Source organism: Nicotiana tomentosiformis, chromosome 2 (assembly GCF_000390325.3).
Source record: "Nicotiana tomentosiformis chromosome 2, ASM39032v3, whole genome shotgun sequence".
In the NCBI taxonomy this organism is placed as follows: Eukaryota; Viridiplantae; Streptophyta; class Magnoliopsida; order Solanales; family Solanaceae; genus Nicotiana; species Nicotiana tomentosiformis.
Window position 1 is genome coordinate 68,948,826 of NC_090813.1, and position 144,179 is coordinate 69,093,004.

At 40.4% G+C, this 144,179-nt stretch overlaps 1 protein-coding gene across 1 annotated transcript; it reads left to right on the forward strand.

Moving 5' to 3' along the window:
- Positions 1 to 1,925: 1,925 nt before the first annotated feature.
- On the forward strand, positions 1,926 to 2,689 carry LOC104109169 (uncharacterized). Its single transcript, XM_070193493.1, has 2 exons — positions 1,926 to 1,935; positions 1,983 to 2,689. The coding sequence occupies exons 1-2, from the start codon at positions 1,926 to 1,928 to the stop codon at positions 2,687 to 2,689; spliced, it is 717 nt and encodes a 238-aa protein (XP_070049594.1).
- Positions 2,690 to 144,179: the final 141,490 nt, after the last annotated feature.

Below are 144,179 nucleotides of genomic sequence, written 5' to 3' on the forward strand. Positions count from 1 at the left end.
TTAGAGTTTTTTAGGAACATGTTCCCTATAAATAAAAAAAGACACAATAATAGGGGACATGTGATATTCATATTGTAAAAATACACTTTGACTTTAGAGAGAGAATCGGATTTCATTGCAAGTATACAAACATCACATTTTCACTAAGATTCTTGTCTACACTTTTCCACTAGATCCGAGAATAACTCAGATATTCAAAGGATTGTCCATCACTCATCATTGTCAAAAAGAACATTCACTGATTTCATCCTTTCTTGGGCGACTCATTTATTCTAATTACTTAAATGTCATTTATTGCTATTCATCGATATTTAATGTTACATTATTGCCTTTGATTTTTTGAGTATTGATTGTATGCTACCGCTGCTATCAAAATATACTTACGTAGTATTTATTGTACTTTCGAGAACTCCATCTTTGGGATATTATTGTTAGCTAAAATTAACCTTCATTTATATAAATTTAATTAGTTGAACCAAGATCTATATTTTTTGGTCAAACAATTTGGCGCCGTCTGTGGGGACTTGATCTTAGTTAAATTTGTAGTTTCCTCTAGATCTACAATTAACGCAAGTCACTAACATCAAAAATCCCGAGATCTCCTTTCTTTGTGCATACAAAACCCTACATGGCAAGTAACCAAGAAGAAATGACAAAATAACAAGTGACTTCCCAACCAACCTCATGAATGTCATCAATGAAAGAAACAGTAGGTGAGGACATGACACATAACGCATCCCCTAGGCGAGAGAGGTCGCCTCCCTCACATTACAGCATAACAAAACCCAACGGAAAAAGGGGCCTACACGTCTGCAGAAGAAAGGACGCCCCTAACTATGAAAAAACTCCTCGAAGTATGGATGACCGACACGCTAGCAAGCGTCCTCAACAAACCTGCTCCAGGCATGACTGTAGAAACCGCAAGAGCTTGCATGATACAACAAACAGATGAGCAGTGCAAACGACCAAACCCTCAAACGACATGTATAACTCACAATATTACTAACAGTACAGGTGACAATGCCCTCGCTGCCATTCTAAAGAGGATGGAAGAAATGGAGAATGAAAAAAGGCACTTCGAGACCAGATGAAAGAACACCAAGAACGAGCCAACAAGATACCGAGAGCTCCTAAGCTGCTGCCAAAAAGGGACGCCGGTAGGTTCGTAAAGAAGTCGTACAATGATGATGCAGCCCGCATGGCATACCAAAGACCTTCAAAATACCACCCTACCTCAGGACATATGACGAAACGACCGATCCTGAGGATCATGTGACTCATTACGTCACCGCCGTGAAAGGCAACGACCTCGCCAAGGAACAAGTGTCCTCTATTTTGCTGAAGAAGTTTGGCGAAACTCTTACGGGAGCGGCATTAACATGGTATTCACACCTACCAGCCCGCTCCATAGAAACTTTCAAGAAAATGGCTGATAAGTTCGTAACCGCCCATGCCGAAGCCAAGAAGGTGAAGCAAGAGTAAACAACATATTCATTATTAAGTAGTCCTTGGGAGAGGGACTAAGGGACTTCCTCGCCCGGTTCAACAGAGTAAGGGTGACTCTGACGAACGTATCTGAAGGGATGGTGGTCGCAGCTTTCCAAAATGGGCTGAGTAGAGATATTTCAAGAGCAACTAGAAAACTGTTGAGCTGATTGGTGAAGTATCCTCCAACCACTTTGGATGAAATCCATAATGCTTATTGTGCCGAGGTCCGAGTAGACGAGGACAACCTCAATGAACCAACTCACCGGCTAACCTCGGTACAAGCCAAATCCAAAAAAGAATGAAGAGACAACACCAGAAAAGATCACCCGGTTCTGCGGCCCAACAGGGAACGACACCAACCATACATCAGGACGGCCGCCGCGCCTCCCCCCACTATAAAGAAGGTATATTCCGGCCAAGGACGGGAACTCACCAAAATGCAAAGAGGTATGCCCCCTTATTATCTGCTCATAATTTTTATGTATCACCTACAGAAATAGTCTACGCTCTTGAGAAACTCGGAACAAAGGTGAAGTGGCCGCCGAAGATGAGATCATACCCGAACACCAAAATATCCGATGCCCTCTGTGAGTTCCACCAGGAACGTGGGAACAAAACAGAAGATTGCATCTCCCTCAGACAAGAAGTTGTAAACTTGTTACGACAAGGGCACCTTAAAGAGTTGTTAAGCGATAAGGGGAGAACCAACTCCGCTAGAGGACGTGAACATCAAGGCCTGCCAAAGCTGCCATCGCTAGCTAGTACTATCAACATAATCATCGGCGGCGACGACGACGCCTCTATCCATGGCGTGAAGTTTACCACTACCCACAAGCTCAAGCAGTTTATCACCTACGAACGGTACGAAGAACTCGAAGAAAGTATCATCTTCGACGAGTCGAATGTCGACGGTTTGACTTTTCCTCATAATTATGCTATCATTATTACTTTACATATTTTAGATACCGATGTCAAACGCATCATGGTGGACGATGGAAGTGGAGCATGCATTATCCACCCCCGAGCCCTTACTCAAATGAGACTCGAGGATAAGATAGTGCCGCGTTGTATCACGCTAACCAGTTTTAATAATGTAGTTGAGCAGACATCCGGGAAAATTTTACTCCTCATCTTGGTCGGCGGCGTGACTCTGGAGACGAATTCCACATCATGGATCAGGAAACTGCGTACAACGCCATAGTGGGATGACCATGGATACATCCCATGAGAGCTACCCCTCCAGTCTATACCAAGTAATTAAATTCCCAACACCATGGGAAATATTCAGCATACGTGATAAGTGATAATTTTGACTACTTATTAGCACCTTTTATTTTTGTTTTAGTCCAAAAGCATTTAATTGTGTTCCCGAAAACTGATGAAATATGCTTAATTGCAGGAATAGTGAAAAATGAGCCCCCAATATGAAATCCAACTCAAGAAGGAGTGATCTGAACTCAAGGACACAAACAGGCACAGAAGCTCAAAGTGCGGACCGCAGATTGTGAAGAAACGCCTATCAGAGACAAGTGCAAAGTGCGGTCCGCACATGACATGTGCGGCCGAAGAACCTGGGCAAGAGCAAAAATTTAGAGAACTTGCATCTCAAGTTTAACAGAAGTGCGGACTGCACAATTATTATGCAACCGCAGAAGAACAACTACGCAACCGCAGTCACATTTGTGCGATCCGCAGAAGAGCAATGTGCAGCCGCACTCAAAAATGTGCAGACCATAGAAAGAGAGAAGTGCGGCCGCAGGTTTCCGTTCCTGTCAGGCTGAAGTAAAGTGCGGACCGCACATGGAAATATGCGGCCGTAGAACCTCCGGAAGGGTATTTTTGTCCGAAAATTCCAGCACTGTATAAATAGAAGAGTTTCATTTTTTTAGGTCAAGTTTTGACATTAACAACTGCAGTAGACATTTTTTTTTAACTCTTTTTAGTAGTTTTTGCTATTTTGAGCTTTTTGAATGTTGATTTCATAATTTTAATTATCAATATGAGTTTAATTATCACTTCTTCTTCTTCTTTTTCTCCCAATTAAAGCATGAGTACCTAGATTTTTACTAGGGTTGTGACCCAACCCTAGTATGTAAACTTAATGAGTGTTTGATTTATTGCTTGTTTATGGTTGGGTGTTAATTATCTAGCCTAGTTCTTGCTTTTATGTGAAGTATTAATGGTTGCAAATATTATTTCATGCCTATTTGACTTGGTCTCTACTTGAGAAAGAGAGACTTAGTCTAGGAAAACTTGGCTAGCAAGAAATTGGGTAAATCGAGGGATTGATAAGCCCAATTAAAGGGTTGAACCTAGAGATAGTAAAACCCGACTTGAGCTTATCATCAACTGTTCAATACCCATTTGGACTTGAGAAAGCCAAATTGAGAAAAATCACTCTCTGACCAAGAGGTATTGAGTGGGTACTTGGGTGTTGATAGCTATAATACACCTCGACCAATAAATTAAGCTTTAAAGTTTACAACCCATTAGGCGAACACCTAGGTGAAGGTCATAGCCCTAGGCCTTTCATAACATTTGAAAAACAACCAAAAACACTTTCAAAGTTTAAATTCTTAGTTTGTAGTCTTCGTTTAAATTAGACGTAGAAACAACCCAAATTTGTGGAAGTGCAATTTGAGATAATTCAAGCTCATACACTGTAATATATATTTTTAAGACCCATTCATAGATCTCTGTGGAAAATCGACCCCGACTCCTTGTTGGGTATTACTATTGCATCGACCATTTTCATATCCTCAAATAGAGGAGTGAAAATTAGTCGAGACCAATTTTTGGAGCCGCTGTCGGGGAGCTAAAAAACGGTGTTAGCTATATATTTAGGTGTGTTTTTGTAATATCTTCTTTTCCTTTCTTGTTACTAACGTGTAAGTATTCTAAGTGCAATCATGGCAAACAACGAGCTCAGAAACATAGCCGTGGGAGATGTGGATGTTGATGATGATGCAATGGATGAGGTCCCTATTGAACCTCAAACAAATAGACAAGGCCGGCCGCCTCAAAACATTGTACCCATTCCACCCCCACCTCCACCACGAGCGGCTCCACACCGGGTGTTGCCAAATGAAGGGTATGCAAGTGTTATAGTCCCACCACATATTAGGGCGGGTAACTTTCAAATAACCAACGTAATGCTCACTTTGCTCGAGCAACGAGGGTTCTTCACTGGTGCACCGAGTCAAAATGCATATAAATACTTGAAGGGGTTCATTGATACATATTGGGGGAGCAAACAAACAAATGTCTCCGAGGATGCTTTGAGGCTAAGGCTTTTTCCCTTCTCTCTACGGGGGAAAGCTTTAGATTAGTTGGAACGTTTTCCAAATCATTCCATTCATACTTGGGATGAACTAGCGAAGAAATTTATTTCAAAGTACTTCTCTCTCGGGCACATGGCCATTCTTCAGGATGAAATTCTAGCATTCAAGCAAGAGCCTAATGAACCACTACACGAGATATGGGAAATATATAGGACAATGGTGAAAGAGTGCCCCAACAATGATATGACGGAGAACATAATTCAACAAACTTTCTATCGGGGGATCAATACCACCAACCAATGTGTAGTGAATCAACTTGCCAGTGGGAACTTCATGACTACACCTTATGCGGAGGCGTGTGATATTTTGGATGAGATGTGTGATACTTCATCGGCGTGGCAATCTAGAGCCAATGTTCCACAAGGTGATCCAAGTGTGATTCTTCTTCATAAAGAGTTACATGACCATGAGAAAGCCATAGCCGAGTTGAAAACTATCATGAATCAATTGGCAAAGGCTCAACTTCAACAAGTGCAAAACCTGAGGCAAGTCAATGCTATGGAAGGAGTCAATATGATGGTAAACAAGAAAAGAACAAGAAGTCCATAAGTGCAACAAAGAGTGGACAATTTTATGCAAGTTGATAGTGAGTTTGATCAAGGAGATTCTTACAATGATCAAGAAGAAAAGGTCCAATATGTGAACAACTTTCAAGAGTAAAAAAAAACTACCAAGGCCCTAGTCAACAACAATGGAGACCTTCGAATAATCAAGGCAATTGGAATTCTAGAAACCAAGGTAATTGGAACAACAACAATCAAGGTAATTGGAGTGGAAACAATAACCAAGAGAATTGGAAAAACAATAATAACCAAGGCAATTGGGGAGGCAACAACCAAGGAGGGTGGAACAACAACCTAGGAAATCGGGGGTCGGATTTTCAAAGGCCACCGATGTACCAACTACCGAGCAATCCACATCCTTATCCTTCTCATGGTCCTAGTTCCTCCAACAATGAAATGAGTCGTATTGAGAACATGTTCAAGCAAATGATGGAGAAGAATGTCGATTCCGATGCCCAACTTGCTTCACACAACACATCAATCCGTAACTTAAAAAGTGCAAATAGGTCAAATCTCTCAAGCTTTAAATTCTCATCCTAAGGGGTACTACCAAGTGATACGGTGGTGAACCCGAAGGGTTGGAACACTACGGGGCATGCCATGGCCGTTACTACAAGAAGTGAAAGAGGTGGGAATGCACCTACCTCAAGTCAAAGGAAACTTGTGGATGATGATCAAGTAATAGAAGAAGAGGAGATCCCGAACAATATTGTGCAAGCAAATAATGAAGTGCAAATTGATATTGATGACACGACGAAATAGACTCAAGAGGATGTGAACCCGTCTAGGGATCATGTGATTGACATACCGGAAATGGTAGTGCAAAAATTTAAGGTACCATTGTCTAAACCACCTCCTCCCTATCCTCAAAGGCTTGTAAAGAAAAATGGCGAGAATCAATTCAAGAAGTTCATTGATATGATGAAGAGTCTCTCTATAAATGTGCTATTTGTTGAAGCCTTGGAGCAAATGCCCGGATATGCAAAGTTTATGAAGGACTTGGTGACAAAGAAGAGAACGATGAATTTTGAAACTATCAAAGTCACTCACCAAGTGAGTGCAATTGTTCATTCGATGGCTCCTAAGTTGGAAGATCCCGATGCTTTTACAATTCCTTATACGTACCATTGGAAGTGCCGAGTTTGCAAAAGCTCTTTGTGATCTTGGGGGGAGTATCAACTTGATGCCCTATTCGGTTTTCAAGACATTGGAAATTGGGCAACCAAGACCCACATGTATGAGATTACAAATGGCCGATCGTACAATGAAGAGACCGTTGGGGGTGATTGAGGATGTATTGGTTCGAGTTGACAAGTTCATTCTCCCGGCAGATTTTGTTATTCTTGATTGTGAAGTAGACTATGAGGTATCGATTATTCTTGGTAGACATTTCCTTGCTACGGGGAAGGATTTTGTTGATGTGGAAACCGGTGAACTCACTTTCCGGGTGGGTGATGAAAAGGTGGTGTTCCGCATGTGCAAATCTATGAGGCAACCGAATAGCAATGAAGTGTGTTCATTCGTGGACTTGGTGACCGATGTGATTATTAATGATACAAGTGCCACGATTAATGTGGGTGATATGTTGAAGGCCGTTTTTCTTAATTTTAATGATGATGAAATGGATGGCTTCATGGAATGTGTTAATTCTTTACAAGGGATGGGGTCATACAATTATGCACCTCGAAAACTTTCCTTGGATCTTGAGAATAGGAAAACTCTTCCTACAAAGCCTTCAATTGAAGAGCCTCTTATCTTGGAGTTAAAGCCATTACCTCCACATCTCAGGTATGAATTCCTTGTCCCTTGCTCTACTTTACTGGTTATTCTTTCCTCTTGTTTGACTAACGTGCAGGTTGACTCTACATTGGCGGTGCTCCACAAGAGGAAGAAAGTTATAGGGTGGACTTTGGCTGATATTCAGGGAATAAGCTCTGCATTTCTCATGCACAAGATTAATTTGGAGGAAGATTCCAAACCCTCCATTGAACATCAAAGGAGACTCAATGAAGCCATGCAAGAGGTGGTCAAGAAGGAGATCATAAAGTGGTTAGATGTCGGGGTTGTCTACCCCATTTCTGACAGTTCGTGGACTTCTCCGGTGCAATGTGTTCCGAAGAAGGGGGCATAACTGTGGTCACCAATGATAAGAACAAGTTGATTCCCACAAGAACAGTGACCGGATGGAGAGTGTGTATGGACTATCAGAAGCTAAACAGAGTCACAAGGAAAGACCATTTCCCACTATCCTTTATTGACCAAATGCTTGATAGTTTGGCCGGCCGGGCATTCTATTGCTTTCTAGATGGATATTCGGGCTACAATCAAATCCTTATTGCCCCGGAAGATCCAGAAAAAATAACTTTCACTTGTCCCTATGGCACTTTCGCTTTCAAGCGGATGCCATTTGTCTTATGCAATGCACCGGCAACTTTTCAACGGTGTATGATGGCGATCTTTATAGATATGGTAGAGGACTACCTTGAAGTCTTCATGGATGAATTTTTGGTAGTCGGGGATTCTTTTGATGATATCTTGGCAAATTTGGATAAGGTATTGGCAAGGTGTGAAGAAACGAACTTGGTATTGAATTGGGAGAAATGCCATTTTATGGTCGAGGAGGGTAATATCCTTGACAACAAGATTTCAAAGAAGGGAATAGAGGTCGACAAAGCGAAAAAAGAAGTGATTTCTAAACTTCCACCTCCAACATTAGTGAAGGGCGTGAGAAGGTTCTTGGGTCATACAGGGTTCTACCGGCGTTTCATAAAGGATTTTTCCAAAGTGGTGAACCCATTGTGCAAACTTTTGGAGAAAGATGCTAAATTTCACTTCAATGATGATTGCATGAGAGCATTTGTATTGCTCAAGTTCAAGTTGACAACTACTCCTATTATCACCGCTCCTAATTGGATCATTCCATTTGAGCTCATGTGTGATGCTAGTGATGTAGCGGTTGGAACAATTTTGGGGCAACGTATCAATAAGAACTTTCATCCGGTCTACTATGCTAGTAAGACCATGAATGATGCCCAAGTCAATTACACCATTACCGAAAAAGAGCTCATTGCCATTGTGTTTACTATTGAGAAGTTCCGTCCATACTTGATGGGTGCAAAAGTTATTGTCCACATGGATCATGCGACACTTCGTTATCTGATGAGCAAGAAAGATTCCAAAGCCCAGTTTATGAGATGAGTTCTTTTGTTACAAGAGTTTGATATAGGCATCCAAGACCGAAAAGGAAGTGAAAACTAAGTGGCAGACCACTTGTCTCGTTTGGAGGAGGAGGGGAGGCCGCATGATGGCCTTGAAATCAATGACTCCTTCCCCGATGAGCAACTCTTAGCCATTTCAATGAAAGAGGTGCCATGGTTCGCGGATCTAGCAAATTTTCTTGTAAGTGGTATCACCCTGGATGAGTTCTCTTCAAACCAAAGGAAGAAGCTCAAACGAGATTGTAAAGACTATTATTGGGATAAACCGTACCTTTTCCAAATTTTCACGGATGGAGTGATTAGAAGATGTGTACCAGAGGAGGAACAAGTTGAAATTCTGGGGGCTTTTCATTCTTCGCCATATGGTGGTCACTATGGTGGAGTAAGAACGACGACCAAAGTACTAAGTTGCAATTTATATTGGCCTACTCTTTACAAGGATGCAAGTGATCTAGTCAAGTGTTGTGATGAATGTCAAAGGGCCAGTGGAATCTCAAAGAAAAATGAAATGCCCCTCAGTACCATTTTGGAGATTGATATTTTCGATGTGTGGGGTATTGACTTCATGGGACCTTTTGTGAGTTCTTGTGGAAACACATACATCTTGGTCGCGATTCATTATGTGTCTAAATGGGTTAAGGCCGTTGCTCTACCCAACAATGAAGCAAAAAGTGTGGTGGCATTTTTGAAGAAGAACATCTTCACTAGATTTGGTACTCCGCGGCTAGCATAAGCGATGAGAGGTCTTATTTTTGTAACAAAGCTTTTGACACCTTACTTAGCAAGTATGGTGTCACTCATAAAGTTACGACTCCCTATCACCCTCAAACTAGCGATCAAGTGAAAGTCTCCAACCAGGAGATAAAAAGTATTTTGTCCAAAACAGTGAATGCTAACTGGACGGATTGGTCAAAGAAGCTTGATGATGCACTATGGGCTTATCGGACTGCTTTCAAAACTCCTATCGGAATGTCTCCAACTCCTATCGGAATGTCTCCATACCGGTTGGTATTTTGGAAAAGCTTGTCATCTTCCGGTGGAACTCGAGCACAAGTCCACGTGGGCTTTAAAGAAGTTAAATCTTGATTGAGATGCAGCTGCTAACTTGCGGGTTGCACATTTGAATGAATTAGATGAATTCCGGTACCATGCATATGCAAGTTCGTCCTTGTACAAATAAAGAATGAAGTAACTTCATGACAAATACATCAGAAATAGGGAGTTCAAGGTGGGCGATCTTATTTTGTTGTTCAACTCACGATTGAAGATGTTTCCCGGAAAGCTGAAATCCAAATGGAGTGGTGCCTTTGAAATTATGGGTGTGACACCTTTTGGTGCATTGGACTTGAAGAACATAAATGATGAGGTATTCTGAGTCAATGATCACCGAGTGAATCATTATTTGGGATAAGTTGATGATGGCCACGTGGTGGTAGTGATTCATTTGACGTGATGGTAATCTGTGTCGTGCCACGACGTTAAATCAGACGCTTCTTGGGAGGCAACCCATGTTTCTTTTTATTTTTTATTTCTTCTTCTTTAGATAGGTCTTATTTTGTGCTAACTAGATTTGAAGTGTGTTGCAGGAAGGTGTGTGCTTTACAGGAACTATGCTCAGAAAAATTGGTTAAGTATGGAAAAAGTACGGACCGCACAATTTTGGACGCTATAATAAAAGGCAAATGCGGCCGCACAATTCTAGTGCGGACCGCACAACTTGAGATGGAAAAATGCAAACTCTCTGAAGTTTGTTTGTCAGAGAAACAGCCAAAGTGCGGCCGCACAATGAATTCTGCGGTTCGCACCAAAATCTGCGGCCGCACAGCTTAATCTGCGGATCGCAGATGATCAAAAGGAAGTGGAACACCAGGTAACAGAGTGCGGACCGCAGAAGGAATTCTGCAGCCGCACTCGTCTCTTGATTCTTTTGCTAGACCCACTGTGTATAAATAGTAACCCTAAGGCTACTGTTGAAACTTTCCATTCTCTGAGAAATCAAACTAAAATTTTGCACGCATCTGATTCAATCAATTACCACCTAATTATGCATATGTGATCATTCCATTGCACCACTTCATCACTAGTATGTTCAAATTATTTCTAGGGTTCTTCAATTTTCTTAGTTTAATGTACAATTTGTTAGTCAGTTTAGACCATTTGTCAATTTCATATCCATGTGGGGGTTAAATTGTGTGGGTTAACTCTTACTTGCTTTTTGGGGCGTAGGGAGGTTGATTATCATGTTTAGTTGCTATCACCATGTCCAATTTGTGCTTAAATCAAAAGCCTACAGGACTCTGCCCGATTGAATTTTGAAATGTGCGGTCACACAAGGAATTGTGCGGTCTACAGAAGTATAGATTAGGGCAGTTGGTGAGGCAAGATTGTGCGGACTGCACATAAAATTGTGCGGACCGCAGTAATTTCATCGCGACCGCAGAAAAGTTTGTGCGGCCGCAGATAAGGCCAATCTCTGTCATCAGAGAGTTGGCACTTTTGGAAAGTTTCATGTGCGGCCGCACTTGCAATTGTGCGGACCGCACTTCAATTCTGCGGTCGCACTCAAAATTGTGCGGACTGCAGTTTCATTGTTGTGGCCACACTTTAAAATTGTGCGGGCCACACTTTAAAATTGTGCGGTCCGCACAACCCAGGCTGCGGTCGCAATTGCAATTGTGCAGACCACACTTCCCCACCCTGTAACGTGTTTTGTTCTGTGACTTTCTGTGTATCTGCAATTTAATTGGAAGTGACTCCTGTTGCTGTTTGTTATAGAAAATGGTTAGATCACGAGGTCGTGATGATATATCAAGGGGGAGGGGTGGACCTTCCAGAGGCAGAGGCAAAAGCAATTTACCCCTCACCCTCCAAAGAGTAATTAAAAATAAAGCCAATATAGGTAGAGGAAGACAGCCCGACCCCTCCGAATCTAGTTTATATGCCCCGTCTAGTGAAGCTTCGGAGGGCAACTCAGTGCAAGAGCATCCTGCTGTGCAATTACAGCCACAAGAGCCACATGACAGATACCAACTTAGAGACGAGACTTCCTCCTCTGAGAGCTCTTTCAGAGGTTTGGAAGGTGACAGTCAGGCTTAAGAGCCCTCATCCACACATGCCCCCGACGCACCTGCTACTACAGTGGATGTTGATGATATTCTGAATGATGGCCGACGGGGTGATACCAGAGTTTCCGGCCTTGAGAGGTCGAAGAAGATAGATATTTGGGAAGATAGGTTTGTCAATCTAGCTGCTTTCACAAGCTTCTGAGAGTGGTGTCCAATGAGCTCGCTCACTCTTGAGCATCGGTTCATGATAAAAGACCTTGACAAATACAACCCGACAGTGTCGAGACAGTTCTGGGAGTGGAAGGGGTGGATGTGGTTCACCAAAAGTGTGGTAGATTCCAAGGAATACCTGGTCCGGGAATTTTATGCCAATGTGGCACATATAAAGAAAGGGACCAAGGTAACAAAAGTGAGAAATCTAAAGGTGCGATTTGATCAGAGCACCCTGAACACATATTTAAGGTTTGAGGATGTGGAGCCTGTGCAATACGTGGAAAAGTTAGCACTGGGAGATACAGTTCGACCATGGCTAGCTGAGATTCTTGTAGCTCCGGGGCTGCCTCCAGCATGGATCACAGCAGGGGTTCCCATTCCCCGGAACACCCTAAATTTTGAGGCAAAGGGATGGCAAACATTCGTGTGTAGCAGACTAGACCCGTGACAAAATGAAATAAATCTTCCAATTCAACGGACAGTGCTAGTCGCTTCTATCATGGCTGGGTACCCAATCAATGAGGGTGCCGTGATATCGGCCAACATGTCTGTGGTCGCCAGGCAAGGTGACAACTCCTACCCGTATCCCAACACTATCACTGAGTACCTTACGGGTGCGGGTGTGGAGCCGAGGGATTTTGATACTAAGGTGCGGGCGAAAAAGCCCTTCTCATGGTATTCTTTGATGGGTGGTGGAAACCCAAAGAAACAGGGTCAACCCTCTACTACTGCAATCCAGTATGATGAGCCTATCCGGGTAGCTGCTGAGACAGTTGACATGCCATCTACTTCAGCAGAGCCTATGCCTCCACCTCCTTCTTCAGGCCCCTCAGCATCAGTGCCTCCCACATCAGCTTTGAAGCCCGTGCCCATGCCCGCTCATCCACTATCTGCGCTGTGTGTCTCCTAAACACTAGCGAGCCTCAACAACTGGATACAGACAGCTACTACAAAGCTGTCTGACATATCCAGTACTGTTGCAGCACAGTCCTCCACTCCGGCACCCCAGATTCCTCCAACAATGGAGGATACATTGAAGAAGATCTTGGAGAACCAGACCACCATCATGAACACCTTGGTAGCACAAGGAGTAGTGATTGAGGAGCTAGGGAAGCAGGTAAAGAAAATGAGGGAATCCCAGGCGTCCAAGAAATCAGTTGAGAGGCTGAGGAGAGAGGTGACCAAGATAGCAGCAGCTGGTGATCTTTCATTTGATATGGTCATGGAGTCAGACCCACCAGCACTAGCAGATCCAGTAGCACCATCAGCTGTAGTGGCACCAGCTGGCCAGTCTGAGGAGCCAGACCTGGCTGCCGACACTGTTAAGGCAGTGCGCCAGATGTTCACCAATCCAGTTACTCCCTGAGCCGATGATGAGACTCAGTTAGAGTAGACTGAGGGCGGTGATGCTCTTATGGACACAGAGATGTACAAGGCCACATAGGGAGTTTTTTTTCACTCTTACCCTTCTTTATTCTTGTTTTGATTAAGCATTGCGGACAATGCTTATTTTTATTCAGGAGGGTGGAGTTTGATTTGCTATTTTGATGACTTTTAGACATTTGGTTTGTAATAACTGACAATATTTTCTTCTTTCTCTTCATTCCATATATATATATATATATATATATATATATATATATATATATATACATACACACACTCTGTTCTCTCTTGATGTGTATATTCTCTCTTTTCCTCTCTCATTATGTATATTCGTTAGCTTTTTTATTCTGTTTTTTTATTAGTGTATGTTTAATCTTATAGCTTCTTTTTAATTTTGTAGCTTTTTTTTTATGTTTTAGTGAGCAATAAGCCTTTGGTTTTCTTAATGATACGGTTTTTTTCAAAGGTCATTTTTGTGTGAACCGGGTGACTCTTTCCAATGATAGATGGTGTGACAACCTTCTTAAGGGATATAGTCCGTTTTTGGTGTTTAGGTAAGAATAGTAGTAATAATGAATAAAAAGACCTAATTGAGTCAGGCTCAAAGAGTAAAACATGCTTCACTTGGTACCAACACACTTAACTACGTGCTTATGGTTAAAAATAAGTTTTTTTTGGGAAAGATATAGATCTAGTTAGTGACCTTGTGACTCTTGTGTTGACTTAGGCAATCATCGAGTGGTTTAGTCAAACCATAGTGATTTTCAATCTTGAATATGGTTGTTGTGGGCCCTCGGTTCTATCCTCTTTAACAATCTCGCTGCGTGAGAGGTGAGATGTTTTTGATTCAAATCCAAGTACCAGTGCGAATGGTCTAGAACTTGCCCCGAAGGTGTCTCTAGGCAAAATTTTAAGTTTTGCTTGGCTTGAGAAGTGAGTATAGGCTCTCCTTGACCCGTTTGAAATTTTCCATGGCCCACCAATGTTGTTATACCTAGTCAACCCATTTGCGCCTAAAACCTTTCTCATTTGAGTTGGCAAAGCATGAGCTGATAAGAGAAAATGGAGTTCTTATGGAAAGATACCCGTTCTATCATAGCATATCCATCTGTAGTCCAAAAGTCTTCATTTCATTCCGAAAAAAACTCTACATGATTTTAAGCCGAGCGAGCTTACATTAGTGGTGATTTACATAAGGGGCAAGCCTATAATACTTAAAGCCGTACTCGTGACTTTCTTTTGAGAGAGATGATCGAACCTTTCACAAATCTTTGAATTAAGTGCTACATTCTTAAGTGAGTTATGCAAACGGAGAGTAGAGAGGAGGAGTTTGAGATCCACAATGATCTACGTGAAAGAGCGAGCTCCTTGATGAATGAAGTCAACTCTTGATGCTCAAGTGTCACATTAGAACTATTTGTGCTTAAACGTTTAACCCATTGCCTTGTTAATAATTCATAAGTGTTGTGGGTAATTGTTGGTCCCAATTGATGCGTGATTGATGCATCTTTGATTAGCAGGAATACCTTTTAACTTGTGGAGGTGAGAATTACCTTATTTGCTTGAGGACAAGCAAAAGCTTAAGTTTGGGGGAGTTGGTAAGTGGAAATTTTGACTACTTATTAGCATGAGTAGCTAGATTTTCACTAGGGTTGTGACCCAACCCTAATGTGTAAACTTAATGGGTATTTGATTTATTACTTGTTTATGGTTGGGTGTTGATTATCTAGCCTAGTTCTTGCTTTTATGTAAAGAATTAATGGTTGCAAATATTATTTCATGCCTATTTAACTTGGTCCCTACTTGAGAAAGAGAGACTTAGTCTAGGAAAACTTGGCTAGCAAGAAATTGGGTCAATCGAGAGATTGATAAGCCCAATTAAAGGGTTGAACCTAGAGATAGTAAAACCTGACTTGAGCTTATCATCAACTGCTTTGTTCAATACCCATTTGGACTTGAGAAAGTCAAATTGAGAAAAATCACTCTTTGACCGAGAGGTATTGAGTAGGTACTTGGGTGTTGATAGTTATAATACACCCAGACTAATAAAATAAGCTTTAAAGTTTACAACTCATTAGGTGAACACCTAGGTGAAGGTTGATCTTATCTAATTTAACTCCTCTATTTGAGGATATGAAAACGGTCGATGCAATAGTAATACCCAACAGGGAGTTAGGGTCGATTTTCCACAGGGAGCTATGAATGGGTCTTAGGGATATATATTATAGTGCATGAGCTTGAATTATCTCAAATTGCACTTTCACAAACTTGGGTTGTTTCTATGTCTAATTTAAACTAATATTACAAACTAAGAATTTAAACTAGGAAATTATTTTTGGTTGTTTTTCAAATGATATAAAAGGCCGAGGGCTATGACCTTCCCCTAGGTGTTCGCTTAATAGGTTGTAAGCCTTAAAGCTTGTTTTATTGGTCGGGGTGTATTATAGCTATCAACACTCAAATATCCACTCAATACCTCTCGGTCAGAGAGTGATTTTGCCCAATTTAGCTTTCTCAAGTCCAAATGGATATTGAACAAAGCAGTTGATAATAAGCTCAAGTCGGGTTTTACTATCTTTAGATTCAACCCTTTAATTGGGTTTATCTATCTCTCGGTTGACCCAATTCCTTGCTAGCCAAGTTTTCCTAGACTAAGTCTCTCATTCTCAAGTAGATACCAAGTCAATTAGGCATGAAATAATGTTAGCAACCATTAAATCTTCAATTAAAATAAAGAACAAGGCTAGATAATCAACACCCAACCATAAACAAGCAATAAATCAAATACCCATCAAGTTCACACACTAGGATTGGGACACAACCTTAGTGAAAATCTAGCTACTCATGCTTAAATTAGAAGATAAAGAAGAAGAAGTGATAATTAAACCCATATTAATGACTAAAATGATAAAACTAATATTCAAAAAGCTCAAGATAGCTAAAACTACTAAAAGAAGCAAAGTAAACGGCTGTTGATGTCAAAAGTTACAAACGTTGCCCTAAAAAAATGAAACTCTTTTATTTATACAGTGCTGGAATTTTCGAACAAAATTGCCCTCTCGGAGGGTTTGCGGCCGCACAATTCCATGTGCGGTCCGCACTTTGCTTCAGCTTGACAGGATTGGAATCTTGCGGCCGCACAATTCTGAACCACGACCACATCTCTCTATTTCTGCGGTCCGCACATTTTATTGTGCGGCCGCACATGGCTCTTCTACGAATCGCATAAATACAAATGCGACCGCATAACTGATCTTCTGCGACCGCACAATAATTGTGCGGTCCGCACTTCCGTTGATCTTCATATGCATGTTCTCTGAATTTTTGGTCTTTCTTTGTTTCTACGGCCGCACATTTCATGTGCGGATCGCACTTCTCACAGGTCTCTGATGGCCTTTGCTTCACAATCTGCGGCCGCAGATGAGAATTTGCGGTCTGCACTGTAGAGCTCATGTGCTTGTTTTTGTCCTTGGTTTAGATTACTCCTTGAGTTGGATTTCATATTTGAGGCTCATTTTCTACCATTCCTGTAATTAAGAATATTTCATTAGTTTTAGGGAACACAAATAAACGCTTTTGGACTAAAACGAAAGCAAAAAGGTACTAATAAGTAGTCAAAATCCCCACTCATCCACTCCCCCAAACTTAAGTTTTTGTTTGTCCTCAAGCAAACAAGGTAATTCCCACCTCCACAGTTTAAGCGCTATTCCAGCTAATAAAAAATGTATCAATCACACATCAATTGGGACCAACAATTACCCACACATTTATGAATTATTAACAAGGTAATGGATTGAACTTTTAAGCACAAATAGTTCTAACGTGACACTTGAGCATCAAGAGTTGACTTAATTCATCAAGGAAGCTCGTTCTTTTATATAGGTTATTGTGAATCACAAACTCGTCCTCTTCTACTCTCCGTTTTCTTATCTCACTTAAGAGTGTAGCACTCATCAAATATTTGTGAAAGGTTCGCTCATCTCTCTCAAAAGAATGTCACAAGTACGGCTTTAAGTACCATAGGCTTGCCCCTCATGTAAATCACCACTAATGTAAGCTCACACGGCTTGAAATCACGTAGGGCTTTTTCAGAATGCAATGAAGGCTTTTGGACTAAGGTTGGATATACTATGATAGAACGGGTTCATCTTTCCTTAAGCACTTTATTTTCTCTTATTGGCTCATGCTTTGTCAACTTTCTGAGGCATTTTCTTTTCCAAAGGGAGATTGGAGAGATTTAGCTTCCCTCTTTCTTGGTTATGATATTCATTTTAACCTTCTTTGTTTTCTTCATGCCTTGCATCATTACTATTCTTTGAAATCCCATTCAACTCTTCAACTTATTCACTTTCTTTTTTGTATTTTTCTTTTTGTTCTTCTTTCTTTTTCTTGCTTTTTCTTCTCTTCATTTCTTTTCTCTTTTTTTTGTGCCTTTATACCTTTTTCAAACTCCTCGTCTCTCCCCCAAACTTATATTTTTAGCCAATTATTTCATAAGACTGTTAAGGAAAGCTCGGGTGCCAAGAGAGAGTCACGACAGAACTGGTAAAGGTTTGTAACATGGTGATCAAATGTAAAGGGTTTTAGGCTCAAATGGGTTGACTAGGGATAACAACATTGGTGGGCCATGAAAAATTTCAAGCGGGTTAAGGATAGCCTACAATCACTTCTCAAGCCAAGCAAAACTTAAAATTTTGCCTAGAAACACATTCGGGGCAAGTTCTAGTCCATTTGCACGGGTACTTGGACTTGCAACAAAAATATCTCACCTCTCACGCAGCTAGATTGTTAAAGAAAAATAGAGTCGAGGGCCCACAACGACCATATTCAAGATTGAAAATTACTATGGCTCGACTAAACCACTCGATGATTGCCTAAGTCAACACAAGAGTCACAAGGTCACTAACTAGAGCTATTTCTTTTTCAAAAACCTTATTTTTAACCATAAGCATATAGTTAAGTGTGTTGGTACCAAGTGAAGCATGTTTGACTCTTCGAGCTTTGCTCAATTAGGTCTTTTTATTCATTACTACTACTAATCTTACCTAAACACCAAAAATAAACTCAATCCCTTAAGAATGTTGTCACTCCATTCATCACTAGGAAGAATCACCCGGTTCACACAAATACTACCTTTGGAAAGAACCGTGGCATTAAGAAAATCAAAGGCTTATTGACCACTAAAAATATAAAAAGAAGCTAAAAAATTAAAAAAAAGCTATTAGACTAAACAAGAAGCTACTAAATTAAACATTGACTAATAAGAAAACAAAATAAAGAAGCTACAAGGCAAGCTACTAAAAGCATAAATGTATATACATAATGAGAGCGGAAAAGAGAGAATATATACATCAATAAAGAGAGAGAGAGAGAGAGAGAGAGAGAGAGAGAGAGAGAGAGAGAGAGAAGAATATATACATAATAAAAATAAAAAGGTAAATGTAATCAGTTATTACAAACCAAATGTCAAATTATCCAACTATCAAATAGACTCCACCCCCTGAATAAAAATAAGCAGGTAAGAGTAAAGAGGACTCTGTATGTGTCCTTGGACATCTCTGTGTCCATAGCAGCATCACCGCCCTCAGTCTCCTCTAACTGGATCTCATCATCCTAGGCTCTAGGAGTAACTGGGTTGGTGAACATCTGGCGCACCGCCTCAGCAGTGTCGGCAGCCATGTCTGGCTCTTCAGACTGGCCAGCTAGTGCCACTGGAACAGATGGTGCTGCTAGAGTAGCTGATGCTGGTGGGTCTGACCCTATGATCAAATCGAATGGAAGCTCCCCAGCTGCTGCTATCTTGGTCACCTCTATCCTCAACCTGTCAATTGATTTCTTGGACGCTTGGGATTTCCTTATTTTCTTTACCTGCTTCCCCAGCTCTTCAATCACTGATCCATGTGCTACCAAGGTGTTCATGATGGTGGTCTGGTTCTCCACGATCTTCTTCAATGTGTCCTCCACATCGAAGGAATCTGGTTTGCCGGGATGGATGACTGTGTTGCAATAACACTGGATATGTCAGTTAGCTTTGTTGTGGATGTTTGCATCCAGTTTTTAAGGCTCACCAGTATTTGGGAGACTCGCAGCGCAGATAGTTGATGAGTGGGCATAGGTACTGGCCTCAAAGTCGAGGTGGAGGGAACTGATGCTGAAGGTCCTGAAGAAGGGGGTGGAGGCATTGTAGTTGAACCGGTAGAAGGAACCGCTGTAGTGTGAGGCATGTCTGCTGACTCTGCTGCTACCATAGAAGGCTCATCAAACTGGCCTACAGTAGTAGTTGGTTGATCCTTATTCTTCGGGTTCCTCGGGTCCTTCAGAGAGTACCACGTGAATGACATCTTTGCCCGAACCTTTGTGTCAAAACTCTTTGGCTCCACCCCCGTATCCGTAAGATACTCCGTGATAGTGTTGGGATAGGGGTAAGAGCTGTCAATTTGTCTTTCAACCAAAGACATGTTGGCCGACATCACGACACCCACATTGATTGGGTACCATGATCGAGGCGACTAGCACTGCTCGCGGGATTGGTTGATTTGTTTCATTCTGGAATGGGTCTATTATGCTACACACAAATGTCTGCCATCCCTTTGCCTCAAAATTCAGGGTGTCCCGTTGAATAGGAACCCCTGCTGTGATCCATGGTGGTGGTGGTCCCGGAGCTTAAAAATTGATGTCGCCCAAACTCACACCATAAATATAGGTTGTGAGGCGGTCAAAGCAATAATTAAACCCAACGCAAGTCGGGGTTAAATCCTCAGGGAGTTAGAACTGGGATTAGGTATATATTTAGCGTAATTGTACGATATACCTTAGATTACACTTCTGCATTTTTGTTTGTTGTTTCTACTTCTACTTTAAACTATTGATTGCAATTATAAAACTAGAAGACAATATTTTTGGTTTTGGTTATTTTTCAAATGATAAAAGATCTAGGGTCGTGACTTCCACCTAGGTGGTTACCTAATAGGTTGTAAACTCTAGGGCAAGTTTGATTGGTCGGAGTTGTAATATAGCAATCACACGCAATTACCCACTCTATACCTCTCGGTAGTTTGAGTGATTTTGCCCAATTTGGCTTTCTCAAGTCCAAATGGGTATTCCACAAAATAAGTGATAAATGCTCTAGTTGGGTCTTACTATCTCTAGATTTAACCCTTTAATTGGGGCTATCAATTTCTTGAGTTCACCCCAATTTCTTGTTAGCCAAGTTTTCCTAGACTTAGTCTCTCTTTCTCAAGTAGAGACTAAGTCAATTAGACATGAATCAATATTTGCAACCATTAATTCTTGAATTTAAGCAAGAACTAGGCTAAATATCACTAACCCAATCACAAACAAGTCCTAAATCAAACACTCATTAAGTACCCACACTAGGGTTCGGCCACAACCATAGCTAGAAATTTAGCTACTCATAAAAAATGAAGAAATACAAGAAGAAATTAAGATAGAATGCATAATAATTGATTAGGGAAAGAAAATCTAATACTTAGAAGCTAATATAGTACAATATTACTCAAAATAGTAAAGAAAAATGGCCCAGGTGCTCTTCTAAAACAAAACTTACCCTAAAATGACAAAAAGTTATATTTATACTAAGCTGAAAATATCTGACAAAAATGTCCCTACGGAGGTTGTACGGCCGCACAATTCTGTGTGCAGTCGGCACTCTGAGCTTGACTGGTCAACTGGGATGCGGCCGCACTTCATTTGATTGTGCGGACCGCACAATTCTGAGTGCGGCCGCACACTTGAACTTGGACTGGAACATGGCTCTCTGATTCTTCTCTTCTGCGGACCGCACAATTATGAGTGCGGCCACACTTGTCATCCTGCAGCCGCACAATTATGGTGTGGTCCGCATATCTTCAGCCTGTCCAAAAACTAACTCTCTAAATCTCCTCTTCTGCGGCTGCATAATAATTGTGTGGTCCACATCTGACAGTGATGATTAATTGTTCTGCGTCCGCACACAGTATTGTGCGGTCCGCACTGTGGGCCTTTTTGCCTTGTTTTGGTCCTTGTCCCTTTTTGACTCCTTTATGTGTTGATTTTGATTTCTTTGGCTCGTCTTCCAATATTCCTGCATGAAAGCACATTTTATTAGTTCCTGGGAATACCTTTAAGCATTTCTGAGCTAAAACGCAAGTAAAAGAGATCAAATAAGCGGTCAAAATTCCTACTTATCAGCTGCCAGAAGCTCAGCTAGCCATGGGCGAGCTGCATCGCCCATAGCCTGCTTTTCCAAATATTGCACTGGCTCCACATCCTCCAACCGTAAGTGTGTGTTCAGGTGCTCTAGTCAAACCTCATTTTCAGATTTCTCACTTTCATCACTTTGGTCCCCTTCTTTATGTGCGCCACATTGGCTTAAAATTCCCGGACCAAGTACTCATTGGCATCTACCATATCTTGAGTGAACCATGTCCATTCTTTCCTCTCTCTGAACTGCCTCATCACTGCTGGGTTGTATTTCTTAAGGTCTTTTAACAAGAACTGACGCTTAAGAGTGAGCGATCTCGACGGCCACACTCTCTAAACCTATTGAATGCAGTTAGACTGACGAACCTATCTTCCCAGATTTCTTTCTTCTTTGACCTCTCAAGGCTGGCACCTCTGGCATCTCCCCCTCGGCCATCATCCTGGATATCATCCACATCTACTGTAGTAGCTGGTGCATCGGGGGAATGTGTAGATGAAGGCTCTGAAGCCTGACTGTTCCCATCCGACCCCTCAGAAGTACTCTCAGAAAGGGTAGGCTCATTTCTCAGTTGGTATTTGTCCTGAGGCCGCTGTGGCTGTGCTTGTACAACAAGATGCTCTTGCACTGAATTTCCCTCCGATGCTTCCCTAGACGGGGCATATGAACTTGATTTGGAGGGCTCCGGCTGTCTACCTCGGGCTATTGTGGTTTTCTTACTGATTACTTTTTGGAGGGCGAGGGGTAAAGTGCTTTTGCCTCTGCCTCTGGAAGGTTCACCCCTCCCCTTTGATGTATCACCACGACCACGTGATCTAACAATATTCTGCACAAAACAGTAGTAAGAGTCAGTTCTAGCTCAAGTGTAGGTAAGAAAAATAAATTTGCAGAACAAAACATGTTGAAGGGTGGGAAAGTGCGGTCCGCACAATTACAAGTGTGGCCACAGGTCTGGTTGTGCGGACCGCACAATTTAAAAGTGCGGCCGCAGACATGAAATTGCGGTCCACACAATTTTTAGTACGACCACACATATGAAGTGCAGACCGCACATCTGAAGTGTGGACCGCACATTTTTTAGTGCGGCCGCACAGTGAAGTCCTTAAAACTGGCAACTCTCTAAAGATAGAGAATGCCCCGATTTGTGGCCACATACACTTTTTTGAGGCCGCGATTGAATTTCTGCGGACCGTGCAATTTCAAGTGCGGTCCGCACATTTGCCTAACCAAATGCCCTAAGCATGCAATTCTGCGGACCGCATAATTCCTTGTGCAGCCGGACATTTCAAAATCAAATCGGGCACAGTCCTTTAAGGTTTCAATGTTTATGCACAAATTGGACATGGTAGAATCAATTAAACATGACAAACCAATTACCCATTCCCCAAATAGCAACTAGGAGTTTACCTAACACAAATTACACCCCACATAGACATGAAAATGATAAATGGTCTAAAATAACTAATAAATTATAAAATAACTAAGAAAATTGAAAAGTTCTAGAAGTGATTTGAACATACCAGTGATGAAGTGGTGTTAAAAAATGATCTAAGATGCTCAATTAAGTGGCAGATGATTGGCTTAGTAGTGTACAAGATTTTAGCCTTTGTGATATTTTCTCAAAGGGTGGAAAGTCTCAACAGTAGCCTTAAGGCTACTATTTATACTATGCGGGCTTTGCTAAGGGTTCAAGAGTCGAGTGCGGCCGCATAATTCCTTATGTGGTCCACACTCTGTAACCTTTTCTTCAAACTCCCTCTGTTGATCTGCGGTCCGCAGACTTTGGTGTGCGGCCGTAGTTTTTGGTGTGGACCGCAGATTTTCTTGTGCGACCGCACTTTGGCCAATTCTTAGACAGACAAACTTCAGAGAGTTTGCAATTTTTCCATCTCTACTTGTGCGGTCCGCACAATAATTGTGCGGCCGCAGTTGCCTTTTTGCTGTAGCACCACAAATTGTGCGGTCCGCATTTTTTTTTCTTACTTAGCCAAATTTTCTGAGCCCAGTTCCTTTAAAGCACACACATTCCTACAACACACTTCAAATCAATTATCACAAACTAAGACCTATCTAAGAAAAGAATAAAAAAGAAAAAAGAAGAAGAAACATGGGTTGCCTCCCAAGAAACGCCTGATTTAATGTCGCGGCACGACGCAGATTACCCTCACTTCAAATGAATCATTGCCACCACGTGGCCATTATCAGCTTGTCCCAAATAATGCTTCACTCGGTGATCATTGACTCAGAATGCCTCGTCATTTTTGTTCTTCAAATCCAATGCACCAAAAGATGTAACACCCACAATTTCAAAGGGACCACTCCATTTGGATTTAACTTTCCGGAAAACATTTTCAATCATGAGTTGAACAACAAAACAAGATCACCCACCTTGAATTCCAAATTTCGGATGTATTTGTCATGAAGGTACTTCATTCTTTCTTTGTACTAGGACGAACTTGCATCTGAATGGTACCAAAATTTATCTAATTCATTCAACTGTGCAACCCGCATAGTAGCAGCTGCATCCCGATCAAGATTTAACTTCTTTAAAGCCCACATGGCCTTGTGCTCAAGTTCAACCGAAAGCTGACAAGCTTTTCCTTACACCAACTGGTATGGAGACATCCCGACAGGAGTTTTGAAAGCAGTCCGATAAGCCTATAGTGCATCATCAAGCTTTTTTGACCAATCCGTACGATTAGCATTCACTGTTTTGGATAAAATACTCTTTATCTCCTGGTTGAAGACTTCCACTTGACCGCTCTCTTGAGGGTGATAGGGAGTCGTAACTTTATGAGTGACACCACACTTGCCAAGCAAGGTGTCAAAAGCTTTGTTACAAAAATGCGACCCCCACCGCTTATTATAGCCTGCAGAGTACCAAATCTTATGAAGATGTTCTTTATAAAAAATGCCACCACACTTCTTGGTTCATTGTTGGGTAGAGCAATGGCCTCAACCTATTTAGACACATAATTAACCGTGACCAAGATGTAGGGGTTTCCACAAGAACTCACAAAAGGTCCCCATGAAGTCAATACCCCACACATCGAAAATATCAATCTCCAAAATGGCGATGAGGGGTATTTTATTTTTATTTGAGATTCCACCGGCCCTTTGACATTCATCACAATGCTTGACTAGATCACTTGCATCCTTGTAAAGAGTGGGCCGATAGAAACTGCAACTTAGCACTTTGGACGCCGTTCTTTCTCCACCATGGTGACCCCCATACGGCGAAGAATGACAAGCCCCAAGAATTTCAACTTGTTCCTCCTCCGGTATGCATCTTCTAATCACTTCATCCGTGCAAATTCGAAAAAGATACGGTTCATCCCAATAATAGTCTTGACAATCCCGTTTGATCTTCTTCCTTTGGTTTGAAGAGAATTCATCCGGGATGATACCACTCACAAGAAAATTTTCTAGATCTGCGAAACATGGCACCTCTTTCATTGAAATAGCTAAGAGTTGTTCATCGGGGAAGGATTCATTTATTTCAAGGCCATCAAGCGGCCTCCAATCCTCCTCCAAACAAGACAAGTGGTCCGCCACTTGGTTTTCACTTCCTTTTCGATCTTGAATGTCTATGTCAAACTCTTGCAACAAAAGCACCCATCTCATCAACTGGGCTTCAAATTTTTTCTTTCTCATAAGGTAATGAGGTGCCGCATGATCCGTGTGGACAATCACTTTTGCACCCATCAAGTACGGGCAAAACTTCTCAATAGCAAACATAATGGCAAAGAGCTCTTTTTCGGTCACAGTGTAATTGACTTGGGCATCATATATTGTCTTACTAGCATAGTAGACCGGATGAAAGATCTTGTTAATACGTTGCCCCAAAACTTCTCCAACCGCCACATCACTAGCATCATACATGGGCTCAAAAGGAATGCTCTAATTCGGGGCGGTGATAATGGGAGTAGTTGTCAACTTGAACTTGAGCAATTCAAATGCTCTCATGAAATCATCATTGAAGTGAAATTTAGCATCTTTCTCCAAAAGGGGTTCACCACCTTGGAAAAATCCTTTATGAAACGCTGGTAGAACCCCGCGTGACCCAAGAAACGTCTCACGCCCTTCACGGATGTTGGATGTGGAAGTTTAGAAATTACCTCTATTTTCGCCTTGTCGACCTCTATTACCTTCTTTGAAATTTTGTGGCCATCGACAATACCCCCCTCAACCATGAAATGACATTTCTCCCAATTCAACACCAAGTTTGCTTCTTCACACGTTGCCAAAACCTTATCCAAATTTGCCAAGCAATCATCAAAGGAATCCCCGACTACCGAAAAGTCATCCATGAAGACTTCAAGGTAGTCCTCTACCATATCCGTAAAGACATCCAAGTTAATCTTGTGCATGCAAAATGTAGGGCTTATTCTCCGAATATCCGCCAAAGTCCACCCAATAGCTTTCTTCCTCTTGTGGAGCACTGCCAATGTAGAGTTAGCCTGCATGTTAGTCAAACAAGAGGAAAGAATAACCGGTAAAGTAGAGCAAGGGCCAAGGAATTCATACCTGAGATGTGGAGGCAATGGCTTCAACTCCAAGATAGGAGGCTCTTCAATTGAAGGTTTTATAGGAGGAGTTTTCCTATTTTCGAGATCCAAGGAAAGTTTCCGAGGTGCATAATTGTATTACCCCATCCCTTGCAAAGAATTTACACATTCCATGAAGCCATCCATTTCCTCATCATCAAAATTTAGCAAAACGGCCTCCAACATGTCACCCACAGTAATCGTGGCACTTGTATCATCAATAATCACATTTGTCACCAAGTCCACGAACGAACACACTTCATTACTATTCGGTTGCCTCATAGATTTGCACACGTGGAATACCACCTTTTCATCACCCACCCAAAAAGTGAGTTCACCGGCTTCCACATCAACAAGATCCTTTCCCTTAGCAAGAAAATGTCTACCAAGAATAATCGGCACCTCATAGTCCACTTCATAATCAAGAATCACAAAATCTACCGGGAGAATGAACTTGTCAACCCAAACCAATACATCCTTAATAACCTCCAACGGTCTCTTCATTGTACAGTCAGCCATTTGTAATCTCATAGATATGGTGGGTCTTGGTTGCCCAATTCCCAATGTTTTGAAAACTGAATAGGGCATCAAGTTGATACTCGCCCCAAGGTCACATAAAGTTTTTGCAAATTTGGCACTTCCAATGGTACAAGGAATTGTGAAAGCACCGGGATCTTCCAACTCTGGAGTCATTGAATGCACAATTGCACTCACTTAGTGAGTGACTTTGATAGTTTCAAAATTCATCGATCTCTTCTTTGTCACCAAGTCTTTCATAAACTTAGCATATCCGGGCATTTGCTCCAAAGATTTATCTAATGGAATATTTATAGAGAGACTCTTCATCATATCAATGAACTTCTTGAATTGATTCTCGCCATTTTTATTGGCAAGCCTTTGAGGATAGGGAGGAGGTGGCTTAGGAAATGGTGCCTGCTTTTTGCACTACCGTTTTCGGTATGTCAATCATATGATCCCTAGACGGGTACATATCCTCTTGAGTCTCTTCCACCGAGACATCAATATCAATCCGCACTTCATCATTTACTTGCACCACATTGTTCGGGATCTCCTCTTCTTCTACCACTTGCTCATCATCCACAAGTTGCCTTTGGCTTGAGGTAGGTGCATTCCCACCCTTTTCACTTCTTGTGGTAACGACCATGGCATGCCCCGGAGTGTTCCCACCCTTCAGGTTCACTACCGTATCACTTGGTAGTGCCCTTTTAAGATGAGAATTTAAAGCTTGAGATATTTGACCCATTTGCACTTCTAAGTTACGGATTGATGTGTTGTGTGATGTAAGTTGGGCATTGGAATCGACATTAATCTCCATCATTTGCTTGAACATGTTCTCAATATGACTTGTTTCATTGTTGGAGGAACTAGGACCATGAGAAGGATAAGGAGTTGGGTTACTCGGTTGTTGGTACATCGGGGGCCTTTGAAAATCCGACCCCTGATTTCCTTAGTTGTTGATCCACCCGCCTTGGTTATTGATTCCCCAGTTTCCTTGATTATTATTGTTTTGGCCAATTCCCTTGGTTATTGATTTAGGGGTGAGTGCCGGTCAGTTCGGTCGGTTATTACGAAAGTACGGTTTGGTTTATCGATTTTCAGTTTTGTAATTTTAATAACCAAATCAAACCAAAGTATTTACGGTTCAGTGCTGTTTTTTCAAAGTTCGGTTCGGTTTTTTGTGATTTAATTTTTTCGGTTATTAATGGTTCAAGATTTTTCTATTTAATGTAGACTACTTATGTAACTGAATATAATAGACGTGCCACTGATTCTATGAATTGGCAGAGATTATAATAGATGTGCCACTGATTATAATAGACGTGCCACTGATTGATTTTTTTAAAATCAAAAAATAAGAAATTTTCATTCCACTAGGGGCAATGTCCACTGATTCTATTCCAATTTTCATATGAAAATCAGAAAGTTGTAACAGAGACTAATTATTCTAAGAATTGAAAGCTTTTTTGCATCTCTTTGGCATGCATACTGATTCTGTCATTCTGATTATGATTAACCATTGCATAATCAGACAGACCCCTCTAGGATGAGTAAATCTCCATTAGCAATCAAATAAAATCACCAAACAACTACCAAAGGGCAAACAATTACCAACAGTTGGTTCAAAACAGTGGCATCACCAAACAATAAAACAGTGGATAAGGATCACCAAACAGCTACCAAAGTCCAAAACAAGTCTAGAAAATAGAAATACCATCACGACATCACCAAACAACAAAATAGTGGCAAACTAGTCACAACCCACATGCCACAAAGTAAGTCTAGAAAAGGATACTTAAAGTCTTAAATACGAATTACTGGATGAGGCATGAGACACTTCTTAATATGCTTCACTAAGCCAATAGTGCCATAATACTTCGGATGACAATTATAAACTCGACCACAATGAAGGCACTTTGCTTTGCGGGAGGATGAGCGACCGACGAAAATGACGAGCTGAGGAAGAAGGATGAGCGTCGGCACTCGGCAACACTGCAACAGTCGCATAGACTTAGAGTGACAGGGGAGGAAGTGACGAACCCTAATTTCTACTTTCTAATGAGTAAGGAAGGGAAAATGGAAAATGGAAAGTGAAAGTCTGTACTCTGTAGTGTAGGCTAATTAGGCTTAGGGTTTGGGTAAATTGGGTGGGTTGGTAATGGGCTTTCCGAATTTCAGATGGTGTGGGCTTCAGAACATTAAGTTTAGTAGTTTACATTTTACAATGTAAGTTTTCAGTATACCCAAAATTTCAGTTTTTTAGTTTAACCAAAAACCGAAATACCAAAACCGTAAACCGCACCAAAAAATCAAAATCTAATAATTTAAAAACCGTAAACCGACTGAATAACCGATTAAACCGAAATTGAAAAACCAAAATTCACGGTTCGACCGATTTTTTCGGTTCAGCCGGTATAATGCCCACCCCTAGTTGCTTCCACTCCAATGGATAATTGTTCACATATTGGACCTCTTCATCTTGATCATTGTAAGAATATCCTTGATCAAACCCACTATCATCTTGCACAAAATTATCCATTCTTTGTTGCACTTGTGGACTTCTTGGTCTTCTCTTGTTTACCATCATATTGACTCCCACCATAGAATTGACTTGCCTCGGGTTTTGCACTTTTTGAATTTAAGCCTTTGCCAATTGGTTCATGGTGGTTGTCAACTCGGCTATTGCTTGCCCATGGTGATGTAACTATTTATGAAGAAGAATCACATTTGGATCACCTTGTGGGACATTGGCTCTAGATTGCCACTCCGATGAAGTATCCGCCATTTTATCCAAAATATCACACGCCTCTGCATAAGGCGTAGTCATGAAGTTCTCACTGGCAAGTTGATTCACTACACATTGGTTGGTGGTGTTGATCCCCCGATAGAAAGTTTGTTGAATCATATTCTCCATCATATCATTGTTGGGGCACTCTTTCACCATTGTTCTATATCTTTCCCATATCTCGTGTAGTGGTTCATTAGGCTCTTGCTTGAATGCTAGAATTTCATCCCAAAGAATGGACATGTGTCCGAAAGAGAAGTACTTTGAAATAAATTTCTCTGCTAGTTCATATTAAGTATGAATGGAATGATTTGGCAAACGTTCCAAATGTGGAACGGGCACATTGTCTTGAGGCGGTCGGCCTCGTCTATTGGCTTGAGGTTCGACAAGGACCTCATCCATTGCATCATCATCAACATCCACATCCCCCACGGCTATGTTTCTGAACTCGTTGTTTTCCATGATTGCACCTACAATACTCACACGTTAGTAACAAGGAAGGAAAAGGAGACAAATGACACATAAAACCAAATATATAGCTAAATCCGTTTTTATCTCCTCGACAACGGCGCCAAAAAATTAATCTCGTCCAATTTCACCCCTCTATGTGAGGATATGAAAACGGTCGATGCAATAGTCTTAAGGATATGAATGGGTCTCGGGGTCGATTTTCCACATGGAGCTATGAATGAGTCTTAAAGATATATATTATAGTGTATGAGCTTGAATTATCTCAAATTGCACTTCCAAAAACTTGGGTTGTTTCTAGGTCTAATTTAAACTAAGATTACAAACTAAGAATTTAAACTAGGAAATTGTTTTTGGTTATTTTTCAAATGATATAAATGGTCTAGGGCTATGACCTTCGCGTAGGTGTTCGCTTAATGGGTTGTAAGCCTTAAAGCTTGTTTTATTGGTCGGGGTGTATTATAGTTATCAACACTCAAATACCCACTCAATACCTCTTGGTAAGAGAGTGATTTTGCCCAATTTATCTTTCTCAAGTCCAAATGGGTATTGAACAAAGCAGTTTATAATAAACTCAAGTCGGATTTTACTATCTCTAGATTCAACCCTTTAATTGGGTTTATATATCTCTTGATTGACCCAATTCCTTGCTAGCCAAGTTTTCCTAGATTAAGTCTCTCATACTCAAGTAGAGACCAAGTCAATTAGGCATGAAATAATATTTGCAACCATTAAATCTTCAATTAAAAGAAAGAATAAAGCTAGATAATCAACACCCAACCATAGACAAACAATAAATCAAACACCCATCAAGTTCACACACTAGTGTTGGGTCACAACCCTAGTGGAAATCTAGCTACTCATGCTTAAATTAGAAGATAAAGAAGAAGAAGTGATAATTAAACCCATAGTAATGACTAAAATGATAAAACTAATATTCAAAAAGCTCAAGATAGCTAAAACTACTAAAATAAGCAAAGTAAACGGCTGCTGATGTAAAAAGTTACAAACGTTGCCCTAAAAAATGGAACTCTTCTATTTATACAGTGCTGGAATTTTTGGACAAAATTGTCCTTTCGGAGGTTCTGCGGCCGCACAATTCCATATGCGGTCCGCACTTTGCTTCAGCTTGACAGGATTGGAATCTTGCGGCCGCACAATTCTGAACTGCGGCCGAATCTCTCTCTTTCTGTGGTCCGCACATTTTGGAGTGCGACCGCACATGGCTCTTCTACGGGCAGCACAAATACAACTGCGACCACATAACTGATATTCTGCAGCCGCACAATAATTGTGTGGTCCGCACTTCCGTTGATCTTTATATGCATGTTTTCTGAACTTTTGGTCTTGCTTTGCTTCTGCGGCCGCACATTTCATGTGCGAACCGCACTTCTCACAGGTCTCTAATGGGCACTTTAGATCTCCTGTGCATGTTTTGCCCTTGGTTTAGATTACTCTTTCTTGAGTTGGATTTCATTTTTGAGGCTCATTTTCTACCATTTCTGTAATTACGCATATTTCATCAGTTTTCGGGAACACAAATAAATGTTTTTGGACTAAAACGAAAGCAAAAAGGTGCTAATAAGTAGTCAAAATCCCCACTCATCAAAGGTCATAGCCCTAGGCCTTTCATAACATTTGAAAAACAACCAAAAACACTTTCAAAGTTTAAAATTTTAGTTTGTAGACTTCGTTTAAATTAGACCTACAACCCAAATTTGTGGAAGGGCAATCTGATATAATTCAAGCTCATACACTATAATATATATTCCTAAGACCCATTCATAGCTCTCTGCGGAAAATCAACCCCGACTCCTTGTTGGGTATTACTATTGCATCGACCGTTTTCATATTCTCAAATAGAGGAGTGAAATTGGACGAGACCAATACGCGGGGAACAATGTACATCCCGGGAATGCTACCGCATTTCCTTAGACAGCACGGCCACCCAACAAAAAAAATAAAGAAAAAGAGGCATAGCAATCAATAGGGTCGAGGTCGAAGCAAGAAGAGACAGGGGACGTCATCATGGATCCCAACACGGTCGAGGCTGCAGGTTAGACCATAGAAGTCCTTGAACCCATTCAATAAGACCTCAATAACCATAACAAGAAGGCCTATATCGGCTGCAAACTCCGAGAACTAGGTAAATTCTGTCAATTCTTAATAGCTAATGTAGATTTGTTTGCTTTCAGCCATGCAGATATGCCGGGCATCCCAAAGGAAATCGCCACACACAAATTAAACATCGACCCAATCCACCCCCAGTAAGACAGGTCAGGCATAAATTCAACTCTGCCATCAACGATGCAGTCCGCGAGGAGGTGGAAAAACTGTTAGAGAATGGCTCCATCAGGGAGTAGAAGTTCCCCAAGTGGATTGCCAACATAGTGATAGTTTAAAAGAAAAATGGGAAATGACGGATATGCGTGGATTTCACAAACTTGAACAAAGCATGTCCGAAGGATTCGCTCCCATTACCCCATATCGACCAACTCATCGATGCAACAGCCGGACACGAACTATTAGTTTCTTAGATGCTTACTCACGCTATAACCAAATTCTTATGGAGGAAAAAGATCAGGAGAAGACCATGTTCATCACCCACCAAGGAATGTATTGCTATAGGGTCATGCCGTTTGGACTGAAGAACGCGGGGGCTACTTATCAAAGATTGGTAACAAAGACGTTCAAAGACCAGCTCGGTAAGACCATGGAGGCATATATAGACGACATGTTGGTCAAGTACGAAAGGGCAGAGGATCACATCAATTATTTGAAAGAAACTTTTGACATACTCAAACGGTACGGAATGAAGCTGAACCCGGAGAAATATGCGTTTAGCGTAGCCTTGGGAAAGTTCTTGGGTTTTCTAGTGTCGCATCCGAGGGATCGAGGTCAACCCAGACCAAATCAAAGTTATCGAGGGGATACCGTAACTTTTAACCACCAAAAAGCAAGTCCAAAGGTTGACTCCCGAGTGCGTCCAGGCTCTGCGAGAACTGAAGACATACCTATCATCACCGCCTTTACTTTCAAAACCCAAACCGGGGGAGCAACTCCTCGTCTATCTAGCTGTCTCCGGGGTAGCAGTAAGCGCAGTCTTGATCCGCAAAAACAAAGGTACGCAATCTACCATCTATTACATTAGAAAAATACTCGTCAACACCGAGACGAGGTACCCGCACCTCGAAAAATTGGCTCTGGCCTTGGTCGTAGCTTTACAAAAGCTTAGACCCTATTTCCAATGCCACCCCATCTCGGTCATCACAACCTTTCCCTTGAGAATCATTTTGCATAAACCCGAGCTATCGGGGAGGCTGGCCAAATGGGCCATCGAGCTAAGTGAAAACGATATCACATACCAGTCGCGAACGGCGATAAATTCACAAGTGCTCGTCGACTTCAGTGCAAAAATAATGCCTAAAGTCGAAAGGGAAGTCATCCAAGCTTCCCTTCAAACACAAGACCTCTAGGTCCTATGCACCGATGGCGCATCCAACGCATCAGGGTCCGGACTGGGACTCATAATTCTCCAGTCTATAAGGTGCCCGGATATGACTAACAATGAGGCCGAGTATGAGGCCGTAATTGCAGGGTTGAGGCTAGCACTCAAGTATGAGGCGAAATGGTTGAAACTCCGTTGTGACTCCTAACTCGTAGTCAACCAAGTCACAAGGGCTTTCCAAATAAAGGAATAAAGGTTGCAAAAATACCAGACCAAATCTGCAAGCTATTGCCTGAGTTCGACGAATGTCAGCTCGATCAGATCGTACAAGGGCAAAATGCCAAAGCAGATGGCCTCACCAAACTAGCCGCAACTACCAAAAGCATCACAACCAGAGATAAAAGTGTAGTCTGCACATCTCCTCAACTCATCACTAGACCAAATCGAGGTAAAAACCATAAACTTAACTTGGGACTGGCGCAATCGTATTATCTCATATTTGCATGATGGCACACTCCCAGGCGACAAAAAAGAAGCCAAGAAACTAAGAATGCAGGCATCCAGATATAGTCTCCTCCATAGCGACCTATACAATAGGACTTACGGCAGCCCTCCAGCGAAATGTTTGGGCCCGAACCAAACCCAGAGCGTCCTCGAAAAAATCCGTGAAGGCTATTGCGGTGCTCACTCCGGCAACCAAGAACTGATCAGATGCCTCTTACGGACGGGATACTATTGGCCCACCATGCAAAAGGACATTGCAGACTTCGTGAGAAAATGCGAACAGTCCCAAAAGTACGCCCCAATGATTCACCAAGCAGGCGAACACCTCCACTCAGTCGCCTCCCCATGGCCATTCATCAAATGAGGAATGGACATCGTGGGCCCCCTCCCAGCAGGGTGAGGTAATGTACGATTCCTTTTGGTTTTAACTGACTATTTCTCTAAATGGGTTGAAGTAGTAGCATTCACCCAAATATGGAACAGGAGGTAATCACCTTTATATGGAGAAACATCATCTGCCGATTCGGCATAGACAAGGAAATTAGTTGTGACAACGGACCCCAGATCACAGGAAAGAAAACTGTCGAGTTCTTCGAGAAATGACATATCAAGAGGATACTCTCAACACTATATCACCTAATGGGTAATGTGCAAGCAGAATCCTCCAATAAGTCCATACTAAACATCATGAAGAAAAAGCTCGAAGACGCCAAGGGACTATGGCCAAAAATACTACAAGAAGTATTATGGGCCTACCGAACAACTCTGAAGACGAGCACATGAGAGACGCCCTATTCTTTGGTCTTTGGGACCGAGGCAGTAATACCGGTGGAGGTTGGAGAACCCAGCCTAAGGTACTCTCACGAAAGTGGCACAGGTAACGATGAGAATAGAAGGCAGGAATTTGATGAAACCGACGAACGAAGAGATATGGCGTACATAAGAATGGTCACCCAAAAACAATATGCAGAACTCTATTACAACAAGAAAGCAAAAGTCTGACCGCTTAAATTTGGGGACTACGTACTGAAAGCCAAAACGCAAGCGAGTAAAGACCCCGGGAAGGCAAGCTGGGAACGAATTGGGAAGGTCCGTACAAAATCACAGCCAAAGAGAACAAGGGTTCATTCCAACTAGAGACAATGGAAGGAAAGCTACTACCAAACAACTGGAACATCAGCCACCTCAAATACTTCAATTTCTGAGAAACAAAACGTCCTCCAAGTCATACTCTTTTTCCCTCACTTGAGTTTTGTCCCATTTGGGTTTTCTCAAGGAGGTTTTTAACGAGGCGGCAAAGGGAACACTTCTAGTAGAAATACGCGAGGGTAGGATCGTTATTACTATTTCATTACTCGACTTCTCAATACTCTCCAAGTCAACCAATGAATGGACTTGGTAGACTGGGACTGGGACTGGAGCGCCAGTCAATACCCAAAATCTATAATTTTCTCCAAGCATGTAAAAAAAGCAACAATGTCAAAGCAATAAAAAACTTACGCTTATTAGGACACCTTTTTTGTATTAAGGTTATGTTCGACCCCATTCGAGCAAACACCTACCGTCCCTCGGCCGTGACTTAACAAAAGATTATGTTCGACAAAGCTCGAACATACACCTACCGGCCCTCGGCCACGACTTAATGAAAGTTTATGTTCAACGAAGCTCGAACAAACAACTACCGGCCCTAGACCGCGACTTAACGAAAGGTTATATTCGACTAAGCTCTAACAAACACCTACCGGCCCTCGACCACGACTTAACAAAAGATTATGTTCGACATCATTCGAACAAACACTGATTGGGCCTCGGCTACATCTCAACAAAGAAACGCATGCGACCTATGAATATTCGGCTCCAAGGCCATGACCAGCTAAACGATAATAACTATAAGAAGGACAAGAGCGAAACAAGCAAACAACGAAGCAAAAAATGTATACAAGTACAAAAAACAAACCACCAGAATGAGTGAAGATGCAAAGAACAACTTTGATATTTCACACTTAAACTGTTTACAAAGGCTCGTGAAGAGGCCGGAAAAAATACACAAAAATTTAAAAGGAAAACTACTAGTCGTCGCCATTACGGACTTCAGCGCCTTCACCAGTTCGATCTTCAACGACATCACCTCCTTGGCCTCCAACACCCTCACCACCTTGGCCTTAGCGCCCTCGCCATCCTTATCGGAGGGTATACAGAATCATACGAGGCCTCGTCCTCGAGGCAATCTATAGCATCCTCATCGCCCTCATCTTCCCCACCAGGACAAGGAGTAGCCGGATTATAACCACACACAATCCGAGCCTCGCAAGCATGAGCACCCTCAAAGTCTGCATTAGAAATGGAGCCCGCTATATGCACAGATGGGTTTCGACGTGAATTCACTCCTCATACATTTCACAAGGAATGTTGGGAAATCCAGAAGTCGCAGATGAAGAGGGACGATCAAATAGTTTGGCCTTCTCGGCCTCGACAACAACAACTTTATCGTAAAGGTCAGAGGTCTCTTTCTCCAACTCCCCTATCCTTTCATCGAGCCGCTTTTCTTTAAGCCTTGCCGTTGTTAAATCATTTTATCTCTCGGAATGAAGAGTATGGATTACTACCTCAAGGGACTCCACCTTTCTCAAAGCCCCCAACTGTGTAGACTCGGCCTTCTCTAGCTCACCCTGCTTCTCAGTGACCTTGCCACTAAGAGCCTCCACCCTAAATTGTCATTACTCAAACTGGCCTCGCAACAAGACTACCTGAGCTTGAAGATCATTGCACTGGGCTTTGACCCCCCTGCTAAGCTCGAGCTATTTCTCTTTGCTCCTCAACGTCCCTTCTAGGATGCTGCACTTCCCCACTACCCGTACCAGCTCTTCATCTCTTGCCTTCTTGTCCTCCCTCAGTTGGCGCACATTGCCGCCATCATGAAGTCGACACCGAAGCTCTCTTTACTTCTCAAGGCATCTGAAGTACTTGTCCTTAACCTTCACATAGATATCTTTAAGTTCTCTGCTCCCTACGAGCACTTTTAATCTCCAAGACAACCATTACAAAATGAATGAAGGAAGTTAGAGCCTAAGAAAGAACAAAACCTAAGGAAAATAACAAACAACAAATGTACTTACCCGAATGGCGAGACCGGCAATGTTATTCGACAAGGCGCTATCATCTATAGTCTTGAGGGTCGTACCCTAAACTTCAGAACAAAGAGGGACAAGGTAGGGGATAATCTTCTCGGTGTCCACAAGAATATTACGATCCATCGGGATCGTAATAGTCCTTGAACCCCCTTCCAACCTCACTTCAAGTTGAGTAAGCCCCTCGTCGATCATCCTCAACTCGTCTACATCCATATCGGAGTGATCCAACATCCTCCTCAATGATGACTTTCCTTCTATCATCAGTCGAAGAAGGCACGTCCCCCGCATCCCCGAAAGATGAGGCCTCTTCGCGCCTTATAAGAATAAGGCTGTCATTGCTCACTGTGCCTTCGGCCGCATCCCACACAGGACGCATACTCGTAACCTCCAAGCAATGAGCCTCGGGACTTGCCTCTGGGATCTCCCTGATATGCAGTGTGGTCGTTTCCCCGAAGGACAAGGCCACAATCTCCTACGTCGACGGCTACCAGTCTCTCTCCCCCGACGTCCACGACCCACCTTTTACGAGGCATCAAACCACCATCTTTAGGCGAGACGTCTTCCTCATGAATTAGAGAATAAAGTTGGGAGGCAGCAGCCACATAAGGAACAGAGACAGGCTCCCGAGTTATGGTAGCCAAGGTCGAGATCGGAACGGAATATGCAGTAGCTGCAACATGAGCCTAAGTCGAGGAGGCAACAGTCGTCTTACAGAAAGAAGGCATTGGTGTCCGGCTCATCCGAGAACCCCTGCCTGAGAATAAGACAATACTAAGTCAGCAAAACGAATCCTCATATAATAAGAGACGGAGTGGCCACGGTCAAAGAGAGGAAATTACCAGTTGAAGGGAGAGGATACCCGAATTTCTTGAAAAAACTTGGACAATCACAAATCCCTACGATGTGAGGGAGAAGTCGCTCGATCCATTTAGAAATATGAGAGGCCAGAGAATGAGGCTGGCTTTTGGCTACAAAAGGGAAAAAAAATCATCATCAATCAAAGTTCAGAATCAAAAGTAAAAGTAGAAGGAAACAGGGCACTCACGAGTGTAGTTCCAAGCTTCAGGGAAGCCATTGACATTGGCCACAACGTTCTCGGTCCTGACAAAGAAGAAGTTAAGCCAAAACTGACGATTATCTTTTTCATCCATCTTCACCACCAAACACTTGCCTCCTCGGTGGCGAAGGTTCAATATTGTCCCCCTATAAAAGCCAAGGGCGAACAAGTGTATCAAGTGTTGTAGCGTCAGTTCGACCCCCAGCTAGCTCGGGAAATTTGGTTAGCATCTTTATAACCTTGTAGACGTACAGTGCAAGCTGAACCGGGCAAATACCATAGTGGTGACAAAATTCCTCTACTAGCGGGAGGAGAGGGAGAGAATAGTCGATGAGGAATGGATAGGCATAAAGGGCGCAGTACCCAGGGGTGTACCTGTACCACGTCCCCTTCGGCCAAGATCATCTCAACATGGTTAGGAAGGCGGAATTTGGCCTTGAGCTCCGCCAACTCTTTAGGCGTCATCATCGATTTAAAAATTTTAGGCGCAACATCCGGTACTTTTGTGAGATCGGACTTGGAATCAGGATTACACGGGATTGTCTCATCCACCAATGGGAATGTTACATCCTCAGCAATGGCGGAAGCACCTTCCCCATTAGAGGGAAACACCACTGCCAAGGGAGAAACACAACTTTCGTAACCAGACTCAGAAGGTACGTTAGACATGATTCAATGTAAGGAAGAAAAGTATCAAATGAGGAGGAGTAAAGAACAGTGTAAATCACTGGAACAAAGAAAAGAAGTTCAGAGGAGAAGAGAGCACGAGAAAGGCATGGGATTTCGAAACAAAAGAAAATTTAAACTTCAAAATCGTGTCCAAATACCTCTATTTATAAAGGTCATGGCACCGAAACCAAAAATGGCTTATCATTACTGGCACCGAAACGGCATGTCTAATCAGAGGTCACAAACGAAACAAAGCAACACATCGGGAATATGCGTCATAATGACGAATGAGATTATGACATCATCCTAACTCGTGGACAACATAACTCCAGAAAATTACTCGGGAAAATCGAAGCATTTGAAATGTACGGCCCACGTACGGCCATGCTGCCTGTTCGCCGCAGTCACCATGACCTGTGTAGCTCGCTCGATTAGCTCGACCACAAAGAACATGATCCGCTCATCAAACCCGACCGTGAATCCAAACTCAATAAACGGAGGGACTAACTGTATGGGTCAAAATCTATCTTTAGAATATTTAAGCCAAGATAATACTGGAAAAAAGTTTTTAAGTCGTCGTTTGTCGAAATGACCCAAGAAGCGGCGAAATCTGTGGTCGAAGAGTTAACAATGGTTGAGGTCGAAGAGTTAACAAGGGCTGAAGTCGAGCAGTCAACAAGGATCAAGGCCGAGGTCGAGTACTGTTGATAGAGTTATAACGACTAGTTTCAAGATAAGACATTAAAGAGAATATTCTAGTGGATATTCTCTGCACTTGTATAGGAACATGTTCCCTATGAATAGAAAAAGACACAATGATAAGGGACATGTGATATTCATTTTGTAAAAATACACTTTGACTTTAGAGAGAGAATCGGATTTCATTGCAAGTATACAAACATCACCTTTTCACCAAGATTCTTGTCTACACTTTTCCACTAGATCCGAGAATAACTTAGATATTCAACGGATTGTCCATCACTCATCATTGTCAAAACGAACATTCACTGATTCCATCCTTGCTTGGGTGACTCATTCATTCTAATTACTTAAATACCATTATTACTATTCATCGATATTTAATGTTACATTATTGCCTTTGATTTCTTGAGTATTGATTGTATGTATTTATTGCACTTTCGAGAACTCCATCTTTGGGATATTATTGTTAGCTAAGATTAACCCTCATTTATATAAATTTAATTAGTTGAACCAAGATCTATATTTTTTGGTCAAACAACTATATTTTGACAGTAATATTTTTTCAAAGCTAGAAAAGCAGTGGTGTTTGTGCAACTGAGTTTTGTGATGACATACGAGGAAATTGATATGTAATTAAGCTCTTGTAGGGATGACAATGGGGCGGGGCAGGGCAGGCAGGGCATGTCAAGGCAAGTTTTGACCTACTAATATTTTGACTCGCCTTGCCCTGCCCCATTTAGCATTTTTCCAGATTTTTGTCCTGGCCCGCCCCGCCCCGCTAAGCCCTGCCCCGTTTATGTTTTTCTTATAATTATTTTTTTTTATTTTTTTTTTCCAGTATTCTAAAATATTTTTTTAACTTTTTAATTTTTTTTTGAATCTTATATAATTAAAGAACCAATTTGAACTAATGGCAGCAAAAAGAATATACACAATTTGTTACAATTTGAAATTTTTCTACACGTAAAAGTTATACCATTCAATTCAACATTTCAATAGTAATAATATGAATAATTAAACAAGCAATCTAACTGGACCATGTTGTTATAGTTACTATATTCAAAGCCAAATCCACAAAAAAGAAAAAAAAATGATAACAGAAAGTAGAGATAGAAGTGATACTGAATTATTCAATCAAAATGTCAAATAGATTAATAGAGCAACTTCAAGATATTCCAAAATAAAGTTTGGCCTGCCCTGCCTGCCCTAACCCATTCAATTTATTAAAAAAATTAGCCCTGTCCTGCCCGCCCCGCCCTTTCCTTGCCCTGCCCCATTTTGTGTTTGCCCCGCCAGATTTATCTGCAAGAAGATTTCTATTCTGTTTCTTTGTTATGTAACCAGAACTTTCCGTTTCTCTGTAACTAAATTTGAGCATTTTAGATATGTTTTCCTACTTTGATTGACATATCATAAGAGAAATGCTAGTGGCCTACAAGTTTCTCATCAAATATTTTTATTTCATCATTTCAATGGTGAGTCTACTTTAATTGTGGAATAAGAGAATCATCGGGTGACAACAATGCAAATCACCAGGCAAATACATATTACTATAAATTTTCATTCCGAATAATAAATATTTTGAGTTACCTATTAGTTTAGTTTGATAAGGATTTGAACATCTGATATTTGTTTATTGTTATTATGGTTATTTGTAATGGAATTTGATTTATATTATGAGTTATTCAATAAAATTATTTATATAAAACCAGAATTCATTATTTTTTTAAACAGTGAGATCATATTAAGGGGGTTATAAACCCCGACAAGTATTTTTTGGTTTTTAAACATTGGTATTATCTTGTAGAGGTTATAAATCGCCACTAATTGTCTTTGAAAACCCTCACAAATTAAAAATTTAATTAGAGCGGATTGTCGTGGAGTTTTTAAAAAACCGTCTCAATATTGTTCATGACACTCATAACTGTGGCATTTTTAAAAACAACCGCAATTTATTTTGCGGAGGTATTGTCAAAATAACCCCCACAAAATAAGTAATTTATTGAGGTGTTGGTTGCATATCTGTGAGTACCCCAATGTATATATGGTCGAGTAAAATTTTGTCAGATCCCACGTCCGAGATTTCATCAAATTTTTATTGCGTAAAAAGTAGAATTAAGTTGCTCGGGGATTTCATCAATTCTTTATTGATTTGTTGAGCATTATCGATGTTAAACTCATCTGCATTCCAAATTATCATCTAGAGAATCCGAATTAAATTAGTTGTGAACCTTGTCTACACTTTGCTGAATTATTTCATGCTCAATTTGAGAATTAACTATATAAGCGAACATAAGCTTCCTAAATGGCTTATTATGGAGTTATGAGCTTTTGGACAAAAAAGAAGACATAATTATCGTAGGTTATACCTGGTATTTGGTCTTCTTTATCAAAGACAAAAACAAGACAAAATGAAGACGAACTTATTCGTGGGTCATTAGCGGGAGAAATTAAAAAATAACCAGATTTATAAGTGGTAATTGAAAAATAGCCATAGTTTCAAAAGTAATCGAAATTTAGCCATTTTTCATGTAAAGATAAATCTGAACGAAAATACTGTTCAAAATCCGAAAAATATTCCAGCATAATATACTGGAGTTCCAGTATAATATATTAGAACTCCAGCATAACTCTAGTATAATATGCTGGAACTCCAGCATAATATACTGGAGTTTCAGTATAATATATCGGTCCAGCATAATATGTTAGAAGTTCATACACAAGTACTCCAATCTCCAGTATATTATGCTGGAACTTTTCGCGTGTTGGAGTTCCAGCATAATATGCTGGAAGTTTATACACATGTGCACCAATCTCCAGTATATTATACTGGACCGGTCTGTATTGCAGCAAAATAGTGGATATTTTTCAATCACTTTGCAAACGCTGGCTATTTTTTAATTACCAGTCCGAAAACTGGCTAGCCCGTGCTATTTTTACGTCATTAGTTCATGGGCATAGTAGTATTTCACATTTTCAATCAAACTCTTCTTTCCAATTTACGGCACTTAATGTTAGGGATATAGTAGATATATCCTAGATCTAATCTCATACTTAATGACTTGAACATATTTTTATGAACGTTATTTGATATTAAAAATATATGGCATTTGATATTCTTTTATTATAGTTATTATTAATTGCTTGATTAATTTAATAAGATCCTTGATTAAATTTTGAGACTTACCATCGTGATAAAGATCATGATAATGAGAGTGAAGTTTCTTATAATTTAATCTAAATTTTGTTCTTGATCGTAGGATTATTAATTTGGATATTAGTAATCCGGTTAGATCAATATTTATGTGATCGTCTTTATGGGATAAAGATTAGTTGATCTCATTAATTAAATCACATAGATAGATGATGCATAAAGAGATATGATCATTGAACCGACTCATTTGATAATTCCTAATGGTTAGAATTACCATAAAATGTCAATAAGATATTCTCTTGAAGAATGTGATGTAAGAGTTTCCTTTGACCTGAGATCGTCATAGTAATTGACAAGTTATTTATTGTGCTTTGATACTAGACACCTAGGCCCTAGGGTGATAGTTGAAAGGATATTGGGTACGAGGCGTTCAGATGCCGAATCGCGAGGAAAAGGCTTATTAGAATAAAGAAGTGCACGGTTTGAGGTAAGTAACATTTTTAAACTTTGAGTTGAGGGTATGAATCCCTGAATTACGTATTATATGGATTGTTTGGAGGTGACGCACATGCTAGGTGACGGGCGTGTGGGCGTGCACCGTAGAAATTTGTGACGTAATTGATTCCCTAGAATTTTGTAATCAAATAATCTTGGCATTATCCATATACTTTTATGTGTTAAAGAAATTGAGCTGAGAATCATGTTAAAAATCATGCTGAGGCTATATGTCGTTATTATTGAGACCAACAGAAGTCATATTATTGTTGAATTATTTGTTTAAATTGTAATTTCATACTTAGTCATGTTCATTTATTTCATATCATAGCTCAGTCTCTGTTGCTAATTATTGATACATCATATTATTATTTTTGGGCTGATTTTTATGACATTTTGAGCCTGAGAGACTGGAGAGATTGATGACTGAGTGAGATCGAGGTCCTGATTGTGAGGATATTTATGGGATCGGGCTGCACGCCGCAGCAAGCTATATTGATTTTATATACTTTATTATTATGGGATCGAGCTGCACGCCGCAGCAGGCCAGATTGACTTATTATAGCTCTTGGGCTGAAGGAGCCCCTCCGGAGTTTATACTCCCCACAGTGAGCACAGTGGATATTATATTTGGGATGGAGTTCCCTAGGCATGAAATTGCCATATATATTCACTTATGGGATGGAGTTCGCCGGGCATGGAGTTACCTTATTTATTTATATTTGGGATGTAGTTCCCTGGGCATGGAGTTGCCTCATTTATTTATATTTGTGCCTCATTTATTTATATTTGGGATGGAGTTCCCTAGGCATGGAGTTGCCATATTTATTTATATTTGGGATGGAGTTCCCTGGGCATGGAGTTACCTCATTTATTTATATTTGGGATGAAATTCCCTCGGCATGGAGTTGCCTTGTTTATTTATATTTGGGATGGAGTTCCCTGGGCATGAAGTTGCCTCATTTATTTATATTTGGAATGGAGTTCCCTGGGCATGGAGTTGCATTATTTATTTATATTTGGATGGAGTTCCCTGGGCTAGATTGGCCTTGTATTGTATTGAGTGACTGAATGTCAGTTATTATGTATATATATTTGGGATGGATCTTTCCTGGGCTGGATTGGCCATATACAGTACTGTGAGATTGAGTACTCTGAGAGTGAGTACATGAGTTCATCATTGTGCTGCATTACATTAGACATGCATACTTGATATGTAGATATTGAGAAGTATTTTTCCTCATGCCATCTGAAATGGGATTTTTTATCTGTCGTTAAAGTTTTGAGAAAAATCCTAGGTTTCAGACTTACTCATATTTTCGGTGACTTTCGGCAAAGGATTTGAGTTTTACTGTTATATTGAAAAGAAAATATTTATATTTCGGAATTTTATACGAGTTGAGCATTTTATTATTGAATTATTACTTGTGCTGCTTTAAATTATATTGTTATGAACTGTGCTGGTTATTGGAGTTGGACTCTGACCCTTATCCCAGCTCGTCACTACTTTCAACTTAAGGTTAGGTTTGTTACTTATTGAGTACACGTGGTCGGTTGTACTCATACTATACTTTTGCACCTTGTGTGCAGATTTCTGATGTTGATGTAGCTGCGTACGGCGGGAGCTGGATCTAAAGATGAACCTGTGTTCTAGTCATTGCTGCCTCTTATTCATGGTAGCTTTAGAATTTTTAATCTGTTCATGTATATTTCAGACATATGACGTATTTTTATTCCATACCAGTTTTGTAAATTCTGAATCTTAGAAACTCATGATTTGTACTACCAATCCTTGGGGAGTGTATTAGAGTCAGTTAAATATTAATTGAATCAGATTGTTGTTATTTGGTTTACCTAGCGGGTGTGGTTAGGTGCCATCATGGCTAGTTGAATTTTGGGTCGTGACAATTTAGTAACACTCAAGCCGAACTCGAAATAAGTTGTTTTACGTTATTTTATTTACCATGTAGTACTTTCTATTTTTTTTACTTTATTAGTCTTTATAGTGTATTTTCATTTATGGAGCCTTCCCTAAGCTTCCTGCTTCTGCTATTCATGCTTTCACTAAACCTTGCATCAGATAACTTTAAGGAGGAGCTCGTTAATCAATCTTTTAAGCTATTCTAGGTGACTATATTATTGGTATCTAAGTAGTATCTTATTTGGTATTTGTATTTTCAATTAATGGCTATTAATTTGGAGACCTAACTTTATGCCTATTCCATGTGTGTGCTACATTTTGAACGTTTCTGCTCTTATAAAAAAGACTTGAAATAGTTAATAGCGCAAGTTCTAATGGAATACCAATAATTAGTGTACTATTGGAGCAAACAAAATTTGCAAAATGTTATAACATGTGCGACGAGAATCATGTTCACCGTATATTTTGAGATACGCTCAAAAGATAGTGAAGCACAAGCTTACCTATACAAAGAATTTCTAAAGCATTATGTTTGGACGCTCAAAGCAAGATATGGACAAAGAGAAAAAGCAACGAAGAAAAATCCCCAAGAATTCTATAACTAAAGGAAACAAAAACCAAAAGGGAAAAAACCCGTAAGGCAAGAATCTCAAATAGTATAAATTCTAAAAAAGATTCTAAACCTAAAAGGAAGCACACGGCAGTTTAAAACTGTCAAGTAAATTAATAAAATATTCAAGTGATATGATTCAATTTTATGTGACGAATACAACGATCCAAACAACATATACACCATTCATATATGAGTCAATATTAAACCAATGATCATATATGAGATATTGTAAATAAAAATCGTAATTGACAAATATTCAATGTGGAGTTGTTTATTAATAAAGCACGAACGACCATTATTAAGAATATAGTACATGGTAGAAAATTTACCTTAAATCACGAGAAAATTTATTTATTCGGACGTCAATGCTATGAACAGTTTATGGTAAAGAATATAGGATAGTGACTTCTTTTATACACTACTAGAAAATTGTAAAATTCCGACGGAAAAAAATTATCAGAAATTTCCGACGGAATCCGTTGGAATTTTCAAAAAAATATTAATTATATTTTTTAAAAATTTTTTCGACCATATTTTCGACCAAATAGGTTGCAATTTTTGGCGCAAAAACCAGTTTGACTTCAATTCCGACCGATTATCGGTCGGTAGTTTTTTTTTTTAAAAATATTTAAAATGACAATTCCGACCAAATCGGTCGGAATTTTTTTAAAACCCTACCCGACCCCCGTTTCCCAAAAACAGAAACATTTCTTTTCTTCCTCCTTTCATCGTCCTCCTCTCTCCCTCTCGTCCTTCTTCACCATACTCCTCATTATAGGTAATATATTTTCGCTCTCTCTCTCTCTCTCTCTCTCTCTCTCTCTCTCTCTCTCTCTCTCTCTCTCTCTCGTTTCCTCCTCCCTTCTCCCTCTCCTCCCTTTTCCCCATAATTCTTTAACCTTTGTTTTCCCGTTTTCCGCGTTGGCAGTGTTTAATTATGCCCATTTATGATGATGAGGATGAACAAACTGAATCTGATTTGTAGTAATTTAGATGTATGGTTTCGATTGATTGGTAAACTTGATTGTGAGAGACAAGTTTATGTTTTATTTTTAAACTTGAATGTGGGCTACTATTTGGATGTTTTTATGCTCAAATATTAGGTTTAATGGATTTGATGGTTTAGATTGTGTTAATGGTTGGATTTGTTGGTTTAGATGTTATATTTGTTGATTGGTTGTTGGCTTTATTGTATTGTAATTGTTTAACAAGTGGTGTATCTCAAAATTGAGCAGAATTCTGCCCAGTTTTACAGAAAATTCCGAATGATTTCCGACGAAAACGGTCGGACTGCTATCCATTGTTTTTTAAAAAATACCCATATTTCCGACAAAATCTGTCGGAAATGACAAAAAAATTAATTAATTTTTAACAGTTTTCGACGGATTCCGCCGGAAATTAAATAAATTTTATTTTTTAATTATTAATTTCCGACTGATTCGATCGAAAATTTTATATTTTTATTACTTAATTTTAAATATATTTATTTTTATTTATATTATTACGACTGATTCGGTCAAAAATTTAAAAATAATTTGGTCATCTGACCTTTTGAACGTTCCGGCTACTTTGATCGGAAATCACCGACGGATTCAGTCAGAAATTATTTTCCGACCAACTATTTTCCGACCGACCAATTTTGGTCAGAAAGTAGTTAAAAATTCGTAATTTCCGACAGATTTCCGACCGATTTGGCTGTCCGAATTCAGCCATTTTCTAGTAGTGGTAGAAGTGTTTAATTATGTCACGACCCAAAATACAACTAGTCATGATGACACCTAACCCAACCCGCTAGGAAAGCCAGTTAACCACTAACCAATTCCAATAATAATTAATAAAGCAATTAAGTAAAGAAATTATCTGAATCTTATACGTTCCCCAAGAACTGGTAGTACAAATCATGAGCTTCTAAGAATAGAGTTTACAAAGCTGAAATAAAATAAACACATCGTCTGTTTGAAAAGTGCATAAAGAGAATTTTTATAGATCTAAGGCTACCACGAACAAGAGGCAGCTACAACCGGAACGCATGCACATCTTCAAATCCAACTCCCATCGAACACAGCAACATTAACAGTCAATATCTGTACGCAAGATGCAGAAGTGTAGTATGAGTACAATCGACCCCATGTACTCAATAAGTAACAAACCTAACCTTAGGTTGAAAGTAGTGACGAGCTAACAAAAAGGTCGGGTACAACACCAATATTCCACCACAGTTCATAACAACATAGTACAATAACAAAAGAGTATCTCGAAAATAAAAGGCTCAGTTCGTTCACAGTTCCAGAAAAATAGGCATTTCTTTTCAAGTATCTCACTGAAAATCCAAATCTTTTACCTTAAAAGCCAAAGTACGAGTAAGTTTGAAAACTGTGGTTTTTTCCAAAACTCCTTTCAACAAATAGTAAGATATTTCATTTTCAGATAGCATGAGGAAAGTACTTCTCTATGCCTACATGTCAAGATACAGGTAAAATCATAAATGTCCCCAAAACCGGGTAGCAGAAGGAAATGCATCTCTATGCATATATCTCAACTATGCATGTCAAATGCAATGCATCTCAATGATGAGATCATGTACTCACACTCTCAGAGTACTCAATCTCACTGTCTCGCATTCTCTCTCACTATGCTCAATGCTCAGCACACTCAATCACTCAGCGTTGTACAATACCTGCTGCGGCGTGCAGCCCGATCCATATATGACCATAAGGCCCATTGCGGCGTGCAACCCGATCCATATATATATAGTCGACTGCGCTCACTGGGGGTGTGCAGACTCCGGAGGGGCTCCTTCAGCCCAAGCGCTATATCGCTGCGGCGTGTAACCCGATCCCATAAAATGTAATCAATATAACATGTTGCGGCGTGTATTCCGATCCCAAAATATCAATATAACATGTTGCGGCATGCAGCCCGATCCCAAAATATCAATATAACATGCTGCGGTGTGTAGCCTGATCCCAAAATATCACTCTCACTCAGGCCCTCGGCCTCACTCAGTCATCTATCTCTCCAGTCTCACTCACGGGCTCACAATGTCATGAATCTAGCCCGACAACAATGATATGATGTATCAATAAATAATAACTGAGACTGAGATATGGTATGAATGCATGGATATAACTGAGTATGAAATATCAATGAAATCAGTGAGATGACAGTAAGAAACGACAACTATGGGTCCAAACATTATCGGTATAATTCCTAAACATGATATCTAGCATGATTGACAGCTCAACTACTTTATCTCATGGTGAAAACATGAATATCAACAAAGTAGGACCAATATACAGTGCCATGGGAATAAAAGAGTCTCAATTCACATGGTGCACGCCCACACACCTGTCACCTAGCATGTGCGTCACCTCAACACTAATCACATAACACGTATTTCGGGGTTTCATACCCTCAGCTCCAAGATTAGCAGAGTTACTTACCTCGAACAAGCCAATTCCAACTCCGAGCAAGCTAAACACTGCTCCAGGAATTCCATGTGCGCGTATCAACTTCTGAATGGCTCGGATCTAGCCACAATAAATTTGATTCAGTCCACACAATTATAGGAATTAATTCCATATCAAAATACTAATATTTTCCCACAAAATCAAAAATTACTCTCCAACAATCGCCCGTAGGGACCACGTCTCAGAATCTGACGGAACTCGCAAAATCCGACAACCCATCCAATTACAAGTTCAACCATACTAATTTCACTCAATTCTAACTCCAAATAGATATTCAAAACTCAACAATTCATATTATGAACTTTAGGCTAACTGTCACGACCCAAAATCCTAACATGTCGTGATGGCGCCTATCTCAATACTAGGCAAGCCAACACTCTCCATGAAACTCAATTTCTTTCACGTTTGAAAACATCATATTAAAATTTCATAGAAAAACCTCACGATTTCAGATACAAAATACTCCCAAAATTCGGTATCACTAATTACATGAGCATCTAAATGATAACAAAGTCTGATTTATATCAACAATGTCTGAAAATATAGAACAATATAATAACTGAAAGGAAGAGTGACAAGGTCAGTGTACGCCAAGAAACTACCTTGATAGTCTCCAACTGATAACACTCTGAGATCTAACAGTCGCCGTGTCCGGAAGCACCTGGATCTGCACACGAGGTGCAGAGTGTAGTATGAGTACAACCAACTCAATAAGTTACAAGACTAACCTTTGGACTGAAAGTAGTGACGAGCTTTATAGGTACAATCCAGTATAGAAATAACAATACAGAAATGTAGGCATGCTTTCAAGTTCGACAGTTAAACTCAGTAGAAGTAAGATAGATCAATACTGCATGATATGAAGAATATGACATCTCAGTGGAAAACCTCGTGTACTCACGATCACTAATCACTCGGTCACTCGGTATTGTTTATGGCCAATCCAGCATAGGGATATTCCATCTATATATATGCATCGACTGACAGTCAGTCACTCAGTACCGTATAAGGCCAATCCAGCCTTGGGGTAATTTATCCCCAAATGTAAATGATTCGGACAAGATCCATGTCCAATGAAATTCATCACAAATATAAATAAGTAAGGCAAGTCCATGCCCTGGGAAGTCCATCTCGAACATATATAAACAAGGCAAGTCCATGCCCTGGGAAGTCCATCCCGAATATAAATCATCTACGCTCACTGTGGGGGTGCAGACTTCGAAAGGGCTCCTTCACCCCAAGCGTGATATAAAGCCGATATGGTCTGCTGCAGGCGGGCAACCCCGATACATATAATGATAAAGCCTATAAGGCCTGCTACAGGCGGGCAGCCCCGTTCAATATAATAATATATATAGCCAATATGGCCTGCTGCAGACGGGCAGTCCCTATCCCATAAATATCCTCACAATGGATGAATATGACTGAGTATGAAATATATATATTTAAAATAATTAAATTCAACAACAACACGACCCTATTGGTCCCAAAATATCGGCATGTAGCCTAATCATGATCTTTAATACGAATCTCAGCTCAATTTCCTAACACGTGGAGAATATGCGAATAATAACATGATTCTTTAATTATACAACTTAAGTGGATTTATTCAAGTCACAATTTATATGGCGCACGCCCACACGCTCGTCACCTATCATGTGCGTTAGCTCCAAATAATTTATATAACACCAAATTCGGGGATTCATACCCTCAAAATCAAGTTTAGAAGTGTTACTTACCTCGAACAAGCCGAATCCGCTGCCGAGCAAGCTAAAAAATACTCCGAAAATTCCATTCCGCGCGTATCAACCTCCATACACCTTCCTATCTCCTCAACTCAATCCAAACAATTTGTATCTATTCAAACAACGTGCAAATTATTCAAAATATACTCCAATACTTACAATTTAACAATTTATAAAAATTCCCAACTTCGCTCGAAAAATCGGCAGTGGGGCCCACATCTCGGAATCGGATGAAACTCAGAAAATCCGATAACTCATTCAATTACGAGTCCAACCATACTAGTTTCACTCAAATCCGACTTCGAATCGACATTCAAATCCCAAAAATTTGTTTTATGAAATTTCTACAATTTCCCCCAAATTTCCATCTCAAAATACTTATTAAATGATGAAAACAATGATATATTCATGTATATTAACCAAATCCGAATTAGAATCACTCACCCCGATGAATTTCTTGAAAATCCCACTAAACATCGCCACAAACCGAGCTCCCAAAGTTCAAATATGAAAAATGAGATGAAACCCTCGTTCATATAGTACAAAATCTGATCTCCATTGTGCTGAACGGACATTTGTTTGTGCGGCCGCATATCCCAGGTTCTGCGGCCGCAATCTAAATTGTGCGGCCGCACTTCAGCAGCCTCTGCACTACCAGGCTTCGGTAAATTGACCATAACTTTCTCTACAAATGTCCAAATGATTAATGGTATAACTTTCTGGAAACTGGATTCAAAGGGCTACAACTTTCATTTATGAATCATCGCTAACTTCCTTGCAGATTAAACGATATAAGCTTCCGAAGTCGGACCATTAAATCTGCAGAAATCTCAATTCTGCGGCCGCGAGAGACATTCTGTGGTCCGCACAATTCCTCTGCGGCCCGCAATTTTCCTTTGCGGTCCGCATTTTCCCTCTGCCTCAGCACTCCAAAATGTGCCCCCCACATTTCCAAAGTTCCAGAACAACATCAGAGTGCCAAAATGACCAGTCTCGCTCAAAACGCACCTCGAAACTCACCCGAGCCACTTGGTACCCCGTCCGAATGTACCAACAAGTCCTAAAACATCATACGAACTTAGTCGAGCCCTCAGATCACATCAAACAACATCAAAAATACAAATCGCACTCCAATTCAAGCCTAATGAAAACTAACAATTTTCAACTTCTACATTCAATGTCGAAACCTATCAAATCAAGTCTGATTGACCTCAAATTTTGCACACAAGTCATAAATGACATAACAGACATATTCCAATTTCCAGAATCAGATTTCGACCCCGATATCAAAAAGTCAACTCCCCGTCAAACTTCCAAACTTAACTTTCTATTTTATCCATTTCAAGCCAAATTCAACTACGGACTTCCAAATAATTTTTCGGACACGCTCCTAAGTCCAAAATCACCATACTAAGCTATTGGAATCATCAAAACTCCAATCCGAGGTCGAATACTAAAGCTAAAACTTGGTCAACTCTTCCAACTCAAAGCTTCAAACATGAAAATTTATTCTTCTGAACTAATTCTGAAACACCTAAAAATGCAAACTGACAATTCACACAAGTCATAATACATAGTATAAAACTATTCAAGACTTCAAATAGTTGAAAGGAGCGTAAATACTCAAAACGACCGGTCGGGTCGTTACATTCTCCCCCACTTAAACATACGTTCATCCTCGAACGTGCCAAGAGTTATTTCCAAGCCATCAGTTCACTATCCCACCTTACCACCCATATAACCAGGGGTGATCCCATGCCACCCTATTCTATATAGGCTTGACAACACAACACAATTAAAGATTATTACTTTAACCTTAGTCCGTAAAACTAGAGCCCAATTTCCAACATCCAGAATTTCTTACAAGACCCGAGTCTCACATCTACACACTGTATAAGTTTTTAACACGCTGTATCAAGCCATAACCATAACCCCAGATATAATCACATAATATACTATACAACTCGTATACGTGCAACACCATTCTCGATCATAGTAACTACTCAATTTATTTAGGGAATTAACCTCTTTGTAACCTCAAGTATATCCCATATAGTTCTCAACAAAGGTATGAATATGAGAAACGTCATAACTTTACGCTTAACAGTCAACTATAGGCATATCATAGCCTAAGCATTCTTCCGAGTATGAATACTTGCCCCGATGCCCGCACATGGCTCAAATCTCACATATGTACGCACTCGTAGCGCATAGCTATCACAAATAATTAACGCAACTAGTGCCTCCACTGAGTTTAAATAAAACACTCACCTCAAACAGGCCGCAACCCTGAAACAATATGCTTCTGAGAACTCCCAGTCTCCAAATTCGTAGAACACATGAATCAACGTAACTGATCCCAACTCCAGCACTCGAATGAGTAACACATCTTTCATGCACGATCATCCCACGAGGAATACTTTCATAATTCTTTCGTGCCACATAGCAATAATTTGAATATCAGCAGTCTATAAACCAAGTGAGTACCGCAATACCGATGAGCATCACTAAGTCAAACACAATGCACCTACTGAAATGTGCACCCTTCTCAAGGATTACCGAGCAGTTATAACATTCATCTAAATATCTGAAACTGACCATTCTGTTCAGAATCCGTGACCTTCCTTTCAGGAATAAACTGTCACCTTTTACATGTAAATTTTAATCCCGCACAACACACCTCATCTATCATGCAATCATGTAAAAATCACGAGAATCTCGTTATCAACTCCGAGTCACCAGCAAATTACATACCCGGTTAGTTAGAAACCTTCCATTTGCTCTCATCCAAGCGAAAATCACAATACACAACATGTCCCCCACACCGGTAGAAAATATCTGGTTCAAACCATGGTAGAAACCATCAAGAACACTTTGAAATCCATTTGCACATAATCAAGCTATCAGAACTAAATTTCTCTAACTCGACCAAGCCACACAGGTCACCAAACCCAAGAATATTGCCACCAAAAAATCTGTAGAGCCTCACCACATCATAATTACCCAAAAGAACCGAGCATACCATTACCATATTGGTCTAGCCTACTACCCAGTTATCTTATTTTCTCTGTGTTTCTTCTGAATTACCCTCAAGTTGACACTTCTCCTTGTCAGAACACTACGATCCTTACCTAAATCTCACTACAAGATATCCTAACATAAAATCCCATCGCCCTAAGGCCCATAAGTTACTGTATTCTTCTTAAGCACCACAAAGTACCACAACCGAGACACCCACTCTGAAGGACCTTATGTGAATTTAAAACTGTTCCCCTTTTCTTTCTTATACTGAAATGTAGAATCCATAGTCATACAGAATTACCGCAAGTCCCGACACCATCCAATGTAAATAACTGATTCTAGCGATATACGAATCCGAAAAATTTTCAATTGCCACATATACATTTTGAATCCATTAGAATCCTCTCGAGAGTCATCCACTCTGCCAAAATCTAAATCGTACCACCCAAACGGGCCGAAAGATACGTGCCCCATTAGCACAACAACACTCAAAGAGGTAACCCTACCTTTACATCACCGATCAATTCATACTCCGTGCGCACTACATCCTTCACAAATAACAACTCACTCATCCCATGATTTTCATATACTCATAAAGCGTAATATAACCCGTATTTAAGAATTTTAGTGCTCGAGTCATCCTCGATCTCAACCTCTATAAGTCATAACTAATCCACAAGTATGCCTTAGACCAAAACTAAAATTTAACGTATGACCATGAAATTAAATTGTCAATAGCAGGCTCCCCCCCCCCTACTTGGCTTAAAGCCATAGATTAAAATACTCGATAACTCACAATACCCATACTCTATTACTGCCATAATACCGCAGTCAGTTCAACGAAAATTCTTCTCAAGCTCATGCAACGCCAACCATAAAAATACCCAATCATCCGCTAAGCTTGCATTCATTCTCTTGACACTCAAATCAACTTTCTCAACCAGATTCAAATTCAAATCTTAACACCTACGCCCCGCTGGCAGAAAAGAAACTCGCCACTCAACATTAAAGGAACACACCTACGTAGATTACTCCGCAGGGTATAACCCACCTGCTTAGCCTCAGATTGGCATCATGTTATACCCTTTCGCAATCACAATTACTATGCAATCACTTAATCTTTCTGAGTCCAAACTCATTAACAAAACATAAGAATTTAATTTGTCCCAAAATTTAACAACGTGAAAGATCCTTCAAAACATTCATACTCGAGACTGTACGTCACATCAAAACAAAAAAATTAAGCACCCAATGGCCCATTTTACATTTCAAGGAAACACTTCTCATTATATTCAAATCGTCTTAACACAGCCCACAGTCACATCATACTCATCACAAAGCCATTCCACCGTCAAAACATAGAATACTCATCTCGAACCTCATTCATGGAATCATAAGCCGGCAATGCACAACTGATACCGAGCGCTCACATGCGCATACGAATGCGTGGAAGGAATTCAAAGAGTTATATTTCAAGCTGAATCAATTCTGCATGATAAGGAGAGAAATATGGGAAGTTTATCCTAAAATGCCCTGTAGCATCTCGAAGATAAATATGGACGTCATCATACCGATCCACAAGACTCTACTAGACACTTGTTCAAGACTCGTGAGACCTATGTAACCTAGGCTCTGATACCAACTTGTCACGATCCAAAATCCTAACATGTCGTGATGGTGCCTATCTCAATACTAGGCAAGTCGAAAATCTCCATAAAACTCAATTTCTTTCATGTTTGAAAACATCATATTAAAATTTCATAGAAAAACCTCACGATTTCATATACAAAACACTCCCAAAACCTGGTATCACTGATTACATGAGCATCTAAATGATAACAAAGTCTGACTGATATCAATAATGTCTGAAAATATAGAATAGTACAATAACTGAAAGGAAGAGAGTCAAGGTCAGTGGACGCCAAGCAACTACCTTGATAGCCTCCAACTGATAACACTCTGAGATCTAACAGTCGCCGTGTCCAGAAGCACATGGATCTGCACATGAGGTGCAGAGTGTAGTATGAGTACAACCAACTCAATAAGTAACAAGACTAATATTTGCGAAATAAAAAAAATGAAAAACATGAAAATTAACAAATAACAGTAACAGATATTTTAATAAACAATTGAGATGCCGCTCGGCATATACAATAATCAACTCTCGAAATATACATGACACTCCCAAGACCCGGAACACCGTAAGTCACAAGCTTCTACGAAGTTCTAACTATTCTATACATCAGTGTCTATAGAAATAAGAGAACAATAATCATAAAGGGATAGAGGGGACTCCGAGGATCTGCGACGCGGGCAGATGTACCTTGAAGCTCTCCGAAAACAGCAGCGACTGCAACTAAAAATGAGGCTGGTAAAAGGAACCTGGATCTGCACACGAAAAATATGTGCAGGAAAGGGCGTGAGTATACCAAAGCGGTATCCAGTAAGTGCCAAGCCTAACCTCGTTCGAGTAGTGACGTGGTCAGGTTAAGGCCCTACTGGTATATAAAAAATAAGTAGGAGAGTATAACAATATAATAAGAGACTGGAATTTAAACAAGGAGAACATAGCAAAATAGCAATGCAGAACACATGGATAAATAGCAGGGGATCTCCCGAGATACCGTCTCGTAGTTCCAAAATAAAAGTGTAAAAATATCTCCCGAGGTACCGCCTCGTAGTCTCAAAAGTAAACATGCAGGGAGAACTCCTGAGGAACCGCCTCGTAGTCTCAAAAGTAAATATGCATGGAGATCTCCTGAGGAGCTGCCTCGTAGTCTCAAAAGTAAATATGTAGGGGAGGATCTCCCGGGATACCGTCCCGCAGTCCCAAAGTAAATACGCAGCTCAAACAAATGAATATAACAGTTACATCAAGAAACTTATAATTTAGACTAAGTACAAGTCAAGAAAGAAGTGGGATTTACTAAACATGCTACAAAAAGTTTAAATAGGCAATTAGGACACGCAGACATGCTATTCTAGGCTAACAGGACAACTACACATGCTAGTATACTCAGATAAGATGAAAACAAGCTATTTCTCGATAAAAATCAGGTTTTTTCACAAATAGCCCATGTACGCACTCGTCACCTCGCGTACACGACGCTCACATATCATAACAACAAATCCTAAAGGGGGTTTCTCCCATATAAGGTTAGGCAAGCCACTTACCTCGAACCAAGCTCAATCAATCGATAACAATGCCTTTTCCACGAATATCCAGCTCCGAATGGCCCAAATCTAGCCAAAATCAATTACATACCATAAATACAACTTTAATAAATCAATCTAATTAATGTAATCAAAGCTAAAAGCAAGAAATTAGAAAATCGCCCAAAAAGTCTCCCCGGGGCCACGTACTGGAATCGGGTAAAAGTCACAAAATATGAACACCCATTCACTCATGAGTTCACTTATACCAAAATTACTCAAATCCGATACCAAAATCTCGATCAAAATCCCAAATTTTGGCCTAAGAACTTTTCTCAACTTTTCCCCAATTTTTCAACTCAAAATACTGATTAAATGATGAAAACAATGATATATTCATGTATATTACCCAAATCCGAGTTAGAATCACTTACCCCGATGAATTTTTTGAAAATCCCACGAAACATCACCACAAACAGAGCTCCCAAAGTTCAAATATGAAAAATGAGATGAAACCCTCGTTCATATAGTACAAAATCTAATCCCCATTGTGCTGAACACATATTTGTTTGTGCGGCCGTAAATCCCAGGTTCTGCGGGCGCAATCCAAATTGTGCGGCCGCACTTCAGCAGCCTCTACACTACTAGGTTTTGGTAAATTGACATAACTTTCTCTACAAATGTCCAAATGATTAATGGTATATCTTTCTGGAAACTAGATTCAAAGGGCTACAACTTTCGTTTATGAATCATCTCCAACTTCCTTGCAGATTAAACGATATAAGCTTCCGAAGTCGGACCATCAAAACTGCAGAAATCTCAATTCTGCGGCCACGAGAGAAATTCTACGGTCCGCACAATTCCTTTGCGATCCGCACTTTTCCTCTGCGGCCCACACTTTTCCATTGTGGTCCACACTTTTCCTACGCCTCACCACTCCAAAATGTGCCCCCCGCACTTACAAAGTTCCAGAACAACATCAGAGTGCCGAAATGGCCAGTCTCGCTCAAAACATACCCCGAAACTCACCCGAGCTACTCGGGACCCCGTGCGAATGTACCAACAAGTCCTAAAATATCATACGAACTTAGTCGAGCCCTCAAATCACATCAAACAACATCAAAAACACAAATCACACTCTAATTCAAGCTTAATGAAAACTAACAATTTTCAACTTCTATATTCAATGCCGAAACCTATCAAATCAAGTCCGATTGACCTCAAATTTTGCACACAAGTCATAAATGACATATCAGACATATTCCAATTTCCATAATTAGATTTTGACCCCGATATCAAAAAGTCAACTCCCCGGTCAAACTTCCAAACTTAACTTTCTATTTTAGCCATTTCAAGCCAAATTCAACTACATACTTCTAAATAATTTTTCGGACTCGCTCCTAAGTCCAAAATCACCATACTGAGCTATTGGAATCATCAAAACTCCAATTCGAGGTCGAATACTAAAACTCAAACTTGGTCAACTCTTCCAACTCAAAGCTTCAAACATGAAAATTCATTCTTCTGAACTAATTCTGAAACACCTAAAAACGCAAACCGATAATTCACACAAGTCATAATACATTATATGAAGCTATTCAAGACTTCAAATAGTTGAAAGGAGCGTAAATACTCAAAATGACCGGTCAGGTCGTTACACCAACACCCCCAATTTCCTCTTTAAATTCATCAACCAATTGCTAAAAATGAAGATAGATTCGTGGAATGTAATCACAAGGGAGTCAAGAATACTCATCCCAAGTTATGTAGAAAACTTGCTCTCCAAAGTCGCCCAAGCCGAGCTCCAAAATGAGAAAAAATCTTGGAAACCCTCATTTTTAACACTGCCCAGGCATTTCCGCACCTACGGTGCTTGGGCTCGCACTTGCGCATCCGCTTTTGCGAACAAAAAAAATGTGTGCCTGCAGACACAGCCAGCCTTCCAAATCCGCGCATCCGCGACACCCTTCTCGCATCTACGGACTCGCAGATGCGTATGCCTCTTCGCACCTGCGTTCGCTCTGGGCCAGCCCCAGTCCCGCATCTGCGCCAACCCCGCCGCACCTGTGGCATCGCACCTGCGGCTAAGACCCTCGCAGGTACGATCACACTAGAGGAAGCAGTTCCAGCATTTCCTTAAGTCTGAATTTGATCCGTTAACAATCTGAAACTCACCCGAGGCCTCCCGGAACCCCGTCCAAATATACCAACACGTCCCATAACATAACACGGACCTACTCGAGGCCTCAAATCACACCTAACAACATCAAACGACGAATCACACCTCAACTCGAAATCAATGAACTTTGAAACTTCAAACTTCCACAATAGATGCCGAAACCTATCAAATCACATCCGATTGACCTCAAATTTTGCACACAAGTCGCATTTGACATTACGGACCTTCTCCAACTTCTAGAATCGGAATCCGACCCCGATATAAAAAATTCCTCCCGGCCAAACTTTTCAAAATTTCAACTTTCGCCATTTCGAGCCAAATTCAACCACGGACCTCCAAATCACAATTCGGACGCGCTCCTAAGTTCAAAATCACCCAACGAAGCTAACATAACCATCAAAATTCCAATCAGAGGTCAAATGCTAAAAGTCAAACTTGGTCAACTCTTTCGAATTTATAGCTCCCTAGTTGAGAATCATTCTTCCAAATGAGTCCCGAATAAACTGAAAACCAAAGCCGACGATTCACACAAGTTAAAATACCTCATATGGAGCTACTCACGCCCGTAAACTATCGAGTGAAGTGCAAATTCTCAAAACAACTGGTCGGGTCGTTACATCCTCCCCCACTTAAACATACATTTGTCCTCGAACGTTTCCAGAGTTGTTCTCAAAGCCATCAACCCACCGTATAACCTTGCCATGCACATACCCGGGGGTGATCCAACGTCACCCTATCCCATACAAGTCCGATAACACAACATAATCGAAATTCTCAATTCAACCTAGCCCACAAGCCTTAGAATCCAATTTCTAACATCCGGGATTTCTTATAAGATATGAATCTTGCAACCTACACACTGTATAAGTTTGAACAAGCTGTACCAAGCCGCAACCATAACCCAAGATACAATCGCATAATATATCACATAACACAGATACTCGTAGTAATAATTTCTAATCAGAGTAGCTGCTCAAAACAACCCAATGCCTGGTAATAAACCTCATATCAAATAAGACTCCATTCTAAAACCTTCGTACACTACCGATGATGAAAGAAACACGCAGAAACTCGTAACCATTCATCAGACCACCAGTCATGGAACTCCCTCTCCTTCGACAAGAACTATAAAAAAATTCTAAGTCGACTTCCGATATTATCCTTCCAACCATGCTGTAATTGTTACGGCCAAACACACTCACGCAAGTATACGTGGTCGTCAAGTAATAAAGTAGTGAATAAAGTATCGTTCCCACGAAGACTTATGATTAACTTTGACTAATTCAAACTCAAATAGCTTATTGATTCAAGATATTTCTAACAAAATATATAATTTTCTAACTTACTACATACGGACGATCAAATAATGAATCGCTAAGAATTCAACACAACACTTAAATAGTTTTGTTCAACAATCAATAGGATATACTATTCCAGGGTCACGGGTCATCTAACATTCATGTTGCATTCGTATTTTAAAATAGCTAATTGATTTATCTGAATTGTTGATTCACAGGGTTAATTTCACTCGTAAGAATCTGTCGAGTTCTTACTCGCATGCTCAAGTTAACTTAATACCTATATGTCTATGGAATTAAGTTTAACAAGAACTCATTTACAATTCCTGTATTTTGACCGAGTAAGGCAATTAGGTATATGTCTATCCTAATCGCGAATCCTTTCCCCGATGCCCGGGTTTTGAAAACTTACTCTATTTACTTCTATATGCAATCTAGGGTTCCCACTTTCGAGTTCAACTCTAGATTCGTAGATAGTATTTCACTGTTAATTACTCAGCAAAATAATTAGAAACAGAATTAAATAAACAACCCAATATGATAAACCCAACGTCGTCAAATTAAACGTCAAACATCAACATTCATGTATACCCATGACCCTAGAATAATAGGGTTCTTAGCCACTCATATTCAGGCAATCATCCCAAATTTCATAAGATTGCATAAAAATCAATAAAAGAAAGAAAGGATAAAACTCCAGACGAATTCCGTGGTCTTTGAACTTGGTTATAGCCTTTTTTCTTCTCTTCCCCCCGTCTCTCCTCTACAAGAGGCGTTTTAAAGCTTATATATTGCGTCCAAAAGTTGTAATCTAGAGTTCTCCTAACTCTAGTCCAAATCGGCTTCAGGGGTTGATGCTAAGGCGGATGCGACGCATCCACCTCGTCCTCCATTTCTTAACTTTGCATGTGAGGGTAGACGCGACACATCCAGCCTTCTCTTCTACTTCCCAGTTTCGCACGCGATGGCGAACGCTATGGCCCAACTTCACTGCTAAGGTTGCACGCAGGATGATGTTTTCCTAGGTTGGATGCGACGCATCCAACCCTTCTTCCTCTGGCTAAACCACCTTTTCTTCATATTTTGCACTCCGAACACCTTAAATCGTCACACATAACTTAATTAGTCATCAAACCAATAATTACACCATGTTGGGCGTTTTAAAGATTAAATAACATCAAGAAGTGGTTAAAACATAGGTAAAGTAACATCAACACATATCGAAATATGCCAAACATCACTACCCCACACTTAAACCTATGTTCGTCCTCGAACAAACCATCACTATAGTAAACAAAATAAAATTAAGCTCTTATCATTCAAAGCACACTACATCTATGACCATGGTTATTTGCTACAATTAGGCTCTAGGCTATGCATCACATACTTCCCTTTTCTTATGCCCTTCTTTAAACATATTCGAACAAAGACAACATGCTCACAACAATCCTAACCTCAAAAACCGACTCAATGTCACAATGCACTCATGGCTTGAACAACCAACATCATAGAGAAGTCTAATAACGTTACCTATCCCTCGTGAAACCATGTGCCCTCACAACAAAAGCAGAGAGAGTAAAATCAATCCACACATTCGAATCTCATGCTCACAAAGAAAATTGCTCACTCTCACAAAAGAAGTCACATGCATGTAATTGGTACCATAGGCTTGCCCTTAATGTAAATCTCTACTAATGTAAGCTCGCTCGATCTAAAATTAATTAGGACTTTTTCATGGTTGTAATGTGGGCTAAGGGACGGGTAGGATATATTTAAGGAATAGTGACTCACCCTCCTAAGCACTTTAACACATCATCAAATAACTTAAGCGCGAATTCTTCAACACCCTTTCAATTTCACCAATAATATCACTCCAAACAATATTTCCTCTTTCTTTAACCACTACTTTAATTCATACCCACTAGCAAGAACAAGACAACAATTTATTCATTTATATTTTTCTTTCTTTTTTTTTTCTTTTTCTTTCAATTTCGCTAGTGGTGTATTATTTTACAACATAAGTGCACCCTTCTTTCTTTCATTGGTTCCACTCAAAAGTCACCCCACACTTAGTCCCTTCTTACTTCTTTTAGCGCTCATCTAACAATTAAAGTGCTTTAAGAGGTAAAAGGATCAAAACAATGTCAATTAAGAATAAAAAGGGTATAGGCTTGTAATGTGGGTACCAAATAAAAGGTCTACAGGCTCAAAAGGGTTAACTAGGGATAGATTTTATTTGTGATAAGCAATAAGCTCAAAAAGATCAAAGAAAGCCTAAAATCATTTTTCAAACCGAGCATCACCTAAAATTTCGCTTCAACTCACATACCGGGCAAGTTCTAGACACAAGTACACTACATGGACTACACAAAAACCTTACCACACATGGCACATGACTCATTAAGGACGGTCACATTCCGACTCTCAAACAATGCAAGTATTCACGGAGCAACGAGATATTAAGCATTAAGCGCAAAGTGAACACAAGTCAAGAAAATGAGAAATAGGCGCCACAAAACATGCTATCCATTTTAACAAGGCATCATCAATAATTTCAGAGTGAGAAGGGAAGATATTACATATGTAAAAGCCTAAATATGCCATTATCAACCAAGTCAAGGTCACCTAGGTTCATCATTCTTCCTCCTTTTATTCCCTACATTCCTACTCTACTCTAAAAAGAAAACAAAATTACCCGGTTCAAACTACATCCCATGGAAAAGAACCGAGGCACAAAGAAAAACCACAGGGGATTATTACTATCTACAAAGATACTATATATATATATATATATATATATATATATATATATATATATATATATTTTTTTTTTATGATAAACTGATAGTTACTCCATATAGATGAATTTACTGCTATTTTATGCCATTAATTCAGTGAATATTTTAGTACATTCATCCATACATCAAAACATGAATCACCCCCCACCCCACACTTAGGACTGTGCGTTGTCCCCAACGCACACAAACAAGGTAAAGTAGGGTGAGAAGAACTCCCTCAAGTCAAGGTGGAGGGCTCTTCCGCAGTCTGTGGAGGAGCATCTGCATCCATAGCATTCCTATCATCAACAACTGGTGCTGATTCTGTAGCAGGTGTTACAGCGACCTCAGTAGGCCTGTTGAGTGGAGCCTCAGTGACTATGGGAGGAACAGGAGTGGATGGTCCGGCAGTGGATGATGCAATCAGCTGGGAGATGTCTGTACCTGCACATTGAACCAGAGCTCTGAGGAGTAATGATATCTCCTTCATCATCGTGGCCTGCTCGGTCTGAACTCGGCTTAGATCCGCACGAGTCTGTCTCAACTCATCCCTGGTGGCACTCAACTCGACACGAGTCGCTATCAGCTCAGCCCTGTTCTCTTGCATATCTGCTTGCATTTGCTCAAATAATTGTTGAATGGTGAGCTTAGAAGACCTTCCCTTGTTCGGCTCTAGAACATGAGTGACATCATATGGTCCTGGAGCTTTAGCCTCAATGTCGTCATTCTCCTTGTCCCATAGTACTCCCATCTCTGTCAAAAAAGCCGTTAGGGTATTAGCAAAGAACAGCCTCCACTTGTAATTCATCCTGGTTCGCTGCATTTGATCATGCATGATGGCTCCTAAGTTGAGTGGTATCCCTTCTAATAAAGCATATAATACGAGTGCGCGGTAACGAGGGACATCAGTTTTATGTTGGCATGGCAGCAGGCGGTTACAAATGAAATTTAGAGCCACACGTGCTAACGCACTCATGAATTCCTTGGCTATAGAGTGGTACTCCATACTCCCATGCTTCCATTCTGCATCCTTCCTGGTAGGGCATAGGACAGACTTAATGTGTGCATAATCTGGTGTTTTGCATATGGAGTCAAACCTGTCTGTAAGTGTGTGTGGCACCCTTAAGAAGTTATTCAGAGCTTCAGCTGACACATTAATATCTACCCCTCTTACTCGCACAATGTTTCCCCTTGCGTGACGCCAATTGGCGTAGAGCTCTCTAACAATGGTGAGGTTGGCTTTGCCGTGACCTTTCAAGATGGGTCCCCATTTTTGCACCTCTCGAATTGACTTTAGAAACTCTGAGTACTTTGTCTTCAGTGGTCCGATGTTTATCGGCTTTTCCGGAATATACTTCTTTGAAACCAGTATCTTCTTATAGGCTCGGAATGCCTTCTCATTAACAAAGTATTTCTCCCAATCAACTCGGTCTATGGGTTCACCCTCGTCTTCATCACTCATGTTGACATGTAGGTGGTCATTGTCCGAATCGGAATCGGATTCAGATTCTGTAGTAATCTTCTCCTTCCCTTTATCAGTCGGATCACTCATTTTCGAAGCTTTTCTTTGGTATGTCACATGCTCTCTTATCTCTATTCCTTTGCTTGGTGTAATACCCTTCTTCACTGTCCTCCTGACTAATGTTTCCTCCTCCTCTTGCTCTGAATCATCACTTAACTGCCTAGGCAGCAGTTCCATTTCCTTCTCCGTCCGCTTCCTTTTTTTCTGTGGATTTGGACCGCCCGCTGCCCTTCCGGTAGGCTTTTTGGGCGGTTGCTTGTTACCATCTTTGTCTTGTTGCTTGGATGGTTTACTCACTGCTGTCATTTTACGAATCTAAGTACCTGCAATGCAAAGAATTCAACAATTAGCAGATGAAACAGCGAAGTTCAGCTTGAAAGCAATTGCAACAGCTTGCAGACTTCAAATTATTCGTAAAGTCATGCCATTCACTACTTCATGGAATTGTAGCTCATGACTTTCAGCAAGTATGTGATAACTCTCTTCAAAAATTCAATTTCACATAGCCCCTCACTCGACCCCACACTTATTCTCAAGCATACACCAATGTTGCTCGGTTACTCAGACTTCACCGACGCCTAAATTTTCCTCAGGGACAATTCGTCGAACATGTGGTATGCAACAAGTGTGCCTAGTTCATTCTATCAGTTGAGCAATGCAACTACCCTCCCAAAGTTTGACGAGATGAAGGGAATTATAGTTTATCATCTCGCAACCATTACAACGACCAAGAACGACAGCCCTAAAAAATTTTGAAATTGCAAAACCTACTTGTTGCTACCATTGAGGGAGGGAAGAGAGAAGAATTAGGAGAGAAGCCAACGGAAGAACGAAGAGGATGATGCGTACCTGTCACGTTTGTATGCGTTGCAATTTCGATTAAAGAAATCCGTTCTGCGTTCGTAGGCGTCGCAAAAAAAAAAGACGAGTGGATGCGTCGCAAGAAGAGTTTTTAACGAATTCGTTATCTTAAGATGTGTTAAAATATATATTACTTACCTGTGCGTGCGAGCTTTGACGCGACGCATCCCCTTGTCTTCCTTCAAAAATTTTCGGACGCGACACGGACGCGATAGGCAGACTTCACTGCCTTGAGCAATTGGCCCGTCAAAAATTTTTTTTTTTTGCTGAGGGGGATGCGACGCATCCGCCTCGTTTTCTCATATCTGGGTTATTATTATTTTTTTTTTTAAGATCTATGTCCTACAAAAAAATAAAAATAAAAATAAAAATAAACTAACTAACTTGGGTGGCCTCCCAAGAAGCGCCTGATTTAACGTCGCGGCACGACGCAACATGTTCTTCATGCCTCCACTAAATCCATTGTGGTCTTGTGACGTGCAATGTCACCACCCCAATAGTGTTTTACTCTTTGGCCATTTACCAAGAATGTCGTATTGGACCCCTTATCACACAATTCTATCGCACCATGAGGTTTCACACTAACCACTTCAAACGGACCCGACCATCGAGATTTAAGCTTTCCTGGAAAAAGCTTTAGCCTTGAATTAAACAGTAGAATTTCTTGACCTGGTTCAAACTCACGATGTTGGATATGCTTATCATGCCATCTTTTGGTCTTCTCTTTATACAATTTGGCATTTTCATACGCATGCAATCGAAACTCATCAAGCTCGTTGAGTTGTAGCAATCTCTTCTCACCGGCCAAGTCCATCTCCATATTTAGCTTTTTAATCGCCCAATATGCTTTGTGTTCAAGCTCGACGGGCAGATGGCAGGCCTTCCCATAAACCAACCTGTACGGAGAAGTGCCTATTGGGGTCTTGTACGCAGTGCGATATGCCCATAATGCGTCATCCAGCTTCCCGGCCCAGTCCTTTCTATTCATACTTACTGTCTTTTCCAAAATCTGCTTGACCTCTCTGTTGGAAACTTCTACTTGACCACTCGTTTGGGGATGATAGGCAGTGGAAACTTTGTGCTTGACTCCGTATTTTGCAAGAATATTATTCAACAGTTTGTTACAAAAGTGAGTTCCCCCGTCGCTTATCAACACTCTTGGAGTCCCAAAACGTGTGAAGATGTGCTTCTTTACAAAGCCTACCACAACCTTTGCGTCGTTAGTAGGAAGAGCAATGGCCTCTACCCACTTAGAAACATAGTCGACCGCCACCAAGATGTATCTGTGCCCGTTAGAATATGGGAATGGTCCCATAAAATCAATCCCCCAAACATCAAAAAGTTCTACCGCCAGAATATTTTGCAAGGGCATCTCGTGCTTCCTCGTGATAGTTCCAGTTCTTTGGCATCTATCACAATTTTTAACGAAGGCATGTGCATCCTTAAACAATTTTGGCCAATAAAAACCTGATTGTAGCACTTTTTGGGCGGTTCTATCCCCGCCGTGATGACCTCCATATGGTGACGCATGGCAGTCATGTAGTATAGCCTTCATCTCTTCCTCAGGAACACACCTTCTCACCAACTGATCTGCACACTGCCTATATAGGAATGGCTCATCCCACACGTAGAACCTTACATCATGTAGGAATCTTCTTCTATTGTCAGCTGTCCATTCTAGTGGCGTCACCCCACTTGCGATAAAATTCACATAATCTGCATACCATGGGGCTTCACCTGAGGTGACTGCTAATATTTGCTCATCCGGAAATGTTTCTTTAATTGACCCTCCTTCAGCTACATGGTCCCGACTTTCTAATCTGGACAAATGATCGGCCACTTGATTTTCTGTCTCTTTTCGATCTCGGATCTCTAAGTCAAATTCTTGCAAGAGGAGGACCCAACGAATCAGCCTCGGCTTGGCGTCTTTCTTTTCAAATAAGTATCTGATAGCTGAATGATCTATGTAGACGATGACTTTGGTTCCCACTAGATAGGATCTGAACTTGTCAAACGCCCACACCACTGCAAGCAACTCCTTTTCAGTCACTGTATAATTCATCTGAGCTGGATTCATAGTTTTGCTTGCATAATAAATGGAGTGAAAGATTTTATCCCTCCTTTGCCCCAACACCGCTCCAATTGCTATGTCACTTGCATCGCACATCAACTCAAATGGTTGTGCCCAATCGGGGCCAATGATAATTGGTGCAGTCACCAATCTTCCCTTCAGCTCCTCAAATGCTTTCAGACATGCATTATCAAACTTGAAGGTAACATCTTTCTCTAGAAGCCTGCACAAAGGGGAAGAAATTTTCGAAAAATCTTTAATGAAACGACGATAAAAACCTGCATGACCCAAGAAACTGCGAATGCCTTTGATGGATGTCGGCGGGGGCAATTTTTCAATCGTCTCCACCTTTGCTTTATCCACCTGTAGACCATCTTTTGAAACCTTGTGCCCCAAAACTATACCTTCACGTACCATGAAATGGCACTTTTCCCAGTTTAGCACCAAGTTCGTCTCTTCACACCTAGCTAGCACTTTATCAAGGTTCATCAAACAACTATCAAAAGAACATCCAAACACAGAAAAATCGTCCATGAATACTTCTACAAATCTTTCAACCATGTCAGTGAAAATAGCCATCATACACCTTTGAAAAGTCGCAGGTGCATTACAAAGACCGAAGGGCATTCTCTTGAACGCATACGTGCCATAAGGACATGTAAATGTAGTTTTCTCTTGGTCTTCTGGGGCTATAGCAATCTGATTATACCCCGAATAACCGTCCAGGAAACAGTAGTATTCCTGGCCAGCTAATCTATCAAGCATTTGGTCAATAAAAGGAAGGGGAAAGTGGTCTTTCCGGGTGGCATTGTTCAGTTTTCTGTAATCTATGCAAATTCTCCATCCAGTGACAGTTCTTGTAGGAATTAAGTCATTATTTTCATTAACTACTACGGTTATCCCCCCTTTCTTCGGCACACATTGAACGGGGCTTACCCATTTACTATCAGAGATTGGAAATACAATACCTGCATCAAGCCACTTAATCACTTCTTTTCTTACCACTTCTTTCATGATTGGATTTAGTCGGCGTTGGTGTTCTACACTTGGCTTGTGTCCGTCCTCCATGAGGATTTTGTGCATGCAGAAAGCTGGACTAATGCCTTTAATGTCAGACATTGTCCACCCAATTGCTCGCTTGTGCTCACGTAGCACCCTTAATAGCTTTTCTTCCTGTAATTTAGACAAGTGAGCAGAAATAATAACAGGTAAAGTGTCAGAACTTCCCAAATAAGCATATTGAAGGTGAGGGGGTAGGGGTTTAAGTTCCAAATTTGGAGCTTTTTCAATTGACGGCTTTGGTGGGGGGCCACTTGGCCTATTCAGGGGCTCAAACGGGATTATTCCTTGCATGTAACCACATGATGTATCTAGGATATGCATCATCTCCTCAACCTCATCATCCATCTCCAAGCTATCAAACATCATGATTGCTTTTTCTAAACAGTCGTCTAGATATACACTCGTGTCAAGAAGTTTCTCATCCACCTCCACCACAGATATCATAGAGAGCTCCTCATAGTGGCGGGGAAGTTGGATTGCTTTGTAGACATTGAAGACTGCTTCCTCGTTGTCCACTCTCATAATCATTTTCCCTTCTCTCACTTTAATTATTGCATCGCCAGTAGCCAAGAGAGGTCGTCCCAATATGATTGGAACTTGTTCATCAGCCTCGAAGTCTAGAATAATGAAGTCAGCTGGGAAGATGAATTTTCCAATTTGCAGCAGCACATCTTCAATCACTCCTTCGGGGTAGGCTATGGACCTATCAGCTAATTGTAACATCACGGTGGTTGGTCTCGGAGCTCCCAGACCTAATTGCTTAAACAAGGATAAAGGCATCAGATTTATGCTTGCACCCAAATCACACAGAGCACGTCCCACATCAATATTACCGATTTGTACTGGAATGGTGAAGCTGCCAGGATCCTTAAGCTTTTGGGGAAGCTTGTTTTGGACCCTTGATGTGCACTCCTCAGTAAGTGCAACCGTCTCGAACTCAGTCAATTTCCTCTTATGAGCCACTATGTCTTTTATGTACTTAGCGTACTTTGGAATTTCACGAAGTACATCCACTAATGGAATATTTAATTGAACCTGACTCAACATGGAGAGAAATTTGTTGAACATGCGATCGTCATTCCTTTTCTGCAATCTTTGGGGGAAAGGTGGTGGTGGCCTTGTAACCTCCATTCGCTCTGAACTTGCATCATCTTCCTTTGACTCTTGTGTTGCCTTAGGTGTCAACTCCCCCCCAGGTATAGGTTTTTCTTTTATCTTCCTTGGCACTTCCTCTAGTTTCCTCCCGTTTCTAAGTGTAACTGCATTAACTTGAGGGTTCTTCTCTGTATCACTGGGAAGTGAGCCTGTAGGTCTAGTATTTTGGTTTGCTGCTAACTGCCCCATTTGCCTCTCAAGATTTCTGAAATCGGTCCTGAGCTGTTGATTGTCTAGCAACAACTTTTTCAGCAAGTCATTCGTACTTTCTTCCATTTGTTGGGGTGGCTTCTGAGGTTGAGTAAAATTCCCTTGAGGCCTATACTGATTCTGTTGACTTCCGCCCCATGAGAAGTTAGGATGATTCCTCCAGTTTGGGTTGTAAGTGTTCCCATATTGCGCATGTTGATTCATAGGACCTCTGTTTTGTTGCCCCACATAGTATATAGATTCAGGATTCGTGGGGCACATGTCAATCATATGACTGTCTCCGCATAGTTCGCAACAAATAGACATCTGCTGTACATGTTGCATTTGTTGTGTTGTCATTCTATTCATCTGATTTGCCAATTTTGCTATATCGGCTCTCATGGCGGAAAAGTCATCAAGCTCAATCAAACCGGCGGCCTTCTGTTTAATTCCCCTTCGTGAATCCCCCTCTCCTTGCCAATTATGGTCATTAGCAGTGAAATTATTTAGCAAGAGTTGTATTTCACTATACGGTCTTGCCATGCAACTACCCCCACAAGCTGAGTCAAGATTCATCTTTGATGCTTCATCTAACCCATCAACAAAAGTGTGACCCAATACCTCATCAGTTTGACAATGATGCGGGCAGTCTCTGAGTAGCTTCTTGTATCTTTCCCAAGCTTGACGAAGTGTCTCGCCATCCCGTTGTTGGAACCCAAGAATTTGGCTCCTCAGCGACTTTGTCTTCTTAGTTGGGAAAAACTTGATCAGGAATTTCCTTGCTAGATCATCCCAAGTGTGGATAGAGTTCGCGGGCTCCTTTTGCAACCATTCTTTAGCTTCCCCCAACAGTGAAAAAGGGAATAGTGTCAGCCTGACATAGTCCTTGGAGACGTTCGGATAATTGTAAGTGTCCGTGATTTCCAAGAAGTTCTGAATATGCCTCTGCGGGTCCTCATGAGATAGACCCACATATTGTCCTGTGGACTGAATCAGCTGTACCATGTACTGTTTGAGTTCAAAATGCCCAGTGATATCAGGCTTCACAATAGCCTGAGTCATATTCGCAAGATTGGGCCTTGCGGCTTCAATTACCGGACGCTCTTCATTGCCTGCCATATCTATTGGCTGTGGTTGGACTGCGATGTCCAACTCTCTTTCTATTCTCGTTCTAGCTTCGTGTTCCCTTCTCACTCTATGTAGTGTTCGTTCGATTTCTGGATCAAGAGGAATGAGGTTGTTTGCACTTCTACTCCTCTGCATTCGAGAGAAGACCCTGCGTTGACACAAACCAGGCAAACTGAAAATTAAAACTTGAAAACAAATATCTAATAAAAGCTTAACTTAGTCACGTAGCTAATTTCTAAGTCCCCGGCAACGGCGCCAAAAACTTGTTACGGCCAAACACACTCACGCAAGTATACGTGGTCGTCAAGTAATAAAGTAGTGAATAAAGTATCGTTCCCACGAAGAATTATGATTAACTTTGACTAATTCAAACTCGAATAGCTTATTGATTCAAGATATTTCTAACAAAATATATAATTTTCTAACTTACTACCTACGGACGATCAAATAATGAATCGCTAAGAATTCAACACAACACTTAAATAGTTTTGTTCAACAATCAATAGGATATAATATTCCAGGGTCACGGGTCATCTAACATTCATGTTGCATTCGTATTTTAAAATAGCTAATTGATTTATCTGAATTGTTGATTCACAGGGTTAATTTCACTCGTAAGAATCTGTCGAGTTCTTACTCGCATGCTCAAGTTAACTTAATACCTATATGTCTATGGAATTAAGTTTAACAAGAACTCATTTACAATTCCTGTATTTTGACCGAGTAAGGCAATTAGGTATATGTCTATCCTAATCGCGAATCCTTTCCCCGATGCCCGGGTTTTGAAAACTTACTCTATTTACTTCTATATGCAATCTAGGGTTCCCACTTTCGAGTTCAACTCTAGATTCGTAGATAGTATTTCACTGTTAATTACTCAGCAAAATAATTAGAAACAGAATTAAATAAATAACCCAATATGATAAACCCAACGTCGTCAAATTAAACGTCAAACATCAACATTCATGTATACCCATGACCCTAGAATAATAGGGTTCTTAGCCACTCATATTCAGGCAATCATCCCAAATTTCATAAGATTGCATAAAAATCAATAAAAGAAAGAAAGGATAAAACTCCAGACGAATTCCGTGGTCTTTGAACTTGGTTATAGCCTTTTTTCTTCTCTTTCCCCGTCTCTCCTCTACAAGAGGCGTTTTAAAGCTTATATATTGCGTCCAAAAGTTGTAATCTAGAGTTCTCCTAACTCTAGTCCAAATCGGCTTCAGGGGTTGATGCTAAGGCAGATGCGACGCATCCACCTCGTCCTCCATTTCTTAACTTTGCATGTGAGGGTAGACGCGACGCATCCAGCCTTCTCTTCTACTTCCCAGTTTCGCACGCGATGGCGAACGCTATGGCCCAACTTCACTGCTAAGGTTGCACGCAGGATGATGTTTTCCTAGGTTGGATGCGACGCATCCAACCCTTCTTCCTCTGGCTAAACCACCTTTTCTTCATATTTTGCACTCCGAACACCTTAAATCGTCACACATAACTTAATTAGTCATCAAACCAATAATTACACCATGTTGGGCGTTTTAAAGATTAAATAACATCAAGAAGTGGTTAAAATATGGGTAAAGTAACATCAACACATATCGAAATATGCCAAACATCAGTAATCAATTCCGATAGTATCCATTCTAGGTCCAATGATCTCATCTCATCCAACATGACCTCTCTAGTGACATGCCACATCAATACAATCTAATTCCATAACTCGTGCAATCCGTGCACCAATAAGAAACCTTCCAAATATACTCAAATCATGGAAAACTTATTCAGACGGGAGAACTGTCCCGCAATCTCAACAAGTACCACCACAATGCAATGCTAAGAACCTATCACACACCATAGAACCAAAATACATGAATCTCAACAAGTACCACCACAATGCAATGCTAAGAACCTATCACACACCATAGAACCAAAACACATGAATCTAACATGAGGGATCATATCTTAGCATAACTCTGTTGCAATGCGTGACCACATCCAAACACTGGTCCATATGAAATACCTCAGCCACCATGCTCAAAATCTATAACCACGCGAAATTTGACATCAAGTACCCAAAGTGCATTATCATAAATATGGAGAAGCAAATGACACAATTCCACACAAATCCGAAAGAACATAACCAATGCGTAACCACTCATGCATCACCCAAATACCATCTCGCACAAATTCCGCTATAAGGCCCAAATAGAACCGCACATGGTGTGCTTATAACCAACGAATCACAACTCCTCATAGCATAGAAGAGTAACTCAGAGATTATCCCAGAGCACGAATAGCTCAACAATAACCGAATGGCACATTCCTTAACAATAGCAGTATGGAGCCAACCAATCCGGCTCGGTGTAGAATACACATCCTAATTGGGCCTACCAATGGACCCTAAATCAACTATGGTCACCCACAAATAGATAAATAACCCTCCAAAAGTCCATAATGATTGAATCATAACGCATATTATCGTCTAGCTAGCTTCAACCATGACTTCAAAATCCACAACCATGAAACAATCTGCTCTTGTGAACTCCCAGTCTCCAAATCCATAGAATACATGAATCACAATATCTGATCCCAACTCCACCGCCAGAATGTCTAACACATCTCTCATACGCAATCATCCCACGATAAATACTTCTAAAATTCTTCCATGCCACATAGAAAAATTTAAATATCAGTAGTCAATCAACAAGGAGGGTGCCGCAATACCAATGAAGTATCCATAAATCAAAACACATTGCCCCTTCTGAAATGTATACTCTCATCAGGCCATACCGATTAGTAATATCATTTACCTAGTCATCTGAAACCGTCCATGCTACCTACGAATTTATGTCTTTCCCTTCAAAACTGAACTGTGACCTTGCACATGCAAATCTCAATCCCACACAACACACCGCATCTACCATGCCATCCTGTGAAGAGTACAAGAATCTCATAATCAACTCTGAGTCACAAGCAGAATATATACTCGATCAGTTAGAAACCTTCCATTTGATCTCATCCTGGAGAAAATCCCAATACGCAACATATTCCTCACGCCGGTAGGAAATATGCTCCTCGAATCGTGGTAAAAACCATTGAGAACTCTTTGAAACCCATTTGTACATAACCAAGCTATCAGAACCGAATCTCTCTAACTCAACCTAGTCACGCAGGTCGCCAAAACCCAAGAGCATTGCCACGAAACACCTATGGAGACTAGCCACATCATAAGTACCCAAAGAACTGATTATATCCATTAATATGATGATCCAACCTACTACCACGATGTCCTATTTCTCCAAGTCCCTTCCAAATTGCCTTCAAATTGAAACTTCTCCTTGCTGGAGCACCACGATCCTTAACCAAAATTCACCACACAAGAGACCCTAGTATAAAACCACAATGCCCTAAGGCCCATAAGCCGCTGATTTCCCTCTTAAGCACCCCTAAAGCACCACAACCGCGAACCCCACTCTAAAGAGACCTTATGAGAACCTAAAACTGTTTCCTTTACCTTCTTGATACTGAAATGCACAATCCACAATGATATAAAATTCCACAAGTCTCGACACCATCCAATGCAAATATCAGATCCTAGCCATATACCAATTCGAAATTCTCAATTGCTACATATAATTCTTGAATCCATTAGAACCATTCTTGAGAGTCATCCACTCCACTCAAATCTCAATTAACCGACCAAACGGACCGAACGACCTGGGCCCCATTAGCACACCAACACCCAAGGGAGTAACCCACACTCCTAAGCAACCGAGAAAATTCCTACTCCATGTACATTACATCCTTCGCGAATAACCACTCAATTATTTTATGATTCCCATATACCCATAGAGTGCAATACAACCTGTATCCAGAAATTCCTTTACTCGAGTCATCCTAAATCTCAACTTCTGCAAGTCATAACTGATTCACCAGTATACCTCAAAATGAAACCAATACAACACATAGTCGTGCAATCAACCCGTCGATAGCAGACTCCCCCATTTGGCTAAAACCCAAGGAATAAAGAATCTGATAACTTACAATACCCATACTCTTTTGCTGCCAAAATCCCGCACTGAAATTCAACTAAATCCTTCATAAGATCGAGTAACACAAACCATATCATACCTCAAATCGCACAAATATAACCCACTAGTAGAAAAGAAAGCCTCCACACAACATCATAAAATCACACATCCATAGATTACCTTACAGGTTATAAACCCACATGATTCTCCTCAAACTGACATCTCTCTATACCCTTCCACAGTTACAACTAATACGCAATCACTTAGTCTTCCTGATTCTGAACTCATCAATAAGACATGAGAATCTACTTCACTCTACAACTAAACAACATGAGAGATCCCTTAATACACCCATAACTCGAGACCATATGCCAAATCAAGACAGAAATCAGACACCCCATAGTCCTTGCTACATCTCAAGGAAACACTTCTCGTCTCATTCAAATCGTCTTAACACAAACACATCCCGCAGTCACATCATTCTTATCACAAAGCCATTCTACCGCTCATCGAGCAACAAATTCCACTCGCAGGGACATTACCGGATATATAAGTCCTAAAAGCACGTGCTCATAAAATCGAAATCTCCGTGCTCAAGGTACCGTCAAAACTCGGCCTCAAGTCCTCCAGATAGGCCCATCATCAGCACGCCAAAAGTCACATCTCGCACCTCAACCATGGAATCACAAGTCGCCGGCGCACAGCCGATACCGAGCGCACACATGCGCATACGAATGTGTGGAAGGAATTTAAAAGAGTTACGCTTCAAGCTGAATCAATGCCGCACAATAAGGAAAGAAAGATGGGAAGTATATCCTAAATGTCCTATAGCCTCTCGAAGATAGGTATGGACGTCATCATATCGATCCGCAAGACTCTACTAGACACTTGCTCATGACTTGTAGAACTTATGAACCTAGGGCTCTGATACCACCTTGTCACGACCCAAAATCTAACTAGTCGTGATGGCACCTAACCCAACCCGCTAGGTAAGCCAGTTAACCACTAACCAATTCCAATAACAATTAATAAAGCAATTAAGTAAAAAAATTATCTGAATCTTATACGTTCCCCAAGAACTGGTAGTACATATCATGAGCTTCTAAGAATAGAGTTTACAAAGCTGAAATGAAATAAATACATCATCTATTTAAAAAGTGCATAAACAAAATTTTTATAGATCTAAGGCTACCACAAACAAGAGGCAGCTACAACCGGGACGCAGGCACATCTTCAAATTCAGCTCCCATCAAACACAACAACATCAGCAGTCAAAATCTGCACGCAAGGTGCAGAAGTGTAGTATGAGTACAACCGACCCCATGTACTCAATAAGTAACAAACCTAACCTTAGGTTGAAAGTATTGACGAGCTAACAAAAAGGTCGGGTACAACACCAATATTCCACCACAGTTCATAACAACATAGTACAATAACAAAAGAGTATCTCGGAAATAAAAGGCTCAGTTCGTTCACAGTTCCAGGAAAAATAGGCATTTCTTTTCAAGTATCTCACTGAAAACCCAAATGTTTTACCAAAAAAGCCAAAGTACGAGTAAGTTTGAAAACTGTGGTTTTTCCCAAAACTCCTTTCAACAAATAGTAAGATGTTTCATTTTCAGATAGCATGAGGAAAATACTTCTCTATGCCTACATGTCAAGATACAGGTAAAATCATAAATGTCCCCAAAACCGGATAGCAGAGGAAAATGCATCTCTATGCATATATCTCAACTACGCATGTCAAATGCAATGCATCTCAATGATGAGATCATGTACTCACACTCTCAGAGTACTCAATCTCACTGTCTCGCATTCTCTCTCACTATGCTCAATACTCAGTACACTCAATCACTCAGCGTTGTACAATACCTGCTGCGGCATACAGCCCGATCCATATATGACCATAAGTCCCATTGCGGCGTGCAACCCGATCCACATATATATAGTCGACTGCGCTCACTGGGGGTGTGCAGACTCCGGAGGGGCTCCTTCAGCCCAAGCGCTATATCGCTGCGGCGTGCAGCCCGATCCCATAAAATGTAATCAATATAACATGTTGCGGCGTGCAGTCTGATCCCAAAATATCAATATAACGTGTTGTGGCGTGCAACCCTATCCCAAGATATCACTCTCACTCGGGTCCTCGGCCTCACTCAGTCATCAATCTCTCCAGTCTCACTCACGGGCTCACAATGTCATGAATCTAGCCCGACATCAAAGATATGATGTATCAATAAATAATAACTGAGACTGAGATATGGTATGAATGTATGGATATGACTGAGTATGAAATATCAATGAAATCAGTGAGATGACAGTAAGAAATGACCACTATGGGTCCAAACAGTATCGGCATAATGCCTAAACATGATATCTAGTATGATTGACAGCTTAACTACTTTATTACATGGTGAAAACACGGCTATCAACAAAGTAGGACCACTATATAGTGCCATGGGAACAACAGAGTCTCAATTCACATGGTGCGCGCGCACACGCCCATCACCTAGCATGTGGGTCACCTCAACACTAATCACATAACACGTATTTCGGGATTTCATACCCTCAGCTCCAAGATTAGCAGAGTTACTTACCTCGAACAAGCCAATTCCAACACCAAGCAAGCTAAACACCACTCCAGGAATTCCATTGTGCGCGTATCAACTTCTGAATGGCTCGAATCTAGCCACAATAAATTTGATTCAGTCCACACAATTATAGAAATTAATTCCATATCAAAATACTAATATTTTCCCACAAAATCCGAAATTACTCTCCAACAATCGCTCGTGGAGCCCACATCTCGGAATCCGACGAAACTCACAAAATCCGACAACCCATCCAATTACAAGTTTAACCATACTCAATTTCGACTCCAAATCGATGTTCAAAACTCAAAAATTCATATTATGAACTTTAGGCCAACACCCCCAATTTCCTCTTTAAATTCATCAACCAATTGCTAAAAATGAAGATAGATTCATGGAATGTAATCACAAAGGAGTCAAGAACACTTACCCCAAATTGTATGAAAAAATTCCACTCAAAAGTCGCCCAAACCGAGCTCCAAAATGTCCAAAATGAGAAAACATATCGGAAACCCTTATTTCTAATACTGCCCAGGCATTTCTATACCTGCGGTGCCTGGGCTTGCACCTGCACATCCGCTTTTGCGGACAAAATAATGCCCGCCTGCGGACACAGCCAACCTTCCAAATCCTCGCATCTGCGGTGCCATTCTCGCATCTGCGGACTCGCAGATGCGCATTCCTCTTCTCACCTGCGTTCGTCCCAAGCCAGCCCCAGTCCCGCATCTGTGCCAACCCCGCCGCACCTGCGGCCAAGACTCTCGCAGGTGTGGTCACACCAGAGGCAGCAATTCCAGCATTTTTTTAAGTTCGAATTTGATCTGTTTACCATCTGAAACTCACCCGAGGCCTCCCGGAACCCCGTCCAAGTATACCAACAAGTCCCATAACATAACACGGACCTAATCGAGGCCTCAAATCACACCTCAACTCGAAATCAATGAACTTTGAAACTTCAAACTTCCATAACCGATGCTGAAACCTATCAAATCACGTCCGATTGACCTCAAATTTTACACACAAGTCACGTTCGACATTACAGACCTGCTCCAACTTCCGGAATCGGAATCCGACCCCGATATCAAAAAGTCCACTCTCGATCAAACTTTCCAAAATTTTAACTTTCGCCATTTCGAGCCAAATTCAACCACGGACCTCCAAATCACAATTCGGACGCGCTCCTAAGTTCAAAATCACCCAATGGAGCTAACGGAACCATCAAAATTCCAATCCGAGGTCAAATGCTAAAAGTCAAGCTTGGTCAACTCTTTCAAATTTAAAGCTCCCTAGTTGAGAACCATTCTTCCAAATCAGTTCCGAATAACCTGAACACCAAAGCTGACGATTCACACAAGTCAAAATACCTTATACGGAGCTAAGCACACCCGTAAACTACCGAGCGAAGTGCAAATTCTCAAAACGACCGGTCGGGTCGTTACAAATTCCTCCTTATTCTAAATTGTTTTGGTTCTAAACCTTTTTAATATAAACAAAGTAAAGACATAACGTTACCATAAACTACGGTGTACATTGAATCCTAAACCTACACAAAAGAGACAATAGAAATTGCATCTTAAACAAACACAAAAAGGACAATGAAAAAAAGACTTACCGTAATTATAAAGTAAGAATCTAAGGAATCCTAAAACAAAGGAAACAAAAACCATGAAAAAAAAAATTCAAGAATCCTAAAACTAAAGTAAACAAAAACCAACGAAAAAAAATCCAAGAATATCTAAAACTATAGGAAATAAAAACAAAAGAGAAAAGAACTCGTATGGCAAGAATGTCAAACAATGTAAATTCTAAAGAATTCTAAACCTAAAAGGAAGCACATGTTAGTTTTAATTTTGCTAAAAAATAATAATTAATAATTACAATTACAAGTATATCCAACATATAATGCACTTATGAAGGATAAAAAAAGGCAAATAATATTTCGATAAGATCTTCGTGCTTTTAATATAGTATAGATAAATATAGATATAGATAGTCTCCACGTACGTGTTTTGCGTGTATACCTCATTTCTATGAGTATAAATTTTTTAAAAATTACATAATTATTATATGAAAAATTGTATTTGAGTTAGTACAAATTAGAAGTTGAAGAAAAAGTATAAGTTTCTAAAAATTATGATTGTTGATATTAATTAGCTAACTCAAGGAAGAAACTCTATCGATGAAAAAAAGAGAGGAAGAAACTCTATCCATAGAAGTTTTCAATTAACATATATATTTGATTTAAAATTTATTCAGTTTATAATCTCATTACTTCAGTTTCACAAATATTCATACTTCCTTTTTAATTTCAGTAAGAACGTGTAGCTCTGATTTTTTTCGGAAATCATATTTTAAGTTCATTGCAGAAAACACAAACAGGATATGCTAGCTTACCTAAGACGCTTGTTTTTTTCCTGAGCGAAATACAATTTGTTCTATTTATTTGATCAAAGATAACATGAGAGTTATTTTCAAGCTTTTAAATTGTTCTAAATTGAAACCTTTTAAGCTAACTCCAACTTGATTCAAAAATAGATATTTAATTGTCTATATTGTGAAAAAATATTTTTTGAGAAATTATTCACATAAATACTTTGCTTGTTTATTTTCCTAAATATTTATTATGATTTTCTTTATATATTTTATTTATTTTTTAATTACGTAAAACATATTTATAAATGGCTTCTGCCACTTATAACCTTAGATTTCTTTTATTCACGTATAAAACGGCAAGAGATTTAATCTTACTTAGAATTTTGCACTAATTTTATTCATAAGGTTATATCTTTAAAACTATTAGTTCTATACTCATTTTTATGAACAAGGGATGGTGCTATTACCAATAGGACTATAGGCGCTTAGTTTGGTGCATTAATTAAATGCTATTATAAATAGAACTCTAGACGCTTTGTTGGTGCTAAGCGTTGCAATTATTCTCAGTAATGATATCGTTATTTCAAGGTAAAATTGATATTTTCTACCTAATTTTAAGAAGTGTTTAATTTGAGGAGTTTCTACATTAAGAAGGAAATATTTAATAACTACAATTTTAGTTGATTTCAAACTCCTAAATATTAGAAAAATAATAATTAAGTGACTATTTTATTTAGTGTAAAATTTATTTTTTAAAGAGTAAAATAGATAAACTATATTTCGCTAAGAAAATTCATAATTTTAATATAGTGTAGATTGTACGTAAGGTTTGCTGTCAATTCAAGGAGACCGTTTTTCTACCTAATAAAGTATTACGGTTAGGGCTATAGAAATATCAGTTAAGTAGATGTAGGTTTTATATGCATAGGAACCCATAACTGAAGAGTTGCCTCTCTTCTCAATAGTTCTCTTTGAAGAGGCGCAGCTTGTTTGGATGCATGGTTGTTACCTCTTGTTTTGTATTGTATTATATTCTTACTTTAGATACAATATGTTAGTTTTGATTATTATTTCGTATCGTTAAATCCGTCATTACATAATGACGAAAATATTACTTTATGTAACGACGAATTTGGTGTGCTGGCGTCGGTACTTTGTTTGTTTCCCTCATATTGCCCTTCTTTATTATTAAATAATCATATTTTATCCATTACTCTTCTTTTTATATATAGTAATAATTCTACTCTATATCATTGTATACGGTCAAAATCGAGTTTGCCCTTCGTATGACTAATCGAGATTGAAACATGATAGTCCGAGGTTCATCATCGTAATATCGAGCCATGATGCGAAGTTAGGTTGTCGAGCTCGAGCCCCAAAGACCGATCAAGATCGAGATCGGCCAAGACCGAGCTCGAGACTGTGATGACCCAAAGGGTCATCTTGTGAATTAAGACTCTATTCCGGGCCCGTTAGCCTTAAAAACCTTATTTTTACTTACCTCGATTTGCGTGTGCAGTCCGGGCGTAAATCCGAAAAGCCTTTATGTTGAAATTTATGAAGTAATAATTTTTGGGATTTAAAATTTATTTTTAGTTGACTTTGGTCAACGTTTTAAGTAAACGGACCCGGATCCGTGTTCCGACGTTCTCGGAAGGTCCGTAGTAAAATATGGGATTTGGGCGTATGCCCGAAATCGAATTTCGAGGTCCTTAGCTCGAGAAATGAATTTTTGATGAAAATTGTAAGGCTGAAATTCTATGAATTTAAAGAAATTGATTAATGTTTGATCTCATTAGTATCGGGCCTGTATTTTGATTCCGGAGCCCGGTACATGTTTAATATAATATATAAGTCATGTCTGTGAAATTTGGTAGAAATCGGAGTTGATTTGACATGATTCGGACGTCCAGTTGAGAAGATATGAATTTTAAGTGTTCTTGAGAATTTCATTTGATTTGGTGCTAAATTCGTAGTTCTAGGTATTATTTTGGCGATTTGACAAGTCCGTATGATGTTTTTAGAATTGTGGGCATGTTCGGTTTGGAGCCCCGAGGGCTCGGGTGAGTTTCGGATAGGCTACAGAGTGAATTGAACATAGAAATCATAGCTGGTGTGCTTCAGGTCTGCAAACTTCGCAATTGCGAGGTCTGGCTCGCAAATGCGAGCATCGCATTTGCGAAGAAGCTTCGCATTTGCGAGCAGTAGGGTTGGAAGGGGACCTTTGCATTTGCGAGATTTTCATCGCATTTGCGATGGTTCAATGTTCGCAATTGCGAACAAATGGTTCGCATTTGCGAAGGCAGTAGAGATGCGAGGAGTTCGCATTTGCGATACTTTTCTCGCATTTGCGGGTTTCGTATTTGCGAAGCCCAGGTCACAAATGCGACATCTACAGCTGATCAAAATGACTTTTGGACGGGATTTTTGATTCATTTCTCATATCTTCAAAACCTAAAACACAAGATGCGATTTTCCAAAGACCATTCCTTCCCCAAATCATAGGTAAGTGATTCTAAACTAGTCTCTTTCAATCTTTTACATCTTATAACAAGATTTCAACCTAGAATCTAGAATTTTTATGGTGAAATTAGGATTTTTGGGTAGAACTTAGGAATTTCAAAATTTGAGGATTTAGACCTCGAATTGAGGTCGGATTCCAAAACTAATTGTATATCCAGACTCGTCTCGGAATGGGTGTTTGGATTTCATAAGTTTTACCGAGATTTGAGACGTGGGTCCCACTGTCGAATATTTTAATAAATTTTGGATTTTATCCGGAAAATTAGTAAATTCATATGGAATTAATTCCTATGATTCGTATTGAGTATATTGAATTATTTGTGAATAGATTTGAAATTTTCGGAGACAAATTTAGTAGGAAAAGCTGTGGTTGAGTAATTGATTGGAATTTGCAAAGCGAGGTAAGTGTCGTGGTTAACCTTGACTTGAGAGAATATAACCCTTAAATTAATTGTTATGTGAATTGCATGTGAACGACGTATAGGCGAGGTGACGAGTGTCTATACGTCGTCAAATTAATTGTTTGCCTGATTACTTGAAAAATCATAAATTATTTTAAATCATGAATTAATTATTATAATAATTGTTTCTCTCCTATTCTTTGTCAAATATTAATTCTTGAATTCTTGCATTAATTGTTACATACTATTTGAATTATGTGCCTTAATTGTTATTTGACATTTAGCATATTAAATATTAAACTGCATATTTTCTCTCTGATTTTCATAATAATTTGCTATTTGCCTTGTTTGTTTCATAATTAAATCATAATTATTGTATGCTTGTTGTCTTATAATTTTATATTAATTGTTGCATTTATTGGGGAAATTTCTTCTATATGAATTGGTAAATGGATATGTTGGATGATTGTGAGAGCGGGTTGCACGCTGCAACAGAACTGAATGTGAATATATTGTGAGAGTAGGTTGCACGCTGCAACAGAACTGAATGCGAATATATTGTGAGAGCGGGTTGCATGCTGCAACAGAATTGATGGAAATGTTAATTGGTTATGACTGCTGAGTTGGCTTCAATTATTATAAACGAGTTTCCTGATTTATTTCTATTATTGTTGTTGTTACTAATATTGCGTACAGGTAATGTAAGTGACCCGCCTTAGCCTCGTCACTACTTCGTCGAGGTTAGGCTCAGCACTTAATAGTACATAGGGTCGGTTGTACTAATACTACACTCTGCACTTCTTGTGCAGATTTTGGAGTTGGTCCCAGCGGCGTACCATAGACTTGCTCGGATTTCAGTTACTCAGAGGAGACTTGAGGTATAACTACACGGCGTTCTGAAGTCCCCGTCTACTTTACTTTAGCTGTGTGTTTGTTTTCAGACAGCTTTATTTTATTCAGACCTTTATTTGTATTTATTCTAGAAGCTCGTGCACTTGTGACACCAATTCTGGGATGGTATTTAAACTCCGTTATTTTTATGGATTAATCACTATATTTCAGGCCTTACTTCCGCGTTTATTTCTTTGTTATTAATAAATCTAAAGGTTGTTTAAAAATTGGTTAATATCATTCTAACGTTGGCTTGCCTAACAAGTGAAATGTTAGACGCCATCACGGTCCGAAGGTGGGAATTTCGGGTCGTGACAGAGACCCGGAGACCGATCAAGATCGAGATCGGCCAAAATTGAGGTCGAACAAATAGAGACCAATCAAGATCGAGCCAAGAAACAAAAAAGCCAATATAGCCGCAATTAGGGGGAGAATCTCAGCGAAAATTGCGGAAATCAATAAGAGGCTAATTAATTGATCTATCATGGGATCCCCCACTATGTCTTTTTAATTATATCAAAAATAAGATTTTCCCATTATATTAAGGGTTGTTATCATTTGTAGAAGGGCAGTCAGATTCATTGAGATTTATAGAACATAAAGTAAATACTATCCTTTTCTGGCTTTGATATTTAGTCATATTGTTCTTCTATCAATCACTCTCTATTCAATTTGAAGGTGATAAAACTTGAAGGCTTAGGTTAACTAATTCATTCGGTTTGCATTCATTTCTTTTACAGCTAATTTTGATATTCATTTACTTATTTTTCTCAATTTGTACCAAGTTATGCCATGCAACCTTAGAACCAAGGTATATATTCAATTGCTATCCGTTTTTCGGGTAAACAGTTTGGCGCCCACAATGGGACTAAGGATAATAGTGATTATTTGATACGAATCTCTGTAAAACACACTATTTTACACTTGCTCTCGGAAATATCTTTGATTTCAGGCTAAAAATGACGAACTCTCAATTAATGGCCCTACCTATTGACAACGAATCTGGCCATCAAGGTGAGAATAACAACGTGACACCCGGGGATGAAAGGCCACCCGTTGACCCCGTTGGGATTTGGAATGTGGATCCAGTTGACGTTAATTTGCATGTGGCCATTGAAGAGAACCAACATTTTGGTCCCGAAAACAGCATTCATGGTGGAACTCGATCTGCAGTTCGAAATACCCAAAATATTGGAGAAGACGGGATCAACCTGCATACGATTTTCGAAATGTTACAAGCTCAACAAGTAGCGATAGCTCAGTTGTAGAGCCAAACCCAGGCACCGAGCAGGCCTGAGCCCGGTCCACTTCAAGAAGTCACCCATAGAACGGGGCCAGCTGCAGTAAGGTCAAATGAACAATAATCGGGGACTAACCCTAAAATTATAAAGATGCTCGAGGAAATAACAAAACAGATAGAGTTAGGAGAAAAGAGGATTGAAGCAAACGACAAGAAAGTAGAAACTTATAACTCCAAGGTTGATCATATCCCGGGGGCACCACCAATATTGAAGGGTTTGGATTCCAAAAAGTTCGTACAAAAGCCTTTCCCCCCGAGCGCAGCTCCCAAACCGATCCCCAAGAAGTTTTACATGCCCGAGATTTGTAAATATAATGGAACGAGTGACCGCAACGAACATGTCACCTCTTACAAGTGTGCCATTAAAGGGAACGATCTAGAGGACGACGAGATCAAATCCGTATTATTAAAGATCGGGGAAACCCTGTCAAAGGGAGCAATAATATGGTATCATAATTTATCACCTAACTCTATCGATGCTTTTGCCATGCTTGTAGATTCTTTTGTAAAAGCACACGCCGGAGCCATAAAGGTCGAGACCAGGAAGTCAGACCTTTTCAAGGTAAGGCAAATAGAGAACGAGATGCTAAGAGAGTTTGTATCTCGTTTCCAAATGGAACGAATGGATCTACCACCGGTCACGGACGATTGGGCCGTTCAAGCTTTCACCCAAGGATTAAATGAACAAAGCTCAGTGGCTTCATAGCAGTTGAAGCAGAACATGATTGAGTACCCAGCTGTTACCTGGGCTGATGTACATAATCGATATCAATTGAAGATTAGAGTCAAAGAAGACCAGTTGGGGGCCCCTTCTGGATCCGTTACCAAAAGGGACATCGACCGAGAACCAAGGTTGAACAGGGATCGATACCAGCCGTATAATAGAGATCGTAGGGGCAGCGCACCAGGGCACAACTCCGTACGAGGTGAAAGGAGAAGTAATCGAGGCCAAGGGTCTCGAGGGTTGATGAGCAAGAATGGTTTCGATAGGCATACCTGACCTAAGGAAGCACCACGATTGTCAGAGTATAACTTCAACATTGATGCATCCGCCATCGTATCGGCTATCGGACGCATCAAAGATACTAAATAGCCTCGACCTCTGCAGACCGATCCAGCCTAGAGAAATCCCTATCAAATGTGCAAGTATCATGGCACCCATGGCCACATAACGGAAGATTGCAGGCAGTTGAGGGAAGAAGTACCCGGTTATTTAATGAAGGGCACCTTCGAGAGTTTTTAAGTGATCGAGCTAAGAATCACTTCAAAAATAGAAAGTTCAATAGACAAAATGAGCAAGAAGAGCCGCAACACATTATTCACATGATTATTGGAGGGATCGATGTTCCCCAAGGGCCAGTGTTTAAACGCACTAAGGTGTCGATTGTAAGGAGAAGCGATCTCAGGCTTAGGATTATATACGAAAAGGAACCTTGTCCTTCAACGACGTAGACGCAGAAGGAATCATGCAGCCCCATAAGGATGTACTGGTAATATTTGCACTCATGAATAAGACTCAAGTTAAGCGTGTGTTAATTGATCTAGGTAGTTCGGCCAACATCATTCGATCAAGGGTTATAGAGCAACTTGTTCTACAGGACCAGGTCGTGCCCGCGGCCCTGGTACTAAACGGATTCAACATGGAATGTGAAACTACTAAGGGCGAGATAAGTCTGCTAGTAAACGTGGTCGGGACCATCCAAGAAATGAAATTCCACGTGATCGAGGGTGACATGAGGTATAACGCCCTGTTCGGGAGACCATGGATCCACAACATGAGAGAAGTACCCTCAACCCTTCACCGGGTTCTAAAATTCCCAACACTAGAGGGAATTAAAACAATCTACGGGGAGTAACAAGCCGCAAAAGAAATGTTTGACGTCGATGAAGTGATTCTAATATCATCACTCTCATCGACAAAGGGGTCAAATTCGAAGGAAAAATAGGATACCAAATAGCAACCACAAATGCCGGCTTCGACCCAACTAGAGAAGCTGGAGACTAACGAAGATGATGATTATGGGATCCCTCGATCCTTCTGTAACGACCCGGCCGGTTGTTTTGAATATTATAATCTTATTTCCCCAATTACTGCTCAATTTATGCCTTGCTATTGATTTATGACTTATCGGGTTAGTTGTTTTGGCTCCGGAAGGAATTCGGAGTGAAATGAGACACTTAGTCTCATAATTGAAAAAATATTAAGTTAGAAAAGTGGATCGGATATGGACCTATGTGTAAATGAACTCGGATTCAAATTCTGATAATTCCAATAGCTCCATATGGTGATTTCGAACTTGGGAGCGTGTCCGGATGAATTTTTGGAGGTCCATAGAGGAATTAGACTTGAAATACCGAAAGTTGAATTTTTGGAAAGTTTGACCGAGGGGTTGACTTTTTGATATCGGGGTCGAAATCCGATTCTGAAAATTTTAGTAGGTATGTTATGTCATTTATGACATGTGTGAAAAATTTGAGGTCAATCGGACATGATTTGATAGGTTTCGGCGTTATTTGTAGAAATTAGAAATTTCAAAGTTAAATAGGCTTGAATTAGGACGTAATTCATGGTTTTAGCGTTGTTTGAGGTGATTTGAGGATTCAACTAAGTTCATATGATGTTTTAGGACTTGTTGGTATATTTGGTTGAGGTCACGAGGGCCTCGGATGAGTTTCAGATGGTTAACGGATCGAAAATTGAACTACAACACATGCTGCAATTTCCTTTTGTTGGAAATTTCTTCTGCCAGAATTGAGCCCAGAAAATCGAGCCCAAATAAATCGAGCCAAGAAAAATTGATCCCAGAATCGAGCCCAAAATCAAGGACGATCGAGCCTAGGGTCGAGGGCCACGATCGAAGGCAGGGTCGAGGATCAGGCTCGAAGCCACAATCGAGCCCAGGGTCGAGGGCCACGATCGAAGGCAGGGTTGAGGATCAGGCTCGAATCCATGATCGAGCCCAGGGTCGAGGGCCATGATCGAAGGTAGGGTCGAGATCAGGGTCGAGAGCCATGATCAAGGCCCAGGATCGAGGGCCAGGATTGAGACCTAGGATCGAGGACCTCGATCGAAGGCCAAGATCGAGGTAGTCTGAGCAGAATTTTCAAAACAGGGACTTCGTCCCATTCACCATTTTTGACAAATTGGAACTTGAGGAGAGGCGAATTTTGATATATTTTCAAGGAAAACTTGAGGTAAGTTCCTTGTGATTATTTCTACTCCATAATATTGAATTATCATCGAATAATCCGACTAGATTACATAATTTTGAGGTGTAAATTGGAGATTGAAACTTAGAAATTTGGAAATAAGATTTGTAGATTTAAGGGTCGAGTTGAGGTCGGATTTTGGAAAAATTGGTATGGGTAGACTCGTAGTTGAATGGGCTTTCGGATTTCGTAACTTTTGTCGGGTTCCGAGACGTGGGCCCCACATGCAATTTTTGAGTGAAATTTCGGATTTTTATGAAAAATTAGGGAATTAATTCCAATAAATTTTATTGACTGAAATAAATTATTTGTGACTAGATTTGAGGCATTCAGAGGCCGATTTGCGAGGCAAAGGCATATCAGAGTAAAGAGTTTCACATTTTGAGGTAAGTAACAGTTTTAAATCTTGTCTTGAGGGTATTAAACCCCGGATTTTGGTATCATGTGATTATTTTGGAGGTGAGGCACATGCTAGGTGACGGGCATGTGGGCGTGCACCGAGAGGATTATGACTTGGTCCGTCCCAGGAAACCGTAAAGTTGAATAATTTGTTGTTAGCTATATGCTCTCTATGTGTTGATAAAAATTTGATTGTAAATCATGTTAGAAATTATGCTTAGGCTATGTGATAGTATTATTGGGACCCACAGAGGTCGCGTACTTGTTGAATTGCCTGCTAAATGCTATATGTACTCAGTCTCAAGTTTTACTTGCACATTTTATCGCTGTCTCTGTTGTTATTATTGATACATCATATCATTGTTGTTTGGGCTGATTTCATGATTATTAAGATCCCAAGAGACTGGAGGGATTTATGACTGAGTGAGGCCGAGGGCCTGATTGTGAAATATTGATACTATAGCACGTGAGTTGTCTGTGCAACACATGAGTTGGCCGTGCAGATTCTTATATTATACTATAGCACGTGAGTTGGTCATGTGGCACGTGAGTTGGCCATGCAGATTCTTATATTATACTATAGCACGTGAGTTGGCCGTGCAACACGTGAGTTGGCCGTGCAGATTCTTATATTATACTATAACACATGAGTTGGCCGTGCAGATCCTTATATTATTCTATAGCATGTGAGTTGGCCGTGCGGATTCAGATAGTTATATTATGGCACGTGAGTTGTCTGTGCAGCATGTGAGTTGTCCGTGCAGATTATAGCGCTTGGGCTGTAGGAGCCCCTCCGGAGTCTGTACACCCTCAGTGAGCGCGGGTACCCATTGAGAGTGAGTGATGAGGACTGGGAGCCCAGGGAGTGATGAGGACTGGGAGCCTAGTGAGTGATTGTTTTCCTAAGAGGTTGTACTTGATTTCTATTTGTTGTTGTACTTAGTTACTATCTGTCATTGTTGTGAAATCTCTGAAAGATTGTTGATATACGGATTAAATGAACAGGAACTGTATAAAAATTGATTTGACATTAAACTGCCAGATTTGATAGCATGTCTATTCTTTGCTGGAATTACTCGAAATGAACCATAATTGTGTAGCTCGTTACTATCTTCAGTTCCTTATTTATTATTGTTACTTGCTGAGTTGGTTGTACTCATACTACACCCTGCACTTCGTGTGCAGATCCAGATGTTCCCGGACATAGCGGGTATTGATCCTTTCGCGCGGTTTATTTTCAAGAGATTTTGAGGTAGCTGCCGTGTTCCACAGACCTTGTCCCTCCTTCACTATCTCTTTGTTTACCATATTTGGTCTCAGACTATTATAGACTATATTTTCCAGACTTGTATTCATATTAGATGCTCATGTACTCAGTGACACCAGGTGTTGGGGAGTGTTTGCATTGTATTTAAATATTATATTTTCAACCTTAAAGAGAAGTTTTAGTTTATTGAGATTTTTGGCTTGCCTAGTATCGAGATAGGCACCATCACGAGAGGTTGGGATTTTGGGTCGTGACAAGTTAGTATCAGAGCTTAGGTTACATAGGTCTCACGAGTCATGAGCAAGTTTAGTAGAGTCTTGCGGATCGGTACGGAGACGTCTGTACTTATCTTCGAGAGGCTGCGGAACCCTTAGGAAAATTTCACTTTCTTGTATTCTGTCGTGCGAATTTGTTGATTCTGGAAACTAAATTTTTGCTATTCTATTCTCTCACAGATGGTGAGGACACGTACTACCGGATCGAACGGTCAGCCACCAGTTAGGGCCGCGAGAGGCCGGGGCCGTGGTAGAGGTCAAGGTGTAGCTCATACCACAGTTGGTCCAGCACCTGTAGTACCAGTTGCTCCAGCTCAGGAGCAGATTCCAGATATAGCTGAGCCGACAGGATCAGCTCAGGCACCAGCTGTGCCCATTGAGATTCTAGGTCTTCAGGACATTTTGGCCCAGATATTGGAAGCCTGCACTGGTCTTGCTCAGGTGGTTTCGGCTCAGGCCGCAGCTGCCACTTCTTAGGCCGGGGGAGGTACTCATACCCCTATTGCTCGTACTCCAGACCAGGTAGTACAGGGACTTTAGATACCGGGAGCACTACCAGCCCAGCTGGTTGCAACTGCTCAGGCCCCGGTAGTTCCTGTTATGGCAGATGATGAGCAGAGGAGACTTGAGAGATTTGAGAGGCTTCGACCTCTACCATTTAGCGGTACTGAGTCAGAGGATGCTCAGGATTTTCTGGATAGGTGTCAACGGATGCTTCGAACAACGGGTATTCTGGAGACCAACGGGGTCTCATTCACTACTTTTCAATTTTCTGGGTCTGCACTCAGATGGTGGGAGACTTACGAGAGACGTAGGCCTATTGGCGTAGCACCCCTTACTTGGCATCAGTTATCCGTGGTCTTTTTGGAGAAGTTCGTACCTCAGTCCCGCAGAGAAGAGTTGTGCAGATAGTTTGAAAAGCTTTGCCATAGTGATATGTCTGTGATGCGGTAGGAGATGAGATTTTCTGAGTTGTCTCGTCACGCAGTCTGGTTGGTTTCCGCTAATAGGGAGAGGATTAAGATATTCATTGATGGCCTCACATATCAGCTGCGGTTACTTATGACTAGGGAGAGAGTATCTGGTGCTACTTTTGATGAGGTAGTGGACATTGCTTGGCAAATAGAGATGGTTCGTAGCCAAGAACGTGGGGAGAGAGAGGCTAAGAGGCCTCATGGTCCGGGTGATTACAGCGGTGTTCCTTTAGGGGGTCAGTTTCACCGTGGTAGGGGTCGTTCTTACAGACACACTCAGACGGGTCGTCTAGCGCATCGTGGTGCATCAGCTAGCCACGGTTCTTACATTGCTCACTCAGGCCAGTCTTCATTCAGTGCACTACCAGCGCAAAGTTCTCATCATGCCTCATCCGCATAGGCTTCTGTAGGTCATCCCTCGGGTTATCAGGAGCAGCAGTTCTGTCAGAGGAAGGGTTGTTTCGAGTGCGGAGAATTTGGTCATTTCAAGAGAGAGTGTCCTAGGCTGTTGAGTAGGGTTTTACAGTAGAGTTCTCGACCGACGGCACCAGCACTAACAGTTACACCACCCGCCCCTGCCATCTTGGGGTGGGGGTCAGGCAGCTAGGGGTCGCCCAAGAGGGGGAGGCCGATCAGGAGGTGGGCAGGCTCGATTCTATGCTTTTCCTGCCATGCTAGATGTTGTTGCCTCATACGCAATGATCACAGGTATTGTTTCAGTGTGCCACAGGGAGGCTTCTATATTATTTGACCCTGGTTCCACTTATTCATATGTATCATCATATTTTACTCATTATCTGGATATGCCCTGTGAGTCCTTAGTTTCACCTGTTTGTGTATCTACACCGATGGGCGATATTATTACTATGGATCATGTGTATCAGTCGTGTGTGGTAACTATTGGGGAACTGGATACTAGAGTTGATATCTTATTACTCAGTATGGTTGATTTCGATGTAATCCTGGTTATGGATTGGTTGTCTCCATGTCATGCTATTCTGGACTGTCACGCAAAAATCATGACATTGACGATGACGGGGTTGCCAAAGGTTGAATGGAGGGGTTCTCTAGATCTTGTTCCTAGCAGGGTAATTTCTTATTTGAAGGCCCAACATATGGTTGGAAAGGGATGCTTGTCATATTTGGCCTTTGTGAGAGATGTTGATGCAGATGCTCCTATTATTGATTCAGTACCGGTCGTGCGAGACTTTCCGGATGTATTTCCTGCAGACCTGTCGGGTATGCCACCCGACAGGGATATTGATTTTGGTATTGACTTAGTGCAGGGGACTCAGCCATTTCTATTCCTCCATATCGTATGGCACCAGCTTATTTAAAAGAATTGAAAGAGCAACTTCAGGAACTCCTTGAAAAGGGATTTATTAGGCCTAGTGTGTCACCTTGGGGTGCACCAGTTCTGTTTGTTAAAAAGAAAGATGGTACTATACGGATGTGCGTTGATTATAGGCAGTTGAACAAAGTTACAATCAAGAATAAATATCCATTGTAGCGTATTGATGATTTATTTGACCAGCTTCAGGGAGCGAGGGTGTTCTCCAAAATTGATTTGAGGTCTGGGTATCACCAATTAAAAATTCGGGATTCGGATATTCTAAAGACGGCATTCAGGACTCATTATGGCCACTATGCATTTCTTGTGATGTCTTTAGGGCTAACCAATTCCCCAGCAGCATTTATGCATTTGATGAATAGTGTATTTCAGCCATATCTTGATTTGTTTGTCGTGGTATTCATTGATGATATTTTGGTGTACTCACGTAGCCAGGAGGAGCATGCACAATAGTTGGGTATTGTATTACAGAGGCTGAGAGAGGAGAAACTTTATGCCAAATTCTCTAAGTGTGAGTTCTGGCTTAGTTCGGTGGCATTCTTGGGACATATAGTGTCTAGTGAAGGTATTAAGGTGGATCCGAAGAAAATAAAGGCAGTTTAGAATTGGCCCAGACCATCCTCAGTTACTGAGATTCGGAGTTTTCTCGGCTTGGTTGGTTATTATCGTCGTTTCGTGGAGGGTTTCTCGTCTATTGCATCGCCTATGACTAAATTGACCCATAAAGGTGCTCCGTTCAGGTGGTCGGATGAATGTGAAGAGAGCTTTCAGAAGCTCAAGAAAGCTTTGACTATAACTCCAGTATTGGTGTTGCCTACAGGTTCAGAGTCTTATAATGTGTATTGTGATGCATCGCTGAATGGTCTCGGCACATTACTTATGCAAGATGGTAGGGTGATTGCCTATGCGTCTATACAGTTAAAGGTACATGAGAAGAATTATCCAGTCCACGATCTTGAGTTAGCAGCTATTGTTCATGCCTTGAAAATTTGGCGGCATTACTTGTACGGTGTCCAGTGTGAGGTATATACCGATCATCGGAGTCTACAACATTTGTTTAAACATAAGGATCTTAACTTGCGGTAGCGAAGGTGGTTGGAGTTGCTTAAGGATTATTATATCACCATTCTCTATCATCCCGGAAAGGCCAATGTGGTGGCCGATGCCTTGAGTCGTAAGGCAGAGAGTTTGGGCAACTTAACATACTTACCGGTAGAAGAGAGGCCTTTAGCCTTGGAGGTTCACGCCTTGGCTAATCAGTTTGTTAGATTGGATGTTTCCGAGCCGAATCGAGTTTTGGCCTGTGTGGTTTCTCGGTCTTCTTTATATGATCGCATCAGAGAGCGCCAGTATGATGATCCACATCTGCTTGTTCTTAAGGACACGGTTCAGCTCGGTGATGCCAAGGAAGTCACTATTGGAGATGACGGTGTATTACGGATGCAGGGCAGGCTATGTGTACCTAATGTAGATGGTTTGCGTGAGCTGATTCTTCAGGAAGCTCACAGTTCGCGGTACTCTATTCATCCAAGCGCCGCGAATATGTATAAGGATTTGAGACAGCATTATTGGTGGAGGCGGATGAAGAAAGATATAGTTGGGCTTGTATCTCTGTGTTTAAATTGTCAACAGGTAAAGTACGAGCACCAGAGACCGGGAAGATTGCTACAGAGACTTGAAATTCCGGAGTGGAAGTGGGAGCGTATTACCATGGACTTCGTAGTTGGACTCCCATGGACTTTGAGAAAGTTTGATGTTGTTTGGGTGATAGTAGATCGGTTGACCAAATGTGCGCATTTTATTCCGGTCGGTACTAATTATTCTTCGGAGCGATTGGCTGGGATTTATATTCGTGAAATTGTTCTCCTACACGGGGTGATGGTGTCCATTATTTTATATCGGGGTATGCAGTTTACCTCATAGTTTTGGAGGGCAGTGCAGCGAGAATTAGGCACACAGGTTCAGTTGAGTACAATATTTCACCCTCAGACGGACGGACAATCCTAGTGCACTATTCAGATCATGGAGGATATGCTACGCGCTTGTGTCATTGATTTTGGGGGTTCTTGGGATCAATTTCTGCCACTCGCAGAGTTTGCTTACAATAATAGCTACCAATCAAGCATTCAGATGGCTCCGTATGAAGCTTTATATGGGAGACGGTGTCGGTCTCCGGTGGGTTGGTTTGAGCCTGATGAGGTTAGACTATTGGGTACTAACTTGGTTTAGGATTCTTTAGAGAAGGTCAAAGTAATTCAGGAATGGCTTGGCACATCACAGTCTAGATAGAAGAGTTATGCCAACAGGAAGGTTCATGATGTTGTTCACATGGTTGGGGAGAAGGTTCTGCTCAAGATTTCACCCTTGAAGGGTGTGTTGAGGTTCGGGAAAAAGGGCAAGTTGAGCCCTCGGTATATTGGGCCTTTTGAGATACGTAAGAAAATTGGGGAGGTGGCTTATGAACTTGCTTTGCCACCTAGTCTATCAGGTGTTCATCCAGTGTTCCATGTATCCATGCTCCGAAAGTATGTCGGGGATCCGTCTCACATTTTGGATTTCAGTACAGTACAGTTGGACGGTAATTTGACTTATGATGTGGAGCCGATGGCTATTTTAGACCGACAGGTTCGAAAGCTGAGGTCAAAGAACATAGCATTAGTGAATTTGCAGTGAAGAGGCCAGCCAGTCGGAGAAGCTACTTGGGAGATGGAGCAGGAGATGCAGAACAAATATCCACACTTATTTGAGACTCCAGGTATTATTCTAAACTCGTTCGAGGACGAACGTTTGTTTAAGAGGGGAGGAATGTAACGACCTGGCCGGTCGTTTTGAATATTATAACCCCATATCCCCAATTATTACTCAATTTATGCCTTGCTATTGATTTATGACTTATCGGGTTAGTTGGTTCGGGTCCGGAAGGAATTCAGAGTGAAATGAGACACTTAGTCTCATAATTGAAAAACAATTAAGTTAGAAAAGTGGATCGGATATGGACCTATATCTAAACAACCTCAGATTCGAATTATGATAAATCCAATAGCTCCGTATGGTGATTTCGGACTTAGGAGCGTGTCCGGAAGAATTTTTGGAGGTCCTAGAGGAATTAGACTTGAAATGCCGAAAGTTGAATTTTTGGGAAGTTTGACCGAGGGGTTGACTTTTTTTGATATCGGGGTCGAAATTCGATTCTGAAAATTTTAATAGGTATGTTATGTCATTTATGACTTGTGTGCAAAATTTGAGGTCAGTCGAACATGATTTGATAGGTTTCGGCGTTATTTGTAGAAATTAGAAATTTCAAAGTTCAATAGGCTTGAATTGGGGCGTAATTCATGATTTTAGCATTGTTTGAGGTGATTTGAGGATTTGACTAAGTTCGTATGATGTTTTAGGACTTGTTGGTATATTTGGTTGAGGTCACGAGGGCCTCGGGTGAGTTTCGGATGGTTAACAGATCAAAAATTGAACTACAACAGCTACTGCAATTTCCTTTTTTGGAAATTTCTTCTGCTAGAATCGAGCCCGAAAAATCGAGCCCAGAAAAATTGATCCTAGAATCGAGCCCAAATAAGTCTAGCCCAGAATCAAGGACGATCGTGCCCAGGGTCGAGGGCCACGATCGAAGGCAGGGTCGAGGATCAGGCTCGAAGCCACGATCGAGCCCAGGGTCGAGGGCCATGATCGAAGGTAGGGTCGAGACTAGGGTTGAGAGCCATGATCGAGGGCCAGGATCGAGGCCCAGGATCGAGGACCTCGATCGAAGGCCAAGATTGAGGCAGTCTGGGCAAAATTATAAAAACAGGGACTTCGTCCCATTTGCCATTTTTGACAAATTGGAGCTTGAGGAGAGGCGATTTTTGATATATTTTCAAGGAAAACTTGAGGTAAGTCCCTTGTGATCATTTCTACTCCATAATATAGAATTATCATCGAATAATCCGACTAGATGACATGATTTTGAGGTGTAAATCGGAGATTGAAACTTAGAAATTTGGAAATAAGATTTGTAGATTTAAGGGTCGAGTTGAGGTCGGATTATGGAAATATTGGTATGGGTAGACTCGTAGTTGAATGGGCTTTCGGATTTTGTAACTTTTGTCGGGTTCCGAGACGTGGGGCCCACAGGCAATTTTTGAGCTAAATTTTAGATTTTTATGAAAAATTAGTATTTTCGTATGGAATTAATTCCAATAAATTTTATTGACTGAAACGAATTATTTGTGACTAGATTCGAGGCATTCGGAGGCCGATTTGCGAGGCAAAGGCATAGCAGAGTAAAGAGTTTCACGTTTTGAGGTAAGTAACAATTTTAAATCAGGTCGCTAGGGTATTAAACCCTGGATTTTGGTATCATGTGATTATTTTGGAGGTGACACACATGCTAGGTGATGGGCGTGTGGGCGTGCACCGAGAGGATTGTGACTTAGTCCGTCCCAGGAAACCGTAAAGTTGAATAATTTGTTGTTAGCTATATGCTCTCTATGTGTTGATAAAAATTTGATTGTAAATCATGTTAGAAATCATTCTTAGGCTATGTGATAGTATTGTTGGGACCCACATAGGTCGCGTACTTGTTGAATTGCCTGCTAAATGCTATATGTACTACGTCTCAGGTTTTACTTGCATATTTTATCTCAGTCTCTGTTGTTATTATTGATACATTATATCATTATTGTTTGGGCTGATTTCATGATTATTAAGAGCCCGAGAGACTGGAGGGATTTATGACTGAGTGAGGCCAAGGGCCTGATTGTGAAATATTGATACTATAGCACGTGAGTTGTCCGTACAGCACGTAAGTTGGCCGTGCAGATTCTTATATTATACTATAGCACGTGAGTTGGCCGTGCAAATTCTTATATTATACTATAGCACGTGAGTTGGACGTGCAGATTCTTATATTATACTATAGCACGTGAGTTGGCCGTGCGGATCCTTATATTATTCTATAGCACGTGAGTTGGCCGTGCGGATCCAGATAGTTATATTATGGCACGTGAGTTATCTGTGCAGATTTTTGCGCTTGGGCTGTAGGAGCCCCTCTGGAGTCTGTACACCCCCAGTGAGCGCGGCTACCCATTGAGAGTGAGTGATGAGGGCTGGGAGCCCAGGGAGTGATGAGGGCTGGGAGCCTAGTGAGTGATTATTTTCCTAAGAGGTTGTACTTGATTTCCATTTGTTCCTGTACTTAGTTGCTATCTGTCATTGTTGTGAAATCTCTGAAAGATTGTTGATATACGGATTACATGAACAAGAACTGTATAAAAATTGATTTGACATTAAACTGCCAGATTTGATAGCATGTCTATTCTTTGCTGGAATTACTCGAAATGAACCATAACTATGTAGCTCGTTATTATCTTCAGTTTCTTATTTTTTATTGTTACTTGCTGTGTTGGTTGTACTCATACTACACCCTGCACTTCCTGTGTAGATCCAGGTATTCCCGAACATAGCGGGTATTGATCCTTTCGCGCGGTTGATTTTCAGGAGATTTTGAGGTAGCTGCCGTGTTCCGCAGACCTTGTCTCTCCTTCTCTATCTATTTATTTACCGTATTTGGTCTCAGACTATTATAGACTATATTTTCCAGACTTGTATTCATATTAGATGCTCATGTACTCAGTGACACCAGGTTTTGGGGAGAGTTTGTATTGTATTTAAATATTATATTTTCAACCTTAAAGAGAAGTTTTGGTTTATTGAGATTTTTGGCTTGCCTAGTATCGAGATAGGTGCCATCACGACAAGTTGGGATTTTGGGTCGTGACACCTTCGTGGTCCCCGATGACTCCTACGCTACCAAATCAATGGTCGAAGAACTGGAGCAAATCACACTAATCGAACATCTGCTCGAACGAAATGTATACTTGGGCATGAGGTTAAATTCCGAGCTCAGGAAAAAGCTTATTCAATTTCTTATAGCTAACATGGACTGTTTCGCTTGGTCCCATCTTGACATGACAGGGATCCTACTGGAAATCACCACTCATAGACTAAGCTTGGATCCAAAATTCCATTTGGTGAAGCAAAAAAGAAGGCCCCAATCCAAGGTCAAACATGCCTTCATCAAGGACGAGGTAACCAAACTTCTCAAAATAGGATCCATTCGGGAAGTAAAGTACCCCGAATGGTTAGCAAACATAGTGGTAGTCCCTAAGAAGGTAAACAAACTTAGAATGTGTGTAGATTATAAAGACCTGAATAAAGCATGCCCCAAGGATTCTTTTCTTTTGACTAATATCGATCGTACGATCGATGCCACGGCCGGTCACGAGACTCTCAGTTTTCTTAATGCCTACTTCGGATACAACCAAATACAGATGAACCCGGAGGATCAGAAAAAGACCTCGTTTATCACTAAGTACGGTACCTACTGTTATAATGTAATGCCATTCGGTCTAAAGAATGCTGGTGCAACGCCTAGTAAACTGAATGTTCGAAGAACAAATAGGAAAATCAATGGAAATTTATATTTATGACATGTTAGTTAAGTCCCTGCAAGCAAAGGACCATTTAAAGCATTTGCAGGAGACTTTCGATATACTGAGGAAGTATAATATGAAGCTCAACCCCGAAAAGTGTGCATTCGGGGTTGGCTCGGGCGAATTTCTTGGTTTCATGGTGTCCAATCAGGGAATCGAGATCAACCCCAATAAAATCAAAGCTATCGAGGACTAACAATGACTAACAATCTATTAGAACCGTTAAATTGACTAACAATGAGGTTGAATATGAGGCCATGATTGCAGGTCTCGAAGTAGCCAAAGGCTTGGGAGTGGAGGTGATCGAGGCCAAATGCGACTCCCTCCTCGTAGTGAATAGGTTAACGGAACCTTCGAAGTTAGAGAAGACCGAATGCAAAGATAACTAGATAAGTTACAAGTAACTTTACACCGATTTAAGGAATGGACTTTGCAACATGTGCCTCGAGATCAGAATAATGAGATTGATGCTCTTGCAAACTTAGGGTCATCAATCGAGGACAACGAGCGCGATTCAGGAGCCATCGTGCAACTTATGAGATCAGTAGTCGAAGAAGGTCACGCCGAGATAAATTCCATCAGCTTGACCTGGGATTGGAGAAATAAGTACATAGAATATTTGAAGACCAGAAAGATTCCTTCAAATCCGAAAGAATCTAGGGCCCTACGCACAAAGGTAGCACGGTTCACTTTGACCGAAGATGGGACCTTGTTTAGGAGGACTTTCAATGGCCCATTAGCTATATGTCTTAGACCAGAAGACACCGAGTACGTTCTAAGGAAAGTTCATGAAGGTACTTACAGAAATCACTCCAGTATTGAATCATTGGTTCAAAAGGTAATTAGAGTCGGCTATTACTGGACAGACATGGAAAAAGATACGAAAGAGTTTGTTCGAAAATGTAACGAATGTCAAAAACATGAACCAATGATTCACCAACCCGAGGAACTACTCCATTCGGTCTTGTTACCATGGCCATTTATGAAATGGGGAGTGGACATCGTCGGCTCCCTCCCATTGTCACCAGGTAAAGCTCAATTTATTTTATTTATGACTGACTATATTTCTAAGTGGGTTGAAGCACAGGCTTTAGAGAAAGTTAGGGAGAAGGAAGTCATCGACTTCATTTGGGATCACATCATATGTCGATTCGGGATGCCATCCGAAATTGTGTGTGATAACAGGAACCAATTCATCGGCAACAAAGTAACCAAATTTCTCGAAGATCATAAGATCAAAAGAATCCTATCAACACCCTATCATCCTAGCGGGAACGTGCAAACCGAATAAACCAACAAAACCATCATCCAAAATCTTAAGAAGAGGTTAACCAATGCCAAAGGAAATCCTACCGGAAGTTCTTTGGGCATATCGCACAACCTCGAAATCCAGTACTGGGGCTACCCCATTCTCATTAGTTTATAGCACCGAAGCTCTAATACCGGTCGAAGTCGGAGAGCCGAGTATCCGATTCTTATATGCAATAAAGGAATCAAATAACAAAGCCATGAATACGAGCCTAGAACTATTGGACGAAGGGCGTGAAACCGCCCTCATCCGATTAGTTGCCCAAAAGCAATGAATCGAGAGATATTACAATTGAAGAAATAATCTTCTATATTTTAATGTCGGGGATTTAGTGCTAAGAAAAGTCACCCTCGACACCCGAAAACCTAATGAAGGAAAATTAAGCCCGAATTGGGAATGATCGTACCAAATTCTCGAAATAACCGGAAAAGGATCTTACAAGCTCGGAATAATGCATGGGGAACAATTACCAAGCAATTGGAATGTATCTTGCCTAAATCGGTACTACTGCTAAGGTACGCCCTGTCTTCATTCCTTTCATATTTTCGGATTAACACATGCAGGTGGTTATCAAGAAACGACAACGGATTTTTTAGCAAACGGCACGAAGTCCTTAGGTCTGAAAGTACGTATTGCACTCTTTTTTTCTCAGACCGAGTTTTGTCCCAAATGGGTTTCTTCGGCAAGGTTTTTAATGAGGCAACAATGAATCGTGCTAACTTAGAATTAAGACCGATTACGAATCAGCATCGGAGATCCATTCGACATTATCCGAGGTTCCTTGGCAATCAACCTCGAATACTGGGGGCTACCCTCGGATATGCGTTATGTTCGAAGATCAACTCTAGAAAGGTAACTACTTCATAAAAGGAGGATCTAGAGAAATATGATTTATTGTAAGGGTCAAATGGTCAAATCAAATTGTGCCCATATAGATTGCTCGAACCCTGTTTTGATCGAGAATAAAGAGAAATATGTTCCTTGCAAACATCTTATGCTTTAAAATTAGTAGAATCTTTTTTCCTTCTCTCCAAAGAGCTTTGTACTTTCGAATATAAACAAGCCCAAGGGTAATACGTAACCGGAATACGAACAACTTCTCTCTCACTCGGGGACTGCCATCTGACTCAAATAGCCCAAAACATCGGGCCTCGGGAGCAAAGACCTAATAGGCAATGCCCCGATCTCAATTAATCATGGCCACCCCACTCGGGAACTACTATCTCAGGCAAGCCTAGATAAGACGGGAAAAATAGGCCACATGGGTAACTCCCAACCTAAAAGGCGAGCAAAGACATAATAGGCAACGCCCCAATCTCAAAAAGTCACGGCCACCCCACTCGGAAACTACTATTTCGGGCAAGCCCAGATAAGACGGGAAAAACAACCCCATGGGGAACTCCCAAACTAAAAGGCTATGGCCAATTTAACACGGCTCGGAAACGTCCGAAATTCGTAACATTGAACCCCGATAACGCCTAAACCCAGAAAGGAAATAAAGGCAAGGTTTGTTCGAACCCTCGAACACAATTTTATGCTAAGGCATTTTCGACCTTTGTAAAATACAAAAAAGCAAAGGAAAAACACAAGAACTAAAAGGGCAAGAAAAGCCTTATATTTATATTCAAAAGTTTTTACAAAAGGCCGAATCGGCCCCAAAAAAAATACAAAAGAAAAACAAGAAACCTAATGTCCTAAGTGTCTTGGTCTTCATCGGAGACTGTGTCCTCGGGAATTTCTACGTCTTCAGATTCGCTCGAGCTCTCGAAGTCTTCCTCAGGGAAGGCCAGCCTTCGGGCTCTGGCTTCCTCCGCCTTGACATTTTCATTTTCGGCCACAACATCAAAGCCCTGAGCACTGACCCCCTCGAGAGCTTTCCTCCGAGCCTGCCATTTAACATTTTCGACTATGCTCTTGTCCTTGGCCTGGTTGACCTCAACATCGATCCTAAACTGGGCCACTTTAGCATCAAATCTTTTATTAGCCTCGGCCACCTCATATCTGGCTACGGCCACTTTAGATCTGGCTACGGTCACCTCGGATCTGGCCACTTCGAGTTCATCGGCCAAGCTTGCCTTATCAGAAGTGGCCAATCCAACCGATGCTGAAGCTCTTTAATCTTCTCGATCTGCACCGAGGCATTTTCTTTTGCATCCCGAAGTTAGGCCTCAACCAACTCCAATTGCACTTGAACGACCTCATTTTTCGAGGCGAGGATTTCCATATTCTTTTTGAATTTTTCCGCCTCGGCCAGTAGCTCATCTACCTGCGAATTGAGTCGTCCGGTCTGTTCAAGCCTCTGCCGAACCTGCAGAATCAGATCGTTAGTGGTTATCTCCAATTCATCTTCACTATTGTAAAGAATTCAGAATACCTGCTCAGCCATCTCCTCGTGCTCATCCTGAGCCGTTGCCAAATCTGACCGAAGCTTCTCACTAAGAAGTTTGTAGAAGTCACTCTTCTAAGTGAGGTTCCGAAATTCAACCTCATGCTCCTCCCGAATTCGGAGGAAAGCCTCGTGGGGCAACACCAAAGCCTACAAATATGGAAAAAGATGTTATAATTATCTACAACTCTTAAGTGTAAAAGAAAAAACAGAGATACCATCGAAGTTACCCGATTCAGAGCTTGTTGGGCCTCGTTGAAAAGGCAATCGGGTCTTACCGCATTCATCACGGCTTAATCCTCTTCGGTCACCAAGGACCGAAGATAACTAGCAATCCCCACGGGGGAAGAGAAAATTCGGGCATCCTCCCGGATGGAGAGTACTAACAACACCCGACCATGATGTTTTCTTCGGTACCGGTAATCCACTGAACCCGGTAATATCCTCCGAAGCAACGGAATCGAGTCCATCCAAAATCCATGGATATCAGTCGACTCCTGAATACCATCGTAAGATCGACCTTCCAACATGTTGGCCTCACAGATCACAGCATCCGAAAACTGAGGGGATCCGGTAACATCGATTATCCCGAGCTCGTCCCTCAAAATATCTTCTGCTGCCCGAGAAGTCTTGCCCTCGCTCTCTCCTTTAACCATCTCAGCTCGAGACGGAATAGTCTCGGCTTTTACTTGTTCAGGAATTATGGCCAAGGCTCCCTTATCTACCTCCACTAATTTGGAGGATTGTTGTATCACAACATTAGCTCGTACACAGGCTAATTCCTCTTCTCCTTCTTTGGGCACATCCCTTAATCGACGGATCGAGTCCGGAGGCATGATACCGGAGCCCCCCTTGGGCTTGCAATATTTCTTCGCCGATTTTTTCTTTTTCGAGGCCGGGGAACTCGGAGCATCTTTTCTCTTATTCTTTTTAACCCGCTTTGGGGCAAGGACCTCTTCATCACTAGATGGGGCCCTTATGGCAACGTCCTTCCCAAGTCCTACAAAGGAAAAAAGGGGGGTAAGCAAGTGAAGAAGATCAAACAACAAACAAACTAAGAAAGAGACTTACCATGAATGCGGGCCTCCCATCGACCCTATGATAGTTCTATCCAAGCGCGCTCGGAGTACGGTCTCTGCAACACCAGACCTTCAACCCGTTGTTTAAATTCCAGAATCGGTTCCGCATCCAAGCCACAACTGTAGCAAGAAAGAAAAGTGGATCAAGAAAATGAAAGGAAGTCTCACAAATTAAATGCTCGAAGGGAAATAGTACTCACGGTTCATATTCCATTTCCCAAGAAATGGCATGTCATCGGCATGGATCAGGTCAGAGGTTTTGACTCGAACAAATCCGCCCATCCAACCTCGATCACGAGTCTCGTCTATACTCGAGAATGGCGCTTTGGTGGCTCGGCGAGCAAGCTTGATTAACCCTCCTCGATAGAGTCGGTGACTATAAAGGCGCATAGGATGATCGAGGGAAAAAATACACCTCTCAATTTTGCTCGAGAAGAATCGGAGGAGAATTACTATTCTCCATAAAGAAGGGTGAATCTGGCCAAGGGTCACGTCGTATCTCTTGCAAAAGGCGACGATGACAGGGTCTAATGGACCCAATGTGAAAGGATAAGTATATACACTTAAGAACCCTTCCACGTGAGTAGTAATTGATTCTCCAGGCGATGGGACTACCACGTGCTTGTCGCCCCAGTTGTATTCCTGTTTTACTTTATCGAGAATTTTCTCGGTGATTGTATACTGGTACCTCGAGATCGGCTCATATCGGCCCGGTAACGAAGAAGGTTTTACAACATTAAAATCGATCACAGTTGAGCACCCTACCAGAACAAATTCCTCAGGGCGAGGCTCCGCCACATCCTCACCGCTGGCAGGTCGTGATGAAGAAGCGGCCTCTTTTTGCGGCACCTTTTGGAGGTTTTCACCATTGATGAACAAATGAAAAGAGAATTAGGATTGTATGCGATGTAAAATGTATGAAGCAAAGGTATTTTCCGAAGAAGATGCAAGAATAGAGAAGAAGCTTTTTAGTGAAAAGTTTGGATGAGGATGAAAGTTTGAATATTTATAGCCTGATAATGACGACTCAGAACCGGTAGTGGCTGACCAATGACTGATAGGCATTTAATGCCTTGGTAACTAGACCGATGGGACGTTTGTTATATACGTCATAATCGGGCTCATCGCTGGCATCATCATCTACTAAGTCGGAGTTTGGAAATTCATATCGTTTCTCGTCATCTTCTTTTCGATAAACAAGGGGACTATCTGTATACGGTCAAAATCGAGTTTCTCCTTCATATGGCTAATCGAGATTAGAACATTATGGTCTGAGGTTCATCATTGTAATATCGAGCCATGATGCGCAGTTATGTTGTCGAGCTCGAACCCTAGAGACCGATCAAGATCGAGATCGGCTAAGACCGAGCTCGAGACCCAGAGACCGATCAAGATCGAGATCGGCCAAAATCAAGGTCGAACAAATAGAGATCAATCAAGATCGAGATCGGCCAAGATCGAGATCGAGCCAAAAAATAAAAAAGTCGTTATAGACGCAATTAGGGGGAGAATCTCGGTGGCAATCACATCGCAAATCAAGGAGAGACTAATTAATTGATCTATCATAGGATACCAACTATATATTTTTAATTATATCCAAAACAGGATATTCCCACTATATTAAGGGTTGTTATCATTTGTAGAAGGGCGGTCAGATTCATTAAGATTTATAGAACATAAAGCAAATACTATCCTTTTCTGGTTTTGATATTTAGTCATATTGTTCTTCTATCAATCACTCTACATTCAATTTGAAGGTGATAAAACTTGAAGGCTTAAGCTAACTAATTCATTCGGTTTGCATTCATTTCTTTTATAGCTAATTTCGATATGCATTTACTTATTTTCACCAATTTGTATCAAGTTATACCACGTATCCTTATAACTACGTATAAATTCAATTGCTATCCGTTTTTAGGGTAAACAGTCCTATTTTTCTTAGTAATGTTACTAGTTAATTTATTCTTCATATTGTTGGTGCGTGACATCAAGAATATATCCAAACGTTATATTCATCAAACAATACAAATACAATGTAGTACAATACAATACGATATATTATGAAATGACATGTAACAACCATCCAAACAAGCTGTAAGTCAGAACACACATTCTTTCTCTTCCCCATCTCAGAGAAGAACCCAAAGCCTTTCTAGACTTAGGAAGATCGTTCAAGTATCAAAACCTGAGAAGATCTTCAATCAAGTTTTGTGCTATGGATCAAGATAAGTACCCTTAGCCATTTTTCTTCACTACCTATTGATTTACATGAGATTCTGAGTAGATTGACTGTTAGAACCAATCTACGAATATAGTTTTTCCAACAAAAGTTTCCAGTAATAATACATCTTTATCTGTGCTCTTAAGAGTATTATTTAGAAGGCTCTTATTGTTTCCTGTCAAATCATGTGAACATCAGAAGAAAATGGTCAATTATAGCTGCAAAACTATGGCCTAATCTTTTTGTTCAGAGGTTTTATTTAACTTGTGTGTGTGAGGGGGGTTGATTTGGGTCGGGTAATGGGTATAATTAAGTGTGAATTTTAATTGAACCGGGAAGTTTAAAATTGGGGTTATTCTTTTTAATCTTGAGGGTAAATTTAAACTATTTCTAATAGTACAAGGCGTTTAATAAAATATATATTTTTTCATGAAAAAGTTGCATTCAAATGCATTTATATTATTTAGAGATCCCACCGTGTTGTACATCATGACTGAAAAATATGACTACAATTAAGGCAAACATCTCAACGTAGCAAAATAACCTTAACGTGTCTTAGTGGATAAACGTAAAGCCCAAACATGATTTCTAAGTAAAAATTGTGTGGGGTAGCCACTTTTTAAAGTGGTATTTATTTTTTATCTAACATTTTTAATGCTGAGCAAAAGTAGCCACTAGTGTATTAAAATTAATATGAAAAGACGGTGTTACCCTTTCTTCTATCTCTTTTCCTTCCCAAACCCTCTATCAAAATTTCAAAACCCTTTCTCCCCATCAAAATTTTCCAACCTCCACTCGTTACTTCTCTTCCCATGCAGTAAGTTCTTCCCCAACTTCATCCCAATTCCTGATCCTAAGGCAGACCACTTCCTCGACACTACAGAACACTTCCTCGACGCTGCAGAACACTTCATCCCAAAATCCAGTTTCATCAAAATCTTTCATGATATTCGTAATTTCTTCCAGTTTAAACTGAAAACACAAAACGCAGCACATAATACTCGTCAACTAGTTCATATGATGACAGAATGAACGTAATTTGGCATCGAGATTATGATATTAACTACTACAGTAATTTTCTATGGTTTGAACAGTTTCGCGTCATACATTATGCGTTGCACTTGAGTAATTTGGATTGAAATTAAACATTGCATGATTAACATACACTAGATTGCTTCTTAGAACACTATATAGTGTCAATATTGGACACTCACACGATAATATCATACGTAACTGTTTACCCGAAGAATCGGATAACGTTGAATTTATGTATGGTTCTAAGGGTAAGTAGATTCCTTTGATCTAAAAATAACAATACACGTATTTATAGTGCAAAAATAGAAGATGATGAACAAAGATATTTAGTGAGCTTTAGAAGGATAAACACAATGAATTCTTAATCCCAGCCAAAAAGTGCCTTCTATTACAAACTATCTTTTCTTTTATAGCCAAGGATCACTACTTTATCTATAGCAACATGATGGAATAAATATTACTAGTGGAGGACCCATGATGGTGTGTCTCCTCCTTAATTCCCACAGAGATTCTCTCCTTTGGTGCGGTTATAACAGCTTTTTGTCTGTGAACTCGATACCGACTCGAGCTCGGTATCGGATCGGAACCTCGGCCTTGGTTTCGATCTAGGTGATCACTTTTGGGCATCGATGTTCGGGATCTGTATCGGTCGATGTTACCTCGGTCGATTCGAACGCTCGAGCTCGACGCCCCATCTCAGAATTCGTTCGGGGTCTCCATGAAGATACCCCTTGATTGAAATGCCATCCTCGATCGATCTTCATGACCGAGGATCGGTTTTTACCGTATACAGATAGCCCCCTCGTTTCTTGGAAAGGAGATGACGAGAAACGATGTGATTTCCCTAAGGTTCGACCGAATCGATAATGACGTTTCTATCGGCTTTGACTATGACGTGTGTGATAGCTGTCCCATCGATTTGGTTTTATCGAGGCATTTAATGTGTGTCAGTCGGTGGTCGGCCACCGCTAGAAACGAATCGCCATGCCTTATAAATAGTTTTCACATATAATATTTTCCACTTTTGTGCTTCCTCTTTTCCCAAATTCCCTTTGATTAGTTTCTCTTATTTCGTTACTTTAGTGCCGCTTATACCGGAGTTACGGTGCTGTCCCCTCTTTCACCTTTCTTTGCGATTTTTTCTTCTCATATTAATGGCGAAAACTTCAAAAATCGTACCTCACAAGGAGAAAGCTTCTTCCTCGCGGCTGTGTGATGATAAGGTGCCGCCCGAGCCGTCCGTTCAAGATTATATTCCCGGCCCGTGTATTTTAAAAACTGATTTTAAGGTGGAGAACCCTTCGTCAGTTCCGGGTCGGTGTGAGCACGTATCGATGTATACATGCTCTATAGCGGAGGTTCACCTCGAGGCCGTCAGAAAAGACTGCGGCTGGGGTTCTGAGGTTGTGTTACAAATCCCCTCCCCCGATGAGAGTGTCACTACCTATGTGGAGGGATTTTTAAGTGTTTACACCTACCCCTTTACGTTGGGAGCTGTCGATCCCGTGATTTTTGATTTCTGCAGGAGATATCAGGTCACCCTCGGCCAAATTCATCCTTCCTTATGGTGTATAGTCATCTTATTACGTTTCTTCTCTATCAAATCCGGAGGGTTGGATTTTTCTCTGAGCCACCTTATACGACTGTATCAGCCTCAGATTTATCGTGGACTTATTAGGCTATATCGTCGGGCATCGAAGGCTTTGATGTCGAGCATCGATGAAGATAAGGATCTAGGCTGGATGGGTCGATATATTCGAGTGAGGACTCGTGATCTTATCCCGGAGGAAAAGATGCCATTTCCTGAAAAATGGAACTTCGACCGTAAGTGATCCATGTTTGCTTTTCGTGTCTTTTTCCGTATTTGTTAATATTATTTTCTGATGTCCAGCTACACCTTGGATGCCACAAGCTGTGCCTGATCTCGAGGATTGGGTTCGAAAGTTAGCCTCGACTTCATCCTATGTCGAACGCGCTTGGCGTGATTTGGCTAAAGGTAGATGGGAGGCCAAGAATCATGGTGAGGTTTGGTTCCTGTTTCCCTCGAGGTATATTCTGCGTTAATTTCATTATCGGTTTTTCCCTTGTATATAGGGGTAACTAGGGATGCCGTTTTGCGGCCTTTGAGCGGTGATGAAGGAAACAAGCCCCCGGTCCTGGAACAGGGGAAAGAAAAGAAACGAAGGGCTTCCTCTCGGCCGGAGGACCCTAAGCCCAAAACTCAAAAGGTGAGGAAAAAAATCATTGTACTTTCGATCGACTCGGTCCATCGACTGAGGGAGGAAGAAGAAAAGGAAGAAGAAGATAGCTCTTCGGCTTTGATAGTCCGACCTACGGAGGCAATCGAGGTTGCTAGAGTTGCTGAGCTGATGGTAGCCGTGCCCATCGGGGTTGGTTCCGAAGACCTAAGTCTCGATCGGAGTACTCCGAGTGATTTGCTCTGGGCAATGGCAATGGGTCATTCACCTTCCCTTCCGTCTTTTTCTGAGGAGGCGTTGAAGGAGGCTCGAGAACTGAAGACTCCCGACATTGGTGCTGGCTCAGGTGCAGCGGATCCTTTTAAGGATTGTTTTACTGGTGTTGATGACAGTTCCAATATTGGTGATGCTTCTCTTTTGTTAGAGGAAGCTCAGCGTTTTATTACTCGGGTAATGATTCTTCCATACTTGGCTTCTTTGTTCTTTTCCATACTTGGCGGTTCTGATATCGGTGATCCCTTTTTGCTTTATTGGTGTTGATGACAATTTATAACTATGCAGGCCATCGGTAGGTTCCGAGTTGATCTTAGCCAATGTGAGGCCGAACCCCGGAAGGTCCTAGGTGAAAGAGATGACCTTCGGCTTCTATGTAGCAAAAAGGAGGAGGCTATAAAGGATCTTCAAGCGGATTTGGCTAAGGTTCGTGAAGAAAGGGGCGAGCTCGATCAGCAGGTGAGCCTCGTTCTATTAAAGTATGGATTCGACTCGACTGTGGAAGTTAACCCTCCGTTGTCTCAGTTGCAGCAAAAGATCGAGAAGATCAGGCTACTTCGGGAGGAGGTCGATCAAATTCGTACCAAATGCAACCAGTGGAAGGAGACTATTGACCGCCTGGCAGCGGAGAAAGAAACCATCTTAACAAAGTTATTATCAGCCGACGTTCAGCTTCGAAACGTCAAGCAAAAGGTGTCGGTTCAGGCTAAGAAAATCGATGAGCTTGAGATACGACTTGCTGAGGCTAAGGCGGAGGTTGAGTCGTCGAAACTTTTGGCGGATAAGTCTATTACTGTATATCGAGCTGATGCTGAGGCCGCTCGGGTGGAGGCCCAGGAAGCGGCGAAGATTGTCGATGCTCGAGCTCATTGGGTTACCGAACTTGTTAAGTGTAGATCTCGGAGGGAGACCCTCGAGGAGATTCATGCTCGAGGTTTCGATCTTACTGAAGAGGTAAGAAAGGCAAAAGAGCTTGAAGTGGAAGCTGAAGCCTTGGCTTCTGATGATGATGATGATGATAACGATGATGGTAGCAAAAGCGGGTCCGAGGGTGGGGAAGACCCCGACCCAGAAGCTTAGAGTCTAATTCTCATTATCTGTAAATTAATTACGTAGGCAATTTTGTATATATATACCAAGGTCGATTTTGATTGATCAGATTTGGAGTGATGTTTTGCTTGTTGAGTTGATGATAATGTGGTGGTTAACGTAAACTCTGAGTAAACGTAGCGTTTTCAATGTTTAAAATTCGATTGGGTCCTTGTTCGAACTCGGTAGCCCGTAGGCTTTACTATTTGAGTGTTTATTTCGAACTCGATGCAGAAGTGGCCCGTGGACTTAATATTCGAGTGATTATTTCGAGATAATGTGGAAGCCCGTAGGCTTAATATTCGAGTGATTATTTCGAACTCGATGTTGAAATAACCCGTAGGCTTAACTGGCGTTCGAATCGACTGTCCCTCCTTTTGAACCCGATCCATTCACTGGAGAAGACGAGGATGTTGGTTTCGCTTCCTCGACGGAGAACATTTCCTTTGCGGCTGGTTGTTCTCCGTATACTATTTTGACACCTGTCAGTGTTGGGAATTTGAGGACCTGGTGTAGGGTCGAAGGTACAGCTCTCATGTTGTGGATCCATGGCCTTCCGAAAAGGGCGTTATATCTCATATCGCCTTCGATCACGTGAAACTTTATTTCCTGAATTGTTCCGGTGATGTTTATCGGTAGGGTTATCTCGCCTTTGGTGGTTTCGCATGCCATATTGAATCCGTTTAAAACCAAAGTTGCGGATACGACCCGGTTTTGTAATCCGAGCTATTTTACGACCTTCGATCTGATGATATTGGCCGAGCTACCTAGATCAATTAACACACGCTTAATTTTAATTTTATTCATGAGTACGGATATTACCAGTGCATCGTTATGCGGTTGGATGATTCCCTCTGCATCTTCATCATTGAACGATAAAGTCCCTGTGGGAGCGTAATCTTGAATTCAAGATCGCTTTTCCCTCACAATCGACGTTTTAGCGCGTTTGGGCAAAGGTCCCTGAGGGGTATCGACGCCGCCGATGATCATGTGAATGATGTGCTGTGGTTCTTCTTCTTCGTTTTGCTTGCCGAAGTCCTTGTTTTTAAAATGGTTCTTCGCCCTATCACTCAAAAATTCCCTAAGGTGCCCTTTGTTAAACAGGCGGGCTACTTCCTCTCTTAATTGTCTGCATTCTTCCGTTTTATGACCATGGGTGCAATGATACTCGCATATCTGATTGGGATTCCTTTGGGCCGGATCGGTCTGCATGGGTCGAGGCCATCTGGTATCTTTGATGCGTCTGATAGCAGATACGATGGCGGATGCATCGATGTTGAAGTTATATTCCGATAATCGAGGAACTTCTATAGGATCGGCATATTTATCAAAGCCTCTCTTGCTCATAAGTCCCCGAGAATTTTTCCCCGATCATACCTGTGGTTATTCCTAACTGTCTCATGTGCCAAACCGTGGTTCACCCGATCTGTGACGTACGGCTGGTGTCAGTCTCTGTTTGACCTTTGTTCTTTGTTGGTTTCCTTCAGAATTTTAGTGGTTGCGTGGTTCTGATGCGTGGGTTCATACGGAAATCCCAATTGATCATCTTCGACCCTGATTTTCGATTGATACCGATTGTGTATATCCGCCCAAGTTATTGCAGGTTATTCGATCAAGCTTTGTTTCAGCCGATGTGATGCTGTCGAACTCAGTCCGTTCAACCCTTGGGTAAAAGCTTGTACGGCCCAGCGTCCGTGACTGGTGGCAGATCCATGCGTTCCATTTGAAACCGGGATACGAATTCCCTCAGTATTTCGTCACCCCTTTGTTTTACTTTGAATAGATCCGATTTTCTCGTTGCGACCTTTATGGCACCAGCATGTGCTTTTACGAACGAATCTGCTAACATGGCAAAAGAATCGATAGAATTCGGTGGCAAGTTGTGATACCAGATCATTGCTCCTTTTGCGAGGGTCTCTCCGAACTTTTTCAATAATACGGACTCGATCTCATCGTCTTCCAAATCGTTGCCTTTGATGGTACATGTATAGGAGGTGAGATGTTCGTTAGGATCGGTCGTACCGTTATATTTGGGAATTACGGGCATATGGAACTTTTTTGGGATCGGTTTCGGGGCCGCGCTCGATGAAAAAGGCTTTTGTATGAATTTCTTCGAATCCAACCCTTTCATCATGGGTGGAGCCCCCGAGATCTGATCGATCCTAGCATCATATGTTTCGAATATTTTTGTCGTTGGCTTCGACTCGTTTTGTGAGTTCCTCGAGTAGTTTAGTAATTTCAGGAGCAGTTCCTGATTTTCGCTCGTTCGATTTCACTGTGTCGGGCTCCGTTTTGGGGGTTACTTCTCGAAGAAGTGGATTGGAGTTAGGATTACTTTGCATATGAGTTTGGCTCTGCAACTGAGCTAACGCTACTTGTTGGGCTTGTAGCATTTCGAAAATCATATGCAAGCTGACCCCGATTTCCCCCGTGCTGTGGGTGTCTCGGGCTATGGGTCGAGCGCCACCCTGAACGCTTCTTTCCTGCTCGGAACGTTGATTCGCTTCTAGAGCTATTCGTGAATTGATATCTACTGGTACTTCGGCTCGAATTTTGGGTTCCTCGATTCGAGCCTCGTTGCCGTTGTTGGGTAGCCTTTCGGCCACGGGCACCGAGTTGTTGGTTTCATCCTGAAGGCCGGCTTCGAGGTCGATTGGCGGAGCCATTGCTGGTATGAAGTTGTAAGCTGGAGTGTACTGTATATTTCTATCAAATAATCACTTGTTATCCTTAGCCCCATGGTGGGCGCCAAACTGTTTACCCGAACAATCGGATGACATTGAATTTATATATGGTTCTAAGGGCAAGTAGATTCCTTTGATCTGAAAATAACAATACATGTATTTATAGTGCAAAAATAGAAGATGATGAACAAAGATATTTAGTGAGCTTTAAAAGGATAAACACAATGAATTCTTAATCCCAGCCAAAAAGTGCCTTCTATTACAAACTATCTTTTCTTTTATAGCCAAGGATCACTACTTTCTATAGCAACATGATGGAATAAATATTACTAGTGGAGGACCCATGATGGTGTGTCTCCTCCTTAATTCCCGCAGAGATTCTCTTCTTTGGTGTGGTTATAATAATTTTTTGTCTGTGAACTCGATACCGACTCGAGCTCGGTATCGAATCGGAACCTCGGCCTTGGTTTCGAGCTAGGTGATCACTTTTGGGCATCGATGTTCGGGACCTGTATCGGTCGATATTACCTCGGTCGATTCGAACGCCCGAGCTCGACGCCCCCATCTCGGAATTCGTTCGGGGTCTCCATGAAGATACCCCTTCATTGAAATGCCATCCTCGATCTATCTTCATGACCGAGGGCGTCGAGCTCGGGCGTTCCTGAATTAGGTCCTGAATTTTAGTTTTTTAGTTTAAATATTCAGGACATTTCAGAAAAATAGTCCTAATGTTTACCTTCTATTTCCTTCTTTGTAGTGTGCTAATGGAAGGATATCATTTTTTTGAGTTTGATGATTGGCGTAATTTGATGAGCTATTGGAAAGGAGATTTTCAGTATAAGGAAACAATAAAAAGTTTTTTGTCGAACACGCAATGGAAGTAGTTGAGAGATGGTGTTTTCGGAAACTTTTTCTGATTGGAAGGTGTGAAATTCTGTGGCAAACTTATTCATTGTGTGTTGCTTTCTGAAATTGTAAGCAATGACACGAATTCAATGACATTCAAGGTTTTTGATCATGAAGTGAAGTTTACACGTGAAGCCTTCCAGATAATTACTGGGTGGAAATATTCTTCTTCAGTGGACTTCAAATTTTTGAGTGAAAGAGATAATAGGTTTTCTAAAGTCTACTTCCCTGGAAAGGATAGAATTGAGCTAGGAGATTTGTGGCATTTTATTACTAGTCACCCATCTTGTCACAATCCAAAATCCCACCTCAGGCGTCGTGATGGCACCTAGTCTCTAAGACTAGGTAAGCTGATTTCAATTTCATTTCAAGCCATATATATATATATATATATATATATATATATATATATATATATATATATATATATATATATATATATAAAGTAATCAAAACTAACAGCGGAAACAAATATGAATCTCCCAAGACTGGTAATACTGAGTCACGAACACTAACTGAATACATAGAATGATCTCAAGGATCGAATATACAATACAGTTCGAATAAGAGTTGACAGTACAATAAAATAGAAAGATTCCAAAGGACTGTGACGACCAAGCAGCTCTACCTTGAATCCTTGCGATCAACACACTAACTCTGTCCGAGTCCGACATCTCCAATACCTGGCTCTACACAAAAATGTACAGAAGTCTAGTATGAGTACATCACAGTGGGTACCCAGTATTAAGACTAACTTCGGTGGAGTAGTAACGAGATACAGTCAAGATACTCACTAGTCATATAACATGTGCAATATAACATTATATAATAGTACTGAAAAATAACTAGCAGTGATAGCAACAAAAATCAACCAGTGATATAAACAACATGGCAACAAAAACACTATAATTATTATTCAAACGAATAAGGAACACAAGTACAACCAATTAAACAAGTCCTTCAAATATATATCTTTCACATATAATTCTTTCGAATAAATTCCTTCCGAATATATTTCTTTTAAATAAATATCTTTCGAATATAAAATTCTTTCAAATAAATATCTTTCAGATATACTTCTTTCAAATAAATATCTTATGAATATAGTTCTTCAAAATGAATATCTTTCGAATATACTTCTTTCAAATAAAAGTAACACTGTGACACCTCATTTCATTTTTTTTTGTAACACGGGTCTCAGCCCACTTTTATATTTCCACGGCACCCCGCACCCATATTTCTATCAAAAACCGCACGGACAACTCACGTGCCAATAATAAAAATTATCATATTTTCCCCCAGCACCTCGTGCCGGCATTTCATATTGCATCTGCACGGACAGTTCACGTGCCAATAACATAATCATTATATTTCCCTAGCACCCCGTGTCCATATTTCATATCACATTTGCACGGACAGTTCACGTACCAATAACATAATCATTATATTTTTCTGTCACCTCGTGCCCGTATTTCATATAACATCTGCATGGACAGTTCACGTGCCAATAACATAATCCGCCCGATAATAGCCACAGACTCACAATTTCAACATAGATCAGACTATTATCAAGTTTACCAAAACAACAAGACAAGTTGCACAAGATATAAAAATAAACACACAAAAGATCATAACAACACATGAAAATTACCAACGCAATAATCCCACATCATTACATAAAAATTATCAACACAATAATCCCGCATTATCACATATTATCCCTCACAATAGCCACCCCTATCTCTCCTATAGCCACCCTTATCACTCCTATAATAGCCCCCCTTATCCTTCTGCCCTGACAATATCAATAGCCACCCTTATCGCTCCTATAATAGCCTCCCTTATCGCTTCGTTTAATAGCCTCCCTTATCGCTCCGCCCAGACAATATCCCAACTCACATAACAACAATGAAATGCCACCCTTATGCCTGCATAATGTCAATAATGGAATGCCACCCTTATACTCCGTATAATAGTAACCCAAATCACACAATAATTCACACAGAATATTATCACAACAGCACAACATCATCAACTCGTATTTACAAATTGCCCGTAGGCCACAACCTTTCCAAAGGTACAACAAAGACAATTAATTTCACAAGAGATAGTCCACAGCTTAACACAATATATATAATATCTCAAAACAACAACAAGAATGGGAAAATAACTCAGCATAGGACAACACCTTCTTTAATCCAAATTTTAGATAAATATATAAACGCCTCAATTTAAACATATTTAATTAGTTATTTGTAGATGAAAAATCCATAATGTGATTATTTCGAACAAATATCAAATCCACGAACACAAAAAATTCACATAAAACTCCAAGTGGCAATCACACCAAATTTTCATATAAAATACAAACTCGACAAGCAAGGAATAAGGCATGACAAATCAAGGATTTACTAAGTTCTAACAATTTTCCATTTTAATACATAAGGGCGTCTACGAATTTCAACCGATATAATTTGCACATCTAAACCAAGTACGTACTCGTCACCTCGCGTACATGGTTTTCAATTACATAATCTTCACATAAGACTCAATGCCTAAGGGGTAATTTTTTCACTCAAGGTTAGGCGAGATACTTACCTCGACAAAACTAAACCGATACTTTAAATGATCTTCGCGAGTGAAGCCACCTCCGGACGGCTCAAATCTGAAACTCGCCCCTTCATAATACTATGATGGTCCACCACACTAAACAAATTTCAATCTACAACAATGCAACATAATTGCGCCAATATTCGCAAGATTTCTATACTTTAAGCCATTTAGACATTTTATCAAACATCTAATGTGCATATTTTTGTACAACCTCCCTCAATAGAATTTCTTCACCTAACAATCACCTTCCACACAAATGATTGATCTCACAATCGTCTCTAGATCATCCACAACTTCCCTTAGCACATGCATGCTTAATAATTCACTCCCAACCCACAAATCTTATCAATTAATTAGGGTTATTTAATGGGCTCCTACGTGCGCGGCCGCGCACCTGGGCGTGTGGTCGCGCACCTGAGGCAGAAACTCTAAAATATGCGCGGCCGCGCATCTGGCCGCGCATCTAGTAAAATGGCCATAACATTCTATATACATATCCAAATGATGAACAGTTTGATGCATTGGAAACTAGACTCAACGGCTTTAATGTAATAGGTTATAGACCATATAAATCTTCATATATTGAGAGTTTTTCTCATTGGAAGTTAGGTATTGTGCGAACTCACTTGAAACTTTATCCCATCATATAATTTTCAACTTGACTTAGCCTTAGGTTTCTTCTTAGACCATAAATCATTATTAATGCACATCATACATATATTATCATGATAAATTGATATCATTCAAATTATCAGTCTTGTTCATACCCGAATTAATATAACTAGCACCCGCCAATCTTCTTAATGGTCTTAAAATACTTCGAAATTTTCCGTGATATTACATTCTCCCCCACTTAAGAACATTCGTCCTCGAATGTTTTACAAGTCATTATTAGGAACGGAATTATCCTCCTTTCACCTTAACCATCATCTTTAATCGTTCTTGACTTCATATAGAAATTAGATATTCTTCCAACGTTTCAACTTCCTTAAGGCCCCAAATTTTGGCTAACTCCCAAATCCTTAAAAATTTCGACAGAGTTTTCCCTGTAACTGGACCTATCCACCTGTCAGAGAATCACCAAAATCACCCTATCAACACATTCACAACTCGACAAAGCATCACAATGTATATCAACAACACTAATCTCAATATTACCGACATTATATTACCAAAAGTGATATTTGAACATGAGCAACACATATTTAAATCATAACACATAGCAAGTACCTTTCAATCCACAATTATTTGACTATACAATCAAGTGAGAACATTTTCTTTCCTTAATACTTTCGGCCTTCGAGGTGGCCTCCTCAATTCACAAACTTCACCATAACACACGACAGAGGTAATCTCAACTTCCGAACTTATCTAACAAGGATGAAAATTAAGTACCTCTCATAGGCCAATTATCCAATAACTTCACCTTCACTAGCTTTCACCGGAACGATAGACAAAGGATTTTTCAACCACCTTCTTAGACATAGACACATGAAACACCGGGTACATGGAGGACCATGATGGGGGAACATCATGCTCATAGTTTGGCCCATTTCCTTCAGATTTTATAAGGCCTAATTTCCCATATTAACACATTGTGTTAGTCTCAACCGGCGGTAGCAATTTCGTGCCTACACACATATTATATGTATGCCCATAATTACATCTCTGGTCATAACAATTGTTTATAATTAATTCCAGCATCCTCAATTAATCTTAGATTAACCAAAATCTAATTTCAAATTTTTCACAACACTGACAGCAACACGTGAGGCATGAAGACCTCATAATTATTTACCTGAATTAACGAGTCACATTTAACGCCACCTGGGCACTCATCTCATAGGCTAAAACTCAATATTTACAGCACGAATATGGCTAAATATGCACAGAAAATACATACAAAATTGTCAAATAAGCCTAACAGGCATGACTCCCTATTAATACTATAGTACAAATTTAATTTTACAAAGGGAGAATTTAAACTCATAAAGTTTTCATCGCAAGGACCTCGTCCTTATATAACTTCCACCGCGGCTTGTAGCCCAGTTTAAATATTTCACATCATATAAAAATCGAGGATCTCGTCCTCAACTCTGAATCACAAGTATTTTGCACATTGTGCCAACTGAGATTTTCCATTCCCTTTCTTTCTTCTTTTTAATAAATTCCATAAACAATTTTCATGACACATAATGAACCCCCATACCAATAGGGCATATAATTCATAAAATTGAGACCAATTATTCCAAAATAACATCAAAACCCACTGTAGTGAGTAATAAAAAGTCACTTTTGGACTTATAGCCCTCGATCGTGTACAAAAATAAAAATGATAGACACGGGCTAACATCATCAAATCTCCCAATAAGGGATAAACATATAAGTGTGTCACAAAATTATGAAGCTCACTCATAAGCAGAGCATAATAGGAGGACGCACCTCAATATTCAGAACCGAATCAAATTAAGGAAAATATCCCTTTATAAAAAATCGGGATAGTACCTGTAACGACACCATCTGGTGTGCTGGCCTCAACCACTCCATAGTAAAAATATCAACGGGTTGGGCCTCCCCCTCTAGGGCGCCCCCTACCCGCATGTCCTCCACCCCTATTTGGATATGCACGTGGAGTATTAACCGGAACAACGCCTGTAGCCTGAGTGTTCTGATGAAATCTACCCTCCCAAGTCTGGGACAATCTCTCATGATGTGCCTAGTATCACCACACTCATAACAACCCTTTTGAGGTCGCGACTACTCGTACTGAGTCTGTACCGGATAACTGGAATAACCACTATAAGAACCTCATGTCGGTGGTGTACTATAAGAACTTACTGGAGCACCCCGAGTAATTTGATGTGCGGGTTGAGCTGGCCGACTGCTCGAGCCTCCGCTATAATGGGTACTAGCTGGAAAGTAAAATACATTGAACCCTCCAGAGCTTCGAGACCTTTTGGCCTCCTTAGACTCCCTTTCCATGCCTAGAACACCCTCAAACTTCCTCGCAATCTCCACTACTTGTTGAAATGGAGTATCAGTTTGCAACTCTCGAGCCATGCATATTTTAATATCATAATCGAGCCCCTCAATGAATCTGCGGACCCGCTCTCTGACTGTAGGAACCAAGATAGGTACATGACGGGCTAACTCACTGAACCTGATAGCATATTCTGACACTGTCATAGTGCCCTGACGCAACCGTTCAAATTCTGTGCGCCACGCATCTCGGAGAGTTTGGGGAACAAACTCTTTCAAGAACATTTTCGAAAATTGAGCCCAAGTTGGTGGTATTGCATCGGCTGGTCTACCTTCTTCATAGATTTGCCACCACTGATATGCTGCGCCTAATAGTTGAAATGTAATAAAGGCAACTCTTCTCACTTCCACAATACCTATGGTGCGGAGAATACAGTGACAATTTTCTAGAAATCCTTGGGCATCCTCTATAACTGTGCCACTGAAAGTAGGTGGACTATACCTCTTAAACCTCTCAAGTCTCTTTTGTTCTTATTCTGATGCCTCTGGACTGACCTCATGACGAATCGGAAAAATAGGTTGTACCGGTACTACACCCAGAACCTGACCAACGTGAACTTGTTGCTCTGGAGTTGTGGTAGGAGTCTGAGCTACTTCCCCAATCTGCAAAATATTTGGTGCAACAGAGATCAATCCCGCTTGAGTTAATGTACCAAACATACTCAGGAACCGTGCTAAAGTCTCCTGAAGTCCGGGGGTAACAACAGGTGCTTCTGGTACCTGTCCCCTAACTGGAGCTACTATATATATATTTATTTATTTTATAAGTAATCAAAACTAACATTGGAAACAAATATGAAAATCTCCCAAGACTGGTAATACTGAGTCACGAACACTAACTGAATACATAGAATGATCTCAAGGATCAAATATACAATACAGTTCGAATAAGAGTTGACAGTACAATAAAATAGAAAGACTCTAAGGGACTGCGATGACCAAGCAGCTCTACCTTGAATCCTTGCGATCAACACACTAACTCTGTCCGAGTGTGACATCTCCAATACCTGGCTCTGCACAAAAATTTGCAGAAGTGTAGTATGAGTACACCACAGTCGGTACCCAGTAAGTATCAAGACTAACTTCGGTGGAGTAGTGACGAGGTACAGTCAAGACACTCACTAGTCAAATAACATGTGCAATATAACAGTATACAATAGTATTGAAAAATAACTAGCAGTGATAGCAACAAAAATCAACTAGTGATATAAATAGCAAGGCAACAAGAACACCATAATTATTACTCAAACGAATAAGGAACACAAATACAACCAATTAAACAAGTCCTTCAAATATAAATCTTTCACATATAATTCTTTAGAATAAATACCTTCCGAATATATTTCTTTCAAATAAGTATCTTTCGAATATAAAATTCTTTCAAATAAATATCTTTCAGATATACTTCTTTCAAATAAATATCTTTCGAATATAATTCTTTCAAATGAATATCTTTCTAATATACTTCTTTCAAATAAAAATCATTCTGTGATACCTCATTTTATTTTTTTCGTAATACGGGTCTCAGCCCACTTTCATATTTTCAAGGCACCCCGTCCCCATATTTCTATCAAAAACCGCACGGACAACTCACGTGCCAATAATAAAAATCATCATATTTTTTCCCAGCACCTCGTGCCCGCATTTCATATTGCATCTGCACGGACAGTTCACGTGCCAAAAACATAATCATTATATTTTTCTCGCACCTCGTGCCCATATTTCATATCACATCTGCATGGACAGTTCACGTGCCAATAACATAATCATTATATTTTCCTGGCACCTCGTACCCACATTTCATATCACATCTGCACGGACAATTCACGTGCCAATAACATAATCCGCCTGGCAATAGCCACAAGCTCACAATTTCAACATAGATCAGACTATTATCAAGTTTACCAAAACAACAAGACAAGTTGCACAAGATATAAAAATTAACACAAGAAAAATCACAACACATGAAAATTACCTACGCAATAACCCAACATCATTACATAAAAATTATCAACTCAATAACCCCGCATCATCACATAACATCCCTGGCATTAGCCACCCTTATCTCTCCTATAGCCATCCTTATCACTCCTATAATATTCTCCCTTATCCCTCAGCCCTGACAATATCAATAGCCACCCTTATCGCTCCTATAGCCACCCTTATCGCTCCTATAATAGCCTTCCTTATTGCTTCGTTTAATAGCCTCCCTTATCATTCCGTCCAGACAATATCCCAACACACATAACAACAGTGAAATGCCACCCTTATGCCCGCATAATGTCAATAATGGAATGTCACCCTTATACTCCGCATAATAGTAACCCAAATCACACAACAATTCACATAGAATATTATCACAACAACATAGCATCATCAACTCATATTTACAAATTTCCCGTAGGCCACAACCTTTCCAAAGGTATAAAAAAGACTATTAATTTCACAACATATAGTCCACGGCTCAACACAATGTATATAAAATTTCAAAAACAACAACAAGGATGGGAAAATAACTCATCATAGGACAACACCTTCTTTAATCTAAATTTTAGATAAATATATAAACGCCTCAATTTAAACATATTTAATTAGTTATTTGCAGATGAAAAATCCATAATGTGGTTATTTCCAAGAAATATCAAATCAACAAACACACAAAATTCACATAAAAATCCAAGTGGCAATCACACCAAATTTTCATATAAAATACAAACTCGACAAGCAAGGAATAAGACATGACAAATCAAGGATTTACTAAGTTTCAATAATTTTTCAATTTAATACATAAGGGCGTCTATGAATTTCAACAGATATAATTTGCACATCTAAATCAAGTACGTACTTGTCACCTCGCGTACATAGTTTTCAATTACATATTTTTTACATAAGGCTCAATACCTAAGGGGTAATTCCCCCACTCAAGGTTAAGCGAGATACTTACCTCGACGAAACTAAACCGATTCTTTAAATGATCTTCACGAGTGAAGCCACCTCCGGACGACTCAAATCTGAAATTCGCCCCTTCATAATACTACGATGGTCCACCGCACTAAAAAAATTTCAATGTATAACAATGTAACACAATGACGCCAATATTAGCAAGATTTCTATATTTTAAGCCATTTAGACATTTTATCAAATATCTAATGTGCATATTTTTGTACAACCTCCCTCAATAGAATTTCTTCACCTAACAATCACCTTCCATACAAATGATTTATCTCACAATCGCCTCTAGGTCATCCACAACTTTCCTTAGCACATGCATGCCCAACAATTCACTCACAACCCACAAATCTTATCGAATAATTCATTTCACAATCTCTACAATACCAACACACCTATGTTGGACACTTATTGCTTCCGATCACCATCCCATAAGTCCTAACACATATTTCGTTCATAAATAATCATCATGAATTAGTTAGAGGTAGTAGACATACCTATTGTAGACCAAATCTTAAAAGACAACTTTTGGGGTGTTCTTGAGATTTTGAAGAAATCCTATGGAATCCAATCAAAATCTTGTTGTAACTAGTGATTGAGAAGTGAAATCATCATAAAAACACACTAAAAAACTCACCTTAGGTGTGTATTGGAAGCCTTGGCCGGATGGGTGATGGAGAGAAAGCCCTAGTATTGAAGAAATGACTTATCCCCTCTCTCTACCCGTCCTTGGGGTTATTTAATGGGCTCCTACATGTGCGTCCGTGCACCTGGGCAAGTGGCCGTGCATCTAAGGCAGAAACTCTCAAATATGCGCGGTCGCGCATCTAGCCGCGCATATGCCACAGGTCTAGTAAAATGGCCTTCACTTTCTGTGTGCATATCCAAATGACAAATGGTTTGATGCGTTGGAAACTAGACTCAACGGGCTTTAATGTGATAGGTTATACACCTTATAACTCTTCCTATATTGAGAGTTATGCTCATTGGAAGTTAGGTATTGTGCGAGCTCACTTGAAACTTTGTCCCATCATATAATTTTCAACTTGACTTAGTCTTAGGTTTCTTCTTAGACCATAAACCATTCTTAATGTACCTCATACATATATTATCATGATTAATTGATATTATTCAAATTATCAGTCTTGTTCATACCCGAATTAATATAACTAGCACCCGCCAATCTTCTTAATGGTCTTAAAATACTTCAAAGTTTTCCGCAGTGTTACACATTTAGTACAAATGCATTATTTGTAGGCAGCGATGACGATGCAGTGAAGTTGGCAAAAATTTATTTTGTTGAATCTGTATTGATGGGGAAGTGCAAGACTCGGAATGTATCTGAGCGGATAATGAAAATCATTGATGATGATGAACTTTGCTCTTCTTTCAATTGGGACTCTCTTTGTTATGAAAAGTTACTCAAATCATTGAAGAGTTGCTTGAAGCCCAAAAAAAATACTTCAGACAATGAGAATGAGAATGAGAATGAGACAGAGAAAGAGAAAGATAAAGAGAAGGACAGTTATACCATACTTGGCTTCCCTTTCGCCTTCCGTGTTTGGATTATGGAAGTATTCCCAGTTTTTCAGGAAACACCGTTTGTGAACTTTAGAGAATGTGGGTTCCCTCGGATGCTATGTTATTCGGATATGAAATCTCCACATTATGACAGCCTATGTAAAAAGTACTTCCATAATAAAAAAGTAAGTTAATAGGATTACTAGCTATCTTTTTCTTTATGTGTTTTGGTTCTAAATACTTATATTTTTTTTCCTTATATAATAGGTGTTTCAGTTGCTCGAGATGGTACCATTTCTTTCTTCTGAAGAAGATGCGGAGCCTGCTAGTGTGCATGTGCCAGTATCTCAAGATCAAAGTTCAATACCTTCAACACAATTTTATGAAGGCTTGCTTAAGGAAATTGTTAATGTAAGTTTTCTGTCTTTGAATACCATTACTTTTTTATTTGCTTATTTTTTCTTAAGAGGCTTTTTTGTTTTTATGGTTTTTGATTCAGAGATTATCGGAGAAGTTCAAAAAGGATTTGCAGGCAAAAGGTGCTAGAATATAGCAAAAAATAACTTTATCAGAAAAAAGGATTCAAAATGACATCAAGGTAACATGTGTTTAATTTTTGAGCTTCTAAATTTAAATTCAGGACTAGATGTCCTTAATTTCTGTGCTTGTAACTCTAAGTTCAGGACTAAGTGTCCTTAATTTTTGAACTTGTAACTCTAAGGTTAGGACTACCTGTCCTTAATTTTTGAGCATGTAACTCTAAGTTTAGGACTACCTGTCCTTAACTTTTGAACTTGTAACTCTAAGTTCAGGACTACATGTCCTTATTTTTTGAGCTTGTAACTCTAAGTTCAGGACTAAGTGTCCTTAATTTTTTAAAGTTGTAACTCTAAGGTTAGGACTACCTGTCCTTAATTTTTGAGTTTGTAACTCTAAGTTTAGTACTGCCTGTCCTTAATTTTTGAGCTTGTAACTCTAAGTTTAGTACTGCCTGTCCTTAATTTTTGAACTTGTAACTCTAAGTTCAGGACTAAGTATTCTTAGTTTTTTGAGCTTGCAACTCTAAGTTAAAACTAAGTGTCCTTAATTTCTGTGCTTGTAACTCTAAGTTAAGGACTAAGTGTCCTTAGTTTCTGTGCTTGTAACTCTAAGTTAAGGACTAAGTGTCCTTAATTTTTAAACTTGTAACTCTAAATTCAGTACTAATTGTCCTTAACTTATAAGCAGCTAACATTCTGATTCTTATTTTAAATAATATCTCACATGCTTTAAAGAAAAACCTAGGGTCAAAGGTTGATACTTTATTGAAGCTTCTTGAGAAACCTCATGAAAGAAACAAAGAGAGAGAACCTGGTGTTCCAATTAGCAAAGATGCAGTTAATGATGAATGTGACGATACAGAGATGCATCTAGAAGATGAAAGCTTTTATAGAGATGTGCATCTAGAAGATGAAACTGATATGGGCATCGAAATTGTGAAAGGTTAGATAGAGTTTTTGAATTTGTTGTCATTGTAAATCTATATTCAATAGCGTAATAAATATTAACTGTTTTGAGCTTACAAATGTGTGTAGAATCTTTTGATGGAGTGGATTATCAAGATGGAGTGGAATGTTAAGATCAGAAAAATCCAAAAGAGAGAAGTGTAACAGAAATAACTTGTAAATTTGGAGTGCAATCTCAGGATGTAGAAAATCCATTAGGAACAAGTATAAGTGAGATTGTGTGCAAATGTGTAGAAGGAATATACAATCTATCTACACCTCTCTCCCTTAAAAAGAAATTTGGAAATCAAAATAATGCTAATCAAGGTTAGATGGAATTTTCATGATCTGTTGCATGTTAGTTTCAGTAAACTATTAATAACAAGTATTAATTGTAAATGGTACAGAATCTTGTAAAGCTGCAAGGAAAGAAGATAGAGTGCAATCTCAAGATAAATATGCTAAAGGAACATACGATATCTCAACTCCGTCAGCTCTTAAAGAAATATCAGAAGATAGGGTGGACAACATAAGTATTAAGTTCTTTCTTTGAAAAATTAATTTTGTACCCATTTTACTCTCAACAAGGCCACATTCTAGCATGATTTGCTAATTTTTCCCTTCTTAATTATTGTAGTTTTGCTTGCAGAGCAAATTAAAAGAAAGTAAGATGGAGTGGAACATCAAGATGATGAAATTTCAAAAGAGAGTAGTGGAGGAGAATCGCATGACATAGAAAATACCCAAGGAACAAGCATAAGTGAGATTGTTTGCAAATGTATAGAAGGAACATATGATATCTCTACACCTATCTCTTATAGAGATAATTTTGGAAGCCAAAAAAATGCTAGTCGAGATAATGATTTAACTGGTATGATCTTGATCGTTGCACAAGGTTAAACGGAGTTGTTTTTCATCTTATACATGTTAGTTTTAGTCAAAGATTAGTAACAAGTACTAATTGTGTTAGCTCTTGTAAATATTTGCAGAATCTTGTGAACTTGCAAGCGAAGAACATGGAGAATAGTTGCAAGATAAAGAAAATGCAATGGATAGAACAAGCATAAGTAATATCTCAGCTCTATTGTCTGTTAAAGAAATACAAGAAGACAGGGTGGCCAACACAGGTATTAAGTTCATTTATTCAGGTGAAATTCCAGAAGTTAAGGACATTTTAAAGAATTGTATCGTTAATATTAGATTCATACTTTAAATTGTCAGGATATTTCAAAAATTATATCCTGAGTTTTTTTCTCTTCATTTGACAATTTGTCCTAGAATTGAGGACTTGCAACAAACTAATGTATATGTAGTGTTGCTTGCAGAGCAAAACAAAAATGCAGTCGTTAACCATTATACTAGGAAAATAAAGAGAGATAGCATTGGTTTTGATGGTCCATCATTTGCTATTCTTACTCCTACTCCTCCGCTACACAAATGAGCATTGATGAGACTTTGTCTATGGATGTTGAAGGAAATATTTAAGAAGAGCTTGGTCGAGGAAAAAGGAATAAGAAGCTTAGTTGGCAATTGAAATCTCCTTTTGAACAGATAAACAAAAGAGGAACATCAATGGCGCACAATGAAAATACTACCGAGTATACGAGCTGGATAAAAACAAAATATACTTGTACATGTATTTTTCATTATGCCAAAGATGATGAAAAGTTATTGAAGAAATTCATTGGGTGGTTGGGCAAGGAGAAAAGGAAAGGTCGCAAAAAAGTATAAGTCCCTAAATGTATTCATTATTTCTTAATTGCTTGCATTTGTGTCTTAAACTTCTAAGGTCAGGACAACCTGTCCTTAATTTTTGAACTTCCAACTCTAACTTCAGGACCATGTGTCCTTAACTTTTGAACTTCCAACTCTAAGTTCAGAACCAAGTGTCCTTAACTTATGAGCTTGTTACTGTAAGTTCAGGACTAGCTGTCCTTAATTTATGAGCTTGTAAGTTTAAGTTAAGGACTACCTGTCCTTAGTTTTTGAGCTTGTAACTCTAAGTTTAGGACTTACTGTCCTTAACTTTTGAACTTGTAATGCTAAGTTCAGGACTACAGTTCCTTATTTTTTGAACTTGGAACTCTAAGTTCAAGACTACCTGTCCTTAATTTCTGTGCTTGTAACTCTAAGCTAAGGACTACCTGTCCTTAAATTTTGAACTTCCAACTGTAAGTTCAGGACTAGTTGTCCTTAGTTTATGAGCTTGGAAGTCTAAGTTAAGGACTAGTTGTCCTTAGTTTTTGAGCTTGTAACTCTAAGTTTAGGACTACCTGTCCTTAACTTTTGAACTTGTAACTCTAAGTTCAGGACTACATGTCCTTAATTTCTTTGCTTGTAACTCTAAGTTAAGGCCTATCTATCCTTAATTTTTGAACTTCCACCTCTAACTTCAGGACCAAGTGTCCTTAATATTTGAAATTATGCACTTTTAATTAGGAATTGAGAAATAACTTTGATATTTTTAAATTTTCAAGGTACAAACTGATATATATATGCTGAGGATAATGGTGTGAGAAAGAATCCATATAAATTATACAATCAAAAAATCAGTAACAAAATATTCTTCCTTGAGCTTTCAGATAGAAGCTATGTACTTGATGATAAGGTTTGATAATTTACAAGACATTTCTTTTCTTCTTCTTAATTTATTATTTTTTAATTATTTATGACTGATGGATTTGTTTTTCTTTTTTTGCCTTTTTATGAAGCATATTGACATTGCCTTGTATTATTTGAGAAAGAAGGAATGCTACCACCCTTGCGCTCATCCATTTTGTTGCACAACTACAAATATAGTTTTTGATTAATATATGCTACTTGTGTATAAGGATTTCAATGAAGATGCTTCAGATGAGTTTTGGTGTGGTGATAATCAATTGATTCTCATACCATATATGTGGGGTGACAATCGTAGATGTGGAATTGCTTGGACAGAGGTTGATAAAATCTTTTTTCCATGTCGGCTACCTTCAGAAGATGATGATGATGTGACGCATTTTCTTTTGGGGGTATTGGACTTGAATGAAAAAAAGATTGACATGTACGATTCCATATATAGTGAACCATATAAGGATGGATTGAAACACATTGAAATGTATGCTCGCATGATCCCCCACTTGCTAAAGTTCTCACGGTTTGAGAAAAATCATAAGTCTTTTGGAAATGCATTCAATAAATTTGATATTTAGTGGCAAAGATCACCGAAACAAACTAGATCGTAAGTGTTGTCATTTGCTATCTAATTTATATGTACTTTACATTTATTTATTAAAGATATTGTTTAATTGACTCCCTATCTTAAATTTCTTTTAGGACTGATTGCGGTGCATTCCTAATCAAGTATGTCGAGTTGTTGATGATGGAAAAGGATGTCTAGAAATTCCAACCTGAGGACATATCAAACTTTAGAAAAGAACTTGCAGCAAATCTTTGGGCACATGGAGAGTGAAAAAGAAATTCTGGTTATGAATCACCACCAGAAAAAGTCGGCGACGACTATGATAGTGAAAATGAAACTTCTTGCCCGAAAGAGCTGTAGTGTAGTAGTATAGAAAGTCAGATGTAGTGGAATTGCTAGTAGTATATTTCTGAAATGTCTTGTAAATTGTTCATAAGCCACTTTATGTTATTTGTATAGCATAATTTTTTGGTCGCAGCTTTGCCAAATAACAGTTTCAGCAGTAATATGAAGGCATCATGTTATTACTTTCTCTCTTTCTGTTAACTACTGATTTGTCCATTTTTCCACAGTTTTAAACTGCCAATGTCCTGTAAATCTTGATTTTGTTCAGGTTCTTATTGAGTCTGGTTATACTATTGATAACTCTGTTGATAGGTTTCTGCATGATGCAGCTGTTGTAGACCGCGTGAAATGAACTATAAAAGATGATCCTTCAGCTGGTCATTGTTAGTTAGAGAGAGAATGCATGGTCTAATACATTCTGCATTCTCCACGTCTACTGTAAATAGATAATGTAAATAGCAAGCCTTCCATGTTAATGCTTTTTAATATCTCCAGGCTTTGGATGATATACAGATATATGTATGTATGTATATATATGTATATACAACTGTTGTCTTTTTCATTGTTCTGTTGATTTACTGCTCGAATGTTGGTATGAATTTTATGTCTTAATATTGTAGTGTTACCATATCCTATGAGGCTGGATTATAGAAATGTGGAAGGAGTGATAAATGAGGGGATGGAACAATTCAGGTGGTTGGCAACCCTTCCATGTTAATGCTTTTAATTATCTCCAGGCTTTGTATGATTATAGGGAACAAATTACTGTGTTCATTTTAACTTTCCCTTCTTTACCAAGGAGCACATAAGCTATATACTTTTATTAGGTGAAGAAAATCAACTTCTTCTCTTTTCCTTCCCTTCTGTTCCTTATGATTAAGATATTGATCTGATTCTTTTGCCTTCATTTCTCCTGATATGTTGTTTGCGTTGATAAAAGAAAGATTTGTTTGATTTTTCTTTTCACTTTTGCAAACTAATCTTCTGGTAATTTCTGTCATGACATTGAAGGAGGCTGGATTATAGTTATGGAGATATATCTTGGTTTTTCTCTTTTTCGTGGATTATATGAGTTTTTCCCAATATGCTTTCAATGTTAATTATATGGGGACAGATGGTATGAGATGGAAAGATTTGAGTGATGGAAAAAATGGGATGAATGATGTCCTAATATAAAAAATACGATTTCCAGAAGTTAAGGACATTTTAGAAATTTATGTCCTTAATATTAGATTCATACTTCAAATTTTCAGGACGTTTCAAAAAATTATGTCCTGAAGTTTACTTTTACCAATCTCATTTTAAAAATAAGATGTAGCAAGCTGCAAGCGTCAAGTTTTATAAAGAAAAGGACTTTCTTGTTTACTTATGGCAAGAGTATAATCCCATAAATAATATTTGGTCCGACAAAAGAAATTTTAACTCACAAAAAAAAGAAAAAGAAACAAAGAGCATGTACGCACAAAGAAACTTTGAAAATTCAGGACATTTTTTATATAATCATCTGCTAAAGTTTACTTGCTGAAATAAAAAAAATCTAAATGAATCCAATTTATAGCAAAAACTTAAAAGACTAGATAAACATAAGTGGATATATCTATAATTCTCTATGCTTCCTTAAAAATGGGTGGACTGCCGGAGAATATATACAAGATGTTCTATTATGACCAATTCTTCTGCAACGACCACATTTGAATGTTATTTTTGATGATTCGGTAGCTGGAATATGCCTTTTCTTCTGCCTTCTACCTTGCGGGACCTTGAAATCTGGAGGTTTAATAATTTGTGACTTGATACTCTCTGGAACAATCCAAGAATCCGTATGTCCTACAGGATGTATTTGTCTTTCATATGTTTTCAGCCAAGATTCCTTTAAGTACCAGTTCGAGCAGAAATTGGACTTCTTGATATTTCTCTTCTCGATAGCTGCAATTGCATGTATACATGGTAATTCATCAAATTGAAACTGAAAACAATCACATGTTCTTTTGTTTAAATCTACCAAGAAAGTATTTCTTTCTTCCTCAACTCTAGAACGCCATGAATCAACAGGGAAGACCTTCAAAGTTGAAAAACTATAAGTTAGTATATTATGTTAAATTATCATTAAAATAATAAGCTAAAGTAAGAACATACTACTTACATTTAAAGTAAAAGCTAAATCGATCTTTTTCTTCAATTCCTCTTCTACCCAACATGAAACATCATAAAAAGTTCCTTCCGCTTTATTTCTTCTTTCATAAAACCAACGTTGTAGCTTCACTTGGATGAAATCTATCACTTTCATAAAACCAATGTTGTAGCTTCACTTGGATGAAATCTATCATTCTCAATATAGGCAGCTCCCTTGCTTCAAATAGCACAGATTTCATTGACTCAATTATATTTGTTGTGAGCATGTCATATCTTCATCGTGGATAACAAGAACGTGCCTACCTTTCCGGTGGTTCTTCTATCAAGTAGTCAAAAGTCTTCTTATCAACTTTTGCTATCTCTAACATGTATAGATCAAATTCTTTGCGCCTGTATACTCTTGCAGCACTTTGAAAAAGTTTTATGACCTCACTTTTCACTTTCCTTTGCTTTGCTTTAGGTTCTGCTCCAAATGATAGATACAAATCCCATGGTGGCTTTCAGGATATACCTTTGTGATGCCATGTGCAATAGATTGATGCCTATCTGATAAAAAAATTAAATTGTCACGGCTACCAATTGCATTGCGAAGCTCACTAAAGTACCACTCATAGGAGTTGTTGTTTTCAGATTCTGCAATCCCAAAGGCTATGGGAAATATTTTATTATTTGCATCCTTTGAAACTAAAATCATTAAAGCACCACGATATTTTAACTTCAAAAAGGTTGCATCAACAACAATCACCGGTCTACAATGATTCCAACTAGCTATTGATGATCCATATGCATAAAACATATAAAGAAACCTGAAAATAAAGTTTAACAATATAAGGTGAAAATAAAGGACACCATGTCCTTAACATTAACACTGCATACATCAAAGTTAAGGACACCATGTCCTTAATATTTATGCTGCACACATCAAAGTTAAGGACACCATGTCCTTAGCATTTACAATGCACAAATCAAAATTAAGGACACCATGTCCTTAACATTTACACTGCACACATCAAAGTTAAGGACACCATGTCCTTAACATTTACAATGCATAAATCAAAGTTAATGTAATGACCCAACCGGTCATTTTGACGTTTAGAACCCTGTTCCCTTAAATAAAACTCCCCGTATGTGCTTCTATTAATTTATGACTTGCGGGGATGGCTGGTTCAGAATTTAGAAGTGATCAAGTTGAAATCGGAACAATTGGTTCCTTTGTTTGGCTTTAAAAGGCCAAGTTTGACTTCGGTCAATATTTTGAGAAAACGACTCCGGAATATAGATTTGACGGTTCCAATAGGTTTGTATGATAATTTCGGACTTGGGTGTATGTTCGAATCGGGGTTTTGATAACCCGGGAGCATTTTGGTGCTTAATAGTGAAAATCTACTATTTGAAGGTTTAAAGTTCTTTAAATTTGATTTGGAGTAGGTTTTGGAGTAATCGAGGTCCGTTTGAAATTCCGAGTTAGTGAATAGTTCTGTATGGTGATTTAAGACTTGCACGCAAAATTTGGTGTCATTCCGAGTAGTAAAAGTATATTTCGGCACGTTCGTAGTAAGTTTGAAGAATTTGAAATTTCTAAGTTTAATCAATTTGGTTTGAGGTATGATTTTTAGTTTTGATGTTGTTTTACATGTTCCGAGAGTTCAGCGAGTCCGTTTTATAATTTCAAACCTGTCGGTATGTTTGGGCGGGGCCCCGGGGGCCCCGAGTGTTAAACCGACGAGGCCCGAGCCAATTTTGAAATTTGGAAGAAGAGGTGAAGCCTCCAGCTTATGGTATGATCGCACCTGCGCATGGGCAGCGGCATGTGCGAGCCACCAGTCGCAGGTGCGAAGGAGAGGAGCAGGCCTGTGACCGTAAATGTGGAATTTTGGGCAATGCGCAGGTGCGAGGCTGGGCAATCGAGTGAAACTCGTACCTGCGAGGCTTTTCCGCAGGTGTGGAATCTGCAGGTGCGAAACAACTACTTGGCAGAATGGTTAAAAATCAGGGCTCAGATATTTTTGAGCCCATTTTTCTTCCATGTTTGAGCGATTTCAGAGCTTTTTGAGAGGGGATTTCAACTAGAAACTTGGAGGTAAGTTAATTCTACACACCTTGAGTTAAATGCATAGATTATGGGTAGATTATAACCGGTAAATCTTAGAAATCAAGGGTTTAGATGAAAAACCTATATTTGTATAAAAATGAGATTTTAATCACGAAAATGGTTCTGCAATTAGATAGAAATTATATATTTGAGTTCTTGAGATTATGGGTAACATTTTCCTCCGAAAATTTCCGAAATTCGGGCACGTGGGCCCGGGGTGAATTTTAGGAATTTTACCAATTTGGATAGGGTAATTTATTTGATAGTCTAATTTCAAATTATTGAACATGTATTAATCATTTTATATAACTTTTGGATAGTTTTGAATTTTTCGGCATCGAATTGAGGTTTTACGCGACATTTTGATCGGAAAGTGGACTTTGAGAGAAGGTAAGTCTCGTGTCTAATCTTGTGAGGGGAAATTTACCCCATAGGTGATTAAATTAGTAATTGTTGCTAATTGTGGGGGCTATGTACGCATGAGGTGACGAGAGTCCGTACGTAGCTACTTTCTATGCTAAAGTCCGGGTAGTTTAGGACTCAAATCATGAATTACGTGTGTAAATTGTATCATTTATTTAATTAAATTATTTGAACTATATTGTGAATTCTTTTTTTAAGGAAAGATAGTAAAAGATGGAAATCTCATATACTTAATTTTCTGTTTAAATTAATTAATTATTAAAAGAAATTATTCATCCTCTCGAATTAATCTTATAATAAATATACTCTCATCCCAGAGGTACATAAGAAAATATCCTCCTTTCTTGTGGAGCATACCGAACGCCTCGGCAGTATAGATGTATCTATGGACCGCGTCGCACGTCCCTCGGCAGTGTACACGACACTCTGGATTGGGCCGTACGACCTCGGCAAAAATTGTGCCTACTAAAAATAATAATTACACGATACCTTGATATCTTAATTGCAGCTTGTGAATTTAATTAATAGATTGGAATTTGTTGTATTTGAAGAGATTTAATTATTTCTGTTGGTTAAATAAAAATTATTGTTAACTCTATGAATCATGTTGACTTAAATATTTCTATTTTTGTCTTATTTATTATTATTGACTCTTAGTGAGTGTCAAAGTCGACCTCTCGTCTCTACCTCTTCGAGATTAGGCTTGATATTTACTGGGTAAACGTTGTTTACGTACTCATGCTACACTTGCAATACTTTTTGTGCAGGACCTGAGACAGGTGATATCGTCGGACCTATCGACGCGCACCCGCGTTATCCAGAGGCTTAGTGGTGTGCTTCTTTCTGAGCCGTTCAGCAGCAACTAGTGCCTCTTCTGGAAATTTTATCCTGTCTATTTCATTTCAGACAGTATTTATAATATTTTGTATAATCTACTAGATGTTCATACACTTGTGACACCAGGCCTTGGCACACCCTAGTAGAAGTTTTGGATTTAATTAATTCTTGGTTATTTTGAATTACTAGATCTTTTCATATTGTTTTTAATTCTTGCAAGTAAGAAGAGTTTAATTGCTCGGTTAATTCTAAAGAATTGAATATATGTTTAAATTACTAGTTGGCTTGCCTAGCTGTAGTGTTGAGCGCCATCACGACCTATTGGTGAAATTGGGTCGTGACAATATGGTATCAGAGCACTAGGTTCACGTAGGTCTCACAAGTTATGATCTGGCCTAATAGAGTCTTGCGGATCGGTACGGAGACGTCTGTACTTATCTTCGAAAGGCTATAGGGTGTTAGGAAACTACCTTTCTTCATCTTCCATCGTGCAATTAATGTAGTACTAAATATCTTTCTCTTACTCTCTCACAGATGGTGAGAACGCGCTCTAATAAGGCTCCAGACCAGGGAAGAGCTACTCCCCCAGTTGCTAGAGGCCGAGGGAGGGCTCCAGCTCGTGGTAGGGGACGAGGACATCCCAGGATTATTCCAGTTATGCCACCAGTGGGTCCAGCAGAGGATCCCATTATTGAGGAACAGAGCGAGGTGCCCGTAGCAGAGCCAGCTCTGGTGGATTTCACGTCTGCATCGGGATTCCAGGATGTCATGGGTTGTATGTTGCGGTTCATGGACACTATGACTCAGGCCGGTTTATTTCCGACAGATCCAGCCACATCTCAGGCGGGTGGGGGAGCACAGACCCCTACCGCACATGCTCATGGGAAGGCAGTTGTTGTATATCAGACCCAGGGTGCACTACCCGTGGGTGGAGCCCAGCCAGTGGCAGCAGCTACACCTGAGCCCAGACCAGCTGCAGCCGCCAATCCGCAGAAACTATTGGACAGATGGACTAGACTACATCCTCCTGTCTTTTGGGGTGAGCGACATGAGGATCCCCAGGATTTCATTAATCGGTGCAGGGATAGACTGTACAACATGAGGATATTGGAGTCTCATGGGGTTGACTTTGCTACTTTTCAGCTAGAGGGCAGAGCCCGTAGATGGTGGAAGTCTTGGCAGACCAGCAGATTTTCCTCCCATGACTTGGGACAGATTCACCTGTATTTTCCTTGATAGGTATATTCCACCCTCCCAGAGGGAAGAGTTGCGGTTTCAGTTTGAGCAGCTCCAGCAGGGTCAGATGTTAGTGACCGATTATGAGGCGAGGTTCTCCGAGTTATCTCGCCATGCACTTATGATACTCCCTACTGAGGCGGAGAGAGTGCGAAGGTTTGTTGCGGGTTTACATACTGGCATTCAGGCCACTATGGCTCGGGAGGTTGAGATGGGTACTTCTTATGAGCTAGTCATGGAGATAGCTCGGAGGATTGAGTATGTGCGTCAGCGGAGCCGAGAGCATGTTATGAGAGATAAGCGGTTTAGGTATTCTAGAGAGTTCAGAGGTGCTCCGTCTGGGGGCAGAGGTCAGTTCGTGAGAGGGCAGTCCAGTAGGCCCCTATATCCAGCACCACCGCCTCCTCGAGATGTTCCAGTGCGGCCTTATTTCAGTGCTATAGCAGAGAGTTTTTACCGTCCACAGGCTATTCAGGGTTCTTCTAGTGGGTATTCAGGTCATCAGGGCCAGACTTCTAGTCAGCAGCTTATTGCACCGAAGAGTTGTTACGAGTGTGGGGATCCTAGTCACATACGGAGATTCTGCCCCAGGCTTCGGGGTAGACTAGTGTAACAGGGTCAGCAGCCTATGATTACTGCACCAGTTGCTCCACCAGTTGTCCGACCACCAAGAGGTGGAGGACAGGTGGGTAGGGGTCGTCCTAGAGGTAGAGGTCAGCTAGGTGGAGGCCAGTCAGGTGGCGCTCCAGCTCGGTTCTATGCTTTTCCGACCAGACCAGATGCAGAGGCCTCAGATGCCGTGATTACAGGTATTATCTCTGTTTGCGGCAAAGATGCCTCAGTATTATTTGATCCAGTATCTACGTATTCATATGTGTCATCTCTATTTGCTCAATTCCTTGGTGTTTCTCGTGAGTCCTTGAGTACTCCTGTTTATGTGTCCACTCCTGTGGGTGATTCTGTTGTTGTGAATCGGATCTATCGGTCCTGTATTATTACATTCTGTGGTTATGAAACTAGAGCATATCTCATATTGCTTGAGATGACCGACTTTGAAATTATCCTGAGCATTGACTGGTTATCTCCATATCATGCCATCCTAGATTGTCATGCCAAGACTGTTACCTTGGCTATTCCAGCATTGCCTAGGCTGGAGTGGAAGGGTTCGTCTGTTAGTGCATTTAATTGGGTTATTTCTTTTATGAAGGCTCAACACATGGTTGAAGAGGGTTGTTTAGCTTATCTAGCCTATGTTTGGGATACTACTACAGAGACTCCGACTATTGATTTAGTACCTGTAGTTCGGGAGTTCTTCAATGTATTTCCTTCAGATCTTCCAGGCATGCCACTTGATCGTGATATTGATTTCTGTATTGACTTGGCTCCAGATACCCAGCCTATATCTATCCCACTGTATCGCATGGCTCCGAAAGAAATGAAAGAATTGAAAGAATAGCTTGACGAATTACTAGCCAAAGGATTCATCAGACCGAGTGTATCGCCTTGGGGTGCACCGGTATTATTTGTGAAGAATAAGTATCGAACGATGCGATGTGTATTGATTATCGCCAATTGAACAAAGTCACTATTAAGAACAAGTACCGGTTGCCGCATATTGATGATCTATTTGACCAGTTACAGGGTGCTAGGGTGTTCTCTAAGATCGACTTGAGGTCGGGGTACCATCAGTTGAAGATTCGGGATTCGGATGTTCCGAAAACTGCTTTCCGGACTAGATATGGTCATTATGAGTTTCCGGTGATGTCCTTCGGTTTGACCAACGCCCCGGCAGCATTTACGGATTTGATGAACAGAGTATTCAGGCCATATATTGATTCATTTATCATTGTCTTCATTGATGATATTTTGATTTACTCGCACAGTAAGGAAGAGCACGAGCAGCATATGAGAGTGGTGCTTCAGACATTGCGGGAACAAAAGCTATATGCTAAGTTCTCCAAATGAGAGTTCTGGCTAGAGTCTGTAGTATTTTTGGGGCATATTGTATCGGGCGAGGGCATTAAAGTTGATCCTAAAAAGATCGAGGTAGTCCAGAATTGGCATCGTCCCACTTCGGCAACTGAGATCAGGAGTTTCCTAGGTTTAGCAGGTTATTATCATCGATTCGTGGAGGGCTTTTCATCTATTGCAGCACCTTTGACCAAATTAACCCAGAAGGGTGCTCCGTTCCGATGGTCCGATGATTATGAGGTGAGCTTTCAGAAGCTCAAGACAGCATTGACTACATCACCAATGTTAGTGTTGACTTCCGATTCGGGGATGTATATAGTGTATTGTGACGCTTCCCGCGTCGGCTTGGATTGTGTATTGATGCAGGAAGGGTGAGTTATTGCATATGCTTCACATCAGCTAAAGCCACACGAGAAGAATTATCCGGTGCATGACTTGGAGTTACATGCGATTGTTCACGCTCTTAAGATTTAGAGGCATTATCTTTATGGGGTGTCCTGTGAGGTTTACACTGATCATCGCAGTTTGCAGCATTTGTTCAAGCAGAAAGATCTAAATTTGAGGCAGCGCAGATGGCTTGAGTTATTGAAAGATTATGATATCACTATCCTGTATCATCTGGGCAAAGCAAATGTAGTTGCAGATGCCTTAAGTAGAAAAGCGGAGAGTATGGGTAGTTTGGCTTTTATTGTAGCAGAATAGAGGCCATTAACTTTGGATATTCAATCCTTGGCTAATAGACTTGTGAGATTAGACATCTCAAAGCCCAGCCGAATTCTTGCATGTGTTGTAGCCCAGTCTTCACTATTTGAGCAGATCAAGGCTCGCCAGTTTGATGACCTACACTTAATGGTTCTTCGAGAAACGGTACTACGGGGTGGTGCCAAGAAAGTTACTGTCAGCACGGATGGTGTTCTGCGACTCCAGGATCATCTATGTGTTCCTAATGTGGATGGACAGAGGAAAAATATCCTAGAAGAGGTACACAGTTCTCGGTATTCTATTTATCCAGGTGCTACAAAGATGTATCGTGACCTGAGGCAGCATTATTGGTGGCGACGAATGAAAAAGGACATAGTTGAGTATGTAGCTAGGTGTCTAAATTGCCAGCAAGTTAAATATGAGCACCAGAGTCTAGGTGGCCTACTTCAGCAGATGACTATCCAGAGTGAAAATGGGAACGCATCACTATGGACTTTGTAGTTGGGTTGCCACGGACCTTGCGGAAGTTTGATTCTATTTGGGTGATTATTGACAGGTTGACCAAGTCGGCACACTTTATTCTGGTTGTGACGACGTATACTTCAGAGAGGTTGGCCCAGATATATATTCAGGAGATAGTTCGGTTGCACGGTGTGGCAATTTCTATCATATCAGATAGAGGCCCTCAGTTTACTTCGCATTTCTGGAGAGCAGTACAGAGTGAATTGGGGACCCGTGTAGAGCTCAGCACAGCCTTTCATCCGCAGACCGACGGGCAGTCAGAGCGGACAATTCAGATTTTGGAGGATATGCTCAGGGCTTGTGTGATTAATTTTGGAGGTCAGTGGGATCGTTTCTTGCCTTTGGCCGAGTTAGCTTATAATAACAGTTACCAATCCAGTATCGAGATGGCTCCATTTGAGGCTTTATATGGTCGGCGATGTCGTTCGCCCATCGGATGGTTTGATCCCGGTGAGGCTAAGTATTATGGTACTGATTTAGTGAAAGATGCCTTGGAAAAGGTAAAGTTGATTCAGGAGCCACTTCGTACAGAACAGTCCAGACAAAAGAGTTACGCAGATCAGAAAGCGCGTGATTTATCATTTATGGTGGGTGAAAAAGTTCTCTTGAAAGTTTCACCGATGAAGGGAATCATGAGATTTGGGAAAAGGGGGAAATTGAGCCCAAGGTTTATAGGCCCATTTGAGGTGTTGAGACGAGTTGGGGAGGTTCCTTACGAGCTTGCCTTGCCTCCCAGTCTATCAGGAGTTCATCCGGTTTTCCATGTATCTATGCTCCGGAAGTATCACGCCGACCTATCACATGTGTTAGACTTCAGCATAGTTCAGCTAGATAAAAGCTTGGATTATGAAGAGGAGCCAGTTGCCATTGTTGATAAACAAGTTCGCCAGTTGAGGTCCAAGAGGATTTCTGCAATAAAAGTCCAGTGGAGGGACCAACCAGTCGAGGAAGCGACTTGGGAGGCCGAGGAAAACATGTGGGGCAGATATCCACACTTATTCAGCACTCCAGGTACAATTTTAAACCCGCTCGAGGACGAACATTTGTTTAAGAGGTGGAAAATATAATGACCCAACCGGTCATTTGACTTTTAGAACCTTGTTCCCCTAAATAAAACTCCCCATATAAGTTTTTATTAATTTATGACTTGCGGGGATGGCTGGTTCAGAATTTAAAAGTGATCGGGTTGAAATCGGAACAATTGGTTCCTTTTAAAAGGTCAAGTTTGACTTCGGTCAACATTTTGAGAAAACGACCTCGGAATCGAGATTTGACGGTTCCAATAGGTTCGTATGATGATTTCGGACTTGGGCGTATGTTCGAATCAGGTTTTTGATAACCCGGGAGCATTTTGGCGCTTAATAGTGAAAATCAACTATTTGAAGATTTAAAGTTCTTTAAATTTGATTTGGAGTAGGTTTTGGAGTAATCGAGATCCGTTTGAAATTCTGAGTTTGGGAATAATTCTGTATGGTGATTTAAGACTTGCACGCAAAATTTGGTGTCATTCCAAGTAGTATAAGTATATTTCGGCACGTTCAGAATAATTTTGAAGAATTTGAAATTTTTAAGTTGAATCAATTTGGTTAGAGGTATGATTCTTAGTTTTGATGTTGTTTTACACGTTCCGAGAGTTCGAGCGAGTCTGTTTTATAATTTCAAACCTGTTGGTATGTTCGGGCGGGGCCCCGAGGGCCCAGAGTGTAAACCGGACGAGGCTCGGACCAATTTTGGAATTTGGAAGAAGAGCTGAAGCTTCCAGCTTCTGGTATAATCGCACTTGCGCATGGGCAGCCGCAGGTGCGAGCCACCAGTCGCAGGTGCAAAGGAGAGGAGCAGGACTGTGACCGCAGGTGCGGAATTTTGGGCGCACCTGCGAACACGCAGGTGCGAGAAAATGTGCGCAGATGCGAGGCTGGGCAATCGAGTGAAACTCGCACCTGCGAGGCTTTTCCGCAGGTGCGAAACCGCTGCTTGACAGAATGGTTAAAAATCGGGGCTCAGACATTTTTGAGCCCATTTTTCTACCATGTTTGGGCGATTTCAGAGCTTTTTGAGAGAGGATTTCAACTAGCAACTAGGAGGTAAGTTAATTATACACACCTTGAGTTAAATACATAGATTATGGGTAGATAATAACCGGTAAATCTTAGAAATCAAGGGTTTAGATGAAAAATCTAGATTTGTATAAAAATGAGATTTTAACTACGAAAATGGTTCTGAAATTGGATAGAAATTATATATTTGAGTTCTTCAGATTATGGGTAACGTTTTTCTCTGAAAATTTCCGAAATCTGGGCACGTGGGCCCCGGGTGAATTTTAGGAATTTTACCAATTTGGATAGGGTAATTTATTTGATAGTCTAATTTCGAATTATTGAACATGTATTAATTATTTTATATAACTTTTGGATAGTTTCGAATTTTTCGGCATTGAATTGAGGTTTTACGCGACATTTTGATCGGAAAGTGGACTTTGAGACAAGGTAAGTCTCTTGTCTAATCTTGTGAGGGAGAATTTACCCCATATGTGATTAAATTAATAATTGTTGCTAATTGTGGGGGCTACGTACGCACGAGGTGACGAGAGTCCGTACGTAGCTACTATCTATGCTAAAGTCCGGGTAGTTTAGCACTCAAATCATGAATTACATGTGTAAATTGTATCCTCTATTTAATTAAATTATTTAAACTATATTGTGAATTCTTTTTTTAAGGAAAGATAGTAAAAGATGAAAATCTCATATACTTAATTTTTTGTTTAAATTAATTAATTATTAAAAGAAATTATTCATCCTCTCGAATTAATCTTATAATAAATATACTCTCATCCCAGAGGAACATAAGAAAATGTCTTCCTTTCTTGTGGAGCGGGCCGAACGCCTCGGCAGTATAGATGCATCTATGGATCGCGCCGCGCATCCCTCGGCAGTGTACACGACACTCTGGATCGGGGCGTACGACCTCGGCAGAAATCGTGCCAAATGAAAATAATAATTACACGATACCTTGATATCTTAATTACAGCTTGTGAATTTAATTAATAGATTGGAAATTATTGTATTTGAAGGGATTTAATTATTTCTGTTGGTTAAATAAAAAATATTGTTAACTCTATGAATCATGTTGACTTAAATATTTCTATTTTTATTTTATTTATTATTATTAACCCTTAGTGAGTGTCAAAGTCGACCTCTCGTCTCTACCTCTTCGAGATTAGGCTTGATACTTACTGGGTACACGTTGTTTACGCACTCATGCTACACTTGCTGCACTTTTTGTGCAGGACCTGAGACAGGTGATATCGGTGGACCTATCGACGCAAACCCGCGTTATTCAGAGGCTTAACGGTGAGCTGTTGTAACGACCCGGTCGGTCGTTTTGAGTATTACAACCATGTTTTCCCATTTACTTCTCAAATGGTACTTTACAGTTGTTGTGTGAATTGCCATGGTAATTGGTTCGGGTCCAGTGAGGTTTTGGAAGAAATTGGAACACTTAGTTCCAAGGTTTAAAGCTTAGTTTAAAATAGTAACTGGATGCGGACTTATGTGTAAACGACCTCGGATTCGAATTTTGATGATTCCAATAGCTCTGTATGGTGATTTTGGACTTAGGAGCGTGTTCGAAAAATTATTTGGAGGTCCGTAGTGGAATTTGGCTTGAATTGCCGAAAGTTGAATTTTTGGGAAGTTTGACCGGGGGTTTGACTTTTTGATATCGGGATCGGAATCCGATTCCGGAAATTTGAATAGGCTTGTAGTGTGAAATGTGACTTGTGTGCAAAATTTGAGGTCAATCGGACGTGATATGATAAGTTTCGGCATTGTTTATAGGATTTGGAAATTTATTAGGCTTGAATCCGTGTGTAGTTCGTATTTTTAAGGTTGTTAGGTAAGATTTGAGGCCTCGACAAGGTCCGTGATATGTTATGGAACTTGTTGTAATGTTCGGATGGGGACCCGAGGGCCTCGGGTGAGTTTCTGATGGTTAACGAATTGATTTTTGAATTTGGAAGACTGCTAGAACTGAAGCCTTCTGGTGTAACCGCACCTGCGGAAAAGTAGTCGCAGGTGCGAGCTCGCAAGTGCGAGCAGGGGTGCGCTGAAGCAAGGTGCGGAATATGCTTCGCAGGTGCGGAATCGCACCTGCGCGTGAAAGAGCGTAGATGCAGGCAGAAGGCTGTGAGGCATTGGTCGAAGGTGCGAGGGAAAATTCTGCACCTGCGTGAGCGCAGATGCGGACGGATGCGCGCAGAAGCGAAAACTGGGCAGGCGAGTGGAGTCCGCAAATGCGACATTTTGCTCGCACAAGCGGAGGCGCAGGTGCACAAATCTTGTCCGCAGATGCGGAAATCGCTGGGGTAGAACCTTAAATTCGAGGGTTCGACATTTTTACCCATTTTTCGGATTTTGGAGCTCGGGTTGGGCGATTTTGGAGAGAAAAGTTTTCACACAACTTGGGGTAAGTGTTCTTAACTCCCTTGTGATTATATTCCATGAATTAATCTTCATTTTTGGTGTAAAATTATTGAATCTTCAAGAGAAATAGAAGGAAATTTCTATAATGTCACAAAACGAATATTTCAAGTTTGAATACCGATTTGGAGTCGGATTTGAGTGAAATTAGTATGGTTCAACTTGTAATTGGATGGGTTGTAGTATTTTGTGAGTTTCGTCAGATTTCGAGATGTGGGCCGCACGGGTGATTTTTGGGGAGCAATATAGGATTTTATGGAAAATATTAGCATTTTGCT